Source organism: Triticum urartu, chromosome 5A (genome assembly GCF_056163025.1).
Source record: "Triticum urartu cultivar PI428250 chromosome 5A, HENAU_Tu73, whole genome shotgun sequence".
NCBI lineage: Eukaryota > Viridiplantae > Streptophyta > Magnoliopsida > Poales > Poaceae > Triticum > Triticum urartu.
Genome location: NC_141877.1, coordinates 128,621,143 through 128,765,321, shown reverse-complemented (window position 1 = coordinate 128,765,321; position 144,179 = coordinate 128,621,143). Strand labels below are relative to the sequence as shown.

The following is a 144,179-nucleotide window of genomic DNA, read 5'->3' as shown; positions in this document are numbered from 1 at the left end:
ACGGGCCGTAGGATCCATGGGCCTTCTACGGGTCGTAGGATCCATGGGCCTTATACGGTCCGTAGGATCCATGGGCCTTCTACGGGCCATAGGATCCATGGGCCTTCTATGGGCCGTAGGATCCATGGGCCTCCTGCGGGCCGTATGATCCATGTGCCTTCTACGGGCCATAGGGTCCATTGGTCTTCTATGGGCCGTATGATCCATGGACCTTATACGGGGCGTATAATCATTTCGCCAAACATGGGCCGTACTATTCGTGGACCATAACGGGCCGTAAATAGGCCATATTTGATAATGCTATGAAAACAGCCCAATGGGTTAACGGGCCACAAACGGGTCCAATGTAACCACGGGCTGAATTTGGCCCACAAATGGAACAGGCCAGTAACGGACTGTAACTAACCAAATTCTAGAAATGAGCCCAAGAATAAATGGGCCCTTAGAAGGCCGAAAGTTAACACGGGCTAGAAACTGCCGACGGAATAATGGGCCGTTAATGGGTATAAAGCGATACACTATTCATTATGGGCCAGTTTCATCTCGGGCCTTTATTGGGCCTAGGGTTATGAAGGGCCTCATATGGGCCGAAAGACTTCATGGGCCATACATGGGTCGGAAGTAACAACGGGCTGGAATCGTATTGGACGGCCTAGATGAAGCTACTGGGCTTAATTCCAATAGGCCGTAACGGGCTGGGATTTAGCGGGTCGTAAATGGGCGATATATGAACAGGCCATTAACAGGCTTTCCATGGCTGGCCAGTTACCTTTTGACCAAGTCAAACGGGCCGTCCTTCTCACTGAAATGAGCCTCTGTTGGGCCGTGCCATGTGTCGACGTATCATAGTCGCCTCCTGTCTAATGAGTGGATGACATCTGTCCCAACGGTGAGCCAACATGTGTTTCCTCTAGCCAATGAGAATTTTACACGTGGAAAATTGCCATTGGTCCGGACTGCTAATGGGTTATCGGATCCAAAACCGGACCAGATAGCTTAAGGGTGACCTATTACGGTGGATGCCATGTGTCGGTCACCCTTGACGAAAACACTTCTATGACGTGTGATTTATCGTCATGGAAGTGGACACTTCTGTGATGATAATTTTGGTAATGTCATGGAACACTTCTATGACAACACAGGTATGACTATCTTGATTCTGTCATAAAATCATCATGGATGTACATGCATGACAGAAAATGTGACCTACTGTGACAAACACGTATCATCACGGAAGTGTCTTTTTTTTGTAGTGTGTGCTAGGCTTCTCACTGGCTCGGCTAGTGCCCTGACTAGCTATTTGGCTTCTGGTGCTCCTGGGAGGGTGGTTCATGTAAAAAATATATTTCCTTATCTTAATAAAGACTGACTTCGGCCTTTCGAATACAAGCTAGACACCATATGCAACATGCAACCACATATGACACCGTGAAGTTAAAGCAAGCACCTGGGATGGTGGTTGATGGTGAGCGAGATCATCAACTCCAGAGCTATGTTTACCGTCTCCATTTGCTGACACTGCACCCTTTAAAGTGCTGAAACGTGTCTTTCCTACCCACGTACAAAGCTGGATCGGCTTCTCTCTTTTCTTTCGTGTTTTTATCAACAGTTTGGCAGAGGCTGAAATACCCATGCATCAAAAAAATAGTGAGAGTATGGGGGAAGTGTGTGTAGAACTAGTGCACTGTAAAAGTAGCAGATAGCAGGTGGCTGAAAAATAAATGACAGGAAACATATGATGGCTCTACAACATTGCATGGCAAACGAAATTCGATTCTACTCTGTATGATTTTGTATTATGAGCACAAGGATGCTGGGAAATGCAGGTACTCCTCCAGCACACCACCACATGTGGTCCAATCAAAATAACAGTCGACTGAAAATAAATAGGCCAGTCGATTTTTTTACGAACTGTCCGATCTACAAAGAACAGGCAGATGGCCTTCGTCTACCGCCCGCTAGTCACTATTGACGATCTTTCTCGAACCGCTAGCGACCACTAGCCTAGACCCCTGCCTCCGCTGCCCCGCCCCCTCGACCTCACACCACCGTCATGCTTGGCAGTGCCCCCGACCATCCCTTTAAGCCCGGACGACCTCCATAGAGGGCGCCAGCAGCTCCTAGGCCCCACACACCCCTAAGATAGACACCGAGGCGCTGCTTCCCCGGCATAACAGGTGGACTAGCGCCTCCGCGGGTGGTGCTTCCTTTAATTGGGAATCAATTGACTAGGATTTGAAATCCAGGGGGGCGACAGACCTCTAGCTAAGGTGAAATAGTATATGAGGAGAAACCTTGTGCATTAAGAAGCGGTCAACTAGTGTCTTATGTGGGATGAATACCATGCAAGCAGACATGTAAGATTGGCACGAATAAGGGAAGAGGAGTACCAGTTCCCGCTGCCAGTGTTGTATCCTCCCGATTTTGCACCGATCTTCTTGGTTTTACCAGGGGATCCGATGTTGTGGAGGACGGTGGAGCCTTGGACGAACCCATGGCCAAATTGTTGAATGTGTTGGGGTGGCCGTCTGTCGGCGGAGGGGAAGCAGATCCGAGGTGGTGAAGGACGGCGAAGCGGGGACATCTCCGATGCGGTGGACGGTGGCAACATTGGAGCGGTAGCGGTGAGGCGTAGGACGGCGTGGTTGAACTTGCTCGGATATGGCGCACGTCAGCGTCCTGGAGGCAGCTCGGCCTCGTCTTCAAATACTAGCCGTGGAGGGCGTTGCGGTTGTGGTGGATGACGATGTCAGGGTATCAGCTCCAGCGTGATGGAGGAGGGCGGCAGTTGATGGGTGGGATGGGTGGCGGACAGAGGACGGTGGGGTTTCGCGGCTGTTGGAAAGGTAGTTTTGGCACCCATAGAGTATGAATGGGGAATCAGATAGGTGGGGGGTGATACGTCTCCAACGTATCTATAATTTTTTATTGTTCCATGCTATTATATTATCTATTTTGGATGTTTTATATGCATTAATATGCTATTTTATATTATTTTTGTGACTAACCTATTAACCTAGAGCCCAGTGCCAGTTTATGTTTTTCCTTGTTTTTGAGTTTTACAGAAAAGGAATATCAAACAGAGTCCAAAGGGAATAAAACTTTTGCGATGCTTTTTCTTGGACTAGAAGACAACCGTAGGACTTGGAGAGGGGGTTAGAGGAGTCCTGAGGGGCCCACAAGCCCTCAAGGCGCGCCCTAGGGGGGTGCGCGCCCCCTGGCTTGTGGACGCCTCGGGAGTCCCCCAACCCTAATCTTTGCACTATAAATTCCCAAATAGTCCCAAACCATTAGAGGCATCCACCAAAATACTTTTCCGCCACCGCAAGCCTCTGTTCCCATGAGATCCTGTTAGGGCATATCTCTCTCTAAGTGGTTTTGGTGTTTGATGAAAATGCATTTGCGGACTAATCGTGTGCATTGAGCATTCCAGATATTCATTCATTGGCATGAGATGATTTATTCCCCTCGGAGCTCAAAGTGAAGACGGTTTACTTCCCTTTCGTTTCGGTTTTGGCGGACTTGAGTCATAGTAGATACCATACTATCAAGAGGGGGTGCATATCGAAAAGGCTAGGGTGGAATCAACACGCACACATCTCTTCCGCACCCAGCCCCTTCCCTCATCATTGGAGTTTACTTGTTATTGTGGAAGTGGAAAGGGAGGCACTAGCGGTAGTACCGTGGCCCAGAGCGGCAGTACCGCTAAAGGCCACAAGTGGTAGTACCGTTGTTTCACAATGGTAGTACAACCCAGGCCTTTGGTAGTAGTACTGCTCCAGGCCCGGCCCTGAGGGGGGAGGCGAGCGGGGTGGCCGCCCCGGGCCCCCAGGTGCCAAGCCCCCCCGAATCTGCTCTTAATTGGCCTGTCTTCTTTGGCCCATAATGTCGATGTATTTACATACTCCATCTCGAGATAATGGGCGTCCTGTTCCTACAACTATGTCCGTGATTTTCTCACCTTCCTTCGTTCATGCTAGGATTAATGGGCCTTCCAATTGATTAATAATGTGGTTATTGCATGCGACTAATTAGGTGTAGTTATGAAAAAAATCACTTTTAATTTCCTTCCTTAATCTTGCCACAGAGAAAATCCTTTCTTAATTCACTAGCCAAAAGTTGTGCTGCCAATTTGTGAGAAAAACGGGATTAATGGGAAGTAATTCCACACACGGGCAAGAACGGATCAACATAGCGGCGCTTGATATCCATCTACTATGGCTACATGGTGCTACCTGGGGGTGGAGTGGATCTGACTCGGAGGATGGCTGGACTACCGGTGATTGCCAATTGCCTCAGGAGACTACCCTGGCTTGCTGAGGCTAGATCGTATTGTTAGGCCACGATTAGGGTTATAGAAGAGAAGGTATGTTTCTAATCTCTACTTGTATAGATAGTCTATATGGCCTATGAAATTTTATCATGATAGTTGATTAAAATTTATATAGGATCATCTACACAACCTCTGCGTTTTTGTAATTGGACACTAATATAATCAATTTATAAGTACTGTTAATGGATATATATTATTGAGGTTATTACTTCTAATGTTTTTTGACTTGCCGGTAATTTCTATTGAGTAATAAACTAATGGTAATCCATAAGGGTAGAGGCTATACAGAATACAATGTGGCATCTAAATGGAAGATAACAAGAGTGGTCATTGGCATTTAAATCATCCATTAGTATTGACCATTTGCCATTTTTTACTATAGCTTGATTAGGATCAACGAAATTAGCATAAACATAATAAAGAAACTATCTGGCAGATTAGTTAACAGCAGACTTATAAGTGAAAATATTGTATTTTTTTACTAGCATTTAAAAATATATTTTTAACTTATTTGTGTTTATGTTAAAGGCCTCAAGGTATAGTTTCTCCGGGCCCCTAAAATCTCAGGACCGGCCCTGTACTGCTCTAGTTCCCCGCTAGTACCGCCTCGACTCGAGATCTGCGTGTTTTGTGTCTGGTTCAACGGTACTAGCAGCAGTAGTACCGCTTGTAAGCGGTAGTACCGCACCTACTACTGCTACTAGTGCCGCTCAGTGGCCCTCTCCTCTGTCCCTTCTCCCTTAGGCGCTATGCACGGTCCCAGCAGTAGTACCGCTGGGATGAGTGGCAATACCGCTGCGGCCAGTGATAGGTACCGCTCGCTGACGGTTGAATAAGGGGATAATGGTTGGATTGTCCCCCCACTATATAAGGAGGTCTTCTTCCCCAAGAAGACCTACCTATTTTCCCCCAAGCTCCATTGTTTCTCCAAAGCTCATTTTCGCTCGATCTCTCTCCCTAGCCAATCAAACTTGTCGATTTTCTAGGGATTGGTTGAGAAGGCCCCGATCTACACTTCCACCAAGAGAAATTTCATTCCCCCCACTAATCCCTTGCGAATCTTGTTAGTCTTGGGTGTTTGAGCACCCTGGATAATTGAGGTCACCCTGGAGCCACATTCCATTGTGGTGAAGCTTCGTGGTTCATTGGGAGCCTCCAATTCGGTTGTGGAGAGAGCCCCAACCATGTTTGTAAAGGTACGATTATTGCCTTCAAGGGCACCACTAGTGGAATCACGACACCTCGCATTGTGTGAGGGCATGAGGAGAATACGGTGGCCCTAGTGGCTTCTTGGGAGCATTGTGCCTCCACACCACTCCAACGGAGACATACTTCCCTTCAAAGGGAAGGAACTTCGGTAACACATCCTCGTCTCCACCGGTCCACTTGTGGTTATCTCTTACCTTTACTTTGTGCAAGTTTTTGTTGTCTTGTATCCTTTGCTTGCACTTGTTGTTGTTGTTGTTGTTGTTGTTAGCATCATATAGGTTGCTCACCTAGTTGCACATCTAGACAACCTTTGTTGCTAACCCTAATTTGTTAAGAAAAGTTAAAATTTGGTAGTTGCCTATTCACCCCCCAAGTCAACCATATCGATCCTTTTAATTGACATCAGAGCTCGTATCTTTATTAAGGGTTTCACCACCCGAAGAGTATGGCTGACACCGGGAACGAAGTGCCTGAGGCCATGGTGTTGACTTCGATCACACGAGATGACTTAAATAAAGCTATGGCTTCACTTAAGACATCTATGACGGCCGAAGTCAAGTCTATGCTTAAAGAATTGCTTGAGGCAATGAAATCCACTCCCGATCCCTTGCTTGTGGCTAATCCCATGACATCGAAGTCGGAGGCCAATTCCGCCAAGGAAGCGGCTAAAGGTACTCATGTTCCTTCCCCTCATGACAAGAATGGGATGGGAACCTTTGCCTCGGCTCCCTCTCCCCTGGTCTATGGAGCACTGGTCCCTACACATCGCATTAATATTCATGGTCCTCCTCCCAAGCTTGTTAAGGGTGATTTTGCTAATTGGGTCTTTCGCATCAAGTCTCATTTGAATCACTGCTCAACTAACCTTTGCGGAATCATTGAGCAAAGCTTCTACCCGCATGATCCAAACAACTTCACACCAAGAGAAGAAGTGGACAATCAGTACAATCACTCCGCTTTGTTCATCCTTCAAGATGCAGTCCCACCTGAAGATATATCTCACTTACGTCCTTTCACTCATGCAAAGGATTGTTGGGAGCACATTGTTTCTATGTACAAGGGGAGCTCAAGCATCCAACGGTCCAACTTTGAAGTGGTCCTTGATGAGGCCGATGAATTCATGATGCTAGAAGATGAGGATCCGCGTGATCTCTACCGGAGGGTAACTACTCCTGTGGTTGCTCTCCAATACCATGGGAGCAAGGATACGGATGACACTTGGATCAAGCGCAAGTTTCTCAAGGCCATCATGCCACTCAACAAGGTCATATCTTCCTTGATCCTTCAAAGGCCGAACTTCCACACGTTAACCTCAAGTGAAGTGTTGGATGAGTTTATTCCCATGAAAATCATGAATGAGACCACCGACAATGCTCTTGCCCATGTCCGGTCAAAGAAAAGCACTCCCAGCCTTGCTTTGAAGGCCAAGGCTATTACGGAAGAAGAAGAGGAAGAAGAAGAGGAGTGTGGCCCCGAGGACACCAAATATGCTTACCATGAGCACATGGCTCTTGCATCAAGGCAATTTTGGAGCAACAAGAGGAACTCAAGGCCCAACTTCACCAAGAACAACTCAAGTGGGTCAAAGAACAAGCAACGAGTCAGGACTTGCTACAATTGCGGCAATGTGAGTCACTTTGTGGTGGATTTCCCTTACAAGAAGAGGGAAGACAATGGTGGCAAACTCATTCGCAAAGACAAAGCCAAGTCCTTCCCTAGCAAACAACTTAACCAAGAAGTCTCCTCCAAAGGGATTGGTGGCACATGAAGAGTACCCCTCCGATGATGATGAGGAAGGTACAAGTGGAGAAGGAATGGCAACGACAACCATTTCCATTGCTACATCTTCCCCCTCCAAGGTGTCTCTCTTCGGCGCCCCCAACAAAAACACCATTGCCAAGTGTCTCATGGCCAAAGGTATCAACAAGGTAACACCTAAGATCAAAACCATCATCATTACTACTCCTTCATTGTTGGATTGTGTTGATGATAGTGAGGTGGAGAAAATTGATGAGAACGAGTTCACCAAGTTTGTGAGCAAGCTCAAGGGTGAGTCCAAGAAGCACTTTGTTTCTCTCTTGGAACAACTTGGTGAGGCCAATGATATCATTGAGTCGCATGAGGATACTATCTCCAAGTTGGAGGGGCATAGTCATGACTATGCCGATGAGATTGCGGATCTTTCCATTGCTCTGGAGGAAGAGCGAGATCTTCGTTTGACTCTTGAGGAGACACACAATGTTGATCATGCTAAATTGCAAAAATATCTTGATCATGCTATTGTTCTTACTCGTGTTCTTAAATCCCAGAAAGTCGCACTTGGGGTTGGCCATGATAGACTCAAGGAAGAATTTGATACACTCGACAAAGGCTCACAAGGTCTTGAAGGGTGTTCATGCTTCTCTCAAAGAGTCTCTTGATCAACTCCAAGTGAAGCTAACCAAGGAGATTTCCACTTGCCCTCCTTTCATTCTAATTGAGAATGCCCATGCTACTAACCCTTGTTGTGAGCATGTGCATCTTGTGGAGGAAAATGCCACGTTGAGAGAGCATCTTGAGAAGGGCCTTGTGACATGCATACAAGGTGAAAAGAACCTAAATGACCTTTTGACGAACCAAAAGGAGGTTGTAGGAAAGTAGGGACTTGGGTTTGCACCAAAGTCAAAGAAGAAGAAGAAGAAGACGAAGAAGAAGAAGAAGAAGAAGAAGAAGAAGACCAACCAACCTATCCACTCAAGGAAATCTTTGTCAAGGCGGGTGAGGGTACGCATGAGAAGAAGAAGGAAGTGGGTGGTAAAGCCAAGAAGGGCAAAGCTGCCCCTAACAACCAAGCCAACGACTTTAACCCTTCTTATTGTCGGAGGGACTGCCCCTAACACCCTATAGCATTTCAAGAAATCGGGGCTAGCAAAGCCCCTCGCACCTTCCGGACGTACGGCCGGCTCCTTGGGCCGGCTGGCCCAGGAGGCCGGCTCCCAGAAGACGGCACTCTTCCAGAGGGCGCTGTGACGCCCCGAGACTGTTGCGCCAGGTGTCTTCCAGTTATTCGATGTTGTTGCCTTCTCATTTGCTTGTGTGTCGCATCTTGTCATGTCATCATCCGCATTGCATCTGCATGTTTCCAAAACTTGCATCCGTCCGGGTTCCCCCAGTTCCGTCCGTTGTCCGTTCCGAGCCCAGACACACTCGCACGTGCCCCGCGGCACATCCGAATATTATTTTATAAGTGGCCGGAAAATGTTCTCGGAATGGGTTGAAAGTTGGCGTGCGGTCTTTTCATCGCATTCGGAGTCCGTTTGACGCCCCAACGGATAACTATAGCGGCATTATAGCCAGTCTTTTCGTCCGACGTTTTCGGTCTCCGGAAACAGTCGCCGGGTCTCTCTCTCTTCTCTTCTCTCAGCCCAAAGCTTTCTGCACAGTCCGCTACCAACCCCCAGGCCCTGAAACCCCCTCCTTGCATAGTGCATCGGCCCCTCGCGCGCGTCCAAGAGTTGTCCCAGACCCGACCCGGACAGTCGTCACCGTTGGGTCCGGATCATCCCCAAACATCTATAAAACATCACCGTTTTTTTATTTGGACTCCATAGCCTATTTTTCTTGACCGTTCGATTTTGATCGGAGGGACAAGATAGCCCCTAACCTAACCAACTTGATATATATAGATCAACCACTAGACTATTTTGCCAAACCCTAAATTTTAGGGCTTTTGTCCCTGTCGCCGCCGCCACCCGGTCTCGATCCACCTCGGGATCCATTCTCCTCGTTTTCCTCCACCCACCAACCAACGCTCCCTGCTGCTCCTCCCCGATTCGCTCTGCCCGATCCACCACCGCAGCAAGCTGCCGCTCCAGCAGGATCCCGCGTCCCCGCTCCATCTCTCCATTCTTCCCTGGTTCTCTCTCTGGTGCTCATCTTCCTCGATCTCTTCTTGCAACAGGAACAGCCATTGGCGCTGTGTTCGCAAGCAGCAGTTGCCGTCGTCTTCCCCCGCCTCATGTGTGACCTCCTCTACACCGGTTCCGGCCCCGACGCCCGATCCCCTTGCCTCCTCGTTCCCGTGCCTGCAGCAGCCGAGCAAGGGACCTCGCGCCCAATCCTTCACCTCGTCCAGGTGGTAGGAGCCCGAGCTCCTCGATCCCTCCCCGCCGGCCATGTCCTCGCAAGCCACCACCCGGAGCAGGCAGCCTCCGCTCCTCCTCACCATGTCCGCGTCGCCGGGATCGCATCAAGGCCGCCGCCGTCCTGTTCGTCTTCCAGTGAGACGAGGCACCGAGCTCCGCCGCAAGCCCCTCTGCTGCTCTGCGTCGCGCCGCTGCTCTGCTTCCCGGACGACCTCGGCGAGAGCCCCGCTCGCGCCCCCTCTGTCCCATCACCTGGATCCCGCCGCCGGTGCCCCCAAGTCCCTGCGCCTCTTCCGCCAGAGCAGCCCGTCCTGCAGTCCCCGTTGCCGCCATCGTGTCCTGCTTATGTTCCTCCCACTCGTCTCTGTACACGAGGAAGTCAAGGGATCAACGAGCGCCCGTTGACCGCACCCCCGCTACGCGCCAGGGAACGCAACAAGGTCGGCCCAAGCAGCTTCCCCCTCCCGGCCAACCGGGCTTCCTCTCCACCGCCTTGGGCCAAAGCCCATGGTGAGGCCCCCAGTGCCCCCCTTTTGTTTTTTTTCTCTGTTGGTGCAGCCTGCTATGTTTTGGCCCATAGTGTTTTTTCCTGCTGCTGCTATTTTCACTTTTATCCAGTTAAAACAATTTTGCAGAAAAGCCCTCAAACTTCATGCATATCATATATCTCAAACTGTGCATCATATGGAAAAACTTTATATATGAAATATGCTTAGAGTTCTGCCTAGTTTCATAATATGCCACTTTCATCCATACTTGAAATGCTTAAAATGATGTTTGATTAAATTTTCTCATATAGCATGCTAAAATGATTTCATTCATAACAAAATAACCGTAGCTCCAAACCTAACAAACTTTATATGTAAATGGGGTAGAAATTTGCCTAGTTTAACATGGTGTACTTGCCTTGCATGTTTAACAACTCTAAAATTGTGTTTAGGGCAGATAAGTACCAAACCTAAAATATGCACATGAGGAGTTTCCGGACTTGTTGTTTTGTTGTTCTGGCCTCATTTAGACTTGCCTAGATAGATAGTTTCATTATGCTTCACCTCTTGCCATGCTAACAACATTTAATATTGTTGAGTACATAAACGAGATCGAACTAAATAAGTCATGTGGTATTTCGTCAATATGCCAAGCTCCTCTTAATTTGTAGGATTGTTTGTGCACTTTGCCATGCCATGCTTCATTAAACCGGACATGCATCATACTTGATTGTGCATCATGCCATGTTCATGTGTTGGTTGTTTACTATGCTGTGTACTTTCCGGTGTTGCTTCTTCGGGTTGGTTCCGATAACGTCGCGTTTGTGAGGATCCATTCGACTATGACCGTTTGTCTTCTTCATGGACTCGTTGTTCTTCCTTGCGGGATCTCAGGCAAGATGACATACCCTCGAAATCACTTCTATCATTGCTTGCTAGTTGCTCGCTCTTTTGCTATGCCTATGTCGCGATACCTACAACATGCTTTATCCTGCCTCCCATATTGCCATGTCAAACCTCTAACCCACCTTGTCCTAGCAAACTGTTGTTTGGCTATGTTACTTCTTTGCACAGCCCCTCTTATAGCATTGATAGTTGCAGGTGAAGATTGGAGTTTGTTCCGTGTTGGATCATGTTTATTGTTGGGATATCACTATTATATCATGTCAACTTTAATGCATCTATATACTTGGTAAAGGGTGGAAGGCTCAGCCTTATACCTGGTGTTTTGTTCCACTCTTGCCGCCCTAGTTTCCGTCATACCGGTGTTATGTTCCTTGATTTTGCGTTCCTTACACAGTTGGGTTATAATGGGAACCCCTTGACAGTTCGCCTTGAATAAAACTCCTCCAGCAAGGCCCAACATTGGTTTTACCATTTTCCACCAAGCCTTTTCTTTTCCTTGGGTTTTGCAGACTCAAGGGTCATCTTTATTTAAACCCCCGAGCCAGTGCTCCTCTGAGTGTTGGTCCAACCTGTCAGCTACCGGTGGCCACCAGGGGCAACTCTGGGCTGGCCTACCGGAACCGTGGACAATCCGGTGTGCCCTGAGAATGAGATATGTGCAACTCCTATCGGGATTTGTCGGCACATTCGGGTGGCTTTGCTGGTCTTGTTTTACCATTGTCGAAATGTCTTGTAACCGGGATTCCGAGCCTAATCGGGTCTTCCTGGGAGAAGGAATATCTTTCGTTGACCGTGAGAGCTTGTGATGGGCTAAGTTGGGACACCCCTGCAGGGATTTGAACTTTCGAAAGCCGTGCCCGCAGTTATGGGAAGATTGGAATTTGTTAATGTCCGGTCGTAGAAAACCTGACACTTAACTTAATTAAAATGCATCAACCGCGTGTGTAGCCGTGATGGTCTCTTGTCAGCGGGGTCCGGGAAGTGAACACGGTGTTGGAGTTATGCTTGAACGTAAGTAGTTTCCGGATCACTTCTTGATCACTTCTAGCTCACGACCGTGCTTTGCCTTCTCTTCTCGCTCTCATTTGCGTAAGTTAGCCACCATATATGCTAGTGCTTGCTGCAGCTCCACCTCATACCTTTTCCCTACCCATAAGCTTAAATAGTCTTGATCTCGAGGGTGTGATATTGCTGAGTCCCCATGACTCACAGATTACTTCCAAAACCAGTTGCAGGTGCCGGTGATACTATACAGGTGACGCAATCGAGCTCAAGGAGGAGCTCGATGAAGATCTTGTTCGTTGTGTTGGTTCCTTTCTAGTCGATCAGTATTGGAGCCCAGTTGGGGCGATCGGGGATCTGTAGCATTAGGGGTGGTCTTCTTTTGTTTTGGTTCTATAGTCGGACCTTGATTGTATCTGGATGATGTAATGCTATATTCATGTATTGTGTGAAGTGGCGATTGTAAGCCAACTCTGTACCTCTTTCTTATTCAGTACATGGGATGTGTAAAGATTACCCCTCTTGTGACATGCCTACAATGCGGTTATGCCTCTAAGTCGTGCTCCGACACGTGGGAGATATAGCCGCATCGTGGGTGTTACAAGTTGGTAATTAGAGCCTTCCCCGACTTAGGATCCCCCTGCTTGATCGAATTGCTGACGTTGTTGAGTCTAGAAAAATGTTTTGAGTCTTATAGGATTATATATATCGGATAGTAGGATTCTTTTTACTCCTTAGTCCCTTCGTCGCTCTGCTGAGGCCTCCTGACGTAGAGTTTTGACTCTTCTTTCCTCAAATTTCACAAAAAAAAATTAGGATCATGCGGGTATCTTGGAATCGTTCCGATGGTTTTGTGACGAGAACATTGTTCTTGGTGCCTCCTGACATTTAGGGGTTGTGGCAGTGTCCCGGGGAGTTGAATTCCGAGGTGTTGTCATCATAATTTTATCATTGTAGTTCTGGAATACCTGAGTTTGCCGACATCGAAAATCACTTTTATGCAGTTGTTGGTGAGATAACCTCAACGCCACCCAGTACTGGGGCGGGAGTTCGGGAGTATTGCCATAACTCGTATAACAGATGTTTTTCGAAGGTTGAGGTAAATGATTTTCGAAGGTTTCTTGGTTATGTGTTGAAGGATGGATACAGCTGAATGTAGGATTTGCTAGTTTGGGTGAGCTATTATGCTTCCCCTGTATCCGCAACACCTGATTGCATAAGCGGAAAGTTTTTGGGAGTTTATAAGTGGGAATTCAAGTAGCTCTTACGATATCTTTCCGACAAATGTATGATATGAAATTGGTTTTCGACGTCTAGTGGTACGCCTATCCACGGTTGGTTTTACAGTGGTCTCGTTGTGTCTTAAAGAGTCCTTGGCTATGCTGACTCGAGGACACTTCGTATGTCATGTGCACTGCCTTGTACATGATGGTGATGTACGATCGAGCCCGTGTGGGCCCCACCAAAAAAACTTCGGACGAAATCTCTATCATATGTTTGTTCCGGCTTATTCTGCAAGCCAATCCTTTGTTTTGTTTTCAGCTGTGGTATTCGAGTTGCTTCAATGTCAAGTGTCAGAGCACGACTTAGAGGCATAACCGCATTATAGGCAATTTCGCAAGAGGGGTAATCTTTACACATCCCATGTACTGAATAAGAAAAGAGATACATAGTTGGCTTACAATCGCCACGTCACACAATAACATAAATAGCATTATAATCATCTAAATACAATCAAGGTCCAACTATGGAACCAAAATAAAGACAACCCCAAATGCATAATGTCCCCGATCGTCCCAACTGGGCTCCACTACTGATCGTCTGGAAAGGAAACGTAGTATCGTCCTGAGTCCTCATCGAACTCCCACTTGAGCTCAGTTGTATCTCCTGGGACGGTATCATCGGTCCCTGCATCTGGTTTTGAAAGTAATCTGTGAGTCACAGGGACTCAACAATCTCACACCCTCGCGATCAAGACTATTTAAGCTTATAGGTAGGGAAAAGGTATGAGGTGGAGCTGCAGCAAGCACTAGCATGTATGGTGGCTAACATACGAAAATGAGAACGAGAAGAGAAAGGCAAGGCACGGTCGAGAAACTATGATCAAGAAGTGATCCAAGACTACTTACGTCCAAGCATAACACGAAACCGTGTCCTCTTCCCGGACTCCGCCGAAAGGAGACCATCACGGCTACACACACTGTTGATTCATTTTAATTAAGTTTAGTTTCAGGTTTTCTACAACCGGACATTAACAAATTCCCATCTACCCATAACCACGGGCACGGCTTTCGAAAGTTCAAATCCCTGCAGGGGTGTCCCAACTTAGCCCATCACAAGCTCTCACGGTCAACGAAGGATATTCCTTCTCCCAGGACGACCCGATCAGACTCGGCATCCCGGTTACAAGACATCTCGACAATGGTAAAACTAAACCAGCAAAGCCACCCGAATGTGCCGAGAAACCCGGATAGGAGCTGCACATATCTCGTTCTCAGGGCACACCATATTATCCAAGGTTCCAGTAGGCCAGCCCAGAGTTGCCCCTGGTGGCCACCGGCAGCTGACAGGTTGGACCAACACTCAGAGGAGCACTGGCCCGGGGGTTTAAAATAAAGATAACCCTTGAGTCCATGGAACCCAAGGGAAAAGAGGCTAGGTGGCAAATAGTAAAACCAATGTTGGGGCTTGCTGGAAGAGTTTTATTCAAGGCGAACTGTCAAGGGGTTCCCATTATAACCCAACCGTGTAAGGAACGCAAAATCAAGGAATATAACACCGGTATGACAGAAACTAGGGCGGCAAGAGTGGAACAAAACACCAGGCATAAGGCCGAGCCTTCCACCCTTTACCAAGTATATAGATGCATTAAAATAGACAAGATATAATAGTGATATCCCAACAATAAACATGTTCCAATAAGGAACAAACTCCAATCTTCACCTGCCACTGGGAACGCTATAAGAGGGGCTGAGCAAAGGGGTAACATAGCCAGACAACGGTTTGCTAGGACAAGGTGGGTTAGAGGTTTGACATGGCAATATGGTAGGCATGATAAAGCATGTGGTCGGTATCGTAGCATAGGCATAGCAATAGAGCGAGCAACTAGCAAGAAAAGATAGAAGTGATTTCAAGGGTATGGTCATCTTGCCTGCAAAGTTCTCCGAGTTGACGTGAGCTTGATCCTCGTAAACGTTCTCAACGGGTTCCTCGATCACGTACTCGTCTCCCGGCTCTACCCAAAGCAAGAACACAAGCAAAGGGAGACACAATCAACCACGGTGCAATGCGCAGGCAACATGATGCAAAAACATGGCATGGTATGCGGGATGTGATATGCAATGCATATGCATGCTTCGGACGGGAAAGATTGAACCAGGCCTCAACTTGGAAAACCAAGAGTGCCGCTGGAAAGATGAGTTGATTTCTGTCGAAATCGATATAAAGATCACTGAAATCGGATGCACAGTTTGCAAATGGCAAGCAAAACAAATATGGCACCGATCTGCGATTAACAGCACGAGGCCATCTAAATGCATCAAGAACAACAAGCTACTGCACTCTAACATAACAACAAAGCACATGGCAGTGATCCACTCAAGATGCTTGACAAAAGATGAACACTGAGCTATGGCTAATTCACACAATAGCACGTTCAAACAAGCATGGAAAAACTGCAAAAGATATCAGGTTCACAGACTTAGTGAAATCAACAACATGCCAGGATTTAACATCAGTAAGCAATGTTTAAAGCAAGATAACAACATGCTACAGGAACATAACATGGCAAAGAAAGGGATGGCATGAAACTACACAAAGCATATAACAAAAGTCCCTTACTGACCATAAGCCAAAAGGGACCGGAAAATACAATGGCAACCATGTAAACATCGCAAGTTTCGTTAACACATTCAGACTTAGCAGAAAACTGGAACATGGCAAAAACAGAGTTACGTAGGCATGTTTACGAGCTCGATGCACTCACCACAAAGCATTGCATGACAAGCTAAGCATACACCAAGCAAGTAGACATGATAAATAAACTAACCATGGCAAGAACACTCTCATAGCATGCATGGAACAACTACAACAACCTCGGCAAAATTGCTTAACACATAAACAACCTGCCAGGAACATTTTATAGCAAAAGTAGAGCACGATTGAGTCATGCTAGGGTGCTCCATAATTGCAAACAAAGACATGGATGGATAGAGCATAACAATATCTCCAAAACATCCTTACTGAACATGCTCAAAAGAGGCATGGATCACTCTGTAGAGACAAGAATACATGGCATAATATATTATCAGGGAAAAGACTTAGAAGAATTCTAAGTCCCTGAAATCAGTAACATCACGAGAGCTACTTTGCATGCATGTGCTAGTCACCACAAAGATCACAAAAATACATGGCATACACCCCTGTAAAGATGGCATGGCATACAACAAAAGACCTGTAGGGCTCAAGATCACAGGAGGCACACATTAAGCATGGCAAAAACGACAAATGTCCATAATTTGTTAAGAATCTGAAACTAACATTGCATAGCACTCTTGCAACAACATTTAGGGCATCAAGATGAACTCAAATGAACATGGTGCAATGGAATGAAATGAAGTGCACATCCAGACGAACAATTTAATATGCTACATGCCCAAAACAGAGCTACGGGTGCAAGGTTATGGCATGATGAAAAATGCTAAAATTATTAGGGACTTAGAGGAGGAACGAGGTCAACCTCCCAGATCTGGATCTACGGTTTCGGTGCGCTTTACGAGGATGGTCGGGGAGTCGCCAGAGTTGCTCGAAACTGCGGTGGCCAGAGCAAACGGACGTTGCCGGAGAAGGGGAAGGTGAGGAGGAGGCCGGGCGAGGTCGACGTCGGCGAGAGGCGGTCGCACGCGGGCGCGGGAGCGGTCGGCGGCGGTGGCAGTCGGTGAGCTGGGCGGCGGAGTCCGGCGAGCTGCGGCGGCCTGACTTGGCGTCGGGGACGGCGCCCCGGCAAGCTGTGGGCGCTCGGGCGCCGAGCGATGGCGGTGGAGGCGACGGGCTACCAGGCAGCGGCGGGCGGCGCCCCGAGCCAGGAGGGCCCCGCCTGGGCCCGGCGCGCCGGCGCGCGGGTGGCGGCGCGGGCATGTGGGCGCGGCTGCCCGGCGAATGAGGAGGCGACACATGGCGGCGGAGAGGAGGCGGACACGTCCGGCCGGTGGAGAACTTGTCCAGCAGCGGAGAGGGGATTTAGGTTAGGGTTGGACTGCGAGAATTTCGCAGGGGGGCCTATATTTATAGGTAGAGGGAGCTAGGAGACTCCAAATTGAGCACGGTTTCGGCCACGCGATCGTGATCGAACGACCGAGATGATGGAGGGGGTTTTGGTGGGTTTCGGGCCACTTTGGAGAGGTGTTGGGCTGCAACACACACAAGGCCTTTACGGTTCCTCGGTTAACCGTTGGAGTGTCAAACGAAGTCCAAATGGCACGAAACTTGACAGGCGGTCTACCGGTAGTGAACCAAGGCCACTTGGAAAGTCTCGGTCCAATCCGAGAATGTTTGACACCCGCACACGAAAAGAGGCAAAAGGGGACGCCAGAGGACATAGGAGTGTCAGAATGCAAAACGGACAACGGGGAAAATGCTCGGATGCATGAGACGAACACGTATGAAAATGCGATGCACATGATGACATGATATGAGATGGATGATAAAGGCAAAATGCAAAACAAAGATGAAACCCAACAACGAGGAATATCATAACTTAGTGCCGAAAATGGGAAGAGTTGGAATACAAATATGGCAATTTACATATGGGGCGTTACAACACTTCACCACTACGAAAGGATCTCGTCCCGAGATCTAGGACTGGAAAAACTCCGGGTATTTGGAACGGAAGTGGTCCTCGCGTTCCCAGGTGGCTTCACGGTCAGAATGATGTGATCACTTCACTTTCAGGAATTTGATAGACTTGTTGCAAGTCTTGCGCTCAGTTTCTTCAAGAATAGCAACGGGATGCTCATGATAAGATAGGTCTTCTTGGAGATCAATCTCTTCAAAGTTGATGGTGCGGTCAGGAGTCTTGAAACACTTGCGAAGCTGAGACACGTGAAACACGTCATGCACGTTTGCAAAGTTGGATGGAAGCTCAAGTTGATAGGCGAGATCGCCTCTTTTGCCAATGATCTTGAAAGGACCCACGTATCTAGGGGCAAGCTTCCCTTTGATACCAAAGCGATGAGTACCTTTCATTGGAGAGACGCGGAGGTAGACATGGTCTCCGATCTCGAAAGCCATGTCACGATGCTTGCTATCATAGTAACTCTTCTGGCGCGATTGCGCGGCTTTGACATTTTCACGAATGACTTTGCACATTTCTTCAGCCTCTTTGATCAAGCCATTGCCAAGAAGTTGACATTCACCAGTCTCTGACCAGTTAAGAGGAGTACGACACTTTCTGCCATAGAGAATCTCGAATGGGGCCTTGCCCGAACTCGCTTGAAAGCTGTTATTGTAGGACAACTCGGCATATGGGAGACAATCTTCCCACTTCATACCGAAAGAAATGACACATGCCCTGAGCATATCTTCAAGAATTTGATTGACTCGCTCGACTTGGCCACTAGTTTGAGGATGAAAAGCTGTGCTGAAGCGAATGTTGGTGCCCATGGCCTTCTAAAAAGAATCACAGAACTTAGAGGTAAAGATGCTTCCACGATCTAAAGATATCAACTGCGAAATGACGTGCAGAGAGACAATCCTGGAGGTATATAGCTCTGCTAACTGAGCTGCTGTGGCAGATTCTTTGATAGGACGAAAATGAGCCACTTTAGTGAGCTTCTCGATGACAATGAAGATAGCATCATTGCCATGCTTGGAATTGGGAAATCCAGTCACGAAGTCCTTCTCAATATGGTCAAACTTCCATTATGGAATGGCAAGAGGTTGGAGGAGACCAGCTGGTCGTTGGTGTTCTGCCTTCACTCTTCTACAGACATCACATTCATCAACGGTGTTTGTTTCATCTGTCTCCAAGTTGTCTTTGTTTTCCCACCCTCCCACCCTTTTTCTTCAAGGACTCAGATTTCTCATTCAAGTATCCTTTTATTGATGGGAAGCCTCTCCATTCCTTTTCCGTCAATGTTCTTATCGAGTGATTCTCATGAAGATTCTAATGGAGCTTCAAGTTCATCATTCTTCATTCTTTTCATCTCCAGTTGTTTCAAGTCAAGCTTTGTTGCTCATATCCTTTCCTCGTTTCAATGCTTTCTCATGCCGGTGCAATTCTTAATCATTCACCTCTCACTATTCATTTGTTCCGGAGTGCTGAAGATATCTCAGAAGATGCTACTGTTTATTCTCATTCATTCAAGATCTTTCGAGAATGTTATCTCATTCAAGTCATTTATCTCAACCGGTGCAATCTATCTTTTAAATCATTCAACGGTGTTTCTTTTGAGTGGGCCCTACCCCACAGGTCTCTTCCCAGGATCTTACCTGACTCTTCTAATTTTACCAAAGCTATTCTCTAATCTTTTAAAGTTTGGCGTAAGAATGAATTATCATCCGTCAAATGTCTTTCACCAAGATCTTTCAAATTCTTTTCATCGTTGGTTCAACCTTTCCAATTTTAATTCCGGAGTGCCTCAACAATTCTTGGTGGTGTTTCTCATCGTCATTCTCGGATTTTGAACACCGAAGAAGAGTTTTTCCTCCATATCTTATCCGTTCTCTCAGAGATTCATGGTTCTAGTTTGAGGCCATCCTCTCATAATTGTTTTGATTGGGGGAATTATTTTCATCCATCCGGAGCATTTCAAAAGTCTTTCAGTTTGTTTATCTGAAGGCCATCATTTCGGGATTATTCATTCCAGCTTTTAGCTATCATTCTCTAAATCTTACTGATGCATCATTCAAGTTTTCTCTAATCAGCTCGTGATCTTTTCGTTCACTTGTATCAAAATCCCCTCAAGCATCTTTGTTCATGTGCTAATTCTTCTCGGTGTTTCTCTATCTCTTCCTTGATCATTTTCAATTCTTACGGTGGTTCGTTCAAGAGTTCTTCTCCTTTGTTGTCATACAGATTCATTCGTTCTTCATCCTACCGGTGGATCATCGAAGACCGTCTCATGTTTGCGCCATATCTCTTCTTAATCCTTTCTACGAGAATAAGTAGTATGCCAAATCCGTTACTTGTCATCAATTTAAATTGGTGAAGGATAAGCATAATATAATTCTTATTCTTGTTTCATCGAGTAAATTCAATTCCTTATTCCGGAGGTTCATCAAAATTCTTGATTTCAATTGTTCATCTTTCTTTCCGGAGTTCCAAGTTTTTCTCGGTTATATCATCGCGAAGCTCCATCTAACCATTGCAAGGATTCAATCCTATTTGCTTCAAACCTTCAATTCTTTTATGTTATCATTTCCTATCCGGAGTTCTTCATGGAGGCTCAACATGGTGGTTCAGCAAGGATTTAATTCGTTCTCGAAATGTTCGCCAAGAGGAGCTCAAGGATTCTTCATCTTGCATTCCAAAGTGCAATTCTTTCATATCTCATCTTTTGAGGTGGTGTTATGTCATTGTTGATAATTTTCCTTCGTGTTTCATGATTCACAAGTTTTGAAGAGTGAACATCTAAAACCATCATTTTCTCTTCGCTCAAGACATCTTTTCAACCAATCATTCTCTTCTTTGGAGTTATCTTGGGTTATATTTCACCTTAAGCCTTCCCTAAGGATTGTTGCTATTATGGTGCTTATAAATGACCCAAGTTATTCATTTATCCTCCCAGTGAAATAGTTTTCTTGTCTCCTTGTTGACCTCAATAAAATCTATCGTTTCCGTTAGTGGCAGAATTTCACCTCAGTTTTGAGATGTTCTCCATAAGCCCACTTAAAGCTTATCCTTTCGTTGTTGATAATATAATGACTCCGTTCCAGCATTTGTCGTAAGCGTGCTCTCCCAAGATCGTGTTTCCGACCGTTAATTCATTCCATTCTTTCATTTCTCCCGGAGGCATTGTAGTGTTGCTCTTTTCAATCATCATCTCGAATGGTGAGGATCGTGTTCTTTTCGGGTTTATCCTTTTAACCAGAGCATCGTGTCCTCTTTTCAAGTATCCTCTCATTTTGCCAGGTTCATATTCATACCTTCCATTTCCAACCGGAGTGTTGTCATAATTAATCGTTATCGTTTCTTGTACATCTCGTTTCAACCGGAGTGCTTGCATGTACTTCTTATCCATTGCACCCTTTCCTGATGTCTTTCAACCTACAAGGTTCTAGTAATGTTCCTTGTTCCTCTTTTCTAACGGAGTGTTTTTGACTTTGTTCATCTTCGTTGTATTCTTTCTTTCGTTTTGTTCAACCTCTCAAGGTTCTTTGGTTTCACTCAACTTTCAAGAAGCAACTTAGTTTTACCTCTTCTCTTCCTCTTCAGTTTCTCTCCGGTGCCATTCTAGATCTCGAGACGAGATCCTCTCGTAGTGGTGGAGTGTTGTGACGCCCCGAGACCGTTGCGCCAGGTGTCTTCCAGTTATTCGCTGTTGTTGCCTTGTCATTTGCTTGCGTGTCGCATCTTGTCATGTCATCATCCGCATTGCATCTGCATGTTTTCAAAACTTGCATCCGTCCGGGTTCCCCCAGTTCCGTCCGTTGTCCGTTCTGAGCCCAGACACACTCGCATGCGCCCGCGGCACGTCCGAATATTATTTTATAAGTGGCCGGAAAATGTTCTCGGAATGGGTTGAAAGTTGGCGTGCGGTCTTATTATAGTGTAGGTAGGCCGCCTGCCAAGTTTCATTGCATTCGGAGTCCGTATGACGCCCCAACGGATAACTATAGCGGCATTATAGCCGGTCTTTTTGTCGGACGTTTTTGGTCTCCAGAAACAGTCGCCGGATCTCTCTCTCTTCTCTTCTCTCAGCCCAAAGCTTTCTGCACAGTCCGCTACCAACCCCAAGGCCCTGAAACCCCCTCCTTGCACAGTGCATCGGCCCCTCGCGCGCGTCCGAGAGTTGTCCCGGACCTGACCCGGACAGTCGTCACTGTTGGGTCCGGATCATCCCCAAACATCTATAAAACATCACCGTTTTTTATTTGGACTTGATAGCCTATTTTTCCTGACCGTCCGATTTTGATCGAAGGGACAAGATAGCCCCTAAGCTAACCAACTTGCTATATATAGATCAACCACTAGACTATTTTGCCAAACCCTAAATTCTAGGAATTTTGTCCCTGTCGCCGCCGCCACCCGGTCTCGATCCACCTCGGGATCCATTCTCCTTGTTTTCCTCCACCCACCAACCAACGCTCCCCACTGCTTCTCCCCGATTCGCTCTGCGCGATCCACCACCGCAGCAAGCCGCCGCTCCAGCAAGACCCCTCGTCCCCCCTCCATCTCTCCGTTCTTCCCTGGTTCTCTCTCTGGTGCTCATCTCCCTCGTTCTCTTCTTGCAACAGGAACAGCCACGGGCGCTGTGTTCGTAAGCAGCAGCTGCCGTCGTCTTCCCCTGCCTCGCCTATGACCTCCTCTGCACCGGTTCTGGCTCCGACGCCCGATCCCCTTGCCTCCTCGTTCCCGCGCCAGCAGTAGCCGAGCAAGGGACCTCGCGCCCGATCCTTCCCCTCGTCCAGGAGGTAGGAGCCCGAGCTCCTCGATCCCTCCCCGCCGGCCAAGTCCTCGGAAGCCGCCGCCCGGAGCAGGCAGCCTCCGCTCCTCCTCACCACGTCCGTGTCGCCGGGATCGCGTCAAGGCCGCCGCCGTCCCGTTCATCTTCCAGTGAGACGAGGCACCGAGCTCCGCCGCAAGCCCCACTGCTGCTCTGTGTCGCGCCGTTGCTCTGCTTCCCGGACGACCTTGGCGAGAGCCCTGCTCGCGGCCCTCTGTCCCGTCGCCTAGATTCCGCCGCCGGTGCCCCCAAGTCCATGCGCCTCTTTGGCCGGAGCAGCCCGTCCTGTAGTCCCCGCTGCCGCCGTCGTGTCCTGCTTTTGTTCCTCCTGCTTGTCTCTGTACACGAGGAAGTCAAGGGATCGACGGGCGCCCGTTGACCGCACCCCCTCTACGTGCCAAGGAACGCAGCAAGGCCGTCCCAAGCAGCTTCCCTCTCCCGGCCAACCGGGCTTCCTCTCCACCGCCTTGGGCCAAAGCCCATGGTGAGGCCCCCAGTGCCCCCCTTTTGTTTTTTTCTCTATTGGTCCAGCCTGCTATGTTTCGGCCCATAGTGTTTTTCCCTGGTGCTGCGATTTTCACTTTTATCCAGTTAAAACAGTTTTGCAGAAAAGCCCTCAAACTTCATGCATATCATATATCTCAAACTGTGCATCATATGGAAAAACTTTATATATGAAATATGCTTAGATTTCTATCTAGTTTCATAATACGCCACTTTCATCCATGTTTGAAATGCTTAAAATGATGTTTGATTAAATTTGCTCATATAGCATGCTAAAATGATTTAATTCATAACTAAATAACCGTAGCTCCAAGCCTAACAAACTTTATATGTAAATGGGGTAGAAATTTGCCTAGTTTAACATGGTGTAATTGCCTTGCATGTTTAACAACTCTAAAATTGTGTTTAGGGCAGATCAGTACCAAACCTAAAATATGCAGATGAGGAGTTTCCGGACTTGTTGTTTTGTTGTTCCGGCCTCATTTAAACTTGCCTAGATAGATAGTTTCATTATGCTTAACCTCTTGCCATGCTAATAACATTTAATATTGTTGAGTACATTAACGAGATCGAACTAAATAAGTCATGTGGTGTTTTGTCAATATGCAAAGCTCCTCTTAATTTGTAGGATTGTTTGTGCACTTTGCCATGCCATGCTTCATTAAACCGGACATGCATCATACTTGATTGTGCATCATGCCATGTTCAGGTGTTGGTTGTTTACTATGTTGTGTACTTCTCTTCGGTGTTGCTTCTTCGGGTTGGTTCCAATAATGTCACATTTGTGAGGATCCGTTCGACTACGACCGTTTGTCTTCTTCATGGACTCGTTCTTCTTCCTTGCGTGATCTCAGGCAAGATGACCATACCCTCGAAATCACTTCTATCTTTGCTTGCTAGTTGCTCGCTCTTTTGCTATGCCTATGTCGCGATACCTACCACATGCTTTATCATGCCTCCCATATTGCCATGTCAAACCTATAACCCATCTTGTCCTAGTAGACCGTTGTTTGGCTATGTTACCGCTTTCCTCAGCCCCTCTTATAGCGTTGATAGTTGCAGGTGGAGATTGGACTTTGTTCCGTGTTGGATCATGTTTATTGTTGGGATATCACTATTATATCTTGTCTACTTTAATGCATCTATATAATTGGTAAAGGGTGGAAGGCTCGGCCTTATGCCCGGTGTTTTGTTCCACTCTTGCCGCCCTAGTTTCCGTCATACCGGTGTTATGTTCCTTGATTTTGCGTTCCTTTCACGGTTGGGTTATAATGGGAACCCCTTGACAGTTCGCCTTGAATAAAACTCCTCCAGCAAGGCCCAACATTGGTTTTACCATTTGCCACCTAGCCTTTTCTTTCCCTTGTGTTCTGCAGACTCAAGGGTCATCTTTATTTGAACCCCCGGGCCAGTGCTCCTCTGAGTGTTGGTCCAACCTGTCAGCTGCCGGTGGCCACCAGCGGCAACGATGGGCTGTCCTACCGGAACCTTGGACAATCCGGTGTGCCCTGAGAACGAGAAATGTGCAAGTCCTATCGGGATTTGTCAGCACATTCGGGTGGCTTTGCTGGTCTTGTTTTACCATTGTTCTAATGTCTTGTAACCGGGATTCCGAGCCTGATCGGGTCTTCCTGGGAGAAGAAATATGCTTCGTTGACCGTGAGAGCTTGTGATGGGCTAAGTTGGGACACCCCTACAGGGATTTGAACTTTCGAAAGCCGTGCCCGCGGTTATGGGCAGATTGGAATTTGTTAATGTCCGGTCGTAGAAAACCTGACACTTAACTTAATTAAAATGCATCAACCGCGTGTGTAGCCGTGATGGTCTCTTGTCGGCGGGGTCCGGGAAGTGAACACGGTGTTGGAGTTATGCTTGAACGTAAGTAGTTTCAGGATCACTTCTTGATCACTTCTAGCTCACGACCGTGATTTGCCTTCTCTTCTCGCTCTCATTTGCGTAAGTTAGCCACCATATATGCTAGTGCTTGCTGCAGCTCCACCTCATACCTTTTCCCTACCCATAAGCTTAAATAGTCTTGACCGCGAGGGTGTGAGATTGCTGAGTCCCCGTGACTCACAGATTACTTCCAAAACCAGTTGTAGGTGCCAGTGATACCGTACAGGTGACGCAACCAAGCTCAAGGAGGAACTCGATGAAGATCTTGTTCGTTGTGTTGGTTCGTTTCCAGTTGATCAGTACTGGAGCCCGGTTGGGGCGATCAGGGATCTGTAGCATTAGGGGTGGTCTTCTTCTGTTTTGGTTCTGTAGTCGGGCCTTGATTGTATCTGGATGATGTAATGCTATATTCATGTATTGTGTGAAGTGGCAATTGTAAGCCAACTCTGTACCTCTTTCTTATTTAGTACATGGGATGTGTAAAGATTACCCCTCTTGCGACATGCCTACAATGCGGTTATACCTCTAAGTCGTGCTCCGACACGTGGGAGATATAGCCACATCATGGGTGTTACAGGCGCCCTCAGGAGGGCGGCTCCTAGCAGGCGGTCCTTCCTCCCCTCGGAGTCTGCACCCATTCATTACGACGAGATAGCGCGTGGCTACATGGCCAGCTCCTCCCCTGGATAATAGAAGAGCGTGGCTACCGTACAAGCCAACCAAGCATCACCCGCCTGCCCGGCTCAGCACTGTAGCCATGTGGCTCATGACGTGGCCTACATCAGCAAGGACCATGCTCCCATGACGGGTGGTCGGTACGGCCCGCAGGCGGCGGGCCCTACCTGTCCGTGAGCGGCCAGAAGATGGCGCACCCCCGGAAGGCGGCCTCAGAGGCGGATCAGCCTCTAGCAGACGACCCTTCCCACCTCTCGGAGTCTGCACGCAATTACGCTGGCAAGACGGGGCGTGGCTACAGTGAGCACACACTAGGCGGTGGTACTGTAGCCATGCAACTCCTCGCAAGGCCTCCGTCATCAAGTACAATGCTACAACAAAAGGCAATCAGCGTGGCCCGCAGGTGGTGGGCCCTTCCTGTCGGCAGGATTCTCGGCAGCTGGCGAGACCCACCAGGCGGCGGGCCCCAACAGCCGGCGGAGAACCCGGCGCCCATAGACACTGACGTTTGGGTCCTACACCCGGCCGTGTTACCATTGTACCCCTAGGGGTAGGCCTATATAAACCCCCAGGTTCCCCATGCAAAGGGTGCAGTATCTATGCCATTTACACACACATAGCTAGGAGAAGTAGGAGAGCTAGCCTTGCCCTTCTTCTTCCTCTAGCAATACAACTCAAGGAGGACGATTGTAGCCACCTTTGATCTTAGTCATCATGCGGAGACCCCGCAGAGTAGGACTAGGGGTGTTATCTCCTCAGAGAACCCCGAACCTGGGGAAGACTCGTGTTCATTCGAGATCTCGCTCACTCCCGCTTCCAGGGCCCGACGACGTACTCCTGTCCCCATCCATGATAAGCCACCCCTTGGCATCTATCGCGAGAATACCCCGACAGTCGGCGCCCACCGTGGGGCATTGTGCACCATCGGCCGGAGACATGTTCTGGACGGGAACCCTTTTTCTCTCTGACGAGCACGTCGCGGTCGACCTGATTAGCCAGCCCGGTGCGCCCGCTAGCGCTTGCGCCAACACACCACTCGACCCGGGTGCGGCTTGCTCCGCGGACTGCCGCACCGACCTCGTCAGCAAGATCAGCCTCTCTGACGAGCCCGCGCCTGATGTGGGAGCGGCCTGCCCCAGTGAGCTGCCACGTCGACCTCCTCGGCAAGCTCTGCATCGCCGACAAGCCCGCCACCGACTTGGAGTCCGTTGGCTCCATCGATCCCTTCATCGAGCCCTTCGAGATGCTCATCGACTCTGATGCGGCCTCCACCGATGCTTTCCCTGGAAACTTGGTGGTCTTTGACGACCCACTCCCTCCCGTGATTCCCGTCGACGGCAACGTCGACGCCAGCATAATCGCCGAGGGGATGGTCACCGACTGTAGTGGGGACTCCATTGGAGCTGCCAGGACCTACTGGGAGCGGCCCTGCAGGGCCTGCCCACACCCGTGGCTGCCAATGCCGATGTGTCGACACTAGAAGCCTTCCACGTCACGCTCCTTGATAGCACCAACAAGATGGCAGCCATGAGACACCACGTCGAGGCCTACATGCTTGGAGTCGGACGCCCGGTCTATGCTACCCCAGTGGAGAACCTACGTGCCTCCCAGGCGGCGGGAGAAGATCGCTGGACAACATGGAAGGCGATGAGCGACGCAGCCAGATGGTGCGCCTCCAGGAGCTCCTTGATGCTGCAGCCACGCAGCAAGACGCATGCCGCCACGTGATGGAAGCCGGCAAGCAAGCCGACCCCTCCCCCACCGTGATCATGGACTGACCTCCCGGTACCCAACAGGCGGCGGTCACGGTCAGCAAGACCCGGAGCCGGCTGCTAGCCGCAGCCGGTGCACTCACCTTACGGTCGTGCGCAACTAGCATGAACGTCCACGAGTGGAGAGCCGACGGGACGAGCGTCCGCCTCCCCCTCGCAGGGAGAGGCTGGCCTCTCTGGTGCCTATTGATCATCCGACTCTTGGAGGCCGGCTGGGCCCCCGTGAAGGAGTCGGGGAGAATGACGCGCGCCACGGGATCGAGTGGCTCATTCGATCCATGGCCATAGAAGAAGAAGATGCAATCGGCCTGGCCTGCTTCGGCACCCGCATTCGCGATGAGCCCTTCCCGCAAGGGTTCTCGCTCCCTTGAGACACTCCCAAGTACACTGGCTCCGTGAAGCCGGAGGACTGCCTGGTCGACTACTCCACGACCGTCAACATAGCAAACGGCAACAAGCGTGTTGCCGTGAAGTACTTTCCGCTCGGACATGGCTGAACAACGTCAAGCCCTACAGCGTCAATAGCTGGCTGGACTTCGCCGATATCTTCATCTCAACTTCATCAGCACCTACAAGCGGCCCCCAAGCCCCGCCAGCTCTCCATGTGCGTTCAGGGTCCGACTGAATCCACCCGTGACTACCTGACACGCTGGGCCGAGCTGCGCAACTCCTACGAAGGGGTGCACAGGGTGCGGGCCATTGAGTACTTCATCGCCGGGTGCAAAGAGGGCACTCTGCTCAAGCACAAGCTTCTGTGCGATGAGCCGACTATGTTGGATGAGCTCTTGGTTGTGGCGGACAAGTACGCCACCACCGAATCTTCCTTTAAGTCAGAGATCTGGGTTGACACATCCGGGAAGGTACTCCCGCTGGCTCCCCTAACGCCGGCTGGTAACTCCAACCGGTGCCAGCAGCCGAACAACAACAAGCGCAAGTAGCGGGCTTCCAACAGCCGGCAAGTAGCAACCGTTGAAGACCAGCAGCCGGAAGGGCAACCCGGCCCCAAGCGCCAGAAGGGTGGCAAGGGTGCTTGGCTGCCCGCATTCTCCTTCGAGCAAGCCCTCGATGCCCCGTGCAAGTTCCACAGTGGCGAAAAGCCGTCTAACCACACCACAAGGAAGTGCAGCTGGCTCGCCAGGATTGCCAAGAGCGAGGGCCTGCCGCCCCCAGCAGCCGGCGCGGCGGCTCCGCCTATTTCGCAGCCGGCGCCACGCCAAGTCGGCATGCTCCAAGATGAGTTCCCCAACGCCAACTCCACCTACGTCGTATTCACTAGTGAGGCCGACGACAAGCACAGCCGGCACCATCACTACCACGAGGTGAATGCTGTCGCCTCGGAGGTCCCTCAATTCATGCATTGGTCCAAGAGGCCCATCAGCTAGAGCCATGAAGACCACCCGTCCATGATGCCCTCGCCGGGTGCTTATGTGATGGTGCTGGACTCCACCTTCTCGATGGAGAGGCGGGCCTGCCGTTTCTCCCGGATCCTGATAGACGGCGGCAACAGCATCAACATCCTCTACCATGACACCATGGAGAAGCTGGGCATCAAGGAGAAGCAGCTCCTGCCCAGTCGGACTGTGTTCCATGGCATCGTCCCCGAACTTTCCTGCTCTCCAATCGGAAAGATCAAGATCGACGTTCTGTTCGGCGAGAAGCTACACTTCGGCCGTGAACCAATCTGGTTTGAGGTGGTCGATCTAGACAGCCCCTACCATGCGCTCTTGGGCCGACCTGCACTGGCCAAATTCATGGCGGTGCCGCATTACGCCTACTTGAAGATGAAGATGCCGGGTCCCAAGGGCATCATCACCATTGCCGACGACTACCAGAAGTCGCTCACGTACGCCGCTGCTAGCAGTCGGCTGGCCGAGTCCCTCGTCATCGTCGAAGAGAAGCGCCTCCTTGCCCGGGCGGTGGCCATGGCCAGCGAGCAGCCGGCCATATATACCATCCGACCCCAAGGACGCGGAGGCCTAGGGCTCCTTCCAGCTGGCCAAGGAGACCAAGAAGATCGCCTTGGACTCGGAGCACCCAGAGAGATTTGTTGTCGTAGGGTCACACCTCGACAGCAAATAGGAAAATGAGCTCGTCGATTTCCTCCGTGAGAATCGGGACATCTTCACATGGTCTCCCAAAGTCATGCCGGGTGTTCTGACGGATTTCGCCGAGCACAAGCTACATGTGAGATTGGATACAAAACCGGTCAAGCAACCCCTCCGCCGCCTATCAGAAGAGAAGAGAAGGATCGTTGGTGAAGAAATCGCCCGACTTCTAGCAGCTAGCTTCATCATGGAAGTGTTCTACCCGGACTGGCCTGCCAACACAGTCCTCATTTTGAAGAAGAATAACAAGTGGCGTATGTGTATCGACTACACCAGCCTCAACAAAGCCTGCCCCAAGGACCCTTTTGCCTTGCCTCGGATAGATCAAGTGATCGACTCCACGACCAGCTGTGAGCTGCTGTCCTTCATGGACGCCTACTCCGGATACCACCAGATCATGCTGAACCCGGCCGATCAGCTAAAGACCGCCTTCATCACACCATTCGGAGCCTTCTGCTACCTAACCATGACGTTCGTCCTGAGGAATGTCGGTGCCACGTTTCAGCGTTGCATGCAGAAGTGCCTCCTCAAGTAACTAGGAAGAAACACCCACGTCTATGTGGATGATATCGTGGTGAAGACGGAGAAGTGTTACACTCTTCTGGAGGATCTCAAGGAAACCTTCGACAACCTACGCCGATTTCAGATCAAGCTCAACCCGGAGAAGTGTGTCTTCGGAGTACCAGCCGGCCGGCTCCATGGTTTCCTTATCTCTGAGCATGGGATCGAGTGCAACTCCGTGACGATCAAGGCCATTAAGCGGATGCAACGGCCGACCCAACTAAGGGACATCCAGAAGTTCATCGAGTGCTGTTGGGGAACGTAGTAATTTCAAAAAAAAAATCCTACGCACACGCAAGATCATGGTGATGCATAGCAACGGGAGCGGAGAGTATCGTCCATGTACCCTCGTAGACCATAAGCGGAAGCGTTATGAGAATGCGGTTGATGTAGTCATAGGTCTTCACGATCCGACCGATCCAAGTACCAAACGCACGACACCTCCGAGTTCAGCACACATTCAGCTTGATGACATCCCACGAACTCCGATCCAGCAGAGCTTCACGGGAGAGTTCCGTCAGCATGACGGCGTGATGATGGTGGTGATGTTTCTACCGACGCAGGGCTTCGCCAAAGCACCGCTATGATATGATCGAGGTGGATTATGGTGGAGGGGGGCACCGCACACGGCTTGGAACAATCAACTTGTGTGTCTTTGGGTGCCCCCCCCCCCCCGCCCCTGTATATAAAGGAGCAAGGGAGGAGGCCGGCCGGCCTTGGTGTGCCCCAAGGAGAGGAGCATTCCTCCTCCTAGTAGGAGTAGGATTCATCCTTTCCTAGTCCTACTAGGAAGGGGGAAGGAAAGAGAGGAAGAGGGAGAGGGAAGGAGGGGTGGCGCCCCCCTCCCCTAGTCCAATTCGGACTCCTCATGGGAGGGGGCGCGCCACCTCCTAGGCTGCAGCCCTCTCTCTCCCCTCAGGCCCACTAAGGCCCAATACTTCCCCGGGGGGTTCCGGTAACCCCTCCGGCACTCCGGTTTTCTCCAAAACCATCCGAAGAACTCTCAATGTCCGAATACAGCCGTCCAATATATCAATATTTACGTCTCGACCATTTTGAGACTCCTCATCATGTCCGTGATCACATCCGGGACTCTGAACTAACTTCGGTACATCAAAACACATAAACTCATAATACCGATCGTCACTGAACTTTAAGCGTGCGGACCCTATGGGTTCGAAAACTATGTAGACATGACCGAGACTCGTCTCCGGTCAATAACCAATAGCGGAACCTAGATGCTCATATTGGTTCCTACATATTCTACGAAGATCTTTATCGGTCAAACCGCATAACTACATACGTTGTTCCCTTTGTCATCGGATGTTACTTTCCCAAGATTCGATCATCGGTATCCTCATACCTAGTTCAATCTCGTTACCGGCAAGTCTCTTTACTCGTTTCGTAATACATCATCCCACAACTAACTCATTAGTCACAATGCTTGCAAGGCTTATAGTGATGTGTATTACCAAGAGGGCCCAGAGATACCTCTCCAACAATCAGAGTGACAAATCCTAATCTCGATCTATACCAACTCAACAAGTACCATCGGAGACACCTGTAGAGCACCTTTATAATCACCCAGTTGCGTTGTGACATTTGGTAGCACACAAAGTGTTCCTCCGGTACTCGGGAGTTACATAATCTCATAGTCATAGGAACATGTATAAGTCATGAAGAAAGCAATAGCAACAAACTAAACGATCATCGTGCTAAGCTAACGGAGTGGGTCAAGCCAATCACATCATTCTCTAATGATGTGATCCCATTAATCAAATGACTACTCATGTCTATGGTTAGGAAACATAACCATCATTGATTCAACGAGCTAGTCAAGTAGAGGCAAACAAGTGACACTATGTTTGTCTATGTATTCACACATGTACTAAGTTTCCGGTTAATACATTTCTAGCATGAATAATAAACATTTATCATGATATAAGGAAATATAAATAACAACTTTATTATTGCCTCTAGGGCATATTTCCTTCAGGTGCTTGGCATCTCTTAGCCGGTTCATCAGTCGGCTGGGTGAGAAGGCCCTCCCACTATACTAGTTGATGAAGAAGACCACAAGCTTCGAGTGGACCGACAAGGCGGACGAGGCCTTCCTCCAACTCAAGCGGATGTTGTCCATGCCGCCTGTTCTGGCTGCTCCGACTGCTAAAGAGCCCATGTTCCTCTACATCGCCGCTACCAGCCGGGTGGTCAGCATCGTGATCATGGTCGAGTGTCCAGAATACGGCAGGGCCCAGCTGAGGGAGTCCTGGATTAGGGGGTCCCCAGGCGTCCGGGCTATTTGACATGGGCCGGACTGATGGGCCATGAAGATACAAGATAGAAGGCCTTCCCACGTGTCCGGATGGGACTCTCCTTTGTGTGGATGGCAAGCTTGGCGTTCGGATATGAAGATTCCTTTCTTTGTAAACCGACCCTGTACAACCCTAGGCCCATCCGATGTATATATAAACCGGAGGGTTTAGTCTGTAGAGGCAATCATAATCATATAGGCTAGACATCTAGGGTATAGCCATTACGATCTTGAGCTAGATTAACTCTTGTAACCCCTATACTCATCAAAGTCAATCAAGCAGGAAGTAGGGTATTACCTCCATTAAGAGGGCTTGAACCTGGGTAAACATCGTGTCCCTTGTCTCCTGTTACCTTCGGTCCTCAGACACACAGTTCGGGACCCCCTACCCGAGATCGGCTGGTTTTGACACCGACATTGGTGCTTTCATTAAGAGTTCCACTGTGCCGTCGACATAAGGTTCGATGGCTCGATCGATCATCTACAATGATGCTGTTTCGGGGCAGACTTTCCTCCCCAGCCAAACTTTCATATTCGGAGGCTTCACACTGCGTGCCAACTCGATTGGCCACCTTGAACAGATCGACAGCTACGCCCCTGGTCACCAGATCAGTTTCGGGAACCTAAACTATGTCGTTGATATCCGAGGAGACTTGATCTTCGAAGGGTTCGCGGCCTCGACCATCGCTCTGGCCTTTGATCCGGAGCAAACCATCAGGTCCAAAGATGGGAGTGTGGAGCCCACTGGACTATCTGTTGCAAACTGCATTATCGAGGATCCGGAGGCGATCGTATCCACAATGAACTCGGAATCAGTCCAGGTTCCCCCTGTCATTGGAAGGCGGACTCGCCCTCTGACTCCAGATCCAAACTCTTGAAGTCTACGCCAAGTAGGCAGGGCCAGGAGGCTTTCACCCCGGTAACCTCGCTGTTAAATGAGGCCCTGAACTTAATGCAATCCCTCGCTATTACAGAGGAATCACTTCCGAACTACGCCCAACCCGGACTAGGGCTGAGAGCGGGGAATTTTACGTCCCACCCACCACCCACTTCGTAGCCACTATCGAAGACTTAACCAACATGCAGGATTACGCCTCCGAAGACATCGACGGCATGGACGACGATGCCAAAGACGAACAAGGCCAAGACCCACCGATTACCGGACATTGGACAGCCACTTCCATATACGACGTATACATGGTGGACACAACCAAAGAGGATGATGATGCAAACAGGAAAGATCTGGTAGAGGACAAACCTGATGAGGCACCACCGGAACGTCGACGCCAGCGACGCCGCTCAAAATCACGTCGTGGCAAAGACAGTAATACTGGCACTGGAGACGATAACACTCCGGAGGGTGCCGAAGAGCCTGAAGCCCCCGTGGAGCCCACATCCGAACAAGACGATGTGGGAGAGGGGAAAGTCAACCCCGACGATCCGGTTGGGAACAGGGACTCGGAAGATAGTAATTATCTACCGCTCTCCGAAGACGATGAGAGCCTCGGCGACAAAGACTTCATCATGCCAGAGGAACCACTCGAGCAGGACCGCTTTAAGCGATAGCTAATCGCCACTGCGAGAAGTCTAAAAAAGTAGTAGCAGCGGCTCCAAGCCGAGCAGGATACACTCAACGACTGATGGACCCAAGTCCTGGTTGCCGAAGAGTACGGCTTTCAACGCCCAACTAAGAGTTATCCGAAGCGTCGGTTACTTCCACAATTTGATGATGAGGCCGTCGAGCCCATACCCTCAAGACACGACTGTGATGATGAACCAGACCGGCCACCACACGTGCGAGATAAAGCGGCAACCTATGCCGAACACCAACCCGCACCACCTCATCGTAAAGATAAACAGACATCGGCTCCGTGATACACCTACGACCTACGGAAGGACCTCGACATTTGAGTAGGCCAAGCCAGATCGATCTATGGATCGAGGGGGTGAGCTTCAACGTGTGAAGACGGCCATCAGGCCTGGCGTGGCAGGCACAACCTCACTCGGGCTGAAAACTGCATACGGACTTCATCCGAACTGCGTCGTGACGTTGGCCGATACAGAGGCGCCGCACACCCCCTATGATTCACCGACGAGGTAATGGAGCACTAGTTCCCAGAAGGGCTTAAACTCGTGAACATTGAATCATACGATGGAATGATAGATCCCGCGGTATGGATCGAATATTTTCTTCTCCATATCTACATGGCCCGCGGTGATGATCTCCACGCCATCAAGTACCTCCCGCTAAAATTAAAGGGACCAGCTCGGCACTGGTTAAACAGCCTCCCAAAAAACTCTATTGGTAGCTGGGAAGACTTGGAAGATGCCTTCAGAGATAACTTCCAAGATACCTATGTTCGGCCTCCAGACATCGATGACCTCAGTCACATAGTCCAGCAACCCAGAGAATCAGTTCGGAAGCTATGGACTAGGTTCTTAATTAAAAAGAACCAAATTGTGGACTTCCCAGATGCCGAAGCCCTCGCGGCCTTTAAACACAGCGTCCCGGAATCATGACCCGCTTTTGCGTAGGAGAAGACAGCTGGATCGCTCGTAGAAGCAACAGCACCAGCGACCCTAGCACCTCCAAATCCAGAGACGACAACTACAAGCCTCGACGCAACAAACACAAGCGTCGAAGCAACAACGAAGATACCGAAGATACGGCGGTCAACGCCGGATTCAGTGGCTCTAAACCTGGTCAGCGGAAGAAGCCATTTAAAGGAAACAAGGATGGTCCATCCAGTCTGGACTTAATACTAGACCGGCCTTGCCAGATTCATGGCACCCCCGACAAGCCTGCCAATCATACCAATAGAAATTGTTGGGTCTTTAAACAGGTCGGTAAGCTAAACACCGGGCATAAGGGGAAAGGGCCACCTAGTGAGGACGACGATGAAGAGCCTCACCCACAGAACACAGGGGGACCAAAGAAATCCCCCCCTGAAGCCAAAATGGTGAATATGATATACGTTACTCACATCCCCAAGCGGGAGCACAAGCGGGCATTAAGGGACGTCTATGCCATAGGGCCAGTCGCCCCAAAATTCAACCCCTGGTCAGCCTGTCCGATCGTCTTTGATCGCAGAGACCATCCGACCAGTATCCGTCATGGAGGTTCGGCAGCATTGGTACTCGATCCAATTATCGTTGGGTTCCACCTCACCCGAGTCCTTATGGACGGCGGTAGCAGCCTTAACCTACTTTATCAGGACACTGTCCACAAAATGGTCATTGATCCGTCAAGAATCAAGCCCACCAAAACCACCTTCAAAGGAGTGATACCCGGCATAGTGGCCTATTGCACAGGGTCCATAACGCTAGAGGTAGTCTTCGGTCCACTGGATAATTTCCGAAGCGAAGACTTGATCATCGACATCGTCCCTTTCCACAGTGGCTATCATGCACTGCTCGGACAAACCGCTTTCGCCCGTTTCAATGTAGTCAATGGAAACATGTGGCGTTATAACAGTCAATGGAAACATGGAGCACTCCCTCCGCATGGACGAGCATACCGCGGCCCTCGCAGCCGAAGTACAGGGTGGCCTCATTAAGTCGAATACTATATCGGTAGTCAAGCACCGGACACTGTCAAACGAGTCCGGTCTACCCTGCAGAATGGAAGTCCGGCTCGTCCAGAGCTAGACTAGCAATTCAGCATCCGTCAAAACCCCAACCTGATGGCGGCATATGTACCGCTCGTACATAACTACGCACTAAAGATACCATGGGCTAGGGTGGAGGCCTACTAAAAATAAGGTCCACAATACGGTTCGACCCCGTCCGGACCCTCATATTCTTCCTTTTCTTCTTCTTATTTTTATTTTCTAGGTTATTTACAACCCACAACACTTTTTGACGGTACCAAGGGCCCTTCTTTTAGGCCCCTTATGCATGCTTAATCGTTTATCCTCTTAAAGGATCACACACCAAGGCGACAAGCAATGCAGACGTGCGACAGAGTATCCAAAGGATCGTCAAGATCATCTTTCCCTTCTTAGGACCTGTATAGTGCTTTCCTTGGTGCCCGACATGTAAAATATCCTAGATGCTTATCGCATCCTCTGTAAAAATACGTTTTGACATATCAATCAGACTATAATGGAAACAGTTTCACCCAACCCTGTTCGGTATTAGCTTATTTCCTAATATGTATCCCCTCTTTACGTCAGATTGTTGTATATACCTCGGCACAATTCAAATCGCCAGGGGCTTTATCCTGCCATGTTTATTTTTTAAAACAAAATAAGTCCGAACACTTTTATAGTATGCTTCGGCATCCCGAATATGGCACTATATGCATCGGCTCTGAATCATGTCTTTGGTCAATAGTTGGGTTGCCCGGCTCCTGTGATTACCACCTTACGTTCCACTTGTTCGGCTAAGGTAGTAAAGGGAGAACTACTGCGATTGTGTTTCTAGTTCGTCCGGTCAAACACCTTAGTAGAGAAAGCTGAAAACTGACTGTCATGATGCGACGAGAGCTGGTCAGCAATTCGGCGACCTACTAAATATCTAGTGATTTCTTCCATATTATATGAAGGACTGGCTCTTTCCAGTCACGTGCTTAAGGCATCCAAGTTTGGATAGCCGCACGTGCACTAGGGGCTATCTCACAGTCCCATTGTCAAATTCCTATGGCTAAGTGAGAGTAGTAAAGTCGCATAGTCTGATTGCCTTGTTCGCCGCGCTAACACCTCCTTCATGGACCAAGACGTTGGGTCAAATGTGGTTATGTGCTAGCCCGAACACCCCCGTAGTATCTACGTGGGGCCTGAAGCCGATGACTGGCAAACTCTCAGGGATAAAAATGGTGGCACAAGAGGGAAAACGCTTTAAAATAAATAGCATAAATATATTACAAAACATTGGCTCATACAACGCCTGAGCAATTCAGATACATTCACTCAAATATGATGTCCTTCGAGCATTGGCCGTCTGTCAAGCGGGCACCCTCCAGGACGTCTTCAAAATAGCGCTCCGGCGTGCAATGATCCTTGCCTCTGAGTGGGCCCTCAACTGCCATGATGGCAGCCTTCATTTTCGCCCAGTGCATCTTGACATAGGCAAAGGCCAGCCGCACACCTTCTATACATGACGATCGCTTGACCGCGTCAATACGGGGCAACGCGTCAACAAGTCACTGCACCAGGCCAAAATAGTTGTCGGGGGCAGGTTCGGCCGGCCATAGCTGGACTATGACTTCCCTCATGTCCAATCCGGACATCCTATGCAGCTCAGACCACTTCGCCATCTGGTCATTCAATAGTGTTGGGTGCTCCTGCACCACAAATTGTGACCAGAATAGCTTCTTCGTCATGTGCCCCTCTTCGGCCCGGAAGAACCGCGCAGCGTCGGCAGCACCCTTTGGAAGACCCGCAAAGGCATCTGGAGCAATCCATAGTCGAGTGAGCAAGACATACTTCTGATTGCCGAATTTACTTTGTAAAAGAAAAGGCTTACCAGCCGCTATTTGTCCAGCCTGCTTGATCTCTCGCGCGCCGCTTGGGATTCGGCCCGCGCTTCCTCGGCCTCTTTAAGGTCCTTGGAATGGTCTGTTGCCTTGGCCTTATTCTTCTCCTCAAGGGACTCGCACTTGTTGGCGGCGTCCTTGAGCGCCTGCTCCACTTCAGTCACCCGCTCCTCGTATTGGTAGCGGATGACCTGCTCGGACTTCTGGTCCTCAGCCACTTTATCAGCGGCCGCTTTGTTCACCCTCGCCTGCTCCTTCGCCTGGGCAAGCTCACCCCTAAGGGCCTCGACCGCAGCACTGCCTGCAATCATACACATTAGCAGCGCATGAGCTTTCACTCAAGATCTGCATATTAATACAGGCATGAACGAAATATTCAGAAACATACCTTGGGCTTCATCAAGTTTCTTGTTGATACAGATGAGATCCTCATCGGCCAGCCCCAGCTTATGCTTGAGCTCGGATACTTTGGCGGCCTTGGCGGTTGCCGCTAACAGTGAAGCCTACGTCTCCACATATAAAAGTACATTATCTCCTGCGAATATTATCGATCCTCTGTTCGCCTTTTTTTCAAAAGACGACTAGAGTCTCAGGGGCTACTATCTATACATAGACATTTTTTTCATATGAAAAGCGGTCGGGAATATTACATCGCATACCTCGAAGCCTGTTAGCAAGCTAGTGACGGCATCGTTCAGCCCGCTCTTGGTGGACTGAACCTTTTCAATCACCACACCCATCAGGGTGCGGTGCTCCTCCACAATGGAAGCACGTTGCAGTGCCTCCATCAGTGTGTGCGGCTCCTCCGGATTAGTGGAGGTTGTCGTGGAAGTTGGCACTCCCCCTCCCTTGTGGGGGTCGCCTATTCGATTCCGGAGTCACTTGGGTTTCCGTAATAGTGTTCGGCTGGGGGCCGGACTAGTTAAGGACCCTGCCGCCAGTCTCCGCGGGGATTGCTCCCCCCGTGTTTTTGGCGGCCAAGGTGTTACCCTCTGGTGCCGCTTCAGCGGCCTCCCGTATCACCCTGTGGCCCGAAGAGGCCCTTCGGGACAACACTTCGGTGTCGTCTGTGGTGATAGGTGGGGAGGCTCGCGAGGGCGGCTCGCTCTCCATCATCTTCAGGTCCAAAGAATTCCCCTCTGATGATTGTTGGGGGAGATCGCGGGCCAGACTACACCATATAATGTGTTAAATTATAATCATAAAGATTGGGTGTATGAAAGGCACCCTCACATACTTACGATGCGGCAAGGGGCTTCGGCCTGGGGCGCCACTCAGGGATGGCGTCAGCATCCGAATCTGAGCCATCCGGGAGAGATATCTTCCCCCTCTTGGGCGCCTCTGCTTCTGGATCTACAAAGGCCACCCACCCTTTTCTTCCTTCTCCCCTTAGAGGGAGAATTGTTCTCTGCCTCCTCCTCCTCTTCATCTTCATCTTCCTCATGGGAGGAGTGAGTTTCGATATCTCCGGACACTGCGTCCGAAGTACCTTTTCGGTGGAGGCCACCTTTGGCCTCCTTGCTCTTTTTCTTGGCCTTTTTCTCCGCTGCCTGATAGGGCGTTGGAACCAGCAACTTCATAAACAAAGGATCAGCTGGGTTTTCGGGGAGTGGAGCCAGACACCTGATCCACTCCGCCTTCTTTGTCCAGCCCTGTTATAAAATGAAGGTCTCAGTACACCCTTTTTTATTAAGGAACTGACTTGTGTTCGGACATATGGCACTTACCGGGGAAGCCGGATGATTGCAGTCAAGGATGATGTCTTCGGACGTCTGTGGCCACGACTTTTGAGTCTTGAAGAGCAGCTCCCAGATTGCTTCATGCATCATGCCAAAGTACCACTGCAGGGTCCGCGGCCCTTCCGGATTGAACTCCCACATGTGGAGAGACCAGCGTTGGCCGGGAAGGGTTTGGCGGATGAGCATCACCTGGACCACGTCAGTGAGGCTGGTGCCCTTCTCAATGATACTTTTGATGCTCTTGCTGCCTCAACACCTCGACGGATGATCCCCGGTCCAGGCCCTTGTTGGTCCACGACACAAGCCGCAGCGGGGGTCCGGATCTGAAAGCAGGAGCGGCCGCCCACTTGGTGTCGCGAGGTTCGGTGGTGTAGGACCACTCATGCTGCCACGTCCTGACGGTCTCCACAAAAGCCCCTCTAGGCCAGGTGACATTGGGGAGGTTGCTCACCATGGCGCTGCTGCAATCCGCGTGCTCTCCGTCAACCACCTTCGGCTTCACATTGAAAGCCATGAGCCACAGGCCGAAGTGTGGGGGGGATGCAGAGGAATGCCTCACACACGACGATGAATGTCGAGATGTGGAGGACGGAGTTCGAGGCTAGATCATGGAAATCTAGCCCGTAATAAACATGAGACCTCGAACAAAGGGGTGGAGGGGAAACCCCAGTCCGTGGAGAAAATGAGGGAGGAACGCAACCCTCTCACCGGGTTCTGGAGTGGTGATAACTTGCTCTTTGGTAGGGAGCCTATGTCTGATTTCCGCTGTCAAGTACCTTGCCTCCCGGAGCTCCTTGATGTCCTTCTCCATTACGGAGGAAGCCACCCACTTGCCTTGAGAGCCGGATCCGGACATGGCTGGTGTTTGATGGGAACGAAAAAGATTGAATCTTGGGTGCTGGAGTTCGAGGGTGGATGGGCTAAGGAAGAAGAAGGCGAGGGGTAGACAGATGGATCATTATCCTCTTATAAAGGCAGTGAATATCAAGCGCCCCCCACGGGCCTTAAAACTCGCCTATTCCAAAGGGGTCGTGCAAATGACATGGTTGGATTACCCAAACCCAAATTGATGAGAATCCCGCAATAGGAGGACACGGTCTCTGTTTTGACAAGACGTGTCAATAGAGGCTGCGCCTCGAGGCGAGGAGCAGGAAGCCACAAAGCGGGTCAAAATAATGATAAGGCCAGAACAAAAATGTCTCCCCAAAAAAGCAGTCGGTGGGCATGACTTGTTTTGTTTAAGTATTTCACCCTTGTGGTTCAGGGTTGTAACTGATTATACAGAGCCGGATATAGTTCTTTTGTTCAGCTACTTTGGAGTATTCGGAGGAGAAACCCGCTGTCGGTGTCAAAACCGGCGGATCTCGGGTAGTGGGTCCCGAACTGTGCGTCTAGGCCGGATGGTAACAGGAGGCAGGGAACACGATGTTTTACCCAGGTTCGGGCCCTCTTGATGGAGGTAAAACCCTACGTCCTGCTTGATTAATATTGATGATATGGGTAGTACAAGAGTAGATCTACCACGAGATCAAGGAGGCTAAACCCTAGAAGCTGGCCTATGGTATGATTGTTGTATATGGAGTTGATTGCCTACGGACTAGAACCCTCCGGTTTACATAGACACCGGATAGGGTTAGGGTTACATAGAGTCAGTTACAATGGTAGGAGATCTTGAATATCCGCATCGCCAAGCTTGCCTTCCACGCCGAGGAAAGTCCCATCCGGACACGGGATGAAGTCTTCAATCTTGTATCTTCATAGTCCAGGAGTCCGGCTGAAGGTATAGTACGGCTACCCGAACACCCCCTAATCCAGGACTCCCTCACTCGCCTTGCAATGTTGAAGACAATCTGCACGCCGGACACATCGCCATTGAAGCCTGGTTCAGGGGCTACCGAGGGAGTCCTAGATTAGGGGGTCCGCGGGCGTTCGGGTTATGTGACATGAGCCGGACTGATGGGTCGTGAAGATACAAGATAGAAGGCCTTCCCCCGTGTCCGGATGGGACTCTACTTTGCGTTCGGGTTATGTTCAAGTTGCTACAAATAATCACTTGTTAATAATGGTGGTGAACCAACATTTTTGCAAATGTTTAAATGACCTAAACTATTTAAAAGAGTGGTTTAAACAATTAATTAAATGATTTTTAATTTATAAAAAAATCTAACTATTTTATTTAAGTGCTAAAACCTAATGTGGTAGTGGCCTAAATTTATTAAGCTAAATAAATTACAAGTCTTATATTTTATTAAACTATTTTGTTTTGAAAAAGAAATAAGAAAACAGAAAAGTCTGAAAAGTCTGAAAAGAAAAAGAAAAATATAAAAGGAAAGGAAAATCCCCCTGCTCCCCTAGGCCTTAACCCACAGGAGCAAACCCTAGGCAGGCCAGCCCACTTACCGCTCGTCCCCTTCCTTCCCCTGTTCATCGTTGCGCTGGACGTCACAGGCGCGTCCACGGCCGGGATTGACACACGTCGACCATCCCGAGGGTCCCCGCATGGAAAAGAATGCCCCTGGCCTCTAGGGTTTTGCCCCATTCCTCTTCCTCGCGTCCATATCTGCCGTTGGGTGTGTGCCCGAGAACATGGTCATCGCGCTCACCGTCGTCTTTGTCACCGAGGTGGCCACCGCCTTCACCACCACCTAGACCTGCGCCAGGAGGGCCACACCAATGATCCACACCCCTGCGCGTGAAGAGATGGACCACGGAGGCCTTAGAATATCGCCATCGACCGGTCTTCCCCAACCTCGGCGGTTGCACGCCTCTGGTCGATTCGGCCTCACCGGAGCCTCCCCGAGTCATCCTCGAGCGTCACAGTGAGCTCCTGCTCCTTCCCCGTGTTCACCCCTGTCTGTTTCGTCCCGTAGCGCTAACCGCGTCGGACCGATATAACCGTCGCTACCGGAGGGTGATGTTGCCGTTGAATCCGACCCTCCTCTGGCCACCCGCAGGCGCCCTGGATGCGCGCGAGCGACGGCAGCACCATAGTGCCCTCGGCTCGATCTACCGCCGCCTATAGTGCCGCGTCGGTGAATGTCTGCCGTCGCCCGCGCATGTCCATGCCGCTGTAGCGCTTTGTTTGCCTTCCGCAGCCACGCGTGCCCACTGCCGCCCTCGTCCTGCTCGAGCCCAATGCTCCTTGGCCGCGGCCAGCTCAACCCGCACGAGTGTGGCCGTGCCCGCGCCCGCCCTCCTCTGCACCCATACGCCCACTCGCTCTCTGCTTCTACTTCCTATTCGGCCACCGTCGCTGCCGCTGCCGCGCCCGCCGTCGCCGCGCCGCTGCCACTGCCACTCCCTACCGCGCCCCGGCCAGGCCCCGGCCCTAACTGCTACCGCTAGTCCCATCAGCGCTCGCCAGGTGAGCTCATCTGTGAGCATAGCCATGGCCTCTTCGGCTGGCCCTACGACATGTGGGGCCCGACCTAGCTTAATTAGGGCTAACCCAAATTTAGTACTAACCCCCAGCTAATCCCCACTGACAGCAGGCCCCAGGCCACTAATTAAAACCTGTTAGTTTAATAAAAAATTGTATTTAGGCCATGGGTCACTGACACGCGGGTCCCATCGAACCAGTTGACTGGTCAACCGTGGACCAGTCAACTTCTGAGTCAGCAGTTGACTGGACCCACTGGTCAGTCACTCTGGTGCATCTCTGGTGCACTGCACTAGGTGCACCTAGCTTTTTCGCTCTTTTATTTTGAATTGGATTAAATTCCAAAAAATGTTTAATTCTGAGAAAATTAATATAAAATAATCTATAATTCAGATGAAAATAATTTATAGATGAAAGTTGCTCAAAAAAATCCAATGAATCCGAGTGCGTGGTTCATTCATCTGTCACATGCCCCTAGCATGCTGAACATGGAACTTCCCCCTCTTTTCCTCTGTCTGGAATCTGACTAACGTCAGGAATTCATCCTTGGATGTTTATCCCCTCCATCTGCAATGTGTAGTACTACGTTAGATCGACCCTAGTTCTGCATATCGTCATGCCATGCTTAGTGTTGCATCTGTTTGCTTATATTTACTGTTTCTTCCCTATCTTCTCTCCGGTAGACCACGAGTCTGATGATGCCCCGGTGACCGACTACGTTGGCAACGACACTTCTTCCTTGTCAGCAAAGCTTCCAAGCAAACAAACCCCCCTTGAGCATTCTGATATCGCCCATTTCTTTCCCTCTCATGCTTGTAATTAGAACTTCTACTTCTTTCTATATGATCCTACTCTGATGCATAGCCTGTTTTTGTTGCCTGCTTTCATACCTTACCTACTTATTCTAAACTTCTTAGTATAGGTTGGTTAGAGATCCATCAATGACCCCCACCTTGTCCCAGTTGCCCCGCTTTATGTTCGATGAATCGATCAACGGGATCGACGTCCAGACCCCGACACCGCACATCACCCCCCTTAGTTGTACGACTCTGCATAGTTACTATCGAGTGTCGAGGGTGATACCTCATCAACACTTCTGATGTTAACCCTGTAGTGTAGCTATTCAGTCGTGGCCATCGAGGGTGATTCCTCTTTGACCACTCCCGATAATGACTCTGTCGTGCAACCCCTCAAGTGTGGACCAATGAGGGTGATTCCTCAAGGTCCACCTTGATGGTTACATCGAGTGGGAATCCATCGAGGGTGATTCCTCAGGTTTCCCCCTTGCTGTTTCAGACACACGGTTACTTTGACTTACCACATAACCATGATGACATCGGGTCGGCCCTAAGGGGTACCCACGAGTGATGTGAAGTCGGGTTGATCTGGAGGATACCCGCAAAGTTTTCCACGCGGCACAGCCAGGCATTCTTAGTCCTTGCCGCAAGTCCGTCAGACGAGGCGATGGGACCACATATCATGGATCATTGATCGTTACCGCACTATCAAGACACTAATGGTTTGGATATTTGATCTGAGTAGGCCTCTGGCCTTTTTCGCACTAACCACCATGTGGGAATAAGTATGGGCACTCTGCGTCATATGTATCAGCTGAAAGCTCAACGGACATCGACAATGGAGCGGCGCGCGCTGGGTTAGATTGGAATGCCTCACCTTGTATAAGGGAGGCTAGGTCTGCTCACCGGCTGCATACGCAACGTGTAGGATTGCAAAGTGCGATGGCCCATGACCACTTCGCAATTAGGATGTAGGCCGGCATGCTGGCCTCTTTGTTGAGCCTAGGTAGGATTGAGGTGTGTTGATCGGCCGAGGCCGGTCATGACCTGATGGTGTGTCCAGCCGGAGTCGATCGAGCATGTTGGGTAAGTTGGTGCACCTCTGCAGGGAAGAAAACATCTATCGATAGACTGTCCTACGGTAACGAACACTCGGAGTTGTATCCTAATCAATACAACAAGAACTAGATACTGGATGCTGAGGCATGTAATGGATATGATGGCTCCGGGATTGTTTTCTCGTAGGGAGTCAAGGAACTGATCTCTGGGCGCTAATGTTACAACATGTTTGCTAAATATAAACTAGTATTCTATACTCTTCTGAATGCTGCAAGATGCTTGGAGCTGCTTGAAGATGCTAGTCTTCGATAGGCTAGGCTTTCCCCTTCTCTTCTGGCATTCTGAATACCCGATTGCTTTGATATAGATGCATATTTAGTTTAGATCTGATGTAAGTCTTGCGAGTACTTTGGATGAGTACTCATGGTTGCTTTGCTACTTCTTTTTCCCCCATACCCGATTGTTGCGACCAGATGACGGATCCCAGGAGCCAGACGACACCACTGATGACTACTACTACCCCGGGGGTGCCTACTATTATGTGACGGCCGCTGACGACCTAGAGTAGTTAGGAGGCTCCCAGGCAGGAGGCCTTGCCTTTTCGATCGTTGTTGCTTTTGTGCTAGCCTTCTTAAGGCAGACTTGTTTAACTTATGTCTATACTCAGATATTGTTGCTTCCGCTGACTCTTGTGTATTCGAGCTTATGTATTCGAGCCCTCGAGGCCCCTGGCTTGTAATATAAAGCTTGTATTATTTTAATTTGTGTCTAGAGTTGTGTTGTGATATCTTCCTGTGAGTCCTTGATCTTGATCGTACACATTTGCGTGTATGATTAGTGTACGATTGAATCGACGGCGTCACACCAGGTAGCAAAGTGTGCCATCGAGATAGCTCCCCACACCATCCTCTACTAGCCCCGCACTGCCATCAAGTCCCAAGCGCTGGCTGACTTCCTATTCGACTAGACCGAGACCCAGTACCTGTTGATGTCTACTACACAACTTTATTCTTGTAGACTCGTGTTGGGCTTCCAAGCGCAAAGTTTTGTAGGACAGTAGCAATTTTCCCTCAAGTGGATGACCTAAGGTTTATCAATTCGTGGGAGGTGTAGGATGAAGATGGTCTCTCTCAAGCAACCCTGCAACCAAATACAAGAAATCTCTCGTGTCCCCAACACACCTAATACAATGGCAAATTGTATAGGTGCACTAGTTCGGCGAAGAGATGGTGATAAAAGTGTAATGTTGATGGTACAAATATATTTTTATAATCTGAATAAATGAAAACAGCAAGGTAGCAGATAGTAAACGGGCACAAAAACGGTATTACAATGCTTAGAAACAAGGCCTAGGGTCCGTACTTTCACTAGTGCAATCTCTCAACAATGCTAATATAATTGGATCATATAACCGTTCCTCAACGTGCAACAAAGAATCACTCCAAAGTTCCTATCTAGCGGAGAACATAAGACGGAATTGTTTGTAGGGTACGAAACCACCTCAAATCTATTCTTTCCGGTCAATCTATCCTAGAGTTCGTATTAAAATAACACAAAGCTATTCTTTCCGATCGATCTAACCAAGAGTTCGTACTAAAATAACACCAAAGCAAATTCAAATTCATAATATTCAATCCAGCACAATGAACTTCAAAGAGTGCCCCAAGATTTCTATCGGATAAACAAAGACAAGAACGTGCATCAACCCCTATGCATAGATTACCCCAATGTCACCTCGGGAATCTGCGAGTAGGGTGCCAAAACATATATCAAGTGAATCAATATGATACCCCATTGTCACCACGAGTATTCAATTGCAAGACATATATCAAGTGTTCTCAAATCCATAAAAGTATTCAATCAGATAACAACGAAATCTCAAAGGGAAAAACTCAATTCATCACAACAAGAAAGAGAGGGGAAAACACCATATGATCCGACTATATTAACAAAGCCCGGGATACATCAAGATCGTGACATCTCAAGAACACAAGAGAGAGAGAGATATTAAACACATAGCTACTGGTACAAACCCTCAACCCTGAGGGTGGACTACTCCCTCCTCACCGTGGTGGCTGCCGGGACGATGAAGATGGCCACTAGAGATGATTCCCCCTCCAGCAGGGTGCCGGAACGAGGTCTAGATTGGTTTTCGGCGGCTACAGAGCCTTGCGGCGGCGGAACTTCTGATCTAGGTTAACCCCGATGGTTTTTAGAATATTTGTGAATTTATAGGGCAAAGAGGGGGTGCGGGAGGTCACCGATGTGGGCACAAGTCACCTGGGCGGGCCTGGCCCCCCAGGCGCCCCCTGGTGGGTTGTGCCCCCCTCGGGGCACCCCCAGGTGCTTCTCTAGCTCATCCTAGTTGTTCTGGTCCATAAAAAATCTCCAAAAAGTTTCGCGGTGTTTGGACTCCGTTTGATATTGATTTCCTGCGATGTAAAAAACAAGCAAAAAACAACAACTGGCACTGGGCACTGGGTCAATAGGTCAGTCCCACAAATTGATATAAAGTTGCTATAAAATGATTGCAAAACATCCAAGAATGATGATATAATGGCATGAATACTTCATAAATTATAGATACGTTGGAGATGTATCAGCATCCCCAAGCTTAATTCCTACTCGTCCTCGAGTAGGTAAATGATAAAAGAAATAATTTATGAAGTGTGAATGCTAGCAAAGTGCACGAGTTTGATCAATGATAATTTGAATCGGTTTTCCTAGCATCATAATAGAAATTCTTTCTTATAAAATTTCTCATGTTAAAGTAGCAACCAATTCACATGTTAAGGTTCAAACGATGAATTCTCTTGAAACCCAACAACCTATGTTCTCAGTCACCAAGCAATTGTAATTCAACTTATTCAACAGGGTTTAAGTAAGAGCTCCACATACTCAACCATCATATAGTCTTCTATGATTGCTAACACTCATCGCATACATGTGAGCAAAACGTTTCAACCAGACACATAGAAAGATAGGGGCTTATTGTTTTGCCTCCCAACGTATTCATCTCAAGGGTAATGTCAACAATAATAACTCATGCTACCCATATCCAACTGGATATATGTGCATAGATCTTTCCTCACCACATGATGCTTGCCAAAAGAGAAAAATAAAAAGGAATAGAGAGAAGAACTTTGACTCTTTGCACAAAAGTAAATACATAAAAGTAAAGAATAAGCCCTTCGCAGAGGGAAGTACAGGTTGCCATGCGCTTATTTGTTTGTATGCTCAACCCCTTAGTGCAAAAGAACATCACGTTATATTGCCCCTAATGATAGCAACCTTTATTATACAGTTTGTCGCTTTTATTCTTTGCAATCACAAGTTCGTACAACGCTCAATTTTCTCTTACACTAAATGATCTCACACTTTTAGAAGCAATTTTTATTGCCTTATTGCACCGATGACAACTTACTTGAAGGATCTTGCTCATCCTTAGGTAGGTATGGTGGACTCTTGAAAATAAGATTTGGGTTTAAGGGTTTTTGGGATGCACAAGTAGTATCTCTACTTGGTGCGGAATTTTTGGCTAGCAAGGATGGGGGGCAAGCACCACATGTTGAAAGATCTATGACACTATAACTTCTATGTGAATATGAAAAAACATAAACCATTACGTTGTCTTCCTTGTCCAACGTCAACAATTTTGGCATATAATATTATGGTGGGGGCTCACAATCACAAAATATTTCCATGATAGTGTATTTATACGTGAAAGTTCTCTTCCTTATACTAATTATTCGTGAATTGCTTGTATGACCAATATTGTGATTGTCAAGCCTCAAAAGATTTCACTTTCTTAACCCAATGTGAAGCTACCACTAGGCATGATATGATTTCAACTTCATGACATTCAGTTTATTCAACAATTTACTCATAGGATATAAGTGAAGCACAAGAGTAAATGACATAGAAAAGAGCTTCATTGACGGGATGCCAATGCCGCTTACCTAGCCTCCCTGGTAACTATTTGAGGACTCTATTTTATTTAAAAACTTTCAGATCTAAGTATTTTATTAAAATAGCAAGCAAAATGAAAATAAAATGACATTCTAAGAATAGCACAACTTATGTGAAGAAGCAAAAACTTAGGCTCAACCGATACTAACCGATAATTGTTGAAGAGGAAAGGTTGGAAGCCTATCGGGGCATCCCCAAGCTTAGATGCTTGAGACTTATTGAAATATTATCTTGGGGTGCCTCGGGCATCCCCAAGCTTGAGCTTTTGTGTCTTCTTAATTCTTCTCATATCATGGTTTAACTAAATCTCAAAAGCTTCATCCACACAAAACTCAACAAGAACTCGTGAGATAAGTTAGTATACACCAATGCAAAAACCTTATCATTCTCTACTGTAGAAAATCACTAAAATTATTATTCAACATTTCATACTAAATTCCTCTGCATAATTAATACTCCTATCCTAAAATAGAATCATTAAACAAGCAAACATATGCAAACTATGCAAACATAACAGCAATCTGCCAAACCAGTACACTCTGTAAAGAATGCAAGAGTACCAATACTTCTTAAACTCCAAAAATTATGAGAAAAATACCACACTGTAGAAAATTTATCAGGGATTATTTTGTAAAAAGTTTCAACATTTTATCATATACTTATTTTTATAGTGAATTTTTGCAACTTTGATAAACTTTCTGTTTTGAAACAGCAACATGTAGACTTGCAAAATAAGCATGGAAAATGCTATACTTGACATTTTTAATGAAATAAAAGATGCAATTCTAAATAACAGCAAGAAAATACTAACAATATAAAATGACGTTCCAAGCAAAACACATATCATGTGATGAATGAAAACATAGCTCCAAGTGAGGTTACCGATAATGTTGGAGACGAAAGAGGGGATGCCTTTCGGGGCATCCCCAAGCTTAGTTGCTTGGATATTCCTTGAATATTACCTTGGGATGCCTTGGCCATCCCCATCCTTAGGGTCTTGTCACTCCTTATTCTCCTCATATCGATATCTCACCCAAAACTTCAATCACACAAAACTTACCAGAACTTTGTGAGATAGGTTAGTATGATAAAGAGAAAACCATTTCACTTTGGTACTGTGAAAGACAAGATTCATAATTTTTTACACACAATGCCTAATGTATCATATCATTTCCACAATTTATATTGAGCAATATAAGCCATAGAAACTAGAAAACAAGCAAACTATGCATTGAAAACAGAATCTGTCAAAAACAAAACAGTCTGCAGTAATCTATACTCCAACCATACTTATGCTACTCCAAAAATTCTGAAAAATAGGAAAACCTGGGTAATTTGTCTATTAATCTTCTGCAAAAAGAATCAGAATTTTATCACGCTTCTATTAAAAATGAGAATTGTTTTCCTGAGCGCAAAAGTTTCTGTTTTTCAGCAAGATCTTATCAACTATCACCGTAAGCCATCCCAAAGGTCTTACTTGGCACTTTATTGAAACAAAAGAAATAAACATGATTACTAAAGTATCCTAATCATGTGAACACACAAAAACAGTAGGTAAAAATGTTGGGTTGTCTCCCAACAAGCGTTTTTCTTTAATGCCTTTTAAGCTAGGCATGAAGATTTCAATGATGCTCGCATAAAAGATAAGGATTGAAACATAACAAGAGCATCATGAAGCATATGACTAGCACATTTAAGTCTAACCCACTTCCTATGCATAGGGATTTTGTGAGCAAACAACTTATGGGAACAAGAATCAACTAGCATAGGAAGGCAAAACAAGCACAACTTCAAAACTTTCAACACGTAGAGAGGAAACTTGATATTATTGCAATTCCTACAAGCATATGTTCCTCCCTCATAATAATTTTCAGTAGCATCATGAAGAAATTCAACAATATAACCATCAAAAAAACATTCTTTTCATGATACATAAGCATAGTAATTTTGTTACTCTCCACATAAGCAAATTTCTTCTCATCAATAGTAGTGGGAGCAAACTCAACAAAATAACTATCATGTGATTTAAAATTAAAATTATGATGACATGTTTCATGATTAACATTATTCTTTATAGCATACATGTCATCACCATAATCATCATAAATAGGAACTTTGTTGTCATAGTCAAATGCAACCTCTTCCAAAATAGTGGATTCATCACTAAATAAAGTCATGACCTCTCCAAATCCACTTTCCTCAAAATAATCATCATAAATAGGAGGCATGCTTTCATCATAATAATTTTCCTCATCAAAACTTGGGGGACTAAAAATATCATCTTCATCAAACATAACATCCCCAAGCTTGTAGCTTTGCATTTCATTAGCATCATGGATATTCAAAGAATTCATACTAACAACATTAAGATCATGCTCATCATTCAAATATTTTGTGCAAAACATTTTACTGACTTCTTCTTCTAACAATGGAGCACAACTTTCCAATCCATCATTTTCAAGAAACATATTATAAAGATTATCAATAATATGATGCAACCTCAATTCCATTTTTATGTAGTTTTATTTTATAAACCAAATTAGTGATAAAACAATAAACTAAAAGATTCAATTGCAAGATCTAAAGGTATACCTTCATGCACTCACCTCCCCGGCAACGGCGCCAGAAAAGAGCTTGATGTCTACTATGCAACTTTATTCTGGTAGACTCGTGTTGCCAAGCGCAGAGTTTTGTAGGACAGTAGCAATTTTCCCTCAAGTGGATGACCTAAGGTTTATCAATTTGTGGGAGGTGTAGGGTGAAGATGGTCTCTCTCAAGCAACCCTGCAACCAAATACAACAAATCTCTTGTGTCCCCAACACACCTAATACAATGGCAAATTGTATAGATGCACTAGTTCGGCGAAGAGATGGAGATAAAAGTGTAATATTGATGGTAGAAATATATTTTTATAATCTGAATAAATAAAAACAGAAAGTAGCAAATAGTAAACGGGCCCAAAAACGGTATTACAATGCTTAAAAACAAGGCCTATGGTCCGTACTTTCACTAGTGCAATCTCTCAACAATGCTAATATAATTGGATCATATAACCATTCCTCAACGTGCAACGAAGAATTACTCCAAAGTTCCTATATAGTGGAGAACATAAGACGGAATTGTTTGTAGGGTATGAAACCACCTCAAAGCTATTCTTTTCGATCAAAATCTATCCTAAAGTTTTTACTAAAATAACACGAAGCTATTCTTTCCGATCGATCTAACCAAGAGTTCGTACTAAAATAATACCAAAGAAAATTGAGATTCATAATATTCAATCCGACACAAAGAACTTCAAAGAGTGCCCCAAGATTTCTACCAGAGAAACAAAGACAGGAACGTGCATCAACCCCTATGCATAGATTACTCCAATTTCTCCTCGGGAATCCGCGAGTTGAGTGCAAAAACATATATCAAGAGAATGAATATGATACCCCACTGTCACCATGAGTATTCAATTGCAAGACATATATCAAGTGTTCTCAAATCCATAAAAGTATTCAATCCGATAACAATGAAATCTCAAAGGGAAAAACTCAATTCATCACAACAAGAAAGAGAGGGGAAAACACCATATGATCCGACTATCTTAACAAAGCCCGCGATACATCAAGAACGTGACATCTCAAGAACACGAAAGAGAGAGAGAGAGAGAGAGAGAGAGAGAGAGAGAGATTAAACACATAGCTAATGGTACAAACCATCAGCCCTGAGGGTGGACTACTCCCTCCTCACCGTGGTGGCCGCCGGGACGATGAAGATGGCCACCAGAGATGATTCCCCCTCCAGCAGGGTGCCGGAACGGGGTCTAGATTGGTTTTCGGAGGCTACAGAACCTTGCGGCAACGGAACTTCTGATCTAGGTTAACCCCGAGGGTTTTTAGAATATTTGTGAATTTATAGGGCAAAGAGGGGTGCGGGAGGTCACCGGTGTGGGCACAACCCACCTGGGCGCGCCTGGGCCCCCAGGCGCACCCTGGTGGGTTGTGCCCCCTCGGGGCACCCCCAGGTGCTTCTCTGGCCCATCCTGGGTGTTCTGGTCCATAAAAAATCTCCAAAAAGTTTCACGGTGTTTGGACTCCGTTTGATATTGATTTCCTGCGATGTAAAAAACAAGAAAAAAATGGCAACTGGCACTGGGCACTGGGTCAATAGGTTATTCCCAAAAATTGATATAAAGTTGCTATAATATGATTGTAAAACATTCAGAATGATGATATAATGGCATGAATACTTCATAAATTATAGATACGTTGGAGACATATCACCTGCCGCCAGCGCTGGATTCTACTCACTGGTGGATGAACTTCGATGGCTCGAAGATGCGCACCGGCTTGGGAGCCAGCATCTTCCTCACCTCTTCCAAAGGCAACATGCTCAAGTACACGTTGCAGATCCACTTTGCCGCCTCCAATAACGTGGTTGAGTATGAGGCACTCGTCCACGGGCTCCAGCTAGCAAGGAGATCAGCCTCCGCTGAATTCTATGCTACAGTGACTCGGACATGGTGGTCCAGCAGTCGTCCGGTAACTGGGACGCCAAGGACGCAAACATGGCAAGCTACCGCTTCCCTGTCCAGCAAATTAGTGGGCACTTCGACGGGTGTGAGCTCCTCCATGTGCCATGGGCCGACAACGAGCAAGCCGACACCCTGGCACGGATTGGTTCCACCCGGCAAGCTACACCAACTGGGGAGCCGGCATCGTCCTCACCTCTCCCAAAGACGACAAGCTCAAGTACATGCTGCAGATCCACTTCGCCGCCTCCAACAACGTGGCCGAGTATGAGGCACTCATCCACGGGTTCTGGCTAGCCAAGGAGATCGGCATCCGCCAAATTCTATGCTACGACGACTCGGACTTGGTGGTCGAGCAGTCTTCTGGCGACTGGGATGCCGAGGACGCAAACATGGCAAGCTACTGCCTCCTCGTCCAGCAAATTAGTGGGCACTTCGATGGGCGTGAGTTCCTCCATGTGCCACGGGCCGACAACGAGCAAGTCGAGGCCCTGGCGCAGATTGGTTCCACCCGGCAAGCTATACCAGCCAGCGTCTCCCTCCAATACCCGCGCAAGCCGTCTATCAAGCCCTCGCTGGAATCAGAGTCCATCTTCGTTCCGGCTGACCCCGGAGCAGTCGGATCCGACTTGGGGACTTCAATAGTCGGCCTGGGGTTGCAGCACACGGCCTGGGGGCTGCAGTAGTCTGCCCGGGCATTGCGGCACCCAAACCCGGCCCGGGGACTATGACGGTCAGCCCGGGGACTTCGTCGATGCAGCAAGCAGCAGCCGACTCCGACCCGCCGCCTCCCAACCCGGTCACCCCGGTGTCAGTTGCTATCATGGTAGTGGTAGAAGTTCCATCCTATGCGCATCCCATCCTCAAATTTATGGTGAGCCGAGAGCTACCAGCCGACAAGATCTTAGCCCGGCAGGTGCAACGCCGGGCAGCAGCATACACAATAGTCAACAGAGAACTGGTCAGGCGTAGTGTGACTGGCGTCTTCCAGCACTGTGTGGAGCCAGAGAAAGGCATAGCAATCCTCAGGGATATCCATGAGGGCGAATGTGGCCACCGTGCTGCCTCTAGATCCCTCATCGCCAAAGCTTTCCGCCATGGTTTCTTCTGGACGACTGCTTTGGACGACGCTAAGGAGTTGGTACGCAAGTGCAAGGGGTGCCAGCGCTTCAGCTCCAAGCAACACCTACCGGCTTCTGCACTCAAGACCATCCCCTCACTTGGCCATTTGCCGTATGGGGGTTGGACATGGTGGGCCCGTTCAAGACAGCACGTGGCGGCCTGACCCATCTGTTGGTCGCCTGGACAAGTTCACAAAGTGGATCGAAGCAGAGCCAATCAAGAAACTAAATGGTCTGACTGCTATCACATTCATCGCAAACATCACCATTCGGTATGGCTTTCCGCATAGCATCATCACTGACAATGGCACAAATTTCGCCAAAGGGGCCTTGGCCCGTTTCTGCGCGATGCAGTGCATTTGATAGGACTTAGCGTCTGTTGCCCATCCGCAGTCAAACGGCTATTGGGGAACGTAGCATGCAATTTTAAAAATTTCCTACGCTCACGCAAGATCTATCTAGGAGATGCATAGCAACGGGAGGGGGAGAATGTGTCTATGTACCGTCGTAGACCGAAAGCGGAAGCGTTTGACAACGCGGTTGATGTAGTCGAACTTCTTCTTGTTCTGACCAATCAAGCACCGAACGTACGGCACCTTCGAGTTCTGCACACATTCAGCTCGATGACGTCCCTCAAACTCTTGATCTAGCAAAGTGTCGAGGGAGAGTTCCGTCAGCACGACAGCGTGGTGACGGTGATGGTGAAGTGATCCGCGAAGGGCTTCGCCTAAGCACTACGTGAATATGACCGGAGGCGTAAACTATGGAGGGGGTGCCGCACACGGATAAGAATGTTTGTTGTGTGTCCTAGGCACCACTCCCCACATATATATAGGTGGGAGGGGGACAACCATGGGGCGCCCCAAGTAGGAGGAATCCTACTTGGGGCCTTGTCTAATTCGGCACCCCTTACCATCTTTTCTGGAGAGGGAAGGAAAGGGGAGAGAGGAGGGAACGAAGGGGGAGGCGGAATTGCCTCCCCTTCCTTCTCTCTTCCCCATTTCCTTCCCCGTTCCTATTCGGCCAGCAAGGGGGCACAACAGCCCATGTTGGCTGCTGTGTTTCCCCTTTTGGCCCAATAGGCCCATATAGTTTGCCGGGGGTAGCTCGAAACCCCTTCTGGTGACCCGATAGATACCTGGTACCCCCGGAACACTTCCGGTGTCCAAATACTATCGTCCTATATATGAATCTTTACCTCTCGGCCATTTTGAGACTCTTCGTCATGTCCGTGATCTCATTCGGGACTCCGAACAACATTCGGCCACCAAATCACATAACTCATATAATACAAATCATCATCGAACGTTAAGCGTGCGGACCCTACGAGTTTGAGAACTATGTGGACATGACCGAGACACCTCTCCGGTCAATAACCAATAGCGGAACCTGGATGCTCATATTGTCTCCCACATATTCTATGAAGATCTTTATCGGTCAATACATATGTTACTTGCTCGAGATTCGATCGTTGGTATCTCCATACCTAGTTCAATCTCGTTACCGGCAAGTCTCTTTACTCGTTCCATAATGCATCATCCCGCAACTAACTCATTAGGCACATTTCTTGCAAGGCTTATTATGATGTGCATTACAGAGAGGGCCTAGAGATACATCTCCGATATACGGAGTGACAAATCCTAATCTCGATCTATGCCAACCCAACAAACACCTTTCGAGATACCTGTATAGCATCTTTATAATCAGCCAGTTACATTGTGATGTTTGATAGCACACAAGGTATTCCTCCGGCATCCGGGAGCTGCATAATCTCATAGTCAAAGGAATATGTATAAGTCATGAAAAAAGCAACAACAATAAAACTTAACGATCATTATGCTAAGCTAACGGATGGGTCTTGTCCATCACATCATTCTCCTAATGATGGGATCCTACTTATCAAATGACAACACATGTCTACGGTTAGGAAACTTAACCATCTTTGATTAACGAGCTAGTCTAGTAGAGGCTCACTAGGGATACGGTGTTTTGTCTATGTATCCACACATGCATCAAGTTTCCGGTTAATACAATTCTAGCATGAATACTAAACATTTATCATGATATAAGGAAATATAAAATAACAACTTTATTATTGCCTCTAGGGCATATTTCCATCAGTCTCCCACTTGCACTCGAGTCAATAATCTAGTTCACATCGCCATGTGATTTAACACCAATAGTTCACATCTTTATGTGATTAACACCCATAGTTCACATCACCATGTGACCAACACCCGAAGGGTTAACTAGAGTCAGTAATCTAGTTCACATCACTATGTGATTAACACCCAAAGAGTACTAAGGTGTGATCATGTTTGGCTTGTGAGAGAGGTTTAGTCAACGGGTCTGTCACATTCAGATCCGTATGTATTTTGCAAATTTCTATGTCTATAATGCTCTGCATGGAGGTACTCTAGCTAATTGCTCCCACTTTCAATATGTATCGAGATTGAGACTCAGCGTCACCTGGATCGGTGTAAAAGCTTACATCGACGTAACTCTTTACGATGAACTCTTTATCACCTCCATAACCGAGAAATATTTCCTTAGTTCTCTAAGGATACTTTTGACCGTTGTGCAGTGATCTACTCCTAGATCATTATTGTACCCCCTTGTCAAACTCATGGCAAGGTACACAATAGGTCTGGTACACAGCATGGCATATCGTATAGAACCTATGGCTGAGGCATAGGGAATGACTTTCATTCTCTCTATCTTCCACCGTGGTTGGGCTTTGAGTCTTACTCAACTTCACACCTTGTAATATAGGCAAAAACCCTTTCTTTGAATGATCCATTTTGAACTTCTTCAAAACTTTATCAAGGTATGTGCTTTTTGAAAGTCCAATTAAGCGTCTTGATCTATCTCTATAGATCTTGATGCTTAATATATAAGTAGCTTCACCGAGGTCTTTCATTGAAAAACTTTTGTTCAAGTATCCTTTTATGCTTTCCAAAAATTCTAATTCATTTCCAATCAACAATATGTCATCCACATATAATATTAGAAATGCTACAGAGCTCCCACTCACTTTCTTGTAAATACAGGCTTCTTCGAAAGTCTGTATAAAACCATATGCTTTGATCACATATCAAAGCGTATATTCCAACTCCGAGATGATTGCACCAGTCCATAAATGGATCGTTGGAGCTTGCACACTTTTTTAGCACTTTTGGGATCGACAAAACCTTTAAAGAATGCACTTTTGACGTCCATTTGCCAGATTTCATAATTATAAAATGCGGCACTTGCTAACATGATTTGGACAGACTTAAGCATCGCTACGGGTGAGAAGGTCTCATTGTAGTCAACTCCTTGAACTTGTCGAAAACCTTTTGCAACAAGTTGAGTTTTGTAGGCAGTAACATTACCATCAGAGTCAATCTTCTTCTTGAAGATCCATTTATTCTCTATGGCTCGCCGATCATCAGGCAAGTCAACCAAAGTCCACACTTTGTTCTCATACATGGATCCTATCTCAGATTTCATGGCCTCAAGCCATTTATTGGAATATAGGCTCATCATCGCTTCCTCATAGTTCGTAGGTTCGTCATGGTCTAGTAACATGACTTCCAGAACAGGATTATCGTACCACTCTGGAGCAGAACATGCTCTGGTTGACCTATGAGGTTCGGTAGTAACTTGATCTGAAGTTTCATGATCATTACCATTAGCTTCCTCTCTAGTTGGTGTACGCATCACTGAAACTGATTTCAGCGATGAGCTACTTTCCAATTCGAGAGAAGGTACAATTACCTCATCAGGTTCTACTTTCCTCCCACACACTTCTTTTGAGAGAAACCCCTTCGCTAGAAAGTATCCATTCTTAGCAACAAAAATCTGGCCTTCGGATCTGTGATAGAAGGTGTACCCAACAGTTTCTTTTGGGTATCCTATGAAGACGCACTTCTCCGATTTTGGTTCGTGCTTATCAGTTTGAAACTTTTTCAGATAAGCATCGCAACCCCAAACTTTAAGAAACAACAACTTTGGTTTCTTGCCAAACCATAGTTCATATAGTGTCGCCTCAACGGATTTAGATGGTGCCCTATTTAATGTGAATGCAGCTGTCTCTAATGCATAACCCCAAAATGATAGTGATAAATCGGTAAGAGACATCATAGATCACACCATATGTAATAAAGTACGGTTACGACATTCGGACACACCATTACGCTGTGGTGTTCCAGGTGGCGTAAGTTGGGAAACTATTCCACATTGTTTTAAATGAAGGCCAAATATTTGCCTCCGTGATCAGATTGTAGAAACTTTATTTTCTTGTTACGATGATTATCCACTTCACTCTGAAATTCTTTGAACTTTTGCAATGTTTCAGACTTGTGTTTCATCAAGTAGATATACCCATATCTGCTCAAATCATCTGTGAAGGTCAGAAAATAACGATACCCACCGCGTGCATCAACACTCATTGGACCGCATACATCGGTATGTATTATTTCCAATAAGTCATTGGCTCGCTCCATTGTTCCAGAGAATGGAGTTTTAGTCATCTTACCCATGAGGCATGGTTCACAAGTATCAAATGATTCATATTCAAGTGATTCCAAAAGCCCATCTGCATGGAGTTTCTCTGTGTGCTTTACACCAATATGCCCTAAATGGCAGTGCCACAAATACGTTGCATATCATTATCAACTTTGCATCTTTTGGCATCAACATTATGAATATGTGTATCACTACGATCGAGATTCAATAAACCATTTACATTGGGTGTATGACCATAGAAGGTTTTATTCATGTAAACAGAACAACAATTATTCTCTGACTTAAATGAATAACTGTATTGCAATAAACATGATCCAATCATATTCATGCTCAACGCAAACACGAAATAACATTTATTTAGGTCCAACACTAATCCCGAAGGTAGAGGGAGTGTGTGATGGTGATCCTATCAACCTTTTAATCACTTCCAACAGACATCGTCACCTCGCCCTTAACTAGTCAATGTTCATTTTGTAACTCCTATTTCGAGTTACTACTCTTAGCAACTGAACCGGTATCTAATACCCTGGGGTTACTATAAACACTAGTAAAATACACATCAATAACATGTATATCAAATATAACTTTGTTCCCTTTGCCATCCTTCTTATCCACCAAGTATTTGGGGTAGTTCTGCTTCCATTGACCATTTCCTTTGCAGTAGAAAAGCACTCAGTTTCAGGCTTAGGTCTAGCTATGGGCTTCTTCACGGGAGTGGCAACTTACGTGTCATTCTTCTTGAAGTTCCCTTTCTTTTCCTTTTCCCTTTTTCTTGAAACTAGTGGTCTTGTCAACCATCAACACTTTATGCTTTTTCTTGATTTCTACCTTCACCGATTTCAGCATTGTGAAGAGCTCGTGAATTGCTTTCATCATCCCTTGCATATTATTGTTTATCACGAAGTTCTAGTAGCTTGGTGATAGTGACTAGAGAACTCTGTCAATCACTATCTTATCTGGAAGATTAACTCCCACTTGATTCAAGCGATTGTACTACCCAGACATTCTGATTACATGCTCACTGGTTGAGCCATCCTCCTCCATCTTGTAGGCAAAGTACTTGTCAAAGGTCTCATACCTCTCGACATGGGCATGAGTCTGAAATACCAATTTCAACTCTTGGAACATCTTATATGCTCCGTGGCATTCAAAACATTTTTCAAGTCCCAGTTCTAAGCCGTAAAGCATGGTGCACTAAACTATCAAGTAGTCATCATACCGAGCTTATTCAAACATTCATAACGTCTGCATCTGCTCATGCAATAGGTCTGTCACCTAAAGGTGCATCAAGGACATAACTCTTCCGTGCAGCAATGAGGATAATCCTAAGATCACGGACCCACACTACAAAAAAATACACTTTCGTGATGATACGTGTTTGTCACGGTAGGTCACATTTTTTGTCATGCATGTACATCCATGACGATTTTATGATAGAATCAAGATAGTCATACCTGTGCTGTCGTAGAAGTGTTCCATGACATTACCGAAATTATCATCATGAAAGTGTCCACTTCCATGAGGATAAATCATGCGTCATGGAAGTGCTTTCGTCAAGGGTGACCAACACGTGGCATCCACCGTAGCGGGTCGCCGTTAAGCTATCGGGTTCTAGTTTGGATCCGATAACCCGTTAACAGCCCCGACCAATGGGGATTTTCCACGTGTAAAATTCTCATTCGCCGGATAATGCACGTGTCAGCTAATCGTTGGAACAAATGTCATTCCTACAATGGATGGAAGACGCATATGATATGTCGACACGTGGCACAACCCAATAGTGGCCCATTTTAGGTAAAAAGGCTAGCCCAGCTAAAGGCCCACCATTTTTTTGACACTCGTGGGTTGGCCCATTAAGAACCTGCCATGTTTTGGGTTAAATTAAGGCCCATACCATATCAGGCCCATTCACAGCCTGTCGTGTTTTGGGCCAAATTACAACCCATATCGGGTCAGGCCCGTTAACAGGCCACTGTTCTTTTGGGCCCATTCTAAGACAGGTTTGTATTTCAGCCTGTTAAATGCTCGTTTACCAGTTCGGTCCGATAATAGTTTCCGCTTGTTAGCGGCCCGTGGTGCCTCTGGGACGCTGTCGGCCCGGTTTAACTTTAGGCCATTTAATGGTCCATGCAGAAACTGGGCTATTTCTTATCCGAAGTAACTTTAGGCCTCTTAATGGCCCATAGTCTTCGTGGATAAATTTCAGCCCAATTGGCCTATCGGCCTGTTAATGGCCAGTGTAACAGTTGGGCCTAATTACAACCCGCGTTGAATCCGAACTGCTTACAGCCCATCTGATAATGGCCTATGACACTTTTGGGCCTATGGCCCGCATGGATACCGGCGTGCTTAAAGCCCATAATTGTATTGGGCCAAACAGGCTCGAGATCTATTTTGGCCTCTTAACTACTCATCCTATTTGGGCCCAACATGGGCCTTAGGCAGTTTTGGGCTGTATTGGCCAATTAATTTTTTGGCTCAACGCTAGCCCAATCTAGGTTTTATCCTGTTAAAAGACCATGGTATTCTCTGGCCCAGCTGGCCAGAGCTTTACTCGGCATGTTAAAGGCGGGAAACTACTATAGGTTTAGACCTGCTAATGGCCCAAGATGATTATAGGCCCACGTTTTGGCCCATATCAGTAACGGGCCGGCCTGAAGACCGACAAAACTGAGATCCACTGAACCTTCCAGCCTAAATTACAGCATAGCGACCAAAGAATAAACCTAGACTATAAAATAAAGAAATTACGGCATATTACATCCACTAGGAATCAAAATTCGCTACCGGTGATAATAAAGCGCAACGTGACCGCAGATTACTTACACTGGGCATCAAAGGTCGCCGCCAGTGCATATAAACGCACTGACAAAAGAATATACAAAACTGAGAGCACTTCTGAAAGCACTAGGCCTGTCTAGGACGGGCCCCGCAAGCAGCCGAACAAGATGATGAGACCTCGGTTGTGTCAACGATAGATGCTCCATCCCTAGATGTATGGCACCATAGTGTGCAAGGCAGTCCTCTGACATCTTCATTGCATCTTTGACTTCAAGTCAGAGCTGAGCTGAAGCGAGCCTTTACGCTTTAAGTTGAGACTGAAGAAGTCGGACTGATTAAGGCAGTGACTGCATAGAGGTTGTCTCACACCTGCTGGTGAGTAGCTTCAACTCATTGTCTTCATCAAGACAGGACCTTGGGGTCATCTTGCTGTCCTCAACATGGTTTGGATCACTATCTTTCCTAAAGTTCTGACTGGCATAAGAGATACGAATTATATAAGCAAATAAATGCATTAGTTCTGCATAAGGAACATGTTTTTACAACTACAATTTAAAACTGGTAGTTGTTGCAAACATCCAATGAGATGTAAACAGCAAAGTAAACAGCAGTGGAGGAAATGATGCCTATCCAAATCTATACTAGAACAAACTTTGAAGGCTTGAGAAGGATGAACTTACATTACATGTTGATGAGGGCTAGACAAAGCCCTTCTCCATGTTGATGGAAGGATAAGTCAATAAATTCCCCAAAGAAAATTCTTTATAAGCATCGCCATTATTCTAGATTTTGCAAAGAGTAAATATAGATCAAATAATATTGGAAGAAACAAAGGATAATGAAGCTCAGGTGCAGATTGATGATACATAATCATATAGCAATTAATTAAGTACATCATTACAAGGCAAAAGGTACTAACAAGAGGAATGCATACATCAACGTGTGCAGTGGCATTGGCTTTATTCAACATTTTGGTAAGAGTAAATGTAGATATGATAATTTGGAGAAAGTGGAGGGCAGGGTAGATAAGATGCAGAGTAATGCTAGGCAGTCAACTATCTCGCGATGCAAGTACAGTAATACCACCACCATCCATTATTACTTGTCGCTCAAATGGATGTATCTAGCACTATTAAGTTCTAAATACATCCAACTGATCAACAATCAATTCAATACAGATGGAGTACATGACAACATGTACTTACATGAGCAATCCAAAACTTCATAACCATTGTGTTAATTCCACATTTATCTAAGAGTAAATATAGATCTTATAATTTCAAGCAAAGAGAGGATAAATAAGCAAACATTTACAGTGATGCTACATAAACAAATAGCAATGAGTGTAAGTATGCTGGCAAAGGGCAAGAGGTACTGACAAGAGCAATGCAGAGCCCAGTATTGTTGTGAGATCATATGATCCTTTGAGCAAGGTGATTCGTCTGAAATTAGTTTTGATACAAGAGAGAAGGTAAGGCACATGCAGAAATTTAGGAATTCAAATTTTGAATTGATATCATAGACAGTACCTAACGTGGGGCTCTCTGCAGTTCTAATAGGGGCTTGGCCAATGGAGTAGGGGTAAAGTGTGGTACAGTTGGGCCTGTGTTTTATGTGGTTGCTGATCTATCTGATTTAACAGGTATCACTACCTTTTCCAAATACCTAGTTTGTACTACTTGAGGATCTGCACTCACCCTCTTCCTTTTGGACATCTATTACGAAAGAACAACATTTGACTGGAAAAACATAGTATGAAGGCACATGGAATAGGTACATAAAATGGATAGGTATGGCATATACTCATATATGATGCTTAAACTAAGTAGATGGTGTAACAAAGTAGAAGTAATGCAAGAGGTCAGATGCAAAATATGTGCGACACATACAACCTTGCCAAGTTTGAGCAAGCACCTTGATGGGTGAATAAGATAGGCCATCCTCCACCATGACAAGTTTGTTAGCCAGTGGATTGTTCCGCAATATTCCTCTCGTGCGCCCATTCTCATATTCATTTTGATAATGTTCAATACCTGACATGCATGAAAACATAAAAACAAGTGAGATTATCTTTATAATGTAGAAGTGATTCTAATCCAATACTGCCTCCCTGTAAACCCCTTTGTTCTATCTCTGCAATTCTTCTGAGAGATGCCATGCATGCTGTAATTTGGTGTGTGCATTAATATAATGTGGCCTACAACTCAAAATATGAGAGCTCCAGAAGTGATGATACTTCGCAGATGACAGCTTCAACATATAGTAAAGAAGAACAAGTCGACCTGACGATAGATTCAAAATATACTAAGGGAGAACAACTCGACCTGACCAGACGACCGCAAATGTCTCTACTACTCTTCCCAACAAGGAACATACTTATTAAAGAAGAGAAGAGGATCATATTAAAGAATAGCAGAAGAGCAAGCAGATTGAAGATATTGCAAGTCTTTCTATACAATGTCGGTTGCCCACCCATGATGAACTAGAGCGCATAGAGAAATACTATTCCTTCCGGTCTCTCCATATGTGGATCACATGCATTTCGAACTAAAGTAGGAACATTTAGCTGACCAATTATGGCACCCCGGCTCAGAGCAACCGGTTTACCTTGCATTGCCAGCCCAGAGATCTTGTCTTCTGGCAATACACAACATCTTGGTACAGAAAGCAACCGCTTTATTGATACTAGCGGAACATAGTTCATATTACAACAAGTTGCGAGGCCAAGCAGCACACATGGTGCGGACGAACAATATGTTCATTATTTAGTGAACATAAAGGGGCCTCGATCATGACAACTATGCGGAAGCGGAATGACGATGAAGCGGGACTCCATAGCACAGGGACACCGATGTGGACACGATCTAGACTCGGACAACACTCCTTTCCAACGAGACTTTCCTGAAAGCTGGCATGACACGCCAGGTCAGTACATTGAATGTACTTGCAAGCTCACAACAATCATAAACATAATGACAAACAATATCATGATAATTAAACCATTTTCTCATTAATGCAAACTCATACTTGGGATGTAGTGCTCATAATCTCATGACTTAAGTCCCTCGGACTTGCTTACCAGACGGTGATCCTTCTTGGACCACAAACTGACCAACATCTTGGTCTTTATTTGGGTTACTGCGTAACCAAACCGTGATCATACTCGGATCACAAACTGACCAAAAACTTGGCCTCTAGCATCAAGATGATTTCTCAACCATCCTCTCTCCAACAGTGCAAGATTATTATCTTAGTGTGCAAAATTATTTAAACGTTCATCCGTGGTGTGACCTACTTTCGAGCTTGTCTGTAACCGTGGACTCGGCTATCGATAGATTTAATACACTCTGCAGAGCTAGCGCACTGTACCCACACCTCGGAACCCATGGCCTCGCACTCCCATTCGGGTGGAACAACGGCATTCCGACAGAAGCCCTCCATTCCCATGACACTCTCCCGGCCACTCCGACTCACTCCCCACTGGGCTTAGTCATGGGTGGCCCCGTGCCTACCAAAGACACCAACGGCCATCATCGTAGCAAAACATAAACGGTAGCAAATGGGGACAAGGTACCATATCAACAACGGGCACACAAGGTTATGTCTGCTTACCGGGCTAGGGTACTGCACGCCCATAACCTTCCCACATTGGAGGCACCGACCAATGGCATGACAACGGACCAAATAAAGGCCTTCCCACAAAGGCAAATGTGGTAGCACTGGGGAAGATCTCGATTCAGTGGCACCATGACCCGATCAACGATATGTTCAAGTTGAATTATTATCATGTTCAACTTAAAGTGAAAGTAACCGGTGTCATGATATGCCATGAAAATGCAACATGAATATATATGCACCACATATCATCGGAAATAACTGAATCAACTTCATCAAATGCTAAGCATAGATCTCAACGACTCACAACACCTCTCCGGTTATGTTTACTTAGCAAATTAACCATGACCATATCTTAGCATAAATCTTTTCTGTCTTAAGAAAATATTAAACTAACTAATTCCTTTTTACATAAACATATTACTTCTTCATAAGAAAACATTACTTCTAATGACTTAAACTAACCTAGTTAGTTGTAAACTTATGTAAACTAACCTATCAACTTAAACAAGCATCCAACAGAATACAAATATATACTTTAGTGGATTAAATGCATGGATTAAATCATTTGTTCCAGTTGAAAAAATCACAAATATTGCAATGGCACCATGAAAATGTTGCTGTGGCTTGCCTTAGTGCAGGTGAGGGTCACACTCCTCGTGTTGATCCTCAAGACAAGCTTCACCTTCTGGAAAAAATATAAACACAAAAATAAAACATCAAGAATCACTCTGAAATTCGCCAGAAAATCTAGATAGCAGAGAAAACTCTCATTTTGGTGTGCTACTAGATCTTTTCACTAAGAACACAATGCAAAAAGAATCAATTCATTTGGACTTGTGGTTAAATAGTTGTGGCTGTTTGAATCTCTCTGGAATATTTTGAATTTGATTTAAATAAACAGAACTGGGGGTGACGTCGAAGGCGTAAACCCCATGGGCGCCACCACTCGTACCGCTTCGGGCGCGGCCAGAGTGGCTGACTAGCGGGCCCCACTAGCTAGGTGAGATGGAGGGGAAGGGGAAACAGAGTGCGGCGGGGCTCCACCAGAGCACATGCCAATGAGGAGGGCATCTTGGCCAGAGCTAGAGGGAGGGATCGAAGGAGAAGACAAAGGCGCGCCTGCCCATACCCGTAGATTAGCTAGGGGTGGTCGGACGGCGTCAGAAACGACCTCTCCAACAGCGACAAAGAGCGGGGGTCACCGGAGTTGGAGATGACAGCGACCAGAGGCGGCACCAGAGGCTCTAATCGGGCGGGACGGCACCACCGAAGCATGACGGAGGCCCTGGAAGGGTGGACCGAGCCTGGGAGGGGGTGGAGCTGCTGAGAAAACCCGAGGGGATCACCGGCGAGCTCGAGCTCGGGGACGGCGGCCCGCGGCCTACCCGGCCAAGCTACGACTTCCTACTGGCTGGTAGAGTGTGTGGGAGGAGTGGATGATGCTCGAGAAGGCTGGGGAGGGCTGTATTTATAGCCGAGCGAGATGAGGGGTTCGGGCTCCGTCGGAGGACACCAGGACACGGCGCCTGGCGACGAATGGCGTCAGTGAGCAAGGAAGAAGGCGATGCAGCTCACGCGGGCACTGTGGGCGAGCGGAGAAGAGCACAGGAGCGAGGGGGTGGCGACGAACACAGTGCGCGGTGCACCGTTGGGTTGGCCGGACCGCGCCTGTGCTTGATGCAGCGAGCTCCGGTGTCGGCGAGCGCTAGGAGGTAGTTAAGGGGGTCGGGACGATGATCATGGCGAAGTTTGGCAAGGCGCGGCAGGCGGGGAAGCGAGCATGCGCTCAACAGCTAAAAGCACAAGTGCTCTATGGGTGATTTTGATAATTAATGACAACATATCTCTTGTTGGACTAATACTTTTACCTAGTATGTTTCAAACAAGTTCAACAAATTAAGTGGCATGGACTAAAGGATGTGGAACCCCTTCAAGATGCTAAGGACAAAGGATTAGCTCAAGCTTCAAGATCAAGACTCTACATTTTCTATTTTAGTGATCCAAGATCACATTGAGTCTATAAGAAAAGCCAATACTATCAAGAGGGGATAAGGTGTTGCGTAATCGCTTGCTTGCTCAAAGTGCTTAGTGATATGCTCCAAAACCCTCAACTACCTTACCCACATCCACATATGACCTAAACCAAAATTCAAACTCGGCCCCACCGATTCTTTCTATCCGGCGCCACCGAGTTCAAATGTCATAGCCACTGCCACAAACCCTAGGCAAATCGGTTTCACCGATAGGGATCTCGGTCTCACCAAGATGGGATTGTAATCTCTCTATGTATGTCCATTACCAAAATCGTTCCCACCGAGATTGAGCAATCGGTACTACCGAGATTACAATGCAAACTTTCTGGTTAGCTTATTACCAAAATCGGTCCCACCGAGTTTGTGTAATCGGTCTCACCAAGTTTGCCTGACCAACTCTCTGGTTAGCTTATTACCAAAATCGGCCCTACCGAGTTTTTGTAATCGGTCTCACCGAGATTACGTTATGCCCTAACCCTAACCATATCGGTCCTACCGAGTTGCATCTCAGTCCCACCAAAAATCCTAACGGTCACTAGGTTTGCTAAATCGGTCTGACCGAGTTTCTCAATTCGGTCTCACCGAGATTGGTAAATTGTGTGTAACGGTTAGTTTTTGTGTGGAGGCTATATATACCCCTCCACCCACTCTTCATTCGTGGAGAGAGCCCTCAGAACATACCTACACTTCCAATACACATTTTCTGAGAGAGAACCACCTACTCATGTGTTGAGGCCAAGATATCCCATTCCCACCATATGAATCTTTATCTCTAGCCTTCCCCAAGTTGCTTTCCACTCAAATCTTCTTTCCACCAAATCCAAATCCTGTGAGAGAGATTTGAGTGTTGGGGATACTATCATTTGAAGCACAAGAGCAACGAGTTCATCATCAACACACCATTTATTACTTCTTGGAGAGTGGTGTCTCCTAGATTGGCTAGGTGTCACTTGGGAGCCTCCGACAAGATTATGGAGTTGAACCAAGGAGTTTGTAAGGGCAAGGAGATCGCCTACTTCATGAAGATCTACCACTGGTGAGGCAAGTCCTTCGTGGGCGATGGCCATGATGGGATAGACAAGGTTGCTTCTTCGTGGACCCTTCGTGGGTGGAGCCCTCCGTGGACTCGCGCAACCGTTACCCTTCGTGGGTTGAAGTCTCCATCAACGTGGATGTACGATAGCACCACCTATCGGAACCACAAAAAAAACATCCGTGTCTCCAATTACGTTTGAATTCTCCAAACCCTTCCCTTTACATCCTTGCAAGTTGCATGCTTTACTTTCCGCTGCTCATATACTCTTTGCATGCTTGCTTGATATGTATTGTGTTTGTTAAACTTGTGCCATAACTGCACACTATAACTTTTGCTACTTAGTGTCTAATCACCCCCCTCTAGACACCCCTTCTCGATCCTTTCAATTGGTATCAGAGCGTTGGTCTCCATTGCCTTGGTTTAAATACCTTTGGAGGAAGATGGATGTGTCTACTTTGGGGAGTCTTAGACATAGAGTGCCTATTCTTGATGGAGAATATTTTCATGAGTGGAAAAATGAAATGCTTGAGATTTTCAATGAATATCACTTGAACAAGTACATTGCTAGCCCTTGTGCACCTCATATTGATCCCTTGCATCCCACACCCGAAGAGGATCTTGACATGATTCGCAATCTTAGAACCATCAATCTTATCATAAGAGGATTGCCCAAAAATTTGATTGCTAGTTTGCCTACTCTTGATTATGCCTATACTATATGGAAATTTCTTGAGGAATGATTTCCAGATTATTCCTTGAAAAATTTAGACGAAGTTCTCCATAAGTCTATTGCTTTGAGTAAGATGAATTCTAGTGATCCTAGCTTTGGTGATTATCTATTTGAGCTTACCAGTCTCATGCGTGCCGTAGGAAATGTTGGGATCATTAGCGATATCATATCCGAATCTATTAGAATTCATAAAGGTGACCATTGTGATGATCATTTGTCTAATGAATTACCCTCTCTAGGAATTGATCAATCACAAAATGATGTTGAACATGGATACTATGATGAGGATGATGATAGTGACTATGATCTCGATGATGCGATGAGACACTTTGGTCTTATGGCAAATCTTCGCGGCTACATGGCTGGAGGAAAGGAATGGGTCCTTGATAGTGGATGTACTGATCATATGACTGGGGATAAAGACATGTTACGTGAGCTTGCTGGAAACGATGACCCTCGAAAGTATGTCACTTTTGGTGATAATTCAAAGGGTAAAGTGGTTGGCCTTGGTAAGGTGGCCATCTCACATGATAGCTCCATACAAAATGTCATGCTCGTTGAATCTCTTGGCTACAACTTACTTTAAGTATCTAGACTTGCTAATTTCGGTTTCAATGTCCTATTTACTGAAGTAGACTGCCAAGTGTTTCGTAGAGATAATCATAAAATGGTCTTTACCAGTATACGTAGAGGAGATCTTTACATTGTTGATTTCACTAAAAGACTCAACCTAGAACTTGCTTAATTGCTAAATCTTCTAAAGGCTGGTTGTGGCATAGAAGGCTAGGCCATGTGGGCATGCGAAACCTTGACAAACTCATTAAAGGAAATCATATCCTTGGCGTTAACGATGTCATATTTGACGAGGATAGACTTTGTAGTGCTTGTCAACCAGGGAAACAAGTTGGAGGAAGTCATCGCGCTAAGAACATCATGACCACAAGAAAACCACTCGAGCTACTTCACATGGAACTCCTTGGTCCAAATGCCTACAAGAGTCTCGGTGGCAACTCATTTGGTCTAGTCATAGTTGATGATTTTTCAAGATTTACGTGGGTGTTCTTTCTTGATGACAAATCGCAGGTCCAAAAGGTCTTCAAAAACTTTGCTAGGAAGGCCCAAAATCAATTTGACATGAAGATCAAGAAGGTTCGGAGCGACAACGGAACGGAGTTCAAGAACACAAATGTAGACACCTTTCTTGACGAAGAAGGGACTACACATGAGTTCTCGGCTACGTACACACCTCAACAAAATGGAGTTGTTGAGAGGAAGAACCAGACTCTTATCGAGATGGCAAGAATGATGCTTGATGAGTACAAGACGCCAAAACACTTTTGGGCGGAAGCAGTTGAGACCGCTTGTCATGCAACAAATCGCTTGTATCTTCACAAGCTACTCGGCAAGACGGCATACGAGCTCCTCACCGGTAACAAACCCCAAGTTGGATACTTTCGAGTATTCGAATCAAAGTGCTACATTCTTGATAAGCATCGTCGTTCTAAATTTGCTCCTAAGTCTCATGAAGGTTTCCTACTTGGTTATGGATCAAACTCTCACACATACCGTGTCTACAACAATTTCACCCGAAAGGTTGAAGAAACGGTAGATGTGAAGTTTGATGAATCTAATGGCTCGCAAGTAGAGCAATTGCCAATTGATGTAGGAGACAAAGATCCCTCGGAAGCAATCCAAGACTTGTCTATTGGCAAGATTCATCCAACAAAGATAAAGGAGAGTACCTCATCCGTCCAAGTGGAAGCTTCTACCTCATGACAAGGTGAACCAAGAGTTGATATGGAAGCATCCATGAGTGGGACACACCAAGATGAAGAAAATAAGGAAGTGCACCAAGACGAACGTCAACAGCCTCCTTCTCCACCACGACAAGAGAACGACAATGCTAACAATGAAGAAGGCCAAGAAGAAGAACAAGATGAAGAAGATGTTCAACCAAGACCCAAGCAAAAGCTTTCACGAGTTCGAGCATGAATTGCTAAAGATCATCCCGTGGATCAAATCTACAATGATATCCAAACCGGGAGAATCACTCGCTCTAAAACTCGTTTGGCTAACTTTTGTGAACATTACTCATTCATCTCTAGCATTGAACCTATGAAGGTTGAAGAAGCATTGGAGGATCCGGACTGGATAAACGCTATGCATGAAGAGCTACACAACATTGAGAGAAATCAAGTGTGGACTTTGGTCGAGAAGCCCGACAACAACCACAACATCATAGGTACCAAATGGGTCTTTCGCAACAAGCAAGATGAATATGGACAAGTGGTTCGCAACAAAGCACGTCTCGTCGCCCAAGGCTACACACAAGTCGAAGGTATGGACTATGGTGAGACATATGCTCACGTTGCTAGACTGGAGTCCATGCGCATCTTACTTGCCTATGCTAATCACCATGATATCACTTTGTACCAAATGGACATTAAAAGTGCTTTTCTAAATGGTGAAATTGAGGAGGAAGTTTATGTTAAGCAACCTCCCGGCTTTGTCAATCCTAAGAAACCTAATCATTTCTGCAAACTTCACAAAGCCCTTTATGGTCTTAAACAAGCTCCTAGAGCATGGTATAAATGCTTGAACAAGTTCCTTATTGAAAAAGGCTTTGAAATTGGAAAAATAGATTCTACTATTTTTACTAAAAGGGTTAATGGAGAACTATTTGTATGCCAAATTTATGTCGATGATATTATATTTGGATCAACTAACCCTCATTTTTGTGAAAATTTTGGGAAGCTAATGTCGGAGAAGTTTGAGATGTCTATGATGAGTGAACTCAAATTCTTTCTTGGTTTGCAAATCAAGCAAACCAAGGAAGGGACCTTTGTATCTCAAACAAAGTACACCAAGGACTTATTCAAGAAGTTCAATATGCAAGAATGCAAAGGTATGACTACACCCATGCCTACTAGTGGACATCTTGATTTGACCAAAGATGGTGAACCGGTTGATCAAAAAGTTTACTGCTCTATGATTGGTTCATTGTTATATCTGTGTGCTTCACGTCCCGATATCATGCTAAGTATGTGCATGTGTGCACGATATCAAGCTGCTCCTAAGGAATGTCATCTTAAGGCCGTGAAGAGGATACTGAGATACTTAATACATACACCAAATTTTGGCATTTGGTATCCAAAGGGGGCTTCCTTTGATCTTGTTGGCTACTCCGACTCAGACTATGCCAGTGACAAGGTTGATAGAAAGTCCACTTCGGGTACTTGTCAATTCCTTGGTAGATCTCTTGTGTCTTGGTCTTCCAAGAAACAAAACTCGGTATCCTTATCCACCGCCGAAGCGGAATACATTGCAGCTGGTTCATGTTGTGCTCAATTACTTTGGATGACCCAAACTCTTAAAGATTATGGGATATATGTGAAACATGTTCCATTACTTTGTGACAATGAAAGTGCTATCAATATTGCTCACAATCCCGTGCAACACTCTCAAACTAAGCATATTGAAGTTCGTCATCATTTCATTCGAGATCACGTTGCTAAGGGTGACATAAACCTTAAGCATGTTCGCACCGATAAGCAATTAGCGGATATATTCACTAAACCACTTGATGAGAAAATGTTTTGCAGGTTAAGAGGTGAATTGAACATCATTGATGCTTCAAACTTGTAGTAGGAACTCCATTGGATACATGCAAGACTTGAGCTTACGACTAATCACTTGATATTTCTCCTATGATGATTATCTTATGTCTTGAAAATTTGCATCTTGCATGTTATCTAACCCTTGTAGGTACTTGGATGAATCTAATTCTATGATATTGCAACTCACTCACATCTTGAGCAATCTCCACATCACCAAGTCTCTACACAATGGTGGTTGATGACAAGGAAGCACAAAACCTTTCAAACATATCCTTTGACAAATTCTATGTTGAGCTTCATGATTGTCATGTTGGATACACAAGTGCTCTTCCTTGCGAAAACTAACCCATGTAGGTAGATGAACTCAAAATCCAAAGGGTGCTCCCAACTCTTGATGGGCTACATCAACCTTGAGCAACCCACACAAGTTCAACTACATGATCAAGATCAACACCGCCACCCAAGGTATGTTATTCCATCTTAGAGTAGCTTTACTCCAAGTCATGAGTCAAAGCAACTCGACAAGATATGAATACATCAAGATACTTAAACAAAAAATGGTAACCCCGTTTTGAGCTTAAACGATGAGTATGACCTATGATCAAGTGATCTCACTTGACTCCTAAGTCAATATACTCTAACATAGGTGACTTTGTCACCGCCCAACTCTAGATGAATGTAACGCCCTCGATGCGGCTATATCTCCTACGTGTCGAAGCACGACTTAGAGGCATAACCGCATTGAAAGCAATGTCGCAAGTAAGGTAATCTTCAAAACAACCCATGTAAATAAATAAAAGGGGAAAAGATACATAGTTGGCTTACACTCGCCACATCACACAAATACATGAATAACATTACATTCATCCAATACACTCATGGTCCGACTATGGTACCAAAATAAAGATCAACCCCCACATGCGACAGAGTCCCCGATCGCCCCAACTGGGCACCACTGATCATCTGGGAAACAAACATAGTAACGGTGAGAGTCTTCGTCGAACTCCCACTTGAGCTCAGTCGTGTCATCTGGAACGGTATCGTCGGTCCCTGCATCTGGTTTTGGAAGTAAACTGTGAGTCATGGGGACTCAGCAACCTCACACCCTCGCGATCAAGACTATTTAAGCTTATAGGTAAGGCAAGGTATGATGTGGAGTTGCAGCAAGCGACTAGCATATATGGTGGCTAACATACGCAAATGAGAGCGAGAAGAGAAGGCAAAAGCACGGTCGAACAACTATGATCAAGGAGTGATCCTAGAACAACCTACGTCAAGCATTACTCCAACACCATGTTCGCTTCCCGGACTCCGTCGAGAAGAGACCATCACGGTTACACACGCGGTTGATTCATTTTAATTAAGTTAAGTTTTAGGTTATCTACAACCAGACATTAACAAATTCCCATCTGCCCATAACCGCGGGCACGGCTTTCGAAAGTTCAAATCCCTGCAGGGGAGTCCCAACTTAGCCCATCACAAGCTCTCACGGCCAACGAAGGATATTCCTTCTCTCGAGATATTCCGATCAGACTCGGCATCCCGGTTACAAGACATCCTCGACAATGGTAAAACAAGTCCATCAACACCGCTCGAATGTGCCGACAAATCCCGATAGGAGCTGCACATATCTCGTTCTCAGGGCACACTCAGATGAGCGCTCCATACAACTAAAACCAAACCTCGAGTTTCCCCGAGGGGGCGCTGCACAGGGCTCTAGTTTGGACCAACACTCAGAGGAGCACTGGCCCCGGGGGTTTAAATAAAGATGACCCTCGGGCTCCGGAAACCCAAGGGAAAAAGAGGATAGGTGGCAAATGGTAAAACCAAGGTTGGGCATTGCTGGAGGATTTTACTCAAGGCGAACTGTCAAGGGGTTCCCATTATAACCCAACCGTATAAGGAACGCAAAATCCGGGAACATAACACCGATATGACGAAAAACTAGGGCGGCAAGAGTGGAACAAAACACTAGGCAAAAGGCCGAGCCTTCCACCCTTTACCAAGTATATAGGTGCATTAAGATAAACAAGATAATATGGTGATATCCCAACAATAAACAATGTTCCAACAAGGAACGATCTCCAATCTTCACCTGCAACTAGCAATGCTATAAGAGGGGCTGAGCAAAGCGGTAACATAGCGAAACAACGGTTTGCTAGGACATGGTGGGTTAGACGTTTGACATGGCAATATGGGAGGCATGATAAGCAAGTGGTAGGTATCGTAGCATAGGCATAGCAAAAGAGCGAGCATCTAGCAAGCAAAGATAGAAGTGATTTCGAGGGTATGGTCATCTTGGCTGCAAAGCTTTCAGAGTTGCCTTGATCCTCGTAAGTGAACTCAACGGGCTCCTCGTTCACGAACTCGTCTCCCGGCTCTACCCAAACAAGAACAACAAGCAAAAGGAGCACAATCAACCACGTGCAATGCTCAAGCAACATGATGCAAACATGGTATGATATGCGGGATGCGGTAAGTGATGCATATGCAAGATTTGACAAGGAATGATTGAACCTGGCCTCAACGTGGAAATCCAAGAGTGACACTAGAAAGGTGAGGTGATTCCGGTTGAAATCAATATAAAGATCACCGGAATCGGATGCACGGTTTGGAAATGGCAAGCAAAACAAATATGGCACCGGTCTGCGATAATCAGCAAGGGACCAACTAAATGCATCAAGATAGATATGCTACAGCACTCAAACATGACAACAAAATACATGGCAGGGATCCACTCATGATGCTTGACAGAAGATGAACACTGAGCTACGGCTAATTCATCCAATAACAGATTCAAACAAGCATGGCAAAAGTGCAAATGATAACCGGTTTCAAACTTGGTGAAATTAACACAAGTCTAGAATTTATCATCAGGAAGCACACTTTAGAGCATGAAAACTAGATTCTACAGGAACTTAACATGGCAAAGCAAGGCATGGCACGAAGCTACTAAAAACACTTAACAAAAGTCCCTTAGTGACCTTGAGCCAAAAGGGATCAGAAAATACAATTGCAAGCATGTGAACATGGCAAAAACATAAACAGATTCAGACTTAGTGAAAAACTGGAGCATGCAAAACAGTTAACGAGTAGGCATGTTTACGAGCTCGATGCACTCACTACAGAGCATTGCATGACAAACTAAGCATACACTCATGAATAATACATGGCATAGGAGCTAGACATGGCAAGAACAACAACATAGCATGCACGGATCAATAGCAACATCCTCGGCAAAATCGCTAAACATGTACACAATCTGCCAGGATTATTTTATAGCAAAAGTAGAGCTCGATTGACTCAAGCTAGGTTGCTCCATAAATGAAAACAAAGACATGGATGGATAGAGCACCACAATTTTAACAAAACATCCTTACTGATCATCCTCAAAAGAGGCACGGATCACTAGGAAACAACATGAACATATGGCATAACAACAAAAACAGAACAAGGACTTAGTGAAATTCTAAGTCCCTGAAATCAGCATCAACGATTACACTACTTTGCAAGCTTGTGCTAGTCACCACAAATATCACAAAAATACATGGCATACACCCCTGTAAAGATGGCATGGCATATAACAAAACACATGTAGATCTCAGGATCATAGCATGCACATATTAATCATGGCAAAAATGACAAAAGGCTATTTGCTGAAACAGATCTGACAAATTCATCACATAGCCCTCTTCCAACAGCATTTCGGGCATCAAGATGAGCTCAGATTAAAATGACGCAATGAGATGAAATGATGTACTCATCGAGACGAACATTTTTATATGCTACACGCACGAATCGGAGCTACGGATGTACAGTTATGGCATGATGAAAATTGCAAAATATTAGGGTTTCGGGGGAAATTAGGTCAACCGAGTTTGAATCCAGATCCGGTACTGTAGCAGCTGCATGCGCGATGAGGATGGCCGGAGATGGGGTTCGCCGGAGGACGGAGAGGCCGGGGCATCGCCGGACTTGGGGACTCCGGCCGGAGGCATGGACGTCGGGCGCGGCGTCAGAGCGGGGCGCCGCGGCAACGGCTGCGGGGCGGTGCCAGGTCAGCGCGGTCGCCGGTCGCCGGCGACGAGCGAGATGGGCAGCGCCGGCAGGCCTCTCGAGCGGCGCGGGGAAGAGGAAGCCGGCGGGGAGCGCGGGGTGGCTCGGCCCAGGCGGTGGCGGAGGAGGGCCCGCACTGGGCCTCGCGGGTCGGCGGTGGAGGGAGTGGCGGCGCGCCACTTGGCGCAACACGATTGGCGCGGAGGCGGCGGCGGACGCTGTTCGACGCGGACCGGACACGTCCGGCGCGCGGAGAGGGAATTTTTAGGGTTTTGGAAAGAGGGGATCCGGGATTTCGAGAGCGGGTGCCTTTTTATAGGTAGGAGGAGCTAGGAAGCTCCAAATGAGGTGCGGTTTGCGGCCACGCGATCGTGATCGAACTCTCTAGACGATGGGAGAGGTTTAGGTGGGTTTTGGGCCAGTTTGGAAGGGTGTTGGGCTGCAACACTCACGAGGCCTTTTCGGTCCCTCGGTTAACCGTTGGAGTATCAAACAAAGTCCAAATGGCGCAAAACTTGATAGGCGGTCTACCGGTAGTAAACCAAGGCCGCATGACAAGTCTTAGTCCAATCCGGAAATATTTAACACCCGCACACGAAAAGAGGTAGAAAGGACCACCGGAGGACATAGGAGCGCCGGAATGCAAAACGGACAACGGGGAAAATGCTCGGATGCATGAGACGAACACGTATGCAAATGCAATGCACATGATGACACGACATGAGATGCATGACCAAGACAACAACACACGAAGACAAAAACCCGAAAACGACGAAATGAAATAACTTAGTGCCGGAAATGGCAAAGAGTTGGGATACATATAAGGTAAATTACATCCGGGGTGTTACAATGAAGTTCTCTTGTGTTCTTTTCTGTGTTCTTGCATTTGTCTCATGCATATTTGTTTCCCCTTTCAAAAAAACTTCATCTAGATCTTTTAGTTTCTTTTTATTCCTTTTTTTCTGCATTTTCTGCATCCAATTCATTGCAAATCCTTGTGAGATCTCATTTGTCCAGTGAGCTGAGGTGACAAGTGTTTTTCTCTGTGATGAACTCGGTTCCACCGGTTTCATGTCTCCGGTCTAGCCGAAGATTTTCGGAGCAACCAAAGAATACAACTCGGTGACACCGATTTCACTACAGGAAAAACATTTTGCCATTTATTCCTGCTTTATTCTTGATCTAGATCCACTCAATGAATCTTGTCCTCTGCAAGCATCACATTTACCTTAATGCTTTGCACTGTGATTCAAGGACCGAACCCATTCACAACAAATTCCAGAAGACCCTTGTTGGAAATTGATGTCAAAGGGGGAGAGAGAGATCACATCAAAGCTTAATCATATCTCTAGGGGGAGAGATCTCTAGGGGGAGGGAATACTCCAGGAAAGAGTAATCTTCAAGGATCCCATATGCTTGATGTTCAAGAGGAGAGATGCCACATGTCTTCTTGGGGGAAAGACATGTTCATATGTGCTTATTTGCATTAGCTCTGTTCATTTGTTCTTTGAGCTCTGTTTTTCTGTTCCCCATCTTCTCCCAGTATCTCATGCTAGATTCAGGGGGAGCAAGACATCCAAGGGAAAGAAATTTATTAAATTCATTGCATATCTTTCTCTTTCGGGACATGTCAATATCTATCGTGGTACTCTGTACTCACTCTACATGTCATCCCAGTCTTGGTACTCTTGTGGTTTCTTTTGTTTGCTCTAGCTAGTGGGTCCATCTGTGTTATCTAACCTTGTTTACGCAGGCTCATCCCATCCTAGCAAGACCACAAGGTAAGTATATGCATCATAGTCATGTGTATGAGAAATTCTTGCTGATGTACATACTGTTTGCAAGGAGGACTCATGGGCATGAAGGTACATTTCCCATATTCATATTTTTTGCCCTGATGCATATAGCCAAGATACATGTAACACATTGCTACTCTGTCATGGTTATGCTCTCACATGCCTTTATATTCCATATTCACATGATTGCATACATGTAGGGGGAGCCTATGCTTGTTACATGTCTTTCCAAAGCTTTACTTGCTATTCTCTATATCTTTATCTAAAGCCTTGATGTATGTTGCCATCAATTACCAAAAAGGGGGATATTGAAAGCACAAGTGCTCCCTGGGTGATTTTGATAATTAATGACAACATATCTCTTGTTGGACTAATACTTTTACCTAGTATGTTTCAGACAAGTTCAACAAATTAAGTGGCATGGACTAAAGGATGTGGAACCCCTTCAAGATGCTAAGGACAAAGGATTAGCTCAAGCTTCAAGATCAAGACTCTACATTTTCTATTTTAGTGATCCAAGATCACATTGATTCTATAAGAAAAGCCAATACTATCAAGAGGGGATGAGGTGTTGCGTAATGGCTTGCTTGCTCAAAGTGCTTAGTGATATGCTCCAAAACCCTCAACTACCTTACCCACATCCACATATGACCTAAACCAAAAGTCAAACTCAGCCCCACCGATTCTTTCTATCCGACGCCACCGAGTTCAGATGTCATAGCCACTGCCACAAACCCTAGGCAAATCGGTTTCACCGATAGGGATCTCGGTCTCACCGAGATCGGATTGTAATCTCTCTGTGTATGTCCATTACCAAACTCGGTCCCACCGAGATTGAGCAATCGGCACTACCGAGATTACAATGCAAACTTTCTGGTTAGCTTATTACCAAAATCGGTCCCACCGAGTTTGTGTAATCGGTCTCACCAAGTTTGCCTGACCAACTCTCTGGTTAGCTTATTACCAAAATCAGTCCTACCGAGTTTGTGTAATCGGTCTCACCGAGATTACGATATGCCCTAACCCTAACCATATCGGTCCTACCGAGTTGCATCTCAGTCCCACCGAAAATCCTAACGGTCACTAGGTTTGCTAAATTGGTCCGACCGAGTTTCTCAATTCGGTCACACCGAGATTGGTAAATTGTGTGAAACGGTTAGTTTTTGTGTGGAGGCTATATATACCCCTCCACCCACTCTTCATTCGTGGAGAGAGCCATCAGAACATACCTACACTTCCAATACACATTTTCTGAGAGAGAACCACCTACTCATGTGTTGAGGCCAAGATATTCCATTCCCACCATATGAATCTTGATCTCTAGCCTTCCCCAAGTTGCTTTCCACTCAAATCTTCTTTCCACCAAATCCAAATCCTGTGAGAGAGAGTTGAGTGTTGGGGAGACTATCATTTGAAGCACAAGAGCAAGGAGTTCATCATCAACACACCATTTGTTACTTCTTGGAGAGTGGTGTCTCCTAGATTGGCTAGGTGTCACTTGGGAGCCTCCAACAAGATTGTGGAGTTGAACCAAGGAGTTTGTAAGGGCAAGGAGATCGCCTACTTCGTGAAGATCTACCGCTAGTGAGGCAAGTCATTCGTGGGTGATGGCCATGATGGGATAGACAAGGTTGCTTCTTCGTGGACCCTTCGTGGGTGGAGCCCTCCGTGGACTCGTGCAACCGTTACCCTTCGTGGGTTGAAGTCTCCATCAACGTGGATGTACGATAGCACCACCTATCGGAACCACGACAAAAACATCCGTGTCTCCAATTGCATTTGAATTATCCAAACCCTTCCCTTTACATCCTTGCAAGTTGCATGCTTTACTTTCCGCTGCTCATATACTCTTTGCATGCTTGCTTGATATGTATTGTGTTTGTTAAACTTGTGCCAAAACTCAACTTCAACTTAAAGAAATTAAAAACTACAACTTTTGCTACTTAGTGTCTAATCACCCCCCTCTAGACACCCCTTCTCGATCCTTTCAACAGTGGCTCGGGCGCGTCGCAAAGCGCATCGGCCGTATGCCAGCAAGCCTAGACGAACGCAGTCACCGCGTGAACTATGCATCAGGCCACGCTAAGCTTAAACTTCATGTCTGGCATGTAGTCCTTGGTAGTTTGAGTAGTTACCACACTCTGGGTTGAGCTCACACGCAGTAAGTTGGAGTTTCACTTCCTGGTAAGTTTCTGGACAATGACTTTGAGAACTTACTATGGTCAAAATACTAAGAGTTGGAAGCTGAGCTTTGGAGGTTAGCAATCATCTAGGAGGGTGGTGTTTCACAAGAAAATTAAGCATCATAGGAGCAAGTAAAATGGTAGTTGCTGTAGAAACTCCCAATTCTGTCCAGAACAGAAAATATTTTCTATAGAAAAAATATTCCAAAAAGTGATGTAATATTTTTACTCAGGAAGGTGCCCTAGGGTTCAAAGAATATTTCTGAATTTTCTTAGATTTTTGTGGGCAAGAAAAATTGGTGTTGCTTTGGAACACATTGGGCTAGTAAGGGTTTTGGGAGGGAAAATGAATATTTTTCATTTAAGAAAATATTCATAATATTATTTTGAGGTGGATCAGAGAAGAAATGATGGCTAGAGAGAGAAATGAGTCACTTGGGTGAAAGTTAAGGTGGTACCCAAGTGCTTCAGTCCAACTCAAGAGATTCAAAACCCTAAATTCAAATCCAAACCAAACGAAAGTCAGACAAGGAAGAGAGGGCAAAAACCAGGCTGTCACACCAATTAAACATCTCTCAGTTTTACTAATATCAACATAATATCAGATTTGAATTTGTACAACTAAGCTTGTTTAGCTCGATGGGTGGAGCTGTGCTATCACGACACGAACCACGTAGGCTGATCGTGGTCATCATAAAATGGGGAAACCGTAAGCATGATGAGTATAGTTTTGACCGTGGCAGTGGGATGGCAGATCTGAAGCTGGAAACCACGCAAAGGGTAGTTAGCAACCGATGTTTGCTTTGAAATAACAACTAAGATACATTATATAATCTCTAGTGTGCTCTCCGGACTCCGTTTTCTTGCACGTTACGTATTTTGGTCGGTAAAAATTCATTATATAATCTCCCGGAGGTTTTGACTCCCGTATCACGCAAATATCTCTTGTAATTGTTTCGAGCTGTTTATCTGACAGATCTAGGTCGTCATGTTGTCCTCAAGTGCCCCCAAGGACCAGTTCTTTGAGAAGGTCATCAACCCCTACCTCGTGGAAGTGCTGCAACACCCTCAAACCATTGAGATGTGTGAGGGGTTATTGCACATCCGCGATGTTGAGGAACCAAGAAAGACCGGAAGCACGAAGGCAAGGCTCGAGGCATTGGAGCAACAAGTTTTCAAGTGTCAGGAGATGGTGGAGCGTGGACTTGATTCCAATCACATTATGATCACGGAGTTCACCAACAACCACAAGCTGGACGTCAAGGACATTGGGGAGGCCATCTTCAAGCTTCATGAGAAAATCGAGCACCTCCAAGCCCAGATCTATGACCTGCAAAATCAAAACTGTGAGTATGAATATAGATTCAAGAGGATGAGTTTGGCTATAGATTTGAGGTTTCAGGAGACTCGATCATCCTTCTATGATGGTGAGCCTATGCCTTGGAAGAGGGACGACAAGCCTATGCCATCAACAAAACCATCAACACCTTCACCGGCAAAAGAAATAGAATCACATGGGTATGGGCACTCCCCTTGGCAACTGCCAAGCTTGGGGGAGTGCCCCGGTATCGTATCACCATCACTTCTATCTTTACCGTTTTTCTTAGTTCGATCCTTTTGATAATATCTTGATCTAGTTGAATAAAGTTTTAGTATGATCTAGTTGTGAGTTTTGCTTTATGATCCTTCTATGTAATCGAGTCTGTGAGCTATATATAATAAAGATTAGTGTTGAGTCAAGGGCTTGATTATTTTGCCATGATCTTGAGTGAATAAAAGAAAAGAGAAAGAATAAAAAGGAAATAAAAGAGATCATATAGATCTTATGGAGAGTAATGAGCTCACATATGAAAAGTATGATGAATAAAAGTTGTTGAGAGTTGACAAACATAGTTTTGGTCATCGTTGCAACTAATAGGAAGTAATAAAGAAAGAGAGGTCTTCACATATAAATATACTATCTTGGACATCTTTTATGATTGTGAGCACTCATTAAAATATGACATGCTAAAGAGTTGACGTTGGACAAGGAAGACAACGTAATGGGTTATGTTTTCTTACATCTGAGATAAATTATATTGTCATGGATCATCCAACATGATTGAGCTTGCCTTTCCCCCCTCATGGTAGCCAAATTCTTTGCACCAAGTAGAGATACTACTTGTGCTTCCAAACACCCTTAAACCGGTTTTGCCATGAGAGTCCACCATACCTACCTATGGATTGAGTAAGATCCCTCAAGTAAGTTGTCATCGGTGCAAGCAATAAAAATTGCCCTCTAAATATGTATGACTTATTAGTTTGGGAGAAAATAAGCTTTATACGATCGTGTGATACGGAAGAAATAAAAGCGACAAACTGCATAATAAAGGTCCATATCACAAGTGGCAATATAAAGTGACGTTCTTTCGCATTAAAATTTTGTGCCTCCAACCATAAAAGCGCATGACAACCTCTGCTTCCCTCTGTGAAGGGCCTATCTTTTACTTTTATCTCCTACCTTGCATAAGAGTCTTGGTGATCTTCACCCTTCCTTTTTACATTTTATCTTTTGGCAAGCACAACATGTTGGAAAGATCCTGGTATATATGGCTAATTGGATGTGAGTTTTCATGAACTATTATTGTTGACATTACCCTTGAGGTAAAACGTTGGGAGGCAAAACTATAAGCCCCTATCTTTCTCTGTGTCCGATTAAAACTCCATACCCATAAGTATTGTGTGAGTGTTAGCAATTGTGAAAGACTGTATGATAGTTGAGTATGTGGACTTGCTGAAAAGCTCTTATATTGACTCTTTCTTATGTTATGATAAATTGCAATTGCTCCAATGACTGAGATTATAGTTTGTTAGTTTTCAATGAAGTTTATGATTCATACTTGAAATTGTGATTTAATTGTTACTCTAGCATAAGAGATCATATGACAATAATTATATAAGTTGTTGTTCTAAGAATTATCATGATGCCCTCATGTCCGTATTTTATTTTTATCGACACCTCTATCTCTAAACATGTGGACATATTTTTCGATTTTGGCTTTCGCTTGAGGACAAGCAAGGTCTAATGTTGGGGGAGTTGATATGTCCATTTTGCATCATGCTTTTATATCGATATTTATTGCATTATGGGTTGTTATTACACATTATGTCACAATACTTTTGCCAATTCTCTCTTATTTTACAAGGTTTACATAAAGAGGAAGAATGCCGGCAGCTGGGATTCTGGGATGGAAAAGGAGCAAATATTAGAGACCTATTCTGCACAGCTGCAAAAGTCCTGAAACTTCAGGGAAGTCATTTTCAGAATATATAAAAAATACTGAGCACAAGAAGTTCCAGAGGGGGGCCACACCCTACCCACGAGGGTGGGGGGCGCGCCCTACCCCCTAGGCGCGCCCCCTGCCTCGTGGGCCCCCTGGTGGCCCTCTGATGCCCATCTTCTGCTATATGGATTCTTTCGATGAGAAAAAAAATCATAAGCCAGCTTTCAGGACGAGACTCCGCCGCCACGAGGCGGAACTTTGGCGGAACCAATCTAGGGCTCTAGCGGAGCTATTCTGCCGGGGAAACTTCCCTCCGGGAGGGGGAAATCATTACCATCATCATCACCAACGATCCTCTCATCGGGAGGGGGTCAATCTCCATCAACATATTCACCAGCACCATCTCCTCTCAAACCCTAGTTCATCTCTTGTATCCAATTCTTGTCTCCAAGTCTGGGATTGGTACCTGTGGGTTGCTAGTAGTGTTGATTACTCCTTGTAGTTGATGCTAGTTGGTTTATTTGGTGGAAGATCATATGTTCAGATCCTATATGCATATTAATACCCCTCTGATTATGAACATGAATATGCTTTGTGAGTAGTTGCGTTTGTTCCCGAGGACATGGGAGAAGTCTTGCTATTAGTAGTCATGTGAATTTGGTATTCATTCGATATTTTGATGAGATGTATGTTGTCTCTCCTCTAGTGGTGTTATGTGAACGTCGACTACATGACACTTCACCATTATTTGGGCCTAGAGGAAGGCATTGGGAAGTAATAAGTAGATGATGGGTTGCTAGAGTGACAGAAGCATAAACCCTAGTTTATGCGTTGCTTCGTAAGGGGCTGATTTGGATCCATATGTTTCATGCTATGATTAGGTTTACCTTAATACTTTTGTTGTAGCTGCGGATGCTTGCAATGGAGGTTAATCATAAGTGGGATGCTGATACGTCTCCAACGTATCTATAATTTTTTATTGCTCCATGCTATATTATCTACTGTTTTGGACATTATTGGGCTTTATTATCCACTTTTATATTATTTTTGGGACTAACCTATTAACCGGAGGCCCAGCCCAGAATTGCTGTTTTTGCCTGTTTTAATGTTTCGAAGAAAAGGAATATCAACCGGAGTCCAAACAGAATGAAACCTTCGGGAACGTGATTTTCTCAACAGATAAGACCCGGGAGACTTGGACCCTACGTCAAGGCACGTAACAGGAGGCCACGAGGTAGGGGGCGCACCCTACCCTACCAGGCGCGCCCCCACCCTTGTGGGCCCCCTGTTGCTCCACCAACGTACTTCTTCCTCCTATATATATCCACGTACCCCCAAACGATCAGAACAGGAGCCAAAACCCTAATTCCACCGTCGTAACTTTCTGTATCCACGAGATCCCATCTTGGGGCCTGTTCCGGAGCTCCGTCGGAGGGGGATCGATCACGGAGGGCTTGTACATCAGCACCATAGCCCCTCCGATGAAGTGTGAGTAGTTCACCTCAGACCTACGGGTCCATAGTTAGTAGCTAGATGGCTTCTTCTCTCTTTTTGGATCTCAATACAATGTTCTCCCCCTCTCTTGTGGAGATCTATTCGATGTAATCTTCTTTTGCAGTGGTTTTGTTGAAATTGATGAATTGTGGGTTTATGATCAAGTCTATCTATGAATAATATTTGAATCTTATCTGAATTCTTTTATGTATGATTGGTTATCTTTGCAAGTCTCTTTGAATTATCAGTTTGGTTTGGCCTACTAGATTGATCTTTATTGCAATGGGAGAAGTGCTTAGCTTTGGGTTCAATCTGGCAGTGTCCTTTCCCGGTGACAGTAAGGGCAGCAAGGCACGTATTGTATTGTTGCCATCAAGGATCACAAGATGGGGTTTTCTTCATATTGCATGAGTCTATCCCTCTACATCATATGTCATCTTGCTTAAGGCGTTACTCTGTTTTTAACTTAATACTCTAGATGCATGATGGATAGCGGTCGATGAGTGGATTAATAGTAGTAGATGCAGGCAGGAGTCGGTCTACTTGTCTCGGACGTGATGCCTATATACATGATCATACCTAGATATTCTCATAACTATGCTCAATTCTGTCAATTGCTCAACAGTAATTTGTTCACCCACCGTAGAATACTTATGCTCTCGAGAGAAGCCACTAGTGAAACCTATGCCCCCCAGGTCTATCTTTATCATATTGATCTCCCACTACTTAGTTATTTCCTTCGCCTTTATTTTACTTTGCATCTTTATCATAAAAATACCAAAAATATTATCTTATTATATCTAGTAGATCTCACTCTCGTAAGTGGCCCTATAGGGATTGACAACCCCTATTTGCGTTGGTTGCGAGGATTTATTTGTTTTGTGTAGGTGCGAGGGACTCGCGTGTAGCCTCCTACTGGATTGATACCTTGGTTCTCAAAAACTGAGGGAAATACTTACGCTACTTTGCTGCATCATCCCTTCCTCTTCGGGGAAAACCAACGCAGTGCTCAAGAGGTAGCAAGAAGGATTTTTGGCGCCGTTGCCGGGAAGTCTACGCAAAAGTCAACATACCAAGTACCCATCACATACCCTTATCTCCCGCATTACATTATTTTCCATTTGCCTCTCGTTTTCCTCTCGCCCACTTCACCCTTGCCGTTTTATTCGCCCTCTCTTTCTCTATCCTCCCTCTCTTTCTCTATTTGCCTCTTTTTGCCCGCCTGCTTCTTGTTTGCTCATATGGTTAGAATAGTTGTATATTTATTACTAAACAGAGAACCTAAGATCTATGGATCCTCATCCACTTGCTAATATTTTTAAGAGGTCCAGTTTTGATAAACCAATTGCTAGTGAGTTTTGTGAACTAGATTATCTTTATGAAGTTTTGCTTGAAATTCGTGAATCTGAAAAGTGTGACGAATTACCTTATCAAGCGATTCACGATTGATCTTTGAATAGAAAGCATGGTTGCAATGATTCTATTATAAATTCTATTAATGTCAATTGTGCTAATAATATGCAAAACCCTAAGCTTGGGGATGCTAGTTTTGCTATGTCCTCTACTTGTTGCAATGATCATGATTGGGGTGATTCTTCTTTGATCTTGAAAATTTATTTAAACCCCATGATGAATATGAAATTGATTATAATGTTTGCAATAATATTGAAAGTGGGTTTGGAATAATGTCAACTTTAGATCCCACATATTTGGAGAATGTTCAATCTTATGAAGTTTTTGATAAAAGTGGGTTTGGAAAGGTCATGACTTTAGTTAATATTAATCCCACTATTTTGGAAGAGTGTCAACTTTGCATGCATGTGGATCATGTTGAAAATATTTTATGTAATAGCTATTTTGTTGAATTTGCTTATGATTCTACATATAATTATTATGAGAGAGGAAAATATGGTGGTAGAAATTTCCATGTTACTAAATTACCTCTCGTTATGTTGAGATTGCTATTGTTTCTTTCCGCTTCCTTGCATATGCTAGTTTTTGCTTCCATGATAATTTGTTTTCCTATAAGATGCCTATGCATAGGAATTATGTTAGACTTAGATGTGTTTGTCACATGTTTTATGATGCTCTATTTGTGCTTCCATTCTTGTCTTTCATGTGAGCATCATTGAAATTATCAATGCCTAGCTAAAAAGGCTTTAAAGAAAAGCGCTTGTTGGGAGTCAACCAATATTTGTCCTTGCTGTTAGTAATAAATAATTTATATAGCCTATGTTTTGGTTGTGTTTTTTGTGTTTAATTAGTGTTTGTGCCAAGTAGAACCGTTGGGAAGACTTGGGGAAAGTCTTGTTGAACTTGCTGTAAAAACAGAAACTTTAGCGCTCACGAGAACTGCTGTAATTTTTATTTTGAGAGTGATATTTAGTTAATTCTTTTTGAAGATGATTAATAGATAAATTCCTCACTTCCAGAAATTTATTTTTGAATTTTTGGAGTTCCAGATCTTGCGCTAGCTACAGATTACTACAGACTGTTCTGTTTTTGACAGATTCTGTTTTTCATGTGTTGTTTGCTTATTTTGATGAATCTATGGCTAGTAAAATAGTTTATAAACCATAGAGAAGTTGTAATACAGTAGGTATAACACCAATATAAATAAATAATGAATTCATTACAGTACCTTGAAGTGATCTTTTATTTTCTTTCGCTAACGGAGCTCACGAGATTTTCTATTTTAAGTTTTGTGTTGTGAAGTTTTCAAGTTTTGGGTAAAGATTTGATGGATTATGGAACAAGGAGTGTCAAGAGCCTAAGCTTGGGGATTCCCATGGAACCCCCAAGATAATCTAAGGACACCTAAAAGCCAAAGCTTGGGGATGCCCCAGAAGGCATCCCCTCTTTCGTCAACTTCTATCGGTAACTTTACTTGGAGCTATATTTTTATTCGCCACATGATATGTGTTTTGCTTGGAGCGTCTTGTATGATTTGAGTCTTTGCTTCTTAGTTTACCACAATCATCCTTGCTGTACGCACATTTTGAGAGAGCTATACATGATTTGGAATTTGTTAGAATACTCTATGTGCTTCGCTTATATCTTTTGAGTTATATAATTTTGCTCTAGTACTTCACTTATATCTTTTAGAGCACGGTGGTGGATTTGTTTTATATAAACTATTGATATCTCATGATTCACTTAGATTATTTTGAGAGTATTAATAGCATGGTAATTTTCTTAAAATCCTAATATGCTAGGTATTCAAGATTAGTAAAATTTTCTTATGAGTGTTTTGAATACTAAGAGAAGTTTGATGCTTGATGATTGTTTTGAGATATGGAGGTAATAATATCAAAGTCGTGCTAGTTGAGTAGTTGTGAAATTGAGAAATGCTTGTGTTGAAGTTTGCAAGTCCCGTAGCATGCATGTATGGTAAACGTTATGCAACAAATTTGAAACATGAGGTGTTATTTGATTGTCTTCCTTATGAGTGGCGGTCGGGGACGAGCGATGGTCTTTTCCTACCAATCCATCCCCCTAGGAGCATGTGCGTAGTACCAAGGTTTTTGATGACTTGTAGGTTTTTGCAATAAGTATGTGAGTTCTTTATGACTAATGTTGAGTCCATGGATTATACGCACTCTCACCCTTCCATCCTTGCTAGCCTCTTCAGTACCGTGCATTGCCCTTTCTCACATTGAGAGTTGGCGCAAACTTCGCTGGTGCATCCAAACCCCGTGATATGATACGCTCTTTAACACACAAACCTCCTTATATCTTCCTCAAAACAGCCACCATACCTACCTATTATGGCATTTCCATAGCCATTCCGAGATATATTGCCATGCAACTTTCCCTCATTCCGTTCATCATGACACATTCATCATTGTCATATTGCTTAGCATGATCATGTAGTTGACATAGTATTTGTGGCAAAGCCACCGTTCATAATTCTTTCATACATGTCACTCTTGATCCATTGCATATCCCGGTACACTGTCGGAGGCATTCATATAGAGTCATACTTTGTTCTAGTATCGAGTTGTAATCATTGAGTGGTAAATAAATAGAAGTGTGATGATCCTCATTTTCTAGAGCATTGTCCCAAGTGAGGAATATATATAAAAAAAGAGGAGAAAGGCCATAAAAAAGAGAAGGCCCAAAAAAAGAGAAAGGCCATAAAAAATGAAAGGCCCAAAAGAAAAAAAATGAGAGAAAAAGAGAGAAGGAACAATGTTACTATCCTTTGCCACACTTGTGCTTCAAAGTAGCTCCGTAATCTTCATGTTAGAAAGTCTCTTGTTTTGTCACTTTCATATACTAGTGGGAATTTTCATTATAGAACTTGGCTTGTATATTCCAACAATGGGCCTCCTCAAGTGCCCTAGGTCGTCATGAGCAAACAAGTTGGATGCACACCCACTAGTTTCTTTTGTTGAGCTTTCATACATTTATAGCTCTAGTGCATCCATTGCATAGAAATCCCTACACCTTGCATTAACATCAATCAGTGGGCATCTCCATAGCCCATTGATTAGCCGCGTTGATGTGAGACTTTCTCCTCTTTTGTCTTCTCCACATAACCCCCCTCATCATATTCTATTCCACCTATAGTGCTATGTCCATGGCTCACGCTCATATATTGCGTGAAAGTTTATAGGTTTGAGATTACTAAAGTATGAAATAATTGCTTGGATTGTCATCGGGGTTGTGCATGATGAGAGCATTCTTGTGTGAGGAAAATGAAACATGACTAAACCATATGATTTTGTAGGGATGAACTTTCTTTGACCATGTTATTTTGAGAAGACATAATTGCTTTGTTAGTATGCTTGAAGTATTATTATTTTTATGTCAATATGAACTTTTGTCTTGAATCTTTCAGATCTGAATATTCATACCACAATTAAGAAGAATTACATTAAAATTATTCCAAGTAGAACTCCGCATCAAAAATTCTTTTTTTATCATTTACCTACTCGAGGACGAGCAGGAATTAAGCTTGGGGATGCTTGATACGTCTCCAACGTATCTATAATTTTTGATTGCTCCATGCTATATTATCTACTGTTTTGGACATTATTGGGCTTTATTATCCACTTTTATATTATTTTTGGGACTAACCTATTAACCGGAGGCCCAGACCAGAATTGCTGTTTTTTGCCTGTTTTAGGGTTTCGAAGAAAAGGAATATCAAACGGAGTCCAAACTGAATGAAACCTTCGGGAACGTGATTTTCTCAACAGATAAGACCCGGGAGACTTGGACCCTACGTCAAGGCACGTAACAGGAGGCCACGAGGTAGGGGGGCGCGCCCTACCCTACCAGGCGCGCCCCCACCCTCGTGGGCCCCCTGTTGCTCCACCGACGTACTTCTTCCTCCTATATATATCCACGTACCCCCAAACGATCAGAACATGAGCCAAAACCCTAATTCCACCACCATAACTTTCTGTATCCACAAGATCCCATCTTGGGGCCTGTTCCGGAGCTCCGCCGGAGGGGGCATCGATCACGGGGGGCTTCTACATCAGCACCATAGCCCCTCCGATGAAGTGTGAGTAGTTCATCTCAGACCTACGGGTCCATAGTTAGTAGCTAGATGGCTTATTCTCTCTTTTTGGATCTCAATACAATGTTCTCACCCTCTCTTGTGGAGATCTATTCGATGTAATCTTCTTTTTGCGGTGTGTTTGTTGAGATCGATGAATTGTGGGTTTATGATCAAGTCTATCTATGAATAATATTTGAATCTTCTCTTAATTCTTTTATGTATGATTGGAAGTCTCTTCGAATTATCAGTTTGGCTTGGCCTACTAGATTGATCTTTCTTGTAATGGGAGAAGTGCGTAGCTTTGGGTTCAATCTTGCAGTGTCCTTTCCCGGTGACAGTAAGGGCAGCAAGGCACGTATTGTATTGTTGCCATCAAGGATAACAAGATGGGGTTTTCTTCATATTGCATGAGTCTATTCCTCTACATCATGCCATCTTGCTTAAGGCGTTACTCTGTTTTTAACTTAATACTCTAGATGCATGCTGGATAGCGGTCGATGAGTGGAGTAATAGTAGTAGATGCAGGCAAGAGTCGGTCTACTTGTCTCGGACGTGATGCCTATATACATGATCATACCTAGATATTCTCATAACTATGCTCAATTCTGTCAATTGCTCAACAGTAATTTGTTCACCCACCATAGAATACTTATGGTCTCGAGAGAAGCCACTAGTGAAACCTATGGCCCCCGGGTCTATCTTTATCATATTGATCTCCTACTACTTAGTTATTTCCTTTGCTATTTACTTTGCCTTTATTTTACTTTGCATCTTTATCATAAAAATACCAAAAATATTATCTTATCATATCTATCAGATCTAACTCTCGTAAGCGGCCCTATAGGGATTGACAACCCCTATTTGCATTGGTTGCGAGGATTTATTTGTTTTGTGCAGGTGCGAGGGACTCGCGCGTAGCCTCCTACTGGATTGATACATTGGTTCTCAAAAACTGAGGGAAATACTTATGCTACTTTGCTGCATCATCCCTTCCTTTTTGGGGAAAACCAACGCAGTGCTCAAGAGGTGGCAGATGCTTGTCCAAGTAAGGACAGTACCCAAGCACCGGTCCACCCATATACCAAATTATCAAAGTACCGAACGCGAATCATATGATCGTGATGAAACCTAGCTTGATGATAATTCCCATGTGTCCTCGGGAGCGCTTTTCTCTGTATAAGAGTTTTTCCAGGCTTCTCCTTTGCTACAAAAAGGATTGGGCCACCTTGCTGCACTTTATTTACTTTTTTTACTTGTTGCTCGTTACCAATTATCTTATCACAAAACTATCTGTTACCTACAATTTCAGTGCTTGCAGAGAATACCTTACTGGAAACCGCTTATCTTTTCCTTCTGCTCCTCGTTGGGTTCGACACTCTTACTTATCGAAAGGACTACAATAGATCCCCTATAATTGTGGGTCATCAAGACTCTTTTCTGGCGCCGTTGTCGGGGAGTGAAGCGCCTTTGGTAGGTGGAATCTGGTAAGGAAAAATTTATATAGTGTGCTAAAATTTACTGTCACTTGTTACTATGGAAAGTAATCCTCTGAGGGGCTTGTTCAGGGTATCTTCACCCCGACTAGTAGAGCAAAGAGTTTCTCCTCAACCTACTGAACCTACTGAAAATGAAAATGTCTACTTTGAGATTCCTTCGGGTATGATAGAAAAACTGCTAGCTAATCCTTTTGCAGGAGACAGAACAATGCATCCTGATGAGCACCTAATATATGTGGATGAAGTTTGTGGATTAATTAAGCTTGCAGGTGTGCCCGATGATGTTATTAAGAAGAAGGTCTTCCCTTTATATTTGAAGGGAGATGCATTGACATGGTATAGGCTATGTGATGATATGGGATCATGGAACTACAAACGATTGAAATTGGAATTTCATCAGAAGTTTTATCCTATGCATCTTGTTCATCGTGATCATAATTATATATATAATTTTTGCCTCGCGAAGGAGAAAGCATCTCTCAAGCTTGGTGGAGTCTGAAATCAATGTTATATTCATGCCCCAATCATGAGCTCTCAATAGAAATAATTAGTCAAAATATATGCTCGGCTTTCTGATAACAATCGCACCATGCTCGATACTTCTTGTGTTGACTCTTTTATGATGAAGACTATTGAATTCAAATGGGATTTATTGGAAAGAATTAAATGCAACTCTAAAGATTGGGACCTCGACGAAGGTTAGAAGTCAGGTATGACACCTAAGTTTGATTGTGTTAAATCTTATATGGATACCAATGTTTTCCGTAAATTTAGCACTAAATATGGACTTGACTCTGAAATAGTAGCTTCTTTCTGTGAATCTTTTGTGACTCATGTTGATCTCCCTAGGGATAAGTGGTTTAAATATCATCCTCCCATATAAGTACAAGTAGGTGCACCTATTAAAGTTGAAGAAAAGACTGTCATTTATAATGATCCTATTATTCCTACTGCTTATGTTGAGAAACCACCTTTTCCTGTTAGGATAAAAGATCATGCTAAAGCTTCAACTATGGTTCGTAAAAGCAATATTAGGACCTATACACCTCCTGAACAAGTTAAAGTTGAACCTAATATTGCTATTGTTAAAGATCTCTTGTCTGATAATATTAATGGGCATGTTATTCATTTCTGTGATGAAACTGCTAGAATTGCTAAACCTTGTGCTAAAGATAAACATAGACCCGTGGTAGGCATGCCTGTTATTTCTTTTAAAATAGAAGATCATTGTTATCATGGCTTGTGTGATATGGGTGCCAGTGCTAGTGTTATACCTCATGACTTATATAAAGAAATTATGCATGATATTGCACCTGCTGAGTTAGAAGATATTGATGTCACAATTAAACTTGCCAATAGAGATACTATTTCACCAATTAGGATCGTTAGAGATGTTGAAGTCTTGTGTGGGAAAACTAAATATCCTGCTGATTTTCTTGTTCTTGGTTCCCCACAAGATAGCTTTAGTCCCATTATATTTGGTAGACCCTTCTTCAACACTGTTAATGCTAAGATAGATTGTGAAAAGGATGTTGTTACTATTGGTTTAGGTGATATGTCTCATGAATTTAATTTCTCTAAATTTCGTAGACAACACCGTGAAGAGGAACTGCCTAGTAAAAATGAAATTATTGTTCTTGCTTCTATTGTCGTGCCTCCTAGTGATCCTTTAGAACAGTATTTGCTAGACCATGAAAATGATATGTTTATGAATGAAAGAAGGGAAATAGATGAAGTATTCCTTAAACAGGAACCCATCCCGAAACACAATTTGCCTGTTGAAATCCTAGGGGATCCTCCTCCACCCAAGGGTGATCCCATGTTTGAGCTCATACCGTTACCAGATACTCTTAAATATGCTTATCTTGATGAGAAAAAGATATATCCTGTTATTATTAGTGCTAACCTTTCAGAGCATGAAGAAGAGAGATTATTGAAAACTCTGAAGAAGCACCGTGCTGCTATTGGATATACTCCCGGTGATCTTAAGGGCATTAGTCCCACACCGTGTCAACACAAAATAAATTTGGAGAAAGATGCCAAACCAGTTCGTGCTCACCAATGACAGCTGAATCCTAAGATGAAAGAAGTGGTAAGAAAGGATATACTAAAGCTTCTTGAGGCAGGTATTATTTATCCCGTTGCTGATAGTCAATGGGTAAGTCATGTCCATTGTGTCCCTAAAAGGGAGGTATTACCGTCGTTCCTAATGATAAAATGAATTGATTCCGTAAAGAATTATTACAGGTTATAGGATGGTAGTTGATTTCCGCAAACTAAATAAAGCTACTAAAAAGATCATTACCCCTTACCTTTTATTGATCAAATGCTAGAAAGATTATCCAAACATACACCTTTTTGCTTTCTAGATGGTTATTCTGGTTTCTCTCAAATACCTGTGTCAGCTGATGATCAATCTAAGACCACTTTTACTTGCCCATTCGGTACTTTTTCTTATAGACGTATTCCTTTTGGTTTATGCAATGCACCTGCTACCTTTCAAAGATGCATGATGGCTATATTTTCTGATTTTTGTGAAAAGATATGTGAGGTATTCATGGATGATTTCTCTGTTTATGGATCCTCTTTTAATGATTGCTTAAGCAATCTTGATCGAGTTTTGCAGAGATGTGAAGAAACTAACCTTGTCTTGAATTGGGAGAAGTGTCACTTTATGGTTAATGAAGGTATTGTCTTGGGGCATAAAGTTTCTGAAAGAGGTATTGAAGTTGATAAATCTAAGGTTGATGCTATTGAAAATATGCCATGTCCCAAGGACATCAAAGGTATAAGAAGTTTCCTTGGTCACGCCGGTTTTTATAGGAGGTTCATTAAGGACTTCTCAAAAATTTCTCGGCCTCTGACTAATTTATTACAAAAATACATACCATTTGTTTTTTATGATGATTGCGTAGAAGCATTTGAAATACTTAAGAAAGCATTGATCTCTGCACCTATTGTTCAGCCACCTGATTGGAAGTAGGTGTTGTTCTAGGACAAAGAGTTGATAAGAAATTAAATGTTATTCAATATGCTAGTAAAACTCTAGATAATGCTCAAAGAAATTATGCTACTACTGAAAAAGAATTTTTCGCAGTTGTATTCGCTTGTGATAAGTTCAGACCTTATATTGTTGATTCTAAAGTAACTATTCACATGGATCGTGCTGCTATTAAATACCTTATGGAAAATAAATATGCTAAACCTAGACTTATTAGATAGGTTCTCTTGCTACAAGAATTTGATTTGCATATTATTGATAGAAAGGGAGCTGAGAACCCCGTTGCAGACAACTTGTCTAGGCTAGAGAATCTTCTTGATGACCCACTACCTATTGATGATAGCTTTCCCTATGAACAACTAAATGTCATAAATGCTTCTTGTACTGCTCCATGGTATGATGATTATGCTAATTATATTGTTGCTAAGTTTATACCACCTAGTTTCACATACCAGCAAAAGAAAAGGTTCTTCTATGATTTGAGACATTACTTCTGGGATGATCCACATCTTTATAAAGAAGGAGTAGATGGTGTTATTAGGCGTTGTGTACCTGAGCATGAACAGGAACAGATCCTACGCAAGTGTCACTCCGAAGCTTATGGAGGACACCACGCTGGAGATAGAACTGCACATAAGGCATTGCAATCCGGTTTTTATTGGCCTACTCTCTTCAAGGATGCCCGTAAGTTTGTTGTATCTTGTGATGAATGTCAAAGAATTGGTAATATTAGTAGACGTCAAGAAATGCCTATGAATTATTCACTTGTTATTGAACCATTTGATATTTGGGGCTTTGATTATATGGGATCTTTTCCTGCCTCCAATGGATACACACATATTTTAGTTGCTGTTGATTACGTTACTAAGTGGGTAGAAGCTATTCCAACTAGTAGTGCTGATCATAAAACCTCTATTAAGATGCTTAAAGAAGTCATTTTTCCAAGGTTTGGAGTCCCTAGATATTTGATGACTGATGGTGGTTCACATTTTATTCATGGCGCTTTCCGTAAAATGCTTGCTAAATATGATGTTAATCATAGAATTGCATCTCCTTATCACCCACAGTCTAGTGGCCAAGTAGAATTGAGCAATAGAGAACTCAAATTAATTTTTCAAAAGACTGTTAATAGATCTAGAAAGAATTGGTCCAAGAAACTTGATGATGCATTATGGGCCTATAGAACTGCATATAAAAATCCTATGAGTATGTCACCGTATAAAATGGTTTATGGAAAAGCATGTCACTTACCTCTCGAACTAGAACATAAGGCTTATTGGGCTATTAAAGAGCTCAATTATGATTTCAAACTTGCCGATGAGAAGAGGTTATTTGACATTAGCTTACTTGATGAATGGAGAAACCAAGCCTATGAGAATGCCAAATTATTTAAAGAAAAGGTTAAAAGATGGCATGACAAAAGAATACAAAAGCATGATTTTAGTGTAGGTGATTATGTATTGCTGTACGACTCTCTTTTAAGATTTTTTGCAGGAAAACTTCTCTCTAAATGGGAAGGTCCTTACGTTATCGAGGAGGTCTATCATTCCGGTGCCATAAAAATCAACAACTTCGAAGGCACAAATTCGAAGGTGGTGAACGGTCAAAGAATTAAACATTATATCTCAGGTAATCCTATAAATGTTGAAACCAATGTTATTGAAACCGTAACCCCGGAGGAATGCATAAGGGACACTTTCCGGAATGCTTCAGACTCCGAAAAGGAATAGGTATGTGGTACGATAAGTAAACCGACTCCAAAATAGTTCTAATGGCAATTTTCTTCCGTTTTGGAATATTTAGAAAAATAGAAAAATAAGAAGCAGTCCGGGAAGGACACGAGGGCTCCACGAGGGTGGAGGGGGCGCCCTACCCCCTGGGTGCGCCACCCTACCTCGTGGGCACCTCGTGTGCTCTCCGGACTCCGTTTTCTTGCATGTTACGTATTTTGGTCGGTAAAAGTTCATTATATAATCTCACGGAGGTTTTGACTCCTGTATCACGCAAATATCTCTTGTCTTTGTTTCGAGCTATTTATCTGACAGATCTAGGTCGTCATGTCGTCCTCAAGTGCCCCCAAGGACCAGTTCTTCAAGAAGGTCATCAATCCCTACCTCGCGGAAGTGCTGCAACACCCTCAAACCATTGAGATGCGTGAGGGGTTATTGCACATCCGCGATGTTGAGGGACCAAGGAAGACTAGAAGCACGGAGGCAAGGCTCGAGGCATTGGAGCAACAAGTTCTCAAGTGTGAGGAGTGAAGGAAATATGGCCTAGAGGCAATAATAAAGTTATTATTTATTTCCTTATAATCATGATAAATGTTTATTATTCATGCTAGAATTGTATTAACCGTAAACATAATACATGTGTGAATACATAGACAAACAAAGTGTCACTAGTATGCCTCTACTTGACTAGCTCATTAATCAAAGATGGTTATGTTTCCTAACCATGAACAATGAGTTGTTATTTGATTAACGAGGCCACATCATTAGTTGAATGATCTAATTGACATGACCCATTCCATTAGCTTAGCACCCGATCGTTTAGTATGTTGCTATTGCTTTCTTCATGACTTATACATGTTCCTATAACTATGAGATTATGCAACTCCCGTTTGCCGGAGGAACACTTTGGGTGCTACCAAACGTCACAACGTAACTGGGTGATTATAAAGGAGCATTACAGGTGTCTCCAAAGGTAGATGTTGGGTTGGCGTATTTCGAGATTAGGTTTTGTCACTCCGATTGTCGGAGAGGTATCTCTGGGCCCTCTCAGTAATGCACATCACTTAAGCCTTGCAAGCATTGCAACTAAATGAGTTAGTTGCGGGATGATGTATTACAGAACGAGTAAAGAGACTTGCCGGTAACGAGATTAAACTAGGTATTGGAATACCGACGATCGAATCTCGGGCAAGTAACATACCGATGACAAAGGGAACAACGTATGTTGTTATGCAGTCTGGCCGATAAAGATCTTCGTAGAATATGTAGGAGCCAATATGGGCATCCAGGTCCCGCTATTGGTTATTGACCGGAGACGTGTCTCGGTCATGTCTACATTGTTCTCGAACCCGTAGGGTCCGCACGCTTAAGGTTACGATGACAGTTATATTATGAGTTTATGCATTTTGATGTACCGAAGGTTGTTCGGAGTCCCGGATGTGATCACGGGCATGACGAGGAGTCTCGAAATGGTAGAGACATAAATATTGATATATTGGAAGCCTATGTTTGGATATCGGAAGTGTTCCGGGTGAAATCGGGATTTTACCGGAGTACCGGGAAGGTTACCGGAACCCCCCGGGAGCTAAATGGGCCATGATGGGCCTTAGTGGAAAAGAGAAGAGGCAGCCCTACATGGGCTGTGCGCCTCCCCCTTCCCCTAGTCCTATTAGGACTAGGAGAGGTGGCCGGCCCCCTCTCTCTCTTTTCCCCCTCCGCGAATCCTATTCCAACTAGGATTGGGGGGGGGGAATCCTACTCCCAGAGGGAGTAGGACTCTCCTGGCGCGCCACACCTTGGCCGGCCAGCCTCCCCCCTAGTCCTTTATATACTGAGGCAGAGGCACCCCAGAAAGACACAAGTTGATCCACGTGATCTATTCCTTAGCCGTGTGCGGTGGCCCCTGCCACCATATTCCTCGATAATACTATAGCGGAGTTTAGGCGAAGCCCTGCTGCTGTAGTGCATCAAGATCATCACCATGCCGTCGTGTTGACGGAACTCTTCCCCGACACTTTGCTGGATCGGAGTCCGGGGATCGTCATCGAGCTGAACGTGTGCTCGAACTCGGAGGTGCCGTAGTTTCGGTGCTTGATCGGTTGGATCGTGAAGACGTATGACTACTTCCTCTACGTTGTGTCAGCGCTTCCGCAGTCGGTCTGCGTTGGGTACGTAGACAACACTCTCCCCTCTCGTTGCTATGCATCACATGATCTTGCGTGTGCGTAGGAAATTTCTGTTGAAATTACTACGAAACCCAACAAGGAGATGGTGGAGCGTGGACTCGATTCCAATCACATTATGATCATGGAGTTCACCAACAACCAGAAGCTGGACGTCAAGGACATTGGGGAGGCCATCTTCAAGCTTCATGAGAAAATCGAGCACCTCCAAGCCCAGATCTATGACCTGCAAAATCAAAACTGTGAGTATGAATATAGATTCAAGAGGATGAGTTTGGCTGCAGATTTGAGGTTTCAGGAGACTCGATCATCCTTCTATGATGGTGAGCCTATGCCTTGGAAGAGGGACGACAAGCCTACGCCATCAACAAAACAATCAACTCCTTCACCGGCAAAAGAGATATAATCACATGGGTATGGGCACTCCCCTTGGCAACTGCCAAGCTTGGGGGAGTGCCCGGTATCGTATCACCATCACTTCTATCTTTACCCTTTTTCTTAGTTTGATCCTTTTGATAATATCTTGATCTAGTAGAATAAAGTTTTAGTATGATCTAGTTGTGAGTTTTGCTTTATGATCCTTCTATGTAATCGAGTCTGTGAGCTATATATAATAAAAATTAGTGTTGAGTCAAGGGCTTGATTATTTTGCCATGATCTTGAGTGAATAAAAGAAAAGAGAAAGAATAAAAAGGAAATAAAAGAGATCATATAGATCTTATGGAGAGTAATGAGCTCACATATAAAAAGTATGATGAATAAAAGTTGATGAGAGTTGACAAACATAGTTTTGGTCATCATTGCAACTAATAGGAAGTAATAAAGAAAGAGAGGTCTTCACATATGAATATACTATCTTGGACATCTTTTATGATTGTGAGCACTCATTAAAATATGACATGCTAAAGAGTTGACGTTGGACAATGAAGACAATGTAATGGGTTATGTTTTCTTACATCTGAGATAAATTATATTGTCATGGATCATCCAACATGATTGAGCTTGCCTTTACCCCTCATGCTAGCCAAATTCTTTGCACCAAGTAGAGATACTACTTGTGCTTCCAAACACCCTTAAACCAGTTTTGCCATGAGAGTCCACCATACCTACCTATGGATTGAGTAAGATCCCTCAAGTAAGTTGTCATCGGTGCAAGCAATAAAAATTGCCCTCTAAATATGTATGACTTATTAGTGTGGGAGAAAATAAGCTTTATACGATCGTGTGATACGAAAGAAATAAAAGCGACAGACTGCATAATAAAGGTCCATATCACAAGTGGCAATATAAAGTGACATTCTTTCGCATTAAGATTTTGTGCATCCAACCATAAAAGCGCATGACAACCTCTGCTTCCCTCTGCGAAGGGCCTATCTTTTACTTTTATCTCCTACCTTGCATAAGAGTCTTGGTGATCTTCACCCTTCCTTTTTACATTTTATCTTTTGGCAAGCACAACATGTTGGAAAGATCATGGTATATATGGCTAATTGGATGTGAGTTTTCATGAACTATTATTGTTGACATTACCCTTGAGGTAAAACGTTAGGAGGCAAAACTATAAGCCCCTATCTTTCTCTGTGTCCGATTAAAACTCCATACCCATAAGTATTGCGTGAGTGTTAGCAATTGTGAAAGACTGTATGATAGTTGAGTATGTGGACTTACTGAAAAGCTCTTATATTGACTCTTTCTTATGTTATGATAAATTGCAATTGCTCCAATGACCGAGATTATAGTTTGTTAGTTTTCCATGAAGTTTATTATTCATACTTGAAATTGTGATTTAATTGTTACTCTAGCATAAGAGATCATATGACAAGAATTATATAAGTTGCTGTTCTAAGAATGATCATGATGCCCTCATGTCCATATTTTATTTTTATTGTCACCTCTATCTCTAAACATGTGGACATATTTTTCGATTTCGGCTTTCGCTTGAAGACAAGCGAGGTCTAATCTTGCGGGAGTTGATACGTCCATTTTGCATCAAGCTTTTATATCGATATTTATTGCATTGTGGGCTGTTATTACAGATTATGTCACAATACTTATGCCTATTCTCTCTTATTTTACAAGGTTTACATAAAGAGGGAGAATGCCGGCAGCTGGGATTCTGGGCTGGAAAAGGAGCAAATATTAGAGACCTATTCTGCACAGCTCCAAAAGTCCTGAAACTTCACGGAAGTCATTTTCAGAATATATATAAAAAATACTAAGCGCAAGAAGTTCCGGAGGGGGCCACACCCTGCCCATGAGGGTGGGGGCGCGCCCTACCCCCCTGGGCGCGCCCCCTGCCTCGTGGGCCCCCTGGTGGCCCTCTGATGCCCATCTTCTGCTATATGGAGTCTTTCGATGAGAAAAAAATCATAAGCCAGCTTTCGGGACGAGACTCCGCCGCCACGAGGCGGAACCTTGGCGGAACCAATCTAGGGCTCTAGCGGAGCTATTCTGCCGGGGAAACTTCCCTCCGGGAGGGGGAAATCATTACCATCATCATCACCAACGATCCTCTCATCGGGAGGGGGTCAATCTCCATCAACATATTCACCAGCACCATCTCCTCTCAAACCCTAGTTCATCTCTTGTATCCAATTCTTGTCTCCAAGTCTGGGATTGGTACCTCTGGGTTGCTAGTAGTGTTGATTACTCCTTGTAGTTGATGCTAGTTGGTTTATTTGGTGGAAGATCATATGTTCAGATCCTTGTTGGAAATATGCCCTAGAGGCAATAATAAAAGCATTATTATTATATTTCCTTGTTCATGATAATTGTCTTTATTCATGCTATAATTGTATTATCCGGAAATCGTAATACATGTGTGAATAACAGACACCTACATGTCCCTAGTAAGCCTCTAGTTGACTAGCTCATTGATCAACAGATAGTCATGGTTTCCTGACTATGGACATTGGATGTCATTGATAACGAGATCACATCATTAGGAGAATGATGTGATGGACCAGACCCAATCCTAAACATAGCACAAGATCGTATAGTTCGTTTGCTAGAGTTTTCCAATGTCATAGTATCTTTTCCTTAGACCATGAGATCGTGTAACTCCCGGATACCGTAGGAGTGCTTTGGGTATACCAAACGTCACAACGTAACTGGGTGACTATAAAGGTAGACTACGGGTATCTCCGAAAGTGACTGTTGGGTTGACATGGATCAAGACTGGGATTTGTCACTCCGTATGACGGAGAGGTATCGCTGGGCCCACTCGGTAATGCATCATCATAATGAGCTCAAAGTGACCAAGTGATGGTCACGGGATCATGCATTACGGTACGAGTAAAGTGACTTGCCGGTAACGAGATTGAACGAGGTATTGGGATACCGACGATCGAATCTCGGGCAAGTAACATATCGATTGAAAAAGGGAATTGCATACGGGGTTGATTGAATCCTCGACATCGTGGTTCATCCGATGAAATCATCGTGGAGCATGTGGGAGCCAACATGGGTATCCAGATCCCGCTGTTGGTTATTGACCGGAGAGTCGTCTCGGTCATGTCTGCTTGTCTCCCGAACCCGTAGGGTCTACACACTTAAGGTTCGGTGACGCTAGGGTTGAGAAGATATGTATATGCAGTAACCCGAATATTGTTCGGGGTCCCGGATGAGATCCCGGACGTCACGAGGAGTTCCGGAATGGTCCGTAGGTAAAGAATTATATATAGGAAGTGCTGTTTCGGCTATCGGGACAAGTTTCGGGGTCACCGGTATTGTACCGGGACCACCGGAAGGGTCCCGGGGGTCCACCGGGTGGGGCCACCTATCCCGGGGGGCCCCATGGGCTGAAGTGGGAGGGAACCCAGCCCTTAGTGGGCTGCGGCGCCACCCCCCAAGGGCCCATGCGGCTAGGGTTAGAGGGGAAACCCTGGAGGGGGCGCCCCTTGCCTTGGGGGGCAAGCCCCCCACCCTAGGCCGCCGCCCCCCCTAGTAGATCTCATCTACTAGGGCCGGCGCCCCCCCCCCCCCCATGGCACCCCTATATATAGTGGGGGGGAGAGGAGGGATTGTAACCAGCCCCTGGCGCCTCCATCTCCCCCCGTTACGTCTCTCCCTCGTAGTCTTGGCGAAGCCCTGCTTCTGTCACGCCCTGCATCCACCACCACGCCGTCGTGCTGCTGGATCTTCACCAACCTCTCCTCCCCCCTTGCTGGATCAAGAAGGAGGAGACGTCTCCCGTCCCGTACGTGTGTTGAACGCGGAGGTGCCGTCCGTTCGGCGCTGGTCATCGGTGATTTGGATCACGTCGAGAACGACTACATCATCATCGTTCTTTTGAATGCTTCCGTGCGCGATCTACAAAGGTATGTAGATGCATCCAATGACTCGTTGCTAGATGAACTCCTAGATGATCTTGGTGAAACGAGTAGGAAAATTTTTGTTTTCTGCAACGTTCCCCAACAGTGGCATCATGAGCTAGGTCTATGCGTAGTTCTTCTTGCGCGAGTAGAACACAATTAGTTGTGGGCGTGGATTTGTCAACTTTCTTGCCGTTACTAGTCTTTTCTTGCTTCAGCGGTATTGTGGGATGAAGCGGCCCGGACCAACCTTACACGTACGCTTACGTGAGACCGGTTCCACCGACTAACATGCACTAGTTGCATAAGGTGGCTGGCGGGTGTCTGTCTCTCCCACTTTAGTTGGAGCGGATTCGATAAACAGGGTCCTTATGAAGGGTAAATAGAAGTTGACAAATCACGTTGTGGCTTTAACTTAGGTAAGAAGACGTTCTTGCTAGAACCCTAATTCAGCCACGTAAAACTTGCAACAACAATTAGAGGACGTCTAACTTGTTTTTGCAGCAAGTGGTTTGTGATATGATATGGCCAAAGTTGTGATGAATGATGAATGATCTATATGTGATGTATGAGATGTTCATGCTATTGTAATAGGAATCACGACTTGCATGTCGATGAGTATGACAACCGGCAGGAGCCATAGGAGTTGTCTTTATTCTTTTATATGACCTGCGTGTCATCGAGAAACGCCATGTAAATTACTTTACTTTATTGCTAAACGCGTTAGCCATAGTAGTAGAAGTAATAGTTGGCGAGCAACTTCATGGAGACACGATGATGGAGATCATGGTGTCAAGCCGGTGACAAGATGATCATGGAGCCCCAAGATGGAGATCAAAGGAGCTATGTGATATTGGCCATATCATGTCACGTTTATTATTTGATTGCATGTGATGTTTATCATGTTTTGCATCTTGTTTACTTAGAACGACGGTAGTAAATAAGATGATCCCTCATAATAATTTCAAGAAGTGTTCCCCCTAACTGTGCACCGTTGCGACAGTTCGCTGTTTCAAAACACCACGTGATGATCGGGTGTTTTATTCAGACGTTCACATACAACGGGTGTAAGACAGATTTACACATGCAAACACTTAGGTTGACTTGACGAGCCTAGCATGTACAGACATGGCCTCGGAACACAGGAGACCGAAAGGTTGAGCATGAGTCGTATAGAAGATACGATCAACATGAAGATGTTCACCGACGTTGACTAGTCCGTCTCACGTGATGATCGGACACGGTCTAGTTAACTCGGATCATGTAATACTTAGATGACTAGAGGGATGTCTAATCTAAGTGGGAGTTCATTAATAATTTGATTAGATGAACTTAATTATCATGAACTTAGTCTAAAATCTTTGCAATATGTCTTGTAGATCAAATGGCCAACGTAGTCCTCAACTTCAACGCGTTCCTAGAGAAAACCAAGCTGAAAGACGATGGCATCAACTATACGGACTGGGTCCGGAACCTGAGGATCATCCTCATAGCTGCCAAGAAAGATTATGTCCTACAAGCACCGCTAGGTGAAGCTCCCGTCCCACAGAACCAAGACGTTATGAACGCTTGGCAGACACGTGTTGACGACTACTCCCTCGTTCAGTGCGGCATGCTTTACAGCTTAGAGCCGGGGCTCCAAAAACGTTTTGAGAGACATGGAGCATACGAGATGTTCGAAGAGCTGAAAATGGTTTTTCAAGCTCATGCCCGGATCGAGAGATATGAAGTCTCCGATAAGTTCTTCAGTTGTAAGATGGAGGAAAATAGTTCTGTCAGTGAGCACATACTCACTATGTCTGGGTTGCATAACCGCTTGTCTCAGCTGGGAGTTAATCTCCCGGATGATGCGGTCATTGACAGAATCCTCCAGTCGCTTCCACCAAGCTACAAGAGCTTCGTGATGAACTTCAACATGCAGGGGATGCAAAAGACCATTCCTGAGTTGTTCTCAATGCTGAAATCAGCGGAGGTAGAAGTCAAGAAGGAACATCAAGTGTTGATGGTCAATAAAACCACTAAGTTCAAGAAAGGCAAGGGTAAAAAGAACTTCAAGAAGGATGGCAAGGAAGTTGCCGCGCCCGGCAAGCAAGCTGTCGGGAAGAAGCCAAAGAATGGACCCAAGCCCGAGACTGAGTGCTTTTATTGCAAGGGAAGCGGTCATTGGAAGCGAAACTGCCCTAAGTACTTAGCGGATAAGAAGGCCAGCAAAACAAAAGGTATATGTGATATACATGTAATTGATGTGTACCTTACTAGTGCCCGTAGTAGCTCCTGGGTATTTGATACCGGTGCAGTTGCTCACATTTGTAACTCAAAGCAGGGGCTGCGGAATAAGCGGAAACTGGCAAAGGACGAGGTGACGATGCGCGTCGGGAATGGTTCCAAGGTCAATGTGATCGCCGTCGGCACGCTGCCTCTGCATCTCCCTTCGGGATTAGTTTTAAACCTTAATAATTGTTATTTAGTGCCAGCTTTGAGCATGAACATTGTATCGGGATCTCGTTTAATTCGAGATGGCTACTCTTTTAAATCTGAGAATAATGGTTGTTCCATTTTTATGAGAGATATGTTTTATGGTCATGCTCCTATGGTGAATGGTTTATTCTTTATGAATCTCGAACGTGATGCTACACATGTTCATAATGTGAGTACCAAAAGAAGTAAGGTTGATAATGATAGTCCCACATACTTGTGGCACTGCCGCCTTGGTCACATAGGTGTCAAACGCATGAAGAAGCTCCATGCTGATGGACTTTTAGAGTCTCTTGATTATGAATCATTTGACACATGCGAACCATGCCTTATGGGTAAAATGACCAAGACTCCGTTCTCAGGAACAATGGAGCGAGCAACCGACTTATTGGAAATCAAACATACTGATGTGTGCGGTCCAATGAGTGTTGAGGCTCGCGGTGGCTATCGTTATGTTCTCACCCTCACTGATGATTTAAGTAGGTATGGGTATATCTACTTGATGAAACACAAGTCTGAAACCTGTGAAAAGTTCAAGGAATTTCAGAGTGAGGTTGAAAATCAACGTGACAGGAAAATCAAGTTTCTACGATCAGATCGTGGAGGAGAATACTTGAGTCACGAATTTGGTACACACTTAAGAAAATGTGGAATAGTTTCACAACTCACGCCGCCTGGAACACCTCAGCGTAACGGTGTGTCCGACGTCGTAATCGCACTCTATTAGATATGGTGCGGTCTATGATGTCTCTTACCGATTTACCGCTATCTTTTTGGGGCTATGCTTTAGAGACTGCCGCATTCACTTTAAATAGGGCTCCGTCGAAATCCGTTGAGACGACACCGTATGAATTATGGTTTGGGAAGAAACCTAAGCTGTCGTTTCTAAAAGTTTGGGGATGCGATGCTTATGTGAAGAAACTTCAACCTGAGAAGCTCGAACCCAAGTCGGAAAAATGCGTCTTCATAGGATACCCAAAAGAAACTATTGGGTACACCTTCTACCTCAGATCCGAAGGCAAGATCTTTGTTGCCAAGAATGGGTCCTTTCTAGAGAAAGAGTTTCTCTCGAAAGAAGTAAGTGGGAGGAAAGTAGAGCTTGATGAAGTATTACCTCTTGAACCGGAAAATGGCGCAACTCAAGAAAATGTTCCTGAGGTGCCTGCACTGACTAGAGAGGAAGTTAATGATAATGATCAAGATACTTCTGATCAAACTCCTACTGAAATTCGAAGGTCCACAAGGACACGTTCCGCACCAGAGTGGTACGGCAACCCTGTCTTGGAAATCATGTTGTTAGACAACGGTGAACCTTCGAACTATGAAGAAGCGATGGCGGGCCCGGATTCCAAAAAATGGCTGGAAGCCATGAAATCTGAGATAGGATCCATGTATGAAAACGAAGTATGGACTTTGACTGACTTGCCCATTGAACGACGAGCCATAGAAAATAAATGGATCTTTAAGAAGAAGACAGACGCGGATGGTAATGTGACCATCTATAAAGCTCGACTTGTCGCTAAGGGTTATCGACAAGTTCAAGGGGTTGACTACGATGAGACTTTCTCACCGGTAGCGAAGCTGAAGTCCGTCCGAATCATGTTAGCAATTGCCGCATTCTACGATTATGAGATATGGCAAATGGACGTCAAAACGGCATTCCTTAATGGTTTCCTTAAGGAAGAATTGTATATGATGCAACCGGAAGGTTTTGTCGATCCTAAGAATGCTGACAAGGTATGCAAGCTCCAACGCTCGATTTATGGGCTGGTGCAAGCATCTCGGAGTTGGAACATTCGCTTTGATGAGATGATCAAAGCGTTTGGGTTTACGCAGACTTATGGAGAAGCCTGCGTTTACAAGAAAGTGAGTGGGAGCTCTATAGCATTTCTCATATTATATGTAGATGACATACTGTTGATGGGAAATGATATAGAACTCTTGGACAGCATCAAGGCCTACTTGAATAAAAGTTTTTCAATGAAGGACCTTGGAGAAGCTGCTTATATATTAGGCATCAAGATCTATAGAGATAGATCGAGACGCCTCATAGGTCTTTCACAAAGCACATACCTTGATAAGATATTGAAGAAGTTCAATATGGATCAGTCTAAGAAGGGGTTCTTGCCTGTGTTACAAGGTATGAAATTGAGCTCAGCTCAATGTCCGACCACGGCAGAAGATATAGAAGAGATGAGAGTCATCCCCTATGCATCAGCCATAGGTTCTATTATGTATGCCATGCTGTGTACCAGACCTGATGTAAACCTTGCCGTAAGTTTGGTAGGAAGGTACCAAAGTAATCCCGTCAAGGAACACTGGACAGCGGTCAAGAATATCCTGAAGTACCTGAAAAGGACTAAGGAAATGTTTCTCGTTTATGGAGGTGACGAAGAGCTCGTCGTAAAGGGTTAACGTCGACGCTAGCTTCGACACAGATCTGGATGACTCTAAGTCACAAACCGGATACGTGTATATTTTGAATGGTGGGGCAGTAAGCTGGTGCAGCTGCAAGCAGAGCGTCGTGGCGGGATCTACATGTGAAGCGGAGTACATGGCAGCCTCGGAGGCAGCACATGAAGCAATATGGGTGAAGGAGTTCATCACCGACCTAGGAGTCATACCCAATGCGTCGGGGCCAATCAAACTCTTTTGTGACAACACTAGAGCTATTGCACTTGCCAAGGAGCCCAGGTTTCACAAGAAGACAAGGCACATCAAGCGTCGCTTAAACTCCATTCGTGAAAATGTTCAAAATGGAGACATAGAGATTTGTAAAGTACATACGGACCTGAATGTAGCAGATCCGTTGACTAAACCTCTCCCTAGGGCAAAACATGATCAACACCAGAATTCCATGGGTGTTCGATTCATCACAATGTAACTAGATTATTGACTCTAGTGCAAGTGGGAGACTGTTGGAAATATGCCCTAGAGGCAATAATAAAAGCATTATTATTATATTTCCTTGTTCATGATAATTGTCTTTATTCATGCTATAATTGTATTATCCGGAAATCGTAATACATGTGTGAATAACAGACACCTACATGTCCCTAGTAAGCCTCTAGTTGACTAGCTCGTTGATCAACAGATAGTCATGGTTTCCTGACTATGGACATTGGATGTCATTGATAACGAGATCACATCATTAGGAGAATGATGTGATGGACCAGACCCAATCCTAAACATAGCACAAGATCGTATAGTTCGTTTGCTAGAGTTTTCCAATGTCATAGTATCTTTTCCTTAGACCATGAGATCGTGTAACTCCCGGATACCGTAGGAGTGCTTTGGGTATACCAAACGTCACAACGTAACTGGGTGACTATAAAGGTAGACTATGGGTATCTCCGAAAGTGACTGTTGGGTTGACATGGATCAAGACTGGGATTTGTCACTCCGTATGACGGAGAGGTATCGCTGGGCCCACTCGGTAATGCATCATCATAATGAGCTCAATGTGACCAAGTGATGGTCACGGGATCATGCATTACAGTACGAGTAAAGTGACTTGCCGGTAACGAGATTGAACGAGGTATTGGGATACCGACGATCGAATCTCGGGCAAGTAACATATCGATTGACAAAGGGAATTGCATACGGGGTTGATTGAATCCTCGACATCGTGGTTCATCCGATGAAATCATCGTGGAGCATGTGGGAGCCAACATGGGTATCCAGATCCCGTTGTTGGTTATTGACCGGAGAGTCGTCTCGGTCATGTCTGCTTGTCTCCCGAACCCGTAGGGTCTACACACTTAAGGTTCGGTGACGCTAGGGTTGAGAAGATATGTATATGCAGTAACCCGAATATTGTTCGGGGTCCCGGATGAGATCCCGGACGTCACGAGGAGTTCCGGAATGGTCCGGAGGTAAAGAATTATATATAGGAATTGCTGTTTCGGCTATCGGGACAAGTTTCGGGGTCACCGGTATTGTACCGGGACCACCGGAAGGGTCCCGGGGGTCCACCGGGTGGGGCCACCTATCCCGGGGGGCCCCATGGGCTGAAGTGGGAGGGAACCCAGCCCTTAGTGGGCTGGGGCGCCACCCCCCAAGGGCCCATGCGGCTAGGGTTAGAGGGGAAACCCTGGAGGGGGCGCCCCTTGCCTTGGGGGGCAAGCCCCCCACCCTAGGCCGCCGCCCCCCCTAGTAGATCTCATCTACTAGGGCCGGCGCCCCCCCATGGCACCCCTATATATAGTGGGGGGGAGAGGAGGGATTGTAACCAGCCCCTGGCGCCTCCATCTCCCCCCGTTACGTCTCTCCCTCGTAGTCTTGGCGAAGCCCTGCTTCTGTCACGCCCTGCATCCACCACCACGCCGTCGTGCTGCTGGATCTTCACCAACCTCTCCTCCCCCCTTGCTGGATCAAGAAGGAGGAGACGTCTCCCGTCCCGTACGTGTGTTGAACGCGGAGGTGCCGTCCGTTCGGCGCTGGTCATCGGTGATTTGGATCACGTCGAGAACGACTACATCATCATCGTTCTTTTGAACGCTTCCGTGCGCGATCTACAAAGTTATGTAGATGCATCCAATGACTCGTTGCTAGATGAACTCCTAGATGATCTTGGTGAAACGAGTAGGAAAAATTTTGTTTTCCGCAACGTTCCCCAACAATCCTATATGCATATTAATACCCCTCTGATTATGAACATGAATATGCTTTGTGAGTAGTTATGTTTGTTCCTGAGGACATGGGAGAAGTCTTGCTATTAGTAGTCATGTGAATTTGGTATTCGTTCGATATTTTGATGAGATGTATGTTGTCTCTCCTCTAGTGGTGTTATGTGAACGTCGACAACATGACACTTCACCATTATTTGGGCCTAGAGGAAGGCATTGGGAAGTAATAAGTAGATGATGGGTTGCTAGAGTGACAGAAGCTTAAACCCTAGTTTACGCGTTGCTTCGTAAGGATCCATATGTTTCATGCTATGATTAGGTTTACCTTAATAATTTTGGTGTAGCTACGGATGCTTGCAATAGAAGTTAATCATAAGTGGGATGCTTGTCCAAGTAAGGACAGTACCCAAGCACCGGTCCACCGACATACCAAATTATCAAAGTACCGAACGCGAATCATATGATCGTGGTGAAACCTAGCTTGACGATGATTCCCATGTGTCCTCGGGAGCGCTTTTCTCTATATAAGAGTCTGTCCAAGCTTCTCGTTTGCTACAAAAAGGATTGGGCCACCTTGCTGCATTTTATTTACTTTTGTTACTTGTTGCTCCTTACCAAGTATCTTATCACAAAACTATTTGTTACCTACAATTTCAGTGCCTGCAGAGAATACCTTACTGGAAACCGCTTATCTTTTCCTTCTGCTCCTCGTTGGGTTCGACACTCTTACTTATCGAAAGGACTACGATAGATCCCCTATACTTGGGGGTCATCACATATCACAATCATATTTGAACAACTAAGCTTTGGAATTTTGAGTGTTGTGTTGTTTAGCTTGAAGGGTGGAGTAATGCTAGTACGACAGAAAGCACCTACGCAGATCATAGTAGAGTAGATAAAAGGGGAAAACCCTAAGCATCAAGAGTAAAATCAGGAAAGTGGAACTAGCTGGACCAGTGGGTGGCGCACATGCTTTTCAAAATGAATATAGGAACACTCTCTGTTTTAGTGATATGAGTATCATACCAGATTCGTATTTCAACATCTAAGCTTTGGAATTATGAGTGACATGTTGTTTCGCTTGATGGGTTGAAGTCTTGAGGAGCAGTGCTAGCACGACACGAAGCACCTACGATGATGGTAGTGAATATAAAGGGGGGAAACCATAAGCTTTATGAGTATAGTGCTCGTGCCATGGCGGATCAGAAGGTGCAAACCAGACAAAGCTACTTCGCAACCAATGTTTTCTTTCAACTAGACACTACAATTTGGTACAGACAAGAAAAGTACAGTAAACAATTTACGATCTATTTTCCGGGTGAGATCAATAACTTAAGCACATATGGAAGAGTACCACCTCTCTTGCGACGTGTAGGCCCCTACTGATACGTTGAGGGTGCTGCGGGTGCGATGGTTGTCGGCGGCGGGGAAGAAGACTTTAGACAGCAAACGACCGGGTTAGGGGATAAATCCTGTTGTCGTGGATGAGGCGGTCGTAGGAGCGGCAACGGCAAGGTGAACGACGGCGCCGATGAAGCGAGAGGACGCGATGAAAGGATCCTGGTCCGGCGTTGATGAGAGATTTCCATCTCTTGTAGTGGACGACGGGGTAGGGGTAGCGGCTCCGGCAAGGTGTAGGATGGGGTGGCGGACGGAGGAGGCTGGCTGCAGTGGGGAGGTTGTCGTGGCGCTGACGGTGTATGAATGGGGAAATGGTGGGGGAGGGGGGATCTCAAACTTTGGGACGCGCTTGTCTGAAATGTGGGAAAGTTACAAACTTATCCCCCGTTTAAATTTTTGGACATGACGTCGGTTGGGGATAGGACGGTAATCTCGCATCTCCCAAATATTTGCCGGTAGCGATTTCGGGCGAGGAGAGGGTGTTTTGCCGCCCACGGTGTATGAACGGGGCTGACAGGTAGGGCAGTTTTGTCACATCTGAGGGAAGTTACACATCTGCCCCTATTTAAAATATTTGCCTACATCGATTTCAGACGAGGAGAGTTTGTTTTGTCGCCCACCATGTATGAATGGGGAAATGGAGGGAGAGATACATGTCTTTCGGACGAGCTTGAATCAAATTTGTTTTGCTGCCCACGTTTGGCGCCCACCGTGTCAGAATGGGCTCAGAGGCGGTCGTGTCACGTCCAATTGAAGTTATTGGTCTACCCCTATCGACAGCAGTGTAAATCCGCCCGATAAGGATGTCAAGGGTAGACAGTAATTTCCATCTTGCAAACACTTGCTTCGGGCAGCCCACAAATGATAGTGGGTGTTTAGCCACTTCGTTCAACACTTGGGAGAATTAGCGTTCACGTTTGCCGTGGGCCCTGGCAACTAAATTCAATTCCAATTTGTATTCCGTTACGTATATCCACAGATAATTCTATGTTTTGTTACTTATTTCTTCAAAACCACAACAAAGATTTATTCCACCTTTATATATGATTATGATTTAGAAATGCCATGATCTTTGAATTCAGTAGGTTGGATACACTTTGAGTCAAACAGTTATTTCATCCAATACAAAACGCTCACACGAAAAACAGTTCACCTTATGTCAATCATACAAGTATTGAGGATTACCTCGCCTAAAAAAATCGGAGCATTACAACACATGGACAACATAGGGGGTCTTACAACATAATCCATTCAGAGACATGATAGAACATGCAAGTACAATAATCTAATGACAATTTCAACTGGTACCTAACGAAGAACTGGGATTACCCTGGGCTTCACATAGCAGAAACAGCAGGACCTCCTCCGTCTTTAAATGCAACATTCTTACTTCCTCCAATTCTTGGGTTGCTTGCATAATGCGTGCAGCTACTTGCATAATTTCCAGCCTCAAGATCAAGATTACCTCATTCATGGCAGCCACACCATCTCTTTCTGCCTCCAGTAGAGCGGCAAGAACTATAATATCTGTGCTCAGACAGCTCTCCGGTGGTGTTGCCTCTAAACTACTACCATATGGTAACATGGATGGCGCACTGCTTCCACAAATAGATTCTGGGGTTGTACATTGTGTCCTAGTGTGAACGGCATCCTGAAAGGTTTCCGCTGGACATAAGTAAGAGATAGTTATCGCATGATCCAGGCAGTAAGCTTACATGGTAAACGACATATGAATTATTGCCGAGCATGGCAAGCTATATTTAAATGGTTCGAAGCAGCATCAGCCGAAAGGAAATTAAAATGGTAAGATGAAACTAGGGATGTAAGTGGCAAATAAACGACATCCGCCAGTCCCATCTAGTTAGTTTTTGCTAGCTCCCTAGTTCATTTTCCTCAAAAAACAAAAAACTCTTTTGAACTATCATACCACTAGTGGACTTTAATCAGGATTAAACGGGACCCAGTTGACATCCCTAGTTGAAAGGGAGTGTACCACCGCTATATTTAAGTTGCCAAGGCATCTAAGAAGTTGAAATAATTTGAGAAAGCACTTAACAGTGCGGCCTCATATAAACTACGAAGACAGTCTGGTGATGAAGTTCAAAGGAAAAGTTAAGGACTCAAATGAACTGGACATGCATTTATTTATGATAGTACAACAGGCATCGCTGACATATTGGCCAACTCAGGTATAGCCTAAGAAGAAACAAACAAGCATTCGAATCAAGCAATACAGCAAAGCAGACAACTAAACTATTTGTAATTCTGTAGGATTACAGGTTGAGGGCACAAGCCAAGAAAGCAGCTCACATGCATTACATTTCACATGTACTAAAATACACTGGCTTACCATATGTTGCTGTGAAGCCTCGCTGTTGTTGCAATGTTCTTTGAAGATATCATCAGCATCCTGTGGTTGCAAATCTAGTTGTTGTAGTTTATTCTGCACCCACTATTTAGGTAAAATTAATTTTAATCGCATGCACTGATTCTAATTGATCAACAATGGTTCATCTAAACTAATGAAAGAAGGGTGTGTGCTTACATGATAATATATCTGCTTCACTCTATTTTTATGCTTGTTCGAGGTGCCAACCCCAAAAGAACAAATATTTTGCTTGATGGGGTTGGCAGCTCCATAATTAATAGAAGCATCAAATTAGTCATGCGACTTGGGAAGATCAAGAACACACAAAAAAGTAATGAAAAGAGGCTCGGAGTAGTGATGTAATAGCTAGCACCAGAAAATATAGGGTAAACGAACAAAAAGTAGCGGAAACCACATGCTAGTTTGCTGATGTGTAATTAAGCATAGAGGACATGAAGAAGTCTGATGGAACCAACAGGTGGCATCAGAACAACACCATTATCATAAATATAGCATGAAAGAAGTAAAATAGTAGGCAGTGATATCTAGGAAGTACAGTAATACTTAGGACAAAACTAAAGCATATTAACTATATGTGCAATGGCATGTAATTTAGCACATGTAACATGTTCACTGCCAGAAGTATGGCCCTACAGGTGCAAGCAGAATAATGCATCTCATGAAAAATTGAATGATGCCCTGAGGAAATTCAAAGGTGCGGTGCTGTGATGCCCCCAGACCGATGCTCCAGATCCCTTCCATTTTTTTAGTTGTTGTCGTGTGTTTATTATGTTTGTTGCATTATCATAATTGTTTTGCATATTTCATTCCTATATGTTTATGCCATGATCATGTTGAGTGCCATTGTTATTTGGCTTCTTACATCATGTTCATCTTTTATTATATTGCATTGTACCATCCTTGTTGTTTCCATGATCATCTTGCTTTGTTATATGCTTCATGATTTTGATGTTCCTCTTGTCATTTTATTGCATCGCATCATGATCATCATGCCTTGGTTTGCTTATTTAACTTTTGTTGTGTGTTCTTGTGTGAACCCCTCTTCTTCTTATCTCCACCTCATTATTTCACCATGCACATACCAGCAACCATTCATCAAGTTCACCCAAGTTTCTATCCCATCCAAACTTCTCCTTTTCCCTTTCTTTCAATTATTTCTCTAGTGGCATTTTCTGCTCCAGATTAATGTTCACTATATTTCTATATTCCCTACACCATTCCAAGACCACCACCTCCAGTTTTCAAGTCTTTTGGAAGTGTTTTGGTTGGTCTAAGGATTTATTCAAGCTTGAATTATTGTCAAACTTGTTTGAATTTGCAGTCTCTAAAAATTGCCAAGACATTTTATTCAAATACAGGATAAATCTAGAAATACATGGATATGTTTATATCCCTCATATTCCTTTCCAAACTCCCTGGCCTTTTCCTTTTCTAAACCTCGAGATTTAAATTTTTAGAAGAAGAAATAAAGCGAAAAGGCTCTCCCAGCCGCATCACACTTGTCCTCCTCCTTCGAACCCAGCCGGGCCGAACCAGCAGCCCACCAGCGCCTCCCTTGGTAATTAGGCCAGCATGGCAGTTTTGCACCCCCTGGGCCTGCCTGGCAGCCTCTCTCCCCTTCCCCTTTCTTCCTCCTCCACGAAAAGACCCTCACACAGCAAAACTTTGGACGAGGGCACATGGCCACCGTGGCCACGGCGACCACGCCCGCTCCTCCTATAAAACCCCAGACGGGCACCCTAGGGTTGCCCTCTACCCTCTCCGTGCCGCCGCCGCCACCTAGTAGGTCCAAGCCACGCCACGCCACCATAGCCGTCGCCCCCTTCCACCAGAGAGCTTCCGAAGCACTCCCATGGCTCTGCCGCAGCCACAGCCTCCTCCGTCGTTGTCCTCGCTCATGGTTGGCTCACCGATGGCGTATTCATCGACTACAAGCATGCCAGGAGCCAGATGTTGACACGGGCGACGCGATCGTCTTCTTCCACGACATCCTCTTCTTCGTCTACTTCGTCTTCTTCACGGAGCAGAGAAACATCAAGTTCAGCGAGCTCCCTCGTCGCCTCCGTCATCTCTCCGTCCGATCTGTCTTCGCAAGCACCCCCATGGTGAGCAGCCGCTCCTCCATGCCTCGTAACCCTGTTGGTTTCCTCGCCGTATATCAGCGTCCTTCTCGTGTCCGAAGACCAGTCGCCGCGCTCTCGTCATGCGGATGAAACAGAGCGCCTAGCTCTCTGTCCGCCTCCAGCCTCGCCTAGCACATAGCGCCTGCTCCACACACGCACATACCCACGCATGCGAGTGCACGCGCAAGGGCCTCGCCTTGCCCCGATTGCATCTGCCGACTGCATCCTGTACGCCATGGATGAGGTGCTCGAGCTCCTCACACCCATGTGCCCTTCCTTCATAGCACACACATCATGTGCACATCCCATTGCAGCCACCGCAAGCCTTTTCCGCACCCCCGCCGGCGCTTGGTAGCCGCAGCAGTCGCCGCTGCTTGTTCCTGTCGCCGATGAGAATCAGTCGTCCACCACAAGAAGAAAGCCCCAGCCTTCTTCAGTTCATCTAAGTTTGAACCCTCATTGTACACCAGTATTGTAGCAGCGCAGTGGTTAGCGCACCTTGCGCATATCCGGGGATCTGGGGTTCAAATCCTAGGTGGTACCCTTTTTCTTTGTTTTGTATTTGAAATGTTGTTCTTTTCGCAGCTACACAACAGTAGCCGAACCCCCTAGATATTACAAACACCAGGCTAGCGCAGTGGCTAGCAGTCTCGGGTTTAACGGAGAGGTTGTGGGTTCGAATCCCAGGCACCCCCTTTTTTCTTTCTTTTGCACACACGCACACTTGGGCCCGATTCCACTTCTGGCCGCTACACTCTAATGCTTCTGGCCCGTGCATTTTTTCCCTCTGCCTGTGGATTTCGTTATTTTCCAGTGCATTGCATAATTATAGTTTTGCCACTGTTTTGTAATGCTCGTATCTAAATATCCATGCATCCATGAAACATGTCATATATGCATCATGCTCAGATTTTCATGTATTTTCATAATCTGCAACTTTGATCCATGTTTAAAATGTTAAAATTTGGTGTTGCATAAATGACATGTTAAAATGGTTTATTTCATAACTAAATCATCGTAGCTCCGAATTAAATAAACTTTATATGTAAATGGACTTTGATCCATGTTTAAAATGTTAAAATTTGGTGTTGCATAAATGACATGTTAAAATGGTTTATTTCCAGTGCATTGCATAATTATAGTTTTGCCACTGTTTTGTAATGCTCGTATCTAAATATCCATGCATCCATGAAACATGTCATATATGCATCATGCTCAGATTTTCATGTATTTTCATAATCTGCAACTTTGATCCATGTTTAAAATGTTAAAATTTGGTGTTGCATAAATGACATGTTAAAATGGTTTATTTCATAACTAAATCATCGTAGCTCCGAATTAAATAAACTTTATATGTAAATGGACTTTGATCCATGTTTAAAATGTTAAAATTTGGTGTTGCATAAATGACATGTTAAAATGGTTTATTTCATAACTAAATCATCGTAGCTCTGAATTAAATAAACTTTATATGTAAATGGGGTAGAAAAATGAATAGTTTAACATGGTGGCATTACTTTTGCCTGCTTAACAACTCTAAAATATGGTTTAGGGCAGAACAGTACCAACTCCGAATATTGCATATGAGGATTTTACGGAATTGTTGTTTGTTGTTCCCGCCTCATTTAAACTTGCCTGAATAGTTAGTTTACTTATGTTTCACCTCTTGCCATGTTTAACAACATTTAATATTGTTGGGTACATAAACGGGAGAGAATTAAATAATCGAATGTGGCGTTTCATCTATATGCAACTCGTTGCATATTGAGCTCCACTTAATCTATAGTATTGTTTGTTGCACTTTGGCATGCCATGACTCATTAAACCGGACATGCATCATACTTGGTTGAGCATCATGCAATGTTTGTGTGATGGTTGTTTATCATGTTATTTGCTTCTTTCCGGTTGTGCTTCTTCTCGATAGTTCCAGTTATGTTGCGATTGTGAGGATTCGTTCGACTACGTGGGATTGTATTCTTCATGGACTCGTTTTTCTTCCTAGCGGGATTTCAGGCAAGATGACCGTCACCTTGGATCTCACTATTGTCTTTGCTATGCTAGTTGTCTCGATACTATCTCTATGTCGCGCTACCCACCACTTGTTTATCAAGCCTCCCAAATTGCTATGTCAGCCTCTAACCTTTTCCACCATCCTAGCAAATCGTTGTTTAGCCATGTTACCGCTTTGCTCAGCCCCTCTTGTATTGTTGCTAGTTGCAGGTGCAGTTGCACGTTGTTCCATGTTGGGACATGGATATCATGGGATATCACAATATCTCTTATTTAATTAATGCATCTATATACTTGGTAAAGGGTGGAAGGCTCGGCATTTTGCCTGGTGTTTTGTTCCACTCTTGCCGCCCTAGTTTCCGTCATACCGGTGTTATGTTCCTTGATTTTGCGTCCCTAACATGATGAGGGTTTATGGGCCCCTCTTGACAGTTCACTTTGAATAAAACTCTTCCAGCAAGGCCCAACATTGGTTTTACCATTTGCCTAATAAGAATTAAAACTTGCATAGGGACCGGCTAGCACCCGAGGATTCTTAACCAACCCCCGGGCCAATGCTCCTCATGAGTGTTGGTCCAAACGAGAGCACTGTGCGGGGCCGCCCCAGGGCAACCTGGATTATTTTGGCACCTGTACGCGTCGCTCATCCGTTGTGGCCTGAGACGAGATACGCGCGGCTACTATCAGGGTGTCGGCACGTTGGGAGGTCTTGCTGGACTTGTTTTACCATTGTCAAAATGTCTTGTGCACCGGGATTCCGAGTCTGATCGGAGGGTCCCGCGATGGAGGATTGTCTCCGCGGATCGTGAGCTTGTCATGGGCTAAGTTGGGACAACCCTACAGGGTTTAAACTTTCGAGAGTTTTGCCCGCGGTTATGTGGCAGATGGGAATTTTTAATATCCGGTTGTAGTGGACTTGAACTAAACTCAATTAAAATACACTAACCGCGTGCATAACCGTGACCATCTCTTTTTGAGCGATTTCAAGAAGAGAACACGGTGGGGTTATGTTTGAACATAAGTAGTTTAAGATCACATCTTGATCATTACTAGTTTGCGGCCGTTTGCGTAGTTGCTCCTCTTGCTCTTATACTCGTAAGTTAGCCACCATACACTGCTTAGCCGCTTGCTGCAACCTCACCACTTATCCATTCCATACCCATTAAGCTTTGCTAGTCTTGATACCCATGGTAATGGGATTGCTGAGTCCTCGTGGCTCACAGATTACTACAACAACAGTTGCAGGTACAGGTAATGCGATGATCCAACGTGAGAGCGATGTTTACTTGTTTTGGAGTTCTTCTTCTGCTTCTTCTTCGTTTGAGGGATAGGTTACTGGTGGGCAGTCTGGGCTAGCAGGGTGGATGTTGTTGAGCTTTTTTGTGTTAAATCTGTAGTCGGATGTTGTTCTCATGTATGGTATATTGATGTATTCATGTGGCATTTGTATGTCTTTGTATGTATCCCCAACTATTATGTAATGGTACGATGTAATGATATCCACCTTGCAAAGCGTCTTCAATATGCGGCTCTATCCTTGGTGGGACCTTTGAGTTCCTCTCTGATAGGATCACATATTGGGCGTGACGGGTGCTTATGCTAAGAAAGTGAACGTAGGCGTCGGTCGTTGGATAATAGTACCTGATTCTCGGCGGCGTATGGGTATCGTTGTCATACATGATCGCTAAGGATCGTCGATGGTGCTCGTGTTGCGGTTGAGTTTGGGCCGACTGTTGCCGTTGCTGAAGCGGTTTTCGATGCTTTGGTTGCGGCGCCTGTCGACATACAAGAAAGTTCATCTATGGTAAGTGAACAGTTGCACGATAAAGAAGAGAAAAACTAAAGGAGTACAAATCGAAATAACCTGATGAGGCTGCGGCGTCAGTAAAGCAAGGCTGGTGGAGTTGAATATGATGTCCGTGGAGTGGGTCCGATGCAGTGGACGAAGGCTTCAGCGGGCGCGGTGTACAGTGCTTTCGGTGAGGCGGATCTGTTGCGGCAGACGAGGGCTTGTATGAAGGGCCAGCGATGGGCGGACGAGGGAGTCAGTGAAGGGCCTACACTGTGGTGGACGAGGGCGCCGGTTAAGAAGATCCGGTGCGGTGGACCATGATGGCGGTTAAGGAGATCTAGAGCGGTAGACAAGCCAGTCGCTGAAGCTGCTCCGGCGAAGTGGTGAGTTGGCAGTTGGGGGTTCCAAGGTGCGGAATGTAGATCCGGCGGGGTGTGAGGTCCACTGCTGCGGCAGAGGACTAGATTCGGCGGCTTGCCGTGGTTGGGGGTCGGGGAGGGGAAGGGGAGGGGCTTTGGGAAGAATGTTGGTGGCAAAGAGGGGAAACAATGGAGTTACCAAAGCAGCCCTTTTTCGTTCATGTGGCAGGGGTAAAACAATGAATATCGCAGGGCTAAACTTTCGGGCGCGAGATATTTCGATGTGAGTGGGAAGTTTGAAAGCTTTTGGCGCCTGAAATTATAAGTGTTCTGCTCTTGTACGGCCGACTATGATATCATGGCCGAGAATTTATTTGTTTTGCACACAAGAAAGTGCATGTTTTGAAAATCAATGTCTCCAACTCGAAACTTAGATTGTCCATTCAATTCAAATATGGATCATTGAGCTAGTACGAGCAAATACCATCATACAGTCCAATTCAAATGAAATTCTAAATGTGTTTATCCTAAATATGATGACAAAAACAAAAATGTGTATGTATATGAATAAAGTGGATGATTATAAAGTTTGAACATGCTTGTATGTGTATATCTCTAGGATTGATATATGAATTTGAAATCACGAAATCCTGGCATAAAAAATGTACCTCCGTTTAAATGAATTACAAAAGTTAATGATATATATATATATATCTTAATTACGCTAAAGTCGCTCAAATATAGACACCTCACTCTTTATCTAAAGCCACCCCCCCACACACACAAGTTGTTCTCTCCCCCAAACACGAACACACGAGCACATTAACACCCCCTCTCTTCTAAAGTCCGGACCCCAATATAGGTCTCTATCACTTTGTCTCTCGGGCATGCACACATCTCTTCCCCCACTCTCTAGGTCTCCCAGCATTTCTCTTTCCCAAGCACACGCACAATGTAGAGTGTATCTTTCCCATACACACAAAACGTCGCCCCCAAACATCTATCTCCCTAGTTATGTGATTCTCGCACACTCACCTCACACACCACACCACTGCAAATAAGCACATTTGTCTCCTTGTGCACCACTCTCCTCTTTCTATCTCTCCCACATGCGGACCCGCCCCAACTCCTTCCCTGTATACATATATGTCGTGACTCTTTCCATATATCCCTAATGTATCATCGTTCTCAATCTCGCACGTTGTTCTCTACACCATCTATTCTAGATCTCTCATGAAGTCCCTATCAAACACACGATGACTCGCTTCCCTTGCGTCTCCGTACATAGGCCAATTTCGAACAACATCAACATTGTCTCCCTATCTATACGCCACTTATGGACACAAACGACCCCTCTCCCCCCTCTCTTCCTCTCTCTCTCCATCGCTAGATCTCTCCCTCTCTCACCCCTCTCCCACACACACTCAATGTCTCTTCCAAATAGTCTGCTTCCCGCCCGCACCCATGCTATCCCGCTACTACACATGCCTTTGTATCTCTTTGACACACATGTCACACCATTCCCCCTTCTCTTATACTAGGTTTACATCATTAGTGGTCTCTCTACTCAACATACACACACTCCCTCTCACACACAAACGCGCGCACAAACACACATAGACACGCACAAACACCCATCTATCTGGATCCTTCTTTTAAGACACACACCCTTGCATATTCTCTCCAGCTCTAGGTATGTATATACCCCCCCCTCTCTAGCTCAGATGCACACCAAAATTCTCCATCTCTCTAACTGACACATCTCTCCCCATGTCCGCATGTGTATCTCACACACTCACTCTCTGATTATGTCTATGTGTCTCCATGTTACACAACACAAAGCCCCATGTACATGTATCTCTCTATCCTCCACACACATAGACACAAAGAATCTCTTATCATTGCCTCAGTCTCTAGACATATCACACACACTCTCTCTCTCTCTCTCTCTCTCTCTCTCTCTCGCAAACACACTCAACAAGGGTTTCCCGGTGAATAACTTACCGTCTATTCATCAACAGTCGTGGCAGTACGACGAACACGAGACGTGAAAAAGAATAAATCTACACGTGCGCAGACCACCTAGTATGACTACTAGGACTAGAGCAAGCCGAAACGCCGCCATCACCCCCTCCTTATCGGCGACGGGAAAACCTTTGTTTTACACAGTCGAGAAGTCATTGTGCTAAGGCCCCACATGCCGAGCCGTTGAATAGAATGTAGATCCTAGTTACAGAAACAAGTATCGATAATACGTTTGTATCTCCATACTTATATTTCTTCTATTATAAAAAAACCGAGTTGGTGATGGTGGTACGCATGCCATCTTACAATATAGACCGTCCGATCTATATTTGACAGATGGAAATTAAACTAAAAGATACCTGCACCTCTCTCCACATTTGCAGACAAGGCCTTCCCTTGTTCATCCTTATCTCCAACAACCTCATTGTTGAGCAATTAAAAAAGAAAGCCTCTGGAACAAACTGGCCTGGTGGCCGCTGCCGGCGTCGTCCATCCCCATGCCTCCGCTTGGTCCGACCACCAATCACCACGACGCCCCACTCCTCTTCACCTTATCTCCTCTTTCTCGAGATATCATTAGTTTTTACACATGGGATTACTCCTGCATGGGTCAATCACAACAAGTTTTTTCATAAAAAAAATGCATCTTGATGTTCCGTGCAATGCACAGACATCTTGCTAGTACTCCTACAAAAGACTAAGTTGGTGATGATGGTGTGTCTGCCATCCGTCATTTCTGAACATTAGATCTACATCTAACGACTGTGAGGTAAGTTGTTGCCTTTTCTCACCAACATCCCACTTCTCTACCAATTTGAAGAAAAACCCATAATTAGTATCTTAAAACCAACCACATCCCTCCCTCACCTCACCAAAACAGCCCAAGGAATATATTCTGATTGAAACATAATATATCTCTAGTGATATATGTATATCAAAATTAGAGTGTTCTGTATCAAGTTTGTGAATAAGTATTATTCTAATTATGATCCGTTGCAACGCACGTGAACATTGCTAGTATTTCCAACCATGCAAAAAATGTGAGTATTTCCATAGTTTCGAGTTTTCCATCAAGATATTAGTAACTCATGGTTGATGTTTACTTTCAATCATGTACAGATAGGCACTATGTAACTAGCCTTGCTTATTGGCTTCCAAAGCTTAACTTCCACTCCTACTTACAATATGTAGTGTATTTAACAAAAAACTACCACTTTCAACCAGCCCTAGGAAGAAACTATTGTACAAAAAATAGCAAAAACATACCCAAAATTTCTTAATCCATGCCAAAAACTACTACCTAGTGCCGATTAGGCTCGTTCAAACCCGTTTTTGACAGGGTTGGCCCACTCATCCGTGCTGATGAAGCAGCTTAAACCAACACATTTTGTTTGACCGTTGACACGAAGGACCCACATTTGACCTTCTATCCTGTTATTCCCTCTCAAATCATTATTTTTCCTGAACATCACTTCAAACAGTACTGATGCGTGTTCGTCGGTGGCGCTGGTGATGAGCGAGTTGGCTACCGCTCCGCCGGACGGATCGGACGCCGCACTGGCCTCCGCACTGGCCTCCGCACGGGTTGGCAGGCTGGCCCGAGCGTGCCTCACGCATGAGCGAGCTGCCGCGCTGGCCTTCGCTCGAGCCAGATGGCTGGCCTTAGCGCGGCGCGCGCGAGCAAGCCACCGCGCCGCCGTGCCAATCTAGCTAGCAAACCTTGCAGACAAGCAGCTAGACGGAGCTATCTTGGCTAGCTAGCGGCCACGAGCGCCGGACAGAGCTGGCATCCGGGCTGCCGCAAGATGGGCTCCACACCGCCGACGGTTTTGACCTTGACTTCTGCCGGCGGTAGTAGCTGCGTCCCATGGCTGAGGATGACTAGGTGGATGGGCTACAGGTAGGAGGTCACTCGGGGATTTTTATGCAGACTGACATGTAGGTCCCACAAGTCATAATGCCTAACTTGCCGGTCGAATAGAAGGCGTTGACTTAAGGGGCGACATGGGTTGAAACGTGCCTATATCAGCACTTTGTAGAGTAGTCGTTTCTTGGTAGGGCTGGTTGGTAAGGGCATGTACAATGGTTGATAAGGTAGTCTTATCTTAAGCCTGCCACGTATGCAAGTGGTAGTAGTTTTGGCATTATTAGTGGTTTCTTGGCATTATTAGTGGTTTCTTGGCATTATTAGTGGTTTCTCGTAAGGAACAATGTACTACTAGCGATAAAATGCGATTCTAGGTTGCGTTGTACTCCAACGAATACTACTAGTGGTCGCGGGAGTGTATACCTCGTTTTGTGGGTTCCATCCCGGCCGAATAGACGGCATACTTTTTTTAAATAGTAACTTCGTTGCAAGCCAATATTGTACATGGGTAGTTTGAGTTTTGAAGTCGAACGGACATGTCGCACCACAATCTGGGTGCACTGGATAGCCCAGCCACGTGAACGAGTTTTCCTTCCCACCATCTCGTGGCTCACGTGCTCGCCCTAGCCGCACCTTGCTTGCAGCTTCCTCATCATCTAGTACTAGCATATTTAAACTAGCGCCTCCCAATTGAGCCCGAGGAGTTGGAAAAGCCTGGCGCGGCATTGAGAACTATGCAATATGGCTCTGTATGTAAAGTGCTAGTACTCTACTACTCTATAGCTTGTGGCGTTGCACGCATGGACTTCACTCCATTATCGGCTCTATGAAAGAAATTCTTCTTGACGTGATTTTTTTTGTTTTGAAACGGAGGCAAAAACTTTGCCTCCTCTCATTCATAAAGAAGGAACTACTAACAAAGTTCGATGAGATCCATTACACCTCCACAAATGGAAATGAAAAGCCTAGTCTCGCTGTATCAACTAACTCAAATGTTCTGCCCCCGCAGTAACTGATGGGGAACGTAGCATAAATTCAAAATTTTCCTACGTGTCACCAAGATCTATCTATGGAGTCATCTAGCAACGAGGGAGGAGTGGATCTACATACCCTTGTAGATCGCGCGCGGAAGCGTTCAAGAGAACGGGGTTGATGGAGTCGTACTCGTCGTGATCCAAATCACCGATGATCCTAGCGCCGAACGGACGGCACCTCCGTGTTCAACACACGTACGGAGCAGTGACGTCTCCTCCTTCTTGATCCAGCAAGGGGGGAGGAGAGGTTGATGGAGATCCAGCAGCACGACGGTGTGGTGGTGGAAGTAGCGGGATTCCAACAGGGCTTCGCCAAGCGCTGCGGGAGGAGGGAGATGTGCCATGGGAGGGAGAGGGAGGCGCCAGGGCTTAGGTATGGTTGCCCTCCCTTCCCCCCACTATATATAGGGCCAAGGGAGAGGGGGGGCGCAGCCTTGGCCCTTCCTCCAAGGAAGGGTGCGGCCAGGGAGGAGTCCCTCCTCCCCAAGGCACCTCGGAGGTGCCTTCCCCCTTTAGGACTCTTCCTTTTCCTCTTCTCTTGGCGCATGGGCCTCTTGGGGCTGGTGCCCTTGGCCCATATAGGCCAAGGCGCACCCCCTACAGCCCATGTGGCCCCCGGGGCAGGTGGCCCCACCCGGTGGACCCCCGGGACCCTTCCGGTGGTCCCGGTACAATACCGGTGACCCCGAAACTTGTCCCGATAGCCGAAATAGCACTTCCTATATATAATTCTTTACCTCCGGACCATTCCGGAACTCCTCGTGACGCCCGGGATCTCATACGGGACTCCGAAAAACTTTCGGGTTACCGCATACTAATATCTCTATAACCCTAGCGTCACCGAACCTTAAGTGTGTAGACCCTACGGGTTCGGGAGACATGCAGACATGACCGAGATGACTCTCCAGTCAATAACCAACAACGGGATCTGGATACCCATGTTGGCTCCCACATGTTCCACGATGATCTCATCGGATGAACCACGATGTCAAGGACTTAATCAATCCCGTATACAATTCCCTTTGTCTAGCGGTACGATACTTGCCCGAGATTCGATCGTCGGTATCCCGATACCTTGTTCAATCTCGTTACCGGCAAGTCTCTTTACTCGTTCCTTAACACATCATCCCGTGATCAACTCCTTGGTCACATTGTGCACATTATGATGATGTCCTACCGAGTGGGCCCAGAGATACCTCTCCGTCACACGGAGTGACAAATCCCAGTCTCGATTCGTGCCAACCCAACAGACACTTTCGGAGATACCCGTAGTGCACCTTTATAGTCACCCAGTTACGTTGTGACGTTTGGCACACCCAAAGCACTCCTACGGTATCCGAGAGTTGCACAATCTCATGGTCTAAGGAAATGATACTTGACATTAGAAAAGCTTTAGCATACGAACTACACGATCTTTGTGCTAGGCTTAGGATTGGGTCTTGTCCATCACATCATTCTCCTAATGATGTGATCCCGTTATCAACGACATCCAATGTCCATGGTCAGGAAACCGTAACCATCTATTGATCAACGAGCTAGTCAACTAGAGGCTTACTAGGGACATGGTGTTGTCTATGTATCCACACATGTATCTGAGTTTCCTATCAGTACAATTCTAGCATGGATAATAAACGATTATCATGAACAAGGAAATATAATAATAACTATTTATTATTGCCTCTAGGGCATATTTCCAACAGTAACTATCGCTGATAAACAGGCTGCCAGTGTGTGCATGAGAGGAGCGGCTGAGTAGGCCAGCTACGCGCTTGAATAGAGCACCGAGAGTACCCACTATGCAGGTGTACTTTCCCTGCATTGATAGTACAACGATGGTTCTAGAGAACAGTACTACCCTCCACTTCCAACTATAGCTCCTTGGCCTCGAGATTCAAGAGTTCAAAACTAGTGCACTATACTAGAAGTACAGTACATCACACTACTAGTTGAGAAAGTAGTACTAGTACTGCTACAGTGTGAGTACATAGTAAATAATAGCCTCACCCCTTCGCTAAGGAAAGATCAAGGAGCTACAGTTGGAAGGGACGAGGCCCTATAGTTACTACGCTCTTATCTCCTCGTCAGTTCCCCTCCCCCCGAAGAGAAGGCAGTTCGTCGCTGCTCCCATGGATTCACCAGGCAGTTCTCCTCCTCATCGGGGATGGGAGACCTTGGACGACGATCCTCTGGGAGAAATCTCACGCCGCTCCGACGTCCTCACTGGCGCAAGACTCGATGCTTCCTGCACCAACTTTTTCAAGACGGTGCTTAAACAAGCTTGGGAAAAGGCCATGCTTGTTTCTCTTCCATGCGTCCTCGAGAAGAAGGTTCTTCTATGGGACAATCCTTCGAACAGTCCACCGCTCCCTGGCCATGGTTGCACATTGACTCTGCTAGAGTTGCCGACGTTGAGAGGTAGTCCGATTTTGTCTGATGAGCAGGTCAGTCATGGAGTTTCATAATGTAGTACTTAGTTATTCCTTATATATAGGTCTGGGTCGGTGCCAACAAAGATTGTCTTGCATACCTCCGGCCGGATACCACCATCATTTTGCACAACATCCACAGCAGTGCGGCCGTTCCCGTAGACCCCTTCTCCACCATTGGGATTGGCCTTCCGGACTGGCTGGACTTGAATGCGTATGATCATGCCTACATGAGATTGAAGAAGATAGCAATTGCGTACCCGCCAACAAAGCGACGCGGGTACGATGATTACTATCTCATCGAGGTGTTTGACATAAGGATTGCCATCAATGTAAGAGGCAGTAACGGCAGAGGTTGGCGCAATTGGCCGCGGCAGATTTGTACCCCCACATGTTCGAAGACGCCGTGCGCCATCCAGGCCGCATCTTCGCAGTGACAAGCCAGGGGACTTGTTTCATCTGGTTGCCATCCTACGGTATGGGAGATTACAAATGGAATGCACAAACCATCATTTGCATCCCTAACGGTACTCCGTTATTTTGCAGGGACCAGTCATCCCTCGATCAAAATAAGATCACCGATCCTGGCTGTGCATTTGCATCCGCGATTCGGTCTAACCTGGAACCTTGTAGCTGACTTTGGCATATTGGGATCAACTATCTTAGCAGTCGTTACCCATGGTACCACTGATGTGCAACATGGTCACACAATCTACCACGATCAGACCGTCACCATCTACCCAGGTATTCCATTTAGTATTATATTTTTTAACCCTCTCGCCTTCTCTTTCATTGTTGTACTACTTACTAGTACTAGTAGGAGTACTCTTTACCTTGGAAGACACGTATAGCTAGCTAGGCCCTTGAAGACTTGAACCCACTAGGTGCCACCATTTTTGTTTTTCCATGTCTTACTATCTCATCCATGTAGCCAAGAGTGGCTATATATAATAAGCCGGTTATTTTACTTCCTCTATACCGGAGTAGTACAATTTGCTGCACAGTATTACTGACCGCCATATTTGAGCACAACATTATTATGCATGGACCTTGACTATGTACGTCACCATGTGTCCAGATCTGAGATACCGCGTGTACCAGATGAATGGCGCCGAGTTCGACCCCCGTGATGCTACGTGGGTGCCGGGGAACACTCTTGGAGAGTACTCGCTTTTCATTGGGGACAGCTACCCCATTGTGAAGCGGATGCCACCTTCCGTGCACGACACCGAAGGCCTGCCATTCATGAAGCATGGTTGTGTCTTCAGTGCGCACTGACTGATGAACGACATGCTGGGACACACTATCCCTGATTTATGCCGCTTCAGCTTGGATGAGTCTCCATGGTGTGGAACCTGACTAGAAAGCTATGACAATGATTCCCATTGCCCACCGCTATGGATCGTGCCATCCATGAAGAACACTTGCGACTGGAACCTGGAGGAGGACATGTAGCCCAGCCATAACGTGTAAGTGGAGTATGGTAAATTGTGAACGGTAGCGCTATGAATATATGTAGACTAGTCGTGGACAAATTTATCACATGAATTGGAGATGAACTTGTGTGGCATACTGGCAATTTTCATTTAGAATTTATTACTAGTAAATGTGTTATGTGTATGTGCAACTTGTTTGATTGATGCACGGGCTCCAACACGCTCTTTGAGAAAAAAAGGTTGTATAGCTTTGGATATAGGTTACGTGGCTGCATCGTATAGTAGCATCATTCGCTATACTTGTAGTATACTCCTACTAGGACGACAACTCCTATAAAACCTTGCGCTTGGCTCTTTGCCTCTTCGGGGGGTTCAATAGTTTGTACATGTGTGAACCTTGCACTTGGTTCTTCGCCTCTTCGGAAGGTCCAACGATGATGATACTATAGTACAATATGCTTCTGGCAATCTGACACCGATTGAACTGCTGCACGTCCACCGCGAGCGCGAGGGCGAGGGTGAGGGAGAGGGAGAGGGAGAGGGCGCTGTATTCAAAACCCTCTCCTCGTCCTGCGAGCCACGACACGCGTTGGCGAGGGAGAGGCGTAGTAAGCAAGCTTCTCCTCCGTCGGCAAGTTGACGGGACACATCAAAGCAGTACTAGTACTAGTACTAGTCCATACTGTGTCCTTTCCCGTTAATATGGCTTAATTTGAAATGAGAAAAATACACTGGAGGTCAACGTATGTAACAATACACTCTTTACAGTCACTATATATAGTTTTGCGATGATTATACGATCACTAGCTCATCGTAGAGCACCGTCTTGCATCATACTAACCGGCCACATAGTCGACGTGGCACTTTGTTGACTGGTTAAATTTTCACCTGGTTTCTGGGTCCCACCTCTCAGTTGGCAGAGCAAAGAAATCAGTTAAACAAAACTTTATGCAGGCGCGACAGGAGTCCAACCCTTGCTCGTGAACCACCCTGACTGTCTATGTGAGTGTGTGCACGTGTACTCCCTCGGTCTTCCAACAAAGAGTGTACATCGGCTAAAAAACAAAGAGTGTACATCTACACTTCCAATGCATTTAGCCTTTAATCTAAATCGATATTGATTGACTAATACACCAACTTGTGCTCTAGATATAGGCTACATGTCTATCCTTAATTACAGCATGCAACAACCTTCATTTAATCTTCTTCTCTCAATGGTCGCATACACACATAAGTATGCTACTTTTGGGTGTTAATTATGCCCTGGTCAATGTGTAAATCTCTAAATGTACAGTCTTTCACGGACATAGGGAGTAGTTTGAGCACTTGAGCGTGAGCGTGTGTGTTGCGTCGTGTGTTGTGTGCCGCATGGGTGCGTGAGTGTTGCGTGCGTCCATGTGTACATGTGAGTGTTGCATGTTGCATGCATGCATGCATGCATGAGGCTTTTACTCCCTCCCATTGACATGTTCATATTTCAAGCTTCATCTGTTCCCTCCATATGGTGATAATCCCTTTGTTCCCAAATACGGAGTAAAAGCCTCCCTCTGTTCCCAAATACGGAGTAGTTATCTTTCTAGAGATTTCAGCAAGTGACTACGTACGAAGCAAAATGAGTGAATCTACACTCTAAAATATGTCTACATACATCCGTATGTTGTATTCCATTTGAATTTCTAACAAGACTATATTTAGGAACGGATGGAGTAGCAAATAAACATTAAGTTCTCTTGTTTTTCCCTCCTTGGTCATGGTGCACAACCAAAGATGATTTATTCACCCGGAAGGAGGGAGTAGATGGTCAAAGTTTAACACAAAATTAATGCATTGATAAACATAATTTTTTGAGGAAAACGAGTTCATTAATTGAGTGTTTTTGCAAACTACAAAATTATTCCACCACTCATCATCTAGCTTGGTTGATGAGATTTTTGAATTGAGCCCTATGAACCAGAAAGGAGGTAGTACTAGTATTCCTACATTATTGGCGTCGGGTGCCTTGGCAAATGTTTCATCTTGTTGGACAGGATGACCGTACAGGCATAGGGATACTGTAGATAGAAAGTCTCCACGATCCATTATTCCCCATCTCGGTCAGAGAGAACTATTCAACTAGTCTTCACAGTGAAGTGACAATACACGCTACAGCAGATGGGACACTTAATTAATAAGCTGAACCAGTGTGTTGGCATTACTAAATCAGCCTTACCTAGTACTACCATCATGTTTGCCAGTGGAGCACGCTTCCACAAATATGCCTACACACCTCTCTCCTCCATTAACTGACATATGGGCCCTCTTGAGGTAGACCCACATGTCATCGGCATAACTATTTACACTCCGAAGGACGGTATCTCCTAGTAGTAGTACTAATAGAATTGAGATATAATGCACTTTCTTCCCCGTCTTTCACTCTTCTTCCTCCTCTCTTCCCCATCATCGGCCGCACACCATTCCCCCCCCCACTCACTGCTCACCCGCCCGCGCCATCTTCCTTGGTAGCTCGCGCGTACCATATCCCCCTGCTCACTGCTCGGCCACACACGCCATCTTCTTCGCTCGCCCGCCCGAATCCACTTCCCCATTGGCTCGCAGGCACCAAAAACCCCAATCACTCAGTGCCCTAAAAAAACCCTATGGAAGAACTGACTGACATGCAGAGCCGCGGTTGGAATTCCCTCCCTGATGTTCTCTTGGAGCAGATCTGTAATCATATGGACCTACTCAGCACCATCCGTCTGGCCGCATGCTCAGTGTCTTTGTACCGACTACTCGTCTGCAACCGACCAGCTCTTTTCAAGAGACCCTGCTTGCTGATGCCCGATCCTCGCAGGTGGCCCAGACACCGACTTGATGATCCTACAGAGGTTGCCTGGTGCCCCTCGACATGCTACCACTACCTGTCCACCTGTCCTTCATGCGCGGCCACTACTGGCGGGCATGTAGGCCAACTGGATCGTCCTCATCCACCAATCCAGTAGTCCGTGGTGTCTTGTGGATATCTACACCCAGCGAGAGATCACCCTTCCATCGTTGGATACTGCCGCCATTGAGCCTCGCAGACAGTCGGACACTCCTGCCTACTACGCATGAGATGCGTCGAGCTTTTGGCTCGACCTCTGTTTGCTTAAAGTTGTAATCCACTCAACCGCCATATATATATATATATCAATTAGGCTTCAAGTGCGTACTTGTTAGTTAAACCTATGGTTAAAATGTGACACTAAATACGACTTGTAAGTAGTACAGTAGCAGTACTAGTATACGTCGGTAAAATTATTCATCATGTCCACACATTGAATTGACATGACAACACGCTGCGCGTGAGGTGACACAAGAATTCCGGCGGCGTGTTCGGGTATTGTGGACTTCAGATTTGGAGTACCACTTATCTGTCGAAATCTTTCATCATTCACTTAAAACAGTTGATTGATCATACACTGAGGTACCATATAACTGGAATTAACCAATGCAAGTCCAAGAAGGATTGGCCGATGCTGCCGGCTGGCGTCAAGTTTGATCCCACAGATCAGGAGCTGATTGAGCACCTTGAGGCCAAAGTGAGTGCTGACAGCGCGAGATCTCACCCTCTCATCGATTTGTTCATACCAACCATCGACAGCGAGCACGGCATATGCTACACCCACCGTGAGAAACTTCCAGGTAAGACACTGATCAGCCGTCTACTTGCACAAACATATTCCTTTGTTTATAGGTCTATTTTTCTTTTTAGACGCAGACCAAGTGAAGCAATTACAATTTGACAGTTAATAAAAAGCCAAACAAGTGACTGTAACATGCCAAAGATGTTATGAAAATGCCAACTATGTACACTAAAACCTGTATTCAACAATACTGCGGGTATCACACTGAGTGGCCTAAGCAACCATTTCTTCCTGTGAAAATCCAGGGCGTCCAAAAGGGGCACGTGGATGCGTCGCAAGATACAGTCGGAGGTCGGCATGCACGCGATGTGGCACAAGACCAGCAATACCTTGCCGGTGATGGTCAACCGCTGGCAGACGGGCAACAAAATGGTTGTGGTGCTGCACACCAACAAGAACTTCGACTAGCAGAGGACCAACTAGGTGATGCACCAGTACCACCTCTAGGATCTGGAGCAAGAGAAGGAGCGGGAGCTGGTCCTCTGCAAGATTTTCTACCAGACGAACACTAGGGCTAGGAGTAAAAAGATTATAAGTTAGTTTGGTATTGGTACTTGTACTAACTTGTCGTTCGCAAGTTGGTATTGTTGTTAACGATCTTTCGGTATGAACTTGGCATTTGCTTCCAACCATCATGCCGAGGATCGACGTGGATATAAAGTTGTATCATTTGTTTCGAAACAAATTTACAGGCACCTGATTTTTATTTGATGGATAGCATAAGCACCTGCCGTTCAACTCCCCAGTTCTCCAAAATTTTCAAAACAAGTGCATGCACTTATTATCACTATGAAAAAACAATATACATGCTGCATCCCAGTTATCAGTCTGTACTTGCAGAATTCTCTCGTTTATTGAGCATGTATAATGTTTTTTCAGGTCAAGCAAGTTTCAACTAGGCTGTAGACTGCCCATGCTTGGTTTTGTTTTTAACAGGCCTAGCCCATGACGACAATGGGGCACAAAGATCCAGCAGGTATCTACTGGCCTCTGTCCCGCCAGCTTTAGTTATATTTTGTCTTACAACATTCACAGGTAGTTTTTTTTACTGAATCAAACACACAACCCAGTTCTATTTTCCTCTTGAAACACCATGTCCTACTTCCGTTTTCTAATCTCTACCTATAGTTTTACTAGTTTGTATACATGTATCGTTATATTGAAAATACAAAAAGTTCCCTTTTCATATTTACATCCTTATTTTTGTTTTTTCCTCCCAGCGCTGATTTTTTTACCGCTGGTTTTCCCTTAAACCAACTCAATTGTCCCATGTCTTATTTGCTCAGAAAAACAAAACAATTTTTTTGGCAAATCAATAAGTTCTTAAAAAATGTTTATCATTTCGGGATTACAACAGTTCGGACTCCACCGAAATATGCAAAATAAGGTTGAACTTTTTAACCGTGGTCCTGGGCAGAAAATGGGAAGTAATAAATTACTTAAGAATTAGCAAATGGGCAGCAAATTATTAAAAAAATAGCAAATGAGCTCTATGTTGTGTGCCATAGATTTGGAGGCTGACTTGTGGGCCTACTAAGTTCATGCGTACACAAGGTTTCTCAAAAAAGGAATCTTAGTCAACAATCGACTCTACCAGCGTCGTGCTTCTTCAGTCTCTGATCTTCCTGCTCCAGCCGCCCCAACCAGCGCCGGCAGAACCGCCTGCTCCTGCCTCCCGTGGCCGGCTGTGCTGCTTGGAAAGCCTCACGGCCCCACCATACTCGCATCCCTGGCCTGTCTATCCCTCTACTCACCCACACCTCCTGTTATTTTCCGGCGACGGCAGCCGAACCAGTCAACCCTCGTACTCCCCACCGTGTCGGCAGCCACTGTCGTGTCTTCCTCGGCTTCGTGTCGTTCCCTTCATAGGCCTCGCCGTCATCCACCGCCCTAGTGCTCTCGGTGTGGCATGGTCAACGTGGTCAACGAACGACATCCATCGAAAGTGGATTGTATGTGGAGAGGCTAACAACTGGGTCCACGGCCGCACACAAGGAAATGCCTCCATAATGATTCCTCCACCTGACATTTGGGACCCACCCGAAGGACCTCTATATTTCGTGAAAAAAACTTCCCGTCGCTGACAGCTCGGACCCACCAGCTATATCTTTACACACAAGGAGGTGCTTCCTTATTACGCACAAAAAAATGAATACTCCCCCTGCTAGCCGGGACCCACCATATGGGAGGCTGACTTGTGGGCCTATTAAGTTGACGCGGACGGAGGGCTTTGTCAACTTAGTCAATATGAACAATTCTAGCTCCAGTGATCGTACGATGTCCATCCAACGGTCGTAGTGCTTCTTCAACCTCTGGTCTTCTTGCTCCAGTCGCCCAAAGCAGCGCCGGTCATGCCGCCTTCTCCTGCCTCCTGTGGCCGGCTGTGCTGCCGCGGAGGCCTCACCGCTCCCTACTACTCCCACCGCTGGCCAGACCATCCCTCTACTCACCCACACCCCTGTTATTCTACGGCGACGACAGCCTCACACCGCAGCTGAACCAGTGAACCCTCGTACCCCTCTCCACGTGGGCATCCACTTTCATGTCTTCCCCGGCTCTGCGTCATCCCCTTCCTAGGCCTCGCCGTTGTCCACCGCCCTGGTGCTCTCGGCGCGGCGTGGTCAACGTGGTCAAGGAACGACTTCCATCAGAAGAGTACTGTACGTGGAGAGGCTGGCAGCTGGGTCCAAGGCAGCAGTAAGGAAGTGCCTCGTTATTACACAAAAAAATAATGATTCCTCCACCTAACAGTAGGGACCCACCAGACGGGCCACCGTATTTCATGAAAAAAAGATTCACCCCCTGACCGTTGGGACCCACCAGCTACATCTTCGCACGCAAGGAAGTGCTGACAGTCGGGACCCACCTGGTCGAAGCGTATGTAGCATTGTCATTCTGGTCGCAAACGTGTACATACATACTGGTCGATCAGTATGTCTGGAGGCTGCAGCGATGAACCATGGCCGTGCAAGGAAGGGCACGTGTTGTAGTAGAGGCGCGCACGTAGCATGTCACGCAGTCCCGTTAATATCGTGTACACATACGTAGAGCGGCCAGGTTACAAGAAAGTAAATACGGCCACGTACGTACATACGGGCGGGGTCTCAAACGCCTACTCGCGCATATGTACGGCCAAGCCTCGTGTACATGGCTGGGACGAAACCGAGAAACTGCGTCATCATCGTGTTCATCGGGAGCCAATCGGCTTGGATGGAAGAGCCGATCGAAACGAGGCCTAGCGTACCGCAAAACGGAGGAAACAACCTTGTGTTCGACCGGCCATGGTCGAAACAGGATCATGTTCATCGGGAGGGGTCTGGCGTACTGCAAAACGGAGGAAACGGACTTCTATTGGACCTCCTACGGTCAAAACTGGGTCTTGTTGATCGGGAGGGGCGTGGCGTACCGCAAAACGGAGGAAACGGACTTGTGTTGGGGCGCTACGGTCGAAACGAGGGTCCTATTCATCGGGAGGGGTGTGACGTACCGCAAAACTGGACTCCACGGGATACTGTTCATCTCCACGGTCGACCTCCTCCAACCTCCATGGGATACTGTTCATCCACCGTCGACCTCCTCCAGCCTCCACCTGCGACTGTTCATCCACGGGCTGCCATTCATCCAGCCTCCACCGCTCCTCCACCGGCTACTGTTCAACCAGCCCTCTCCACGGGGTCCTGTTCAACCAGCCCTCCACGGGCTACTATTCATCCAGCCCTCCATGGGGTCCTATTCAACCAGCCCTCCACGAGGTCCTGTTCATCCATCCCTCCACGGGGTCCTGTTCATCCACCCCCAACCAGCTCGATCGGGGTCATGTTCATCCAGTGACAACGGCCTCTACTACCATGGGATCCTGTTCATCCAACCCCCCCCAACAACGCTCATTGTTCATCAAGGGAAGGAGGCAGGAGGGTTCGATCAGCTTCAGTTAGTAGCAGTAGCGAAGGAATCACTTGGGTTCAGTTAACAGCAAGGGATCGATCTCTCGGGTTCAGTAGCGTAGCTAGTGCAATCGCTCGGGTTCAGTTAGCGCCCAACACCTCGCTCGGGTTCAGTTAGAGCCCAACGCCTGCACACACACGCAGACGTGTACGAGAGAAACACGCATTGCTCGGCCCCCGACCACCCACTGTAACCGGGAACTCCCCTATATTTTCTTCGCCCTCGCTTCTACCACAGTTTTTTCCATCATGGACGGCCCAAAGAATGTCATGCAGCTGCTCTCCGGCCTGCCCAGGACAAAAAGCCCATTTTCTATCATGATTTTTTGTCATAGAAGTAGGAGCCCACCACATCTATGATGATATCGGGTTTTGTCACAATTATCGTCATAGAGTGTCATAAGCATGATAGAATTTTTTTTCGTTCGGCCCAAAATGTTTGTGACACTTATAGTACGAACTCTAGGGTTGTTTGTGACACTTATAGGAATAGCCCAATAGATCGATCAGAAAGAATAACTTTGAGGTGGTTTCGTACCCTACAATAATCTCTTCGTTTATTCTCCGCTATTAGTGACTTTGGAGTGACTCTTTGTTGCATGTTGAGGGATTGTCATAAGATCTAATTATGTTATCATTGTTGAGAGAACTTGCACTAGTGAAAGTATGAACCCTAGGCCTTGTTTCCAAGCATTGCAATACCGTTTTTGCTCACTTTTGCTACTAGTTACCTTGCTGTTTTTATATTTCCAGATTACAAAAACCTATATCTACTATCCATATTGCACTTGTATCACCATCTCTTCGCCGAACTAGTGCACCTATACAATTTACCATTGTATTGGGTGTGTTAGGGACACAAGAGACTCTTTGTTATTTGGTTGCAGGGTTGTTTGAGAGAGACCATCTTCATCCTACGCCTCCCATGGATTGATAAACCTTAGGTCATCCACTTGAGGGAAATTTGCTACTGTCCTACAAAACTCTGCGCTTGGAGGCCCAGCACGATTCTACAAGAAGGTTGCATAGTAGACATCAAGCTCTTTTCTAGCGCCGTTTCCGGAGAGGTTAGTGCTTGAAGGTATATCTTTAGATCTTGCAATCGAATCTTTTATTTTCTTGTTTCATCACTAGTTTAGTCCATAAAAGAAAATTACAAAAAATGGAATTGAGGTTGCCTCATATGCTTCATCTTTTTAATGTCTTTCGTGAAAATAAGGATTCTGATAATTGTGCCAAAGTGTTAGAAGAAGAATGCATTAAAATGTTTGGCACTAAATCTTTGAATGATGAGCATGATTGCAATGTTGTTAGTATGAATTCTTTGAATATCCATGATGCTAATGATATACAAAGCTACAAGCTTGGGGATGTTATGTTTGATGAAGATGATATTATGATGATAGCATACCTCCTATTTATGATGATTATATTGATGAAAGTGGGCTTGGAAGAGTGTCAACTTTAGGAAGTAATGATCCCACTATTTTTGTTGGTGTTGAATCTTATAATATTTATTAAAGTGCATTTGGAGAGGTCATGAATTTATTTAGTGATGAATCCAATATTTCGGAAGAGGTTCCAATTGTTTATGAGAACCAAGTTGCTATCTATGATGATTATTGTGATGACATGTATGCTATAAAGATTAACGATAACCATGAAACTTGTCATCTAGATTTTAATTTCCAATCTCATGATAGTTATTTTGTTGAGTTTGCTCCCACTACTATGAATGAGAAGAATTTTGCTTTTGTGGAGAGTAATAAAATTTCTATGCTTGTGCGTCATGAAAATAATGCTTTGTGTGATAGCTATATTGTTGAATTCATTCATGATGCTACTGAAATATTATGAGGGAGGAATATATGCTTGTAGGAGTTGCAATAATATCAAGTTTCCTCTCTATGTGTTGAAAATCTTGAAGTTGCACTTGTTTTGCCTTCCTACGCTATATGATTCTTGTTCCCATGAATTGTTTTCTCAAAAAATCCCCATGAATAGGAAGTGGGTTAGACTTAAATGTGCTAGTCATAAGCTTCATGATGTTCCCGTTATGTTTCAATTCTTATCTTCTATGTGAGCATCATTGAAATCATCATGCCTAGCTAGAAAGGCATTAAAGAAAAGTGCTTGTTGGGAGACAACCCAACACAATTACCTACTGTTTTTGTGTTTTCACATGATTAAGCTACTGTAGTAATCATGTTTTATAGCTTTTGTTTCAATAAAGTGCCAAGTAAGACATTTGGGATGATCTATGGTGATAGTTGATTTGATCTTGCTGAAAAACAGAAACTTTTGCGCTCAGGGAAACAATTCTCATTTTTAACAGAAGCGCGATAAAATACTGATTATTTATGCAGAGGATTAACAAACAAATTTCTCAGGTTGTCCTAATTTTTCAGAATTTTTGGAGTTACGGAAGTATTTGAGAGTTACACATTACTACAGATTGTCCTGTTTTTGACAGGTTCTGTTTTTGATGCATAGTTTGATCATTTTCTAGTTTCTATGGCTTATATTTCTTAATAAAAATTGTAGAAATGATAGGGTACAATAGGCATCATGTGAGAAAAATTATGAATCTTGTCTTGAGAGTACCTAAGTGGTGATTTGGTTGATTTTACTAATGGAGCTTGCAAGTTTTCTGTTAAGTTTTATGGTGTGAAGTTTTCAAGTTTTGGGTAAAGTTTTGATGGACTAAGGAATAAGGAGTGGAAAGAGCCTAAGCTTGGGGATTCCCAAGGCACCCCAAGGTAATGTTCAAGGACAACCAAGAGCCTAAGCTTGGGGATGCCCCGGATGGCATCCCCTCTTTTGTCTTCGTCTATCAGTAACCTTACTTGGAGCTATATTTTTATTCACCACATGATATGTGTTTTGCTTGGAGCGTCATTTTCCTTTATTAGGATTTGCTTTCTGTTATTTAGAGTAATGTTTTGCATCTTTTATTTAAATGAAAAGGTCAAGTATAGCCTTTACCATGCTTATTTTGCAAGTCCATATGTTGATGTTTGAAAACAGAAGGTTTGCTATTATGTTTTGAATATTTATGAATAGTCAGAACACAATGAGTAACAACAAATTTTCTACAGTGTGGTAATTTTTCAGAATTTTTGGAGTTAAAGAAGTATGGTTCCTCTTGCATTCTTTACAGACTATCCTGTTTAGACAGATTGCTGTTATGTTTGCATTGTTTGCATATGTTTGCTTGTTTAATGATTCTATTTGATGATAGGAGTGTTAAATATGCAGAGGCATTTAGTATGCAATGTCAAATTATAATTTTAGTGATTTTCTACAGTAGAGAATGATAAGGTTTTGCATGGATTTATACTAACTTATCTCACGAGTTCTTGTTGAGTTTTGTGTGGATGAAGCTTTTAAGATTTAGGGAAACCGTGATTTGAAAGGAATTAAGGAGACACAAAAGCTCAAGCTTGGGGATGCCCAAGACATCACAAGTGAATATTTCTAGAAGTCTCAATCATCTAAGCTTGGGGATGCCCCGGTAGGCATCCCACCTTTCCTCTTCAACAACTATCGGTCAGTTTTGGTTGAACCTAAATTTTGCTTCTTCACATGATATGTGCTATCCTTGCAATGCCATTTTATTTTGTTTTGCTTGTTGTTTGAATAAAGTACTTAAGATCTGAAATTTTATTTATGAGAGGGAGTCTTCACATAGTTACATAATTATTCGACTACTCATTGATCTTGACTTATATCTTTTGGAGTTGTTTGTCATTTGCTCTAGTGCTCCACTTTTATCTTCTTAGAGCATGGTGGTAGTTTTATTTTGATGAAATTGTTGAACTCTCATGATTCACTTATATTATTTTGAGAGTCTTAAACAACATGGTAATTTGCTTTGGTTATGAATTTAGTCCTGATATGATGGGCATCCAAGGGGGATATAATAAAAACTTTCATATAAAGTGCATTGAATGCTATGAGAAGTTTGATTCCTTATTATTGTTTTGAGATATGAAGATGGTGATATTAGAGTCATGCTAGTGAGTAGTTGTTAATTTCAGAAATATTTGTGTTGAGGTTTTTGAGTCCCGTAGCATGCACGTATGGTGAACCGTTATGTAACGAAGTTGGAGCATGAGATATTTTTGGATTATCTTCCTTATGAGTGGTGGTCGGGGACGAGCGATGGTCTTTTCCTACCAATCTATCCCCCAAGGAGCATGTGCATAGTACTTTGTTTCGATGGCTAATAGATTTTTGTAGTAAGTATCTGAGTTCTTTATGACTAATGTTGAGTCCATGGATTATATGCACTCTCACCCTTCCACCATTGCTAGCCTCTCTAGTGCCGCGCAACTTTCACCGGTACCATAAACCCACCATATACCTTCCTCAAAACATCCACCATACCTACCTATTATGGCATTTCCATAGCCATTCCGAGATATATTTCCATGCAACTTTCTGCCCTTCTGTTTGTTATGACACACATCATCAATTTCATTGCTTTGCATGATCATGTAGTTGACATCGTATTTGTGGCAAAGCCACCGTTCATAATTCTTTCATACATGTCACTCTTGATTCATTGCACATCCCAGTACATTGCCGGAGGCATTCATATAGAGTCAAATTTTGTTCTAGTATCAAGTTGTAATTCTTGAGTTGTAAGTAAATAAAAGTGTGATGATCTTCATTATTAGAGCATTATCCCATGTAGTAAATAAAAAAAGAGAGAAAAGGCCAAAAAAGAGAAGGCCCAAAAAAACAAAAAAAATGAGAGAAAGAGAGAGAAGGGGCAATGCTACTATCCTTTTACCACACTTGTGCATCAAAGTAGCACCATGATCTTCATGATAGAGAGTCTCCTATGTTGTCACTTTCATATACTAGTGGGAATTTTTCATTATAGAACTTGGCTTGTATATTCCAGCGATGGGCTTCCTCAAATTGTCCTAGGTCTTCATGAGCAAGCAAGTTGGATGCACACCCACTTAGTTTATTTTTGAGCTTTCATAAACTTATAGCTCTAGTGCATCCGTTGCATGGCAATTCCTACTCACTCACATTGATATCTATTGATGGGCATCTCCATAGCCCGTTGATACGCCTAGTTGATGTGAGACTATCTCCTTTTTTTTTCTTCTCCACAACCACCTTCTATCCCACCTATAATGCTATGTCCATGGCTCACGCTCATGTATTGCGTGAAAGTTGAAAATGTTTGAGAACATCAAAAGTATGAAACAATTGCTTGGCTTGTCATCGGGGTTGTGCATGATTTAAATATTTTGTGTGATGAAGATGGAGCATAGCCAGACTATATGATTTTGTAGGGATAAGCTTTCTTTGGCCATGTTATTTTGACAAGACATAATTGCCTTGTTACTATGCTTGAAGTATTATTGTTTTTATGTCAATATTAAACTTTTGTTTTGAATCTTATGGATCTGAATATTTACGCCAGAATAAGGAAAATTACATGGATAACTATGTTAGGTAGCATTCCACATCAAAGATTCTGTTTTTACCATTTACCTACTCGAGGACGAGCAGGAATTAAGCTTGGGGATGATTGATTCATCTCCAACATATCTATAATTTTTCATTGTTCCATGCTATTATATTATCTATCTTGGATGTTTTATATGCATTTATATGCCATTTTATATGATTTTTGGGACTAGCCTATTAACCTAGAGCCTAGTGCTAGTTTCTATTTTTTCCTTGTTTTTGAGTTTCATAGGAAAGGAATATCAAACTGAGGGAGTCCTGGATTAGGGGGTCTCCGGACAGCCAGACTATATCCTTTGGCCGGACTGTTGTACTATGAAGATACAAGATTGAAGACTTCGTCCCGTGTCTGGATGGGACTCTCCTTGGCGTGGAAGGAAAGCTTGGCAATACGGATATTAGATCTCCTCCCTTGTAACTGACTTTGGGTAACCCTAGCCCCCTCCGGTGTCTATATAAACCGGAGGGTTTAGTCCGTAGGACAACATACAATCATACCATGGGCTAGCTTCTAGGGTTTAGCCTCTACGATCTCGTGGTAGATCAACTATTGTAATACTCATATCATCAAGATCAATCAAGCAGGACGTAGGGTATTACCTCCATCGAGAGGTTCCGAACCTGGGTAAACATTGTGTCCCCTGCCTCCTGTTACCATCCGCCTTAGACGCACATTTAGGGACCCCCTACCCGAGATCCGTCGGTTTTGACACCGACATTGGTGCTTTCATTGAGAGTTCCACTGTGTTGTCATCATAAAGAGGGATGGCTCATCTTGTTGTCAAGGACAACATCACCTCTGCGGGAGCCCTGGCTGTAAGCCATACTCTCCAACTAGGTGGCTTCATCATGACCGTCCGCTCGGCCGCTGCGCCGACGATGACTTCTCGGGTCATCGAAAATAGCCTCCACATCGGCTCGGAATTCACCAAGCAGATGGATCCAATTGAGCTCTCCTCTTTGAACGAGCTCTTGGATCACATCGCCGCTCTAGGAGTCGCTACGGACTACGATCGGATTGGGCTTAAACTCGACCAAACGGAGATTAACTCTCCGCTGGTCACCCATCAGATAGCGGTGGTGGAGGAGCAATGCAGCGATTCTCCCTCTATCCTGTGGACGAACTATGTCCAGATTCCCAAGCTCTCCGA

The 144,179-nt window shown here is 45.3% G+C and overlaps 1 protein-coding gene and 1 pseudogene across 1 annotated transcript; both read left to right on the top strand.

Moving 5' to 3' along the window:
• Positions 1-6,884: 6,884 nt before the first annotated feature.
• Positions 6,885-7,877, top strand: LOC147970561 (uncharacterized; annotated as a pseudogene).
• A 46,339-nt stretch (positions 7,878-54,216) lies between these two features.
• On the top strand, positions 54,217-134,497 carry LOC147970560 (uncharacterized). The gene is made up of 3 exons (XM_087523486.1): positions 54,217-54,630; positions 133,352-133,486; positions 134,471-134,497. The coding sequence occupies exons 1-3, from the start codon at positions 54,217-54,219 to the stop codon at positions 134,495-134,497; spliced, it is 576 nt and encodes a 191-aa protein (XP_087379612.1).
• Positions 134,498-144,179: the final 9,682 nt, after the last annotated feature.

Excerpts from the sequence above, each read along its gene's own strand:
- LOC147970560 (XM_087523486.1), top strand. The coding sequence starts at position 54,217 with ATGACGGTCAGCCCGGGGACTTCGTCGATGCAGCAAGCAGCAGCCGAC. Across the intron at positions 54,631-133,351 it reads TGGACGACGCTAAGGAGTTG|TTGATTGATCATACACTGAG; the intron begins GTACGCAAGTGC and ends CACTTAAAACAG. Across the intron at positions 133,487-134,470 it reads TTGAGCACCTTGAGGCCAAA|GTCAAGCAAGTTTCAACTAG; the intron begins GTGAGTGCTGAC and ends ATGTTTTTTCAG.